Below are 144,179 nucleotides of genomic sequence, written 5' to 3' on the forward strand. Positions count from 1 at the left end.
TTTTGTTCTTACTTTAGGAATTTTTCTCTTTGAAAAACATATTTAAGAAGATTATAAAAATGAAAGAAGTTATTATAGTATCATCTTTTTTGATGATACTTAACTTCAAGAAAGGGAAGTGTGGTAAATATCTAACTTTGCACAACATTCTGACCTTTGTATGATTAGATTGCACAGAGTGAGATTACTCGGGCTTGATGTCATATCGCCATGCAAATCTGAATTCTTCTTGCTTGTGAATAGATATGTCTGTAGACAAATAGCTTCACTCCTCCAGGCTTGAATCTCTCCTATGAAGTAGTATCATTGATCTAGACTGCACTCTGTGTTTCAGACATCTATCATTCCGACATGGCGCAACTCTCCTGTTGATGAGTTAACCAGCACCATGCAAACTGTACTCCACATACAATATAAGATAGTTATTTAAGACATGCTCTCAATATCTGGAAACTCTTTTCTACCTGGATTTTTTCTATGGTATTATTACAAACAAAGGGAACTTTGTAAAATGTAAGTTAAAACATAAAATATGTATGTCTTCCTCGTGTTTATTTTCACGGGGTTAGAATGGAAATGGCTCTTTTTGGTTTGTGCTTCCTTGTAGCTGTAGAGATTCTTATGTCTAAAGACTCACTTGGCCTTTCCATATTCATTTTTCTTTTTCTGTATTATATATTGAACTCTGACTTCTCAGATAGCAAGTAGGACAGTGCAGGTCTGGAACTGATATTTTGTGATTCTAAATCTCTAAACATCCCCAGTTCCCAGTGTATGACAGCTGGTCCACAACTAATCACTTAGTAAACTGTATTTCACTTTTTAAAACAAAAAATATGCTTATAAAAATAATGACACTGGCAAAAATCCTTTAATCACCGAAACGCAATCAGTACTCACAACTCAATTAAAGTGGAATGAATAAAGTATCTTGTCTACTGTAGGAAACTGAAACTCATTTTGGAGTTATTATTGTCAATTGATTTGAAATTGACAATTGCTCTCATAAGTTATATCACATACAGCTAAGTAATTGTGTTCTCACATCTTACTATACTTTCTCATAAAGTGTTTGTATGGTGCTTTGTTTGCAATTGCATGATTAGAAGAAGAAAAAGTAAGCAAGTTGTGTATTAAAGGCTAGAACAACATGGCTTAGAAGGCAAGTATCTAACTACGGCAGCTGATAGGTCTGCCGGTCTCCTCAAAACTCCATATTTTTCCGTTTTGTTGATTAGGCTGTATTTTACATCTTTGTTCATAGCTGTGCTGCCATTACGGTCACTGATATTGTACTCACATCTGCAACTAGGTTAGAAGCCTGTTGGTCGCGAAGAACACGTAGCTTATGTTTCATTAAGCCAGATGTGTCATGGAGGTGTCTGTGTCTGGAAAATGTAAATGAATATCTTCTGAGATTTTATAAGTAGGGCAGTCACCATTTTACACACTGAAAGCTTGAAATAACGTCTACAAGTGTATGTTTCCCCTACAGCAAATGATACACTTTGTTGGCCTGCTAAGTTGGCTCAGCAGATAAGGCACTTCCTGGAAGAGATGAATGCTGTGAGTTAAGGCCCCAGAATACCTATCCATAGATGGAAGGAGAGAAAAGGCTCCATGAAGGTGTGCTCTGGTTGACACACCTCCTCAACCTCCACAATATGTAGGCAAAAACAATAAATTAATCACTCTTTTGTCTCTCTGTCTCTCGTTTCTCTGTCTCTCATCTCTCTGTCTCTCTCTCTCAGTGTGCATGTGTGTCTCTCTCAGTGTGTGTGTGTGTGTGTGTGTGTGTGTGTGTGTGTGTGCCACCACATATATATGGATATGAGGAGAAATTTGCAGGACAAATTCTTACTTTCCACCATGTGGTTCCCAAGGATCTGACTAAGCTTGGTAAGCTCAGCAATAATGGCTTTTCCCCACTGAGCCTCTTACTGGCCTAGAAATAACATTTTTCCCCACTTTCTAATTTCTACTTTTTTATTGATTTTTATTGAGCTCTACATAACTTTTAAAATCCATTTTATTTCAGTCCTGTGCTCCAATGTGGGTCTCTGTCTCTGTCTCCTTTCATCACTTGCTGAAGGTTAATATTCAGGAGGATGCCTATATGTTTTTCTTTGGGTTATCCTTATTTAGCTTCTCTAGGATCACTAATTATAGGCTCAATGTCCTTGGTTTATGGCTAGAAACCAAATATGAGTGAGTACATCCCATGTTCCTCTTTTTGGGTCTGGCTTACCTCACTCAGGATAGTGTTTTCTATTTCCATCCATTTGCATGCAAAATTCAAGAAGTCCTTGTTTTTTATTGCTGAGTAGTACTCTAATATGTATAAATTCCATACTTTCTTCATCCATTCTTCCATTGAAGGGCATCTAGGTTGTTTCCAGGTTCTGGCTATCACAAACAATGCTGCTATGAACATTGTAGAGCGCACCCACACACTGAGACAATGGGGATGTTCTACTGGAAACTCACCAAGACCAGCTGGCCTGGGTCTGGAAAAGCATGGGATAAAACCGGACTCTCCGAACATAGCGGACAATGAGGAATACTGAGAACACAAGAACAACGGCAATGGGTTTCTGATCCTACTGCACGTACTGGCTTTGTGGGAGCCTAGGCAGTTTGGATGCTCAACTTACTAGACCTGGATGGAGGTGGGGGTTCCTTGGACTTCCCACAGAACAGGGAACCCTGATTGCATTTCGGGCTGGGGGGGGACTTAATTGGGGGAGGGGGAGGGAAATGGGAGGCGGTGGCGGGGAAGAGACAGAAATCTTTAATAAATAAATAAATTTTAAAAAAATAAAAAATAAATAAAAAAAACCGGAGGAAAAAAAAATAAAATAAAATCCATTTTGTTTTTTAAGGCATTTCCAGAGTTTTGTCTCAAATCTTTTGTAGGTGTAGGATATTTCAATACTGATAAATAGCATAACTTATCTAAAATAGCAAATTTACTAAATAAATTAACTATAAAGATAGCCATGTGCATTAAAGCATGAAGCAACTTAGAGCTGTAGTAATGGTAATGTTCATGATGTATGAATCGTATCTCAAAGACATAGCACAAATCAGTCTTAAATTTATATCTTCAATCAGGTTGAACAATTTGGAGTCTTCATTAAGAAGAAAACTACTCTAGACCTTTTAAAGAAGAGTAAATGGAACACTTAGAGAGGTTAAAGCCTAAGAACACTCATGAAATTTTACATAAATCTGGGCACCTATATTAATATTTAATATTCTAAATGAGGAAGTAATTCTCTCACTGAACTTCCTTGGTTTGAAAGTGCTGATTCAGTCTCTCACAGCTGGTTATGAGTTGTTACTTCCTACCATTTGGAAGTGAACGATTGAGACATTGTAACATACGTAGATATATCTGCTGTGCAGAGAATATAGGATGAGGACACCTGTCAACTTGAGTGAACCTTGGAAAAAGTCAGGGAAAGAGAACTCCTGCATTTTAGAGAGGGCAGAAAGATGTAAAATTGAATTCTTTGGGGGAATAAACTCAAAATCACCAGACATAAATACCTCTTCATTTTTAATTCTCGTAAGTATTGTTATTTGTGACAATGACACCATGCAAGTAATGAACTTGGCAGAGGAAAATTCTCCTCGAGTGCCTTCCTTGTTCAAGCTCAATACAAACATCATGTAGACACTAACATGCTTTAACGTCTGAATAAGGTAGATCTTAGGTGCTTAAGCTCTTGAAGTAAATAAGTGACAAAATTGAATCTCCCCCCCGAAGCCTCCCATTCTACAGCCATGTTCTTCTCTTATGCAATTCTGACTTGGACGCTAAGGGAGAGCTCTTTTGACTTTAGCTGTCTATAATTTAGGTAGCTCTTTGCATACTAGCTCTGGCACCGTATCATATAGGAGCTTCCAATAACTGCCAGTCACATGGTGACAATTATGCTTGATTAAGCAGATCCAGTAAGTACTTGATCGACTTTTTCCCATAAATGCTGACATTCTGAAGCCAACGGGAAAAGAACACTTGCCATTATCCTGTGCTCCCTGGCCATCTCCCCTTGTTCCTCAGGATAGTACCAGGTTCAGGGTTTCTTCAGATCAGTGTCCCCAGATACATAGAGTCAGCCAGACCCCAGGGTTTTTTTTATCAAGTATGTCCTTAGGTAATTTGATTTTTTTTTTGCAGTCTGTAATTCTTATAAACAGAAGGATAGTGATATGTAAGATTTGAAGGGATCTTTTGCGATGCATCATTTTGCTATTGGTCATTTTAACCATGATAACTGACTTTGAAGTTTTCACAATGTTCCAGAATCCTCTAGAATTACATACAAAATAATTTAAAAACTATTGTGATTGGTTTTATTGTGAGAACATAAATCTTGGCTAGTACATTGTTTAATCATCCACTGAAAAGGCAACTTTTACATTTTCTGGGAAGGTAACCCAAGGCTTATAGGTGTCAGGATTATCCAACAAACTTGATAATTCCAGGGGCTGTATCATCTTTTCTCATGATCACATAGTCCCTAACATTGAGAGTTTGTATAACATAAGCAGCTGAAGAAATTGATTTAATTTTATAAGGCACTGTGATCTGGATTCATATCATTCGTGAATGACTCTCCTCAGAAAGTGACCCAGGGCTTGAGGTTCCTTCCTGAGCAAGCTCCATGGTCCTTCTCTGATCATAAAGTTGAAGGGGTGGAAGGAGTCCATGGAAGAGTAAGGAAAACTGTAAGAACGGAAGAGAGGGATCTTAAAAGAGATTGCACAGTTCAGTCACGGCCTTTGGCCAGAACTCATCACATGGACTCAAATGAACGGAAGAGAGCTGAGGTATGCCCAGGAGCCTAATAAACACACTTTGCTGAACACAGATCATTTTCTCTGCCTCATAACTTACATGAGTGAGGCTCTCTAGAACAGGAAAAGCAAAATCAAACAAGCATGAAAAACTTCGATCATAACAGTTTTAATGGGTGCCAAAGAATGCCTTAATAGCTAATACAAGCCTGTGTGCAGGAAACATGAGCCTAACCTCTTTGGCTCTTTCTGTTTTCCCATGTGCAGGATGGTTCTTAAGAAAACTCAACTTGGTATTCCTGCTAAGAAATGCTTGAACACAAAACCATATTTTAGGTCTTATAACTTGTTTTGTTGACTCAAGACTGTGCTCTTATGAAGTCTAACATTTGGCTTAAATCTCTATTCTTCTATCTGAAAATGCTTAACAATTCTGAACCTATTTTTTGCTTGTGAGCCTAGCCTTTAACAACTGAGCCATCCCTCCAGCTCAGTAAAAACAACACAAATTAAATAATAAATAAATAAATAAATACAGAAATTTCAATGGAAAAATATTGTGACACTAGATACCACACATTTTCTTTTGTATTGGGCCAGGAATCTAAACATTCTGCATACCTCTCATTGTGTACACCCCGCTTTCTGACTTGCATGCTTCATCAGTGACTAAAACCAGTGCTTCAGTAATAAGTGAAGGATAAAATACTCAGAGGTGTCCTATGTGAATCCACTCTTCCCAGCTTAGTGGAGAAGCTTTGTGTGTGGACGTATGTGCTCACAAGCATGTGTGTATTTGCCCATGTGGAAATGTGTATTTCTCAGGGCAAACTTTATTAGGACCAATTTGTTTTAATTGCTATTCACTGGGCTTCATTCCATTGTTTATTGTTAGCTACTCATGTGTAGACTTGGTTGATATCAGTAGCACAAACATTTGTTTCAGATAAATGGCGTTTCAGTTGGATAGATTTTAATTAAGTAACCTTTATTGTACAAGTGGTTGCTTTTGAAATTATGAGAAAAACTACTTTAATTCGCTACTTCTGTTATCCAGAATTGGAAATTGTTTGATATCATCTACTATGACCTTGAATACGATTTTCTCTGTGAGTTTCCAAAATATTTGAGCATAAAAATAAGAACTAAGATATGTTTCCAATGTAATATGTTAAGCTTTTCTTCTACTGCCAATGTCTGTGTATGGGTGTTTGTGTATATGTGTGTGTGTGTGTGTGTGTGTGTGTGTACTAGAGGCCCATGTCTGGTGACTTTTTCTGTTGCTTTTCATTGAGCTTCCTGGATTCACCGTCTTCAGCCCCTGTGCTGGGGTTGCGGGTGCGGACCATGCTGGACTTTTATGTAGGTTATGGGTGTCTGAATTCAGATCTTCACATGAGCTCTGTCGTATCCCCAAACCCCTTCTTCTGTTTCTTATACTAACAATTAAGAACATCTTTAGGAATCTACACAATCATACCTGATATTCTTTTCTCAAGATCCTTAAATACATTTACAGAGACCATTTACTCAGTTAAAGTAGCATATGCAGGATTTTTTTGAGTTAATATCTAATCTTTGGAGCAATATTTCAGTCTACTGCATTTGGTCCATCCACTCTTCATTATTAACCAAGCAGGGAGATACTAGGTGATATACAAGTGTACATTTTTTTCTCCGGGTCATTAACAAAGAAATAGTTTGTGTTGGGGAATTATACACTTAGAAACACCATGATGGAAATTCTGCTTAAGTAGTTGATTTTGGCATCAGCTAGGATCCAGTAATCACTTCATGACACTGATCTACACAAATGTTAACTATCCAATCCAAAGCAAGCTTATTATATAGCTGATTGTTTATGAGAATTTATTTTGGTTTTCATATGGCCCTACCTTTGCAGTTTTATTTACTTATTACTCATATGGGTTAAAAACACCTCTTGGTGGATTTATTTTGGTGTACTTAATCTCTAAGTATACCACCACGAGGAGAAAAAAATGACTAATTAGACTATGATAAACTTTGCAGCAATCAAAGACAAAAGGTTCTAGAATAATTTTAGTAAGTTTCATTTGGACACCCAATTTTTAATAAATAGAAAGAATACGTTTTCATCCTTCCTTAGATAAAAAAATAACAGCTAAACTACTAATAACCTTACTTCTGATCAAGGAAGAATCTTCAATTTCCTTTCCTTTTATTTTATTTTATATTTGCTTGCCGAGTAAGACTATTCTAACCAGGAAAGAGAGAAGCTACTCTCTTCAGTGAATTTTTAAATAATCTCCTACTATGTAACAGAGATTGTGTCTAACATCCTGTCTAATACATCTGTCTAATCAGCTAAAGTATGCACTTTGCCCTGATGTTTATGATTTTCTAGGAGATTTTCAAGTTGATGAAAATAGCAAAAATCTCTGCATAGCAATTTAAAATGACCAAAGTCACACAAAAGGACAGTTCAGTGAGGAAATGGTAGGGTAAGGAAAAACAAGAATACTGAAAAATCGCATAAATGTCCTCTAGCTCTTTCCATGTTCTGAGGGCTAATGTACTGTAACAATTCATCAGTCATCCTAATAGTCCTTTAGCTTCTGTCAGAAAGCCTACTAAATGCTAACATCTTAAACATGCTTAATATTCAAAAATGTATTTTCATTAATCATGCAAATTATCTGGGCATCCAAATTTTGAAATAAATTCCTTCAAAATTGAAAGAGCTAATGTTTTGTATGTGAGAGATCATTGGTAGTGAGGGATACTGTATAAAATAGAACTTGAATTAAGACATTTTAGGTAAGAAAAGTGCTAGTATAATCCTAGTCTGTATCTGATACCAATTTTATACAAACTCTATCTAAAAATGCTATTAATGCCAGATATTTCTGATTCACTATGAATCAGCTAAAGTATGCACTTGCATCATTCTGTTTTAGTGCCTGGTTGATGGGCGAATATTAATGTTGGTTCTATTGGTCTAACAGAAATGTCCCCATATTTCATATAAAGGAACTGTGGGTGTGGTTTCTTCTAGATTGATTGAACAGCATGTGATGATATCTTATCATGTCCTGCCAATTTCCCCAGTTTCGGTAACTCTTAGCCTCTTGCTAAAGGAATTATACATGTGGGCCCCTGAAACAGAGAAGGTGTTGAAAACATACGGGACATATGTTCTGGTGGTATGAGTGGATAAGCATTATATTTCTCTCCTTTTTGTTCCTGAAGTTTCTTGACTGTCAATAGAGATGGAGGTTGGGAGTGAAATAGAAGGAAATGACCTGAGACCACTTAGATGTAGCTATAGTGGAGGCACAGAGCATTGCTCATTGGATTCATGGATGACCCAAGTAACTGGCAGTCATGAGGGATAAAGGATGAATGTGCCACTCTAACTCCCTACAGAAGACAGATGGCACACTCAAGTCAGGATCATTTAAGGGGTCTCATTTATAAGGAAACTAATCGCAGAGGCATGAACAAAGTTGAGAGTAAAAGAACAGAAAAAAATAAAAGAAAAAACAAGCTAACAAACAAAAAAAATCTAAAACAAAACAAAAAACACAGTCATCTAGCAGAAAGTGAGATAAAACCCAAAGAGGTGAGGGAAAGGGGAAACTATTAGAATCTAAAAAGAACCCCATGTAAAGTTACCTGGCAAAAACTGATAAGTGACATTTTTTTAAGGAAGGCAGCTAGGTTCTTTTAGGGGTAGAACAGACATTATTTGGTCTCAATTCCCCTCTGTCTCATCAAAGTCCTGATGGAGTTAGCCATTTACTGAGTCCAAGAGGTACCTCAAGTGCACAGTCCCAGGATGGAGGCCACAAAGATGAGCTCTGAGTGGATAATGGAGTTTCTTCACATGGACTTTACATGTTAGGAAACCTGCCAATGTTTACTATGCTGGAACATGTTTCATTAACTTTTCTGGGCATTCATATTGAGATTTTGAGTCCAGACTATAGTGAAATGGACAGAGACAGAAGTATCTGCTTTGGCATGAATGTCACTTCCTTGCTTATGGCACTGGAGCTCCCAGCTACTGTTTGAATGTTTTTCTTTTGTTTAAACCACAGTCTATATTCCCCAGTCTGTATTTTTATCTTAACAAAGTTTCAAGCAGTATTGTTGCTTCCTCAGTGCAAGTAATAAACTTCCTTCATCTCTATTTAATCAGACATATTTAAAAAAAAACATGGACAAACATGATTCAGACAGATCACTACTTTTTTCTACCAATTATTTTGTGGGACACAATAGTGTGATTAAAATGTCTGTCGTGTGCATTCCTAATGCAAACCTTAAGATTCCACTTTGGTACGTGAGTTGTCTGCTAATTGTAGTCTCTAGTAAAGTGCTTAAATCCTACTCCCTGAATCTTGGATTCGAAGGTACAATGCAAATTCAAAGGGGAATGTGTTTGTTTGTGTAGAGAGAAGCAGATTTTTACCCGGAGCATTTTCAGTGAGTGCTCAGGAAGAAATGAGTGAAGGTTTGAAGAATAAGCAGTTGCAGAAAATCGAGTCGCTGCTGTGTCTAAGTCCATGTAGCCTCTGGGCACAGGCGCTTACGGATCTTCTTTTGTGGAGTTCTCTGTATTTTTATGAATATGCATGTTGGCAAAAGCCCTTCCATCTGCTTCCTTTTAGCTGATTCTATCACATTTTGAGTTGTGCATCAGTGTTGAGCTTCAGAGAAAGATGATCATTTACATTACATATGGACATAAAACAGAGGACGAGTTGATGAATTGCAAACAAGTATAATTTATATGGACAAAGTATGCCAGAAGTGCTTTTCACCCCGTTTTCCTCTGCAAGTGGCATGACTCCTGCCCACTTTGTTGGCCTGGTGCCCGAGAACTGAAAGAGAAAATGATCCTCTTAGCCTGTGCATCACAATTCCACTCTTGCCCTATGAGGAAACGCTATTCTGCCCCTGGGCTCTCTTGAGATCCTAGAAGGTCAAAAGATATCACTGACAATACTAAAGCCATTTTTTTAATTTTTTTCTCCTATGCTTTTAAATTTGTAAAATATAGCACAAAGCAAAACTAAGTGTTGGAAATGTGAGGGGCTTTCATGTAGACAAGGAGTAATGGAAAACACATACATCCCTTGCAACCTGTTAGTACTTTTATTTCCCATGACAATCCTCTGCCAAAATGTGTATACATTTTGTATATATGTAAATATTGACATCTAGGGTGTTTTTGAAGGGCTTCCCTGTTGCCTGTAGGGCAATCAGCCTATGATTTATAAGAAACGAAGGCCCATGGCAGTAACAATCCCGATTTTATTTTTTCCATTCATTAATCAATAATTTATATATTTAACAATTCATTATTAAACATCATTACTCATTTCAGGTGTGGAGAGTGGGGAGTTAAGGCTAAGTTCAGTAGAGTTTCTTTCTGAACTGTTCAGGTGCTAACAAACGATGTGCCCTGTAAAATCTCACTGCGCTGAGCTCTCTACAACCAACTGTTGTTTTGGTCAGTGTTTCTGGTCAGCACAGTTTTTCTGCAGACCCCAGGCCACTTATGTCTGAGGACTTTCAAGATCTCATGATCACAGAATGGGTGCTGCTTCCATCTTATAGCTAGGGCTCGGTGGGGGAAAATGAAATTGTGGCTATAGAAATCATAGTGGCTTTTATACAAGCACTACACGTACTGTGTTGAGTGCGTCATATAGATCTACCAGGGTTCATATCCCTTTTAGATGAAAAAGCATCCCTCTTTGGTGATAAATGCCAGAGTGGAGTCCCACAGTTCTCAAGCCACATGATTCAACTCCAGAACCGCTAGTCTGCAGGTCTACATGCATAGCGAGTTCTCCGCGGGGTGCGGTGGTAAGTGGAGGTAGAACAAAACCAGGTGGTTTCTATTTTCTTCCCCTGCTCACACACACATTTTCAGAGTTAGAAATTGCTATTAGTTTTTAACTTCAGCTTAGAGTCTGTTCACCTATCTCTGAACCTTCTCATAAATTTAGCAAGGTTTGTCACTTTATCAAGAGGATATGAGGCCTTAATGCTAATTAATTATGAAGTCTTTTGGTGGCTGTGTGGAATAGTACTTGTGTGTAAGATGAGGGGCTATCTAAACATTTCTACACATATTTTTCTCAGAACTTATGCTTACAGTGGAAATTTCTCAACATTAAATGTCATCAATTTTGCCACACTCAGGAAGTTGCAAACCATGTGGCTATAACCTCAGTAAAATGAAACTTGACCAAAGCCTAATAATCAGCTACTGGCTGTTTTCTTTAATTTTTTCCTCTACCCCCCAGCAATATGATTTAAAAAAAACAAAAGAAGCTACTAGTAACATATTTTCAATTGAACATAATATTCAGGCTTATAAATATCAATTATAGAGTTAATTGAAAACCAGAAATGAAATGGTCTGAATTTTGTATTTATCAAAAGCAAAACAACAGCACACATACACACACACACTTACAAAACTGAACTGGATTTGATGGTGTAAGCCTATATCCAAGCTACTACTCAGGAGGCTGAGGCAGGAGGATCAAAAGGTTAAAACCACCCTGGACAATCTAGTGTACCTTATATAATATATTTATTTATTTATAATAAGCGAGTAAGTAGGTAAATAAATAATAAATAAAAGAAAGAAGTGGGTGATTCAGTTCTTGCCTTAAGTGTACATGGCATAGGATTCAATCCCATGTATTGAATACTGCTTTTGTATGGAAAAATTTGGTGGGGCTAACATTTCTCTAACCTTGTCAACTGCCATAGCTAAATTTTCAAATATATATATATATATATAAAACCTCAAAGACCAGGTCACCCCTGCATACTAGAAAGACTTTACAGTCATGGAAAACTACCTGTAAGCAATTAGCTCCAACAGGTGGATTGTGAGTTTCCTTTTGCACATTGCTTGGTCCAAAAGACCTTTATTGACCAAGTCTAAATAATTATATGTGACTGGGCATCTTGCCAGGTTTAAACCATCAGAGTCAATAAGAGTATCCTTTAAATCTTAGCTTCATGGCTTTCTGACTATATCCTCATCTGCTCTTAAAGGGCTCAGACTGAAACTTGCTTCTAAAAAAGAAAAAGAAACTAGAAGAAGGTACAGTCCCTTAGCTCACTGACTTTCAGTGAGCTCTTGCCTTTCTGATTCTTTCCATTCAGTGATCTATATATGATTAAATTATGAAAACCTGATTTCCCTCTGTTGGTTGGGCATCTTTTGCATTGAACAGACTGATGCTATAAGTTCAGGGACTTAGGAATTAAGGACATGCAACATCATCTTAAATAGGGACATATTTCTGTAGTAACGTCCTCATTAGGAGATGTCTCCATGTTCAGCCTTTGGTCCTGGCTACTTAGGCTTCTTGTTTTTCTATTTTTCTCTCTTCCTTCCTTTTGTAGACTTTCTTTGTTGTTGATTCCCGAAGGCCTCTTTTCAAAAGGATGCCCCTAAATCCTCAACTGGTATAAAAGTTCCATTTTCAGGGGATAGAAATTGTGGAAGAGTTTCACTCTGTAGGAATTTGTTATTTTTTTATTATCAGTTGGTTCCACAGTTCCTTTCCAACCTAGAATCTTCTTTCATTGCTATGAAAGTGTCACACTCTCTTGAGCAAACTGAGAGAATAGCGTTAGTACAATGTAAAAGAACAGCTGAGATCAGTATCCGTGTCCTGTGCATTAACGTGGTCTAGACTAATCTTCTAAGTGTGGTTACCAAAGTCAGGAAAAAGCCTAGTTTGCTGAGGAGGAAATTGAGGTAACCATGTGCGTCATACCTGATATGGCCCGGCACGTGAGATTAGATCTGTTAGAGAGATTTAAACACGGTGTTGTCTTCAGCATTCAGAGTAACATTGTATTTTGCCTGACTTTATTATCTTTCATTTCTTGGTTTTTAAATTGATCATTATTGTTTTAATTATGTGTTTGTGCATGTCTGGGTTTCAAACTGTTCATAGGGATGAAGTTACATGCAGAGACTAGAGAAGCTGGAGCCCTCTGGATTTTCAGTCTCAGGTGGCTATGCACTATTGGTACCGGTCCTGGGAATTAACCCCAGGTTCTCTGGAAGATCAGTCTGTGCTCTAAACACACAAACCTGTTTAGGCCTCTTATTTAAGTTTTTAGTGTGTGTGTGTATGTATGTGTGTGTGTGTGTGTGTGTGTGTGAGAGAGAGAGAGAGAGAGAGAGAGAGAGAGAGAGAGAGAGAGAGAAGAAGGAAGAAGAAGAAGAAGAAGGAAAAGGAGGAGGAGGAGGAGAAGGAGGAGGAGCGAGAGAGAGGAGCACATGTGTGTCAGGGTGTCCATGGAGTCCAGAATAGGGTATCTGGTCCCTTGGAGCTGGAGTTACAAATGTTTGTGAGCTACCCACTTGCTTGCTAGGATACAAGCTCCAGATCTCATGATTGAGGAGCAAGTGGTCTTAAACAACTGATCCATTTCCAACTCCACTTATCAGTTTAAAAACTGATAAGTAATTTGGTGACATTCCCCTGTAGGTTGGTAAGAGTGACTTAACTGGAAAGGTCTAATTGTACATTGGAAATAATCACCATACTCGATAAACTATAGCACGAATTGTCTCAGTGTTCTTCCTGGGCCAGATTTTACTAAACACTGAACGGTTAAAAACCGAAGCAAATAAATTCTATCATGAGATCCCAGTCTTGTGTAAAGGCAACTTTCAAGAAGAAATGGAGGATTTCTGTAACCAACTATGTATAAGGGGGCCTTGGAAAAAAGCCCAGAAAGGGATCAGGAAATGGTCACATAGCAAGCCACTCTTGTGTCATAGTTTGAGGACAAAATAGAGGGAAGATTCGGCTGAAAAAAAATAGCAGGCCAGGCACTGAAAAAAATATCTAACTTACGGAGAGTCATGGTGGGAATGGTGGATCTGAAAGACTGAGCAGACTACGCTCGGTCAAGTGTGGTCAGAGACAATCACGAGGAGAGCAAAGCCCTGGCAAAGGGCTCACATATGTCTACATGTTATGCTAAAGTTAATAAGAGGCCATCAAATGTTTCAAAGAAAGAGAATGATTTTACTTGAGTCATGAAGATTTTTCTAGAGACTACGTGGGAGTGGATTTGAACATGGAATATCTATTGGAACGCCATTATAATATTCCACACAAGAGTCTGAAATGTGATAGCGGCCCTGGTTGTGGATGGGATGTTGGGAATATTAGAAGCATTTCTAGAGGTAGAATCCATATTTGCGCATTTGTCTGAAGAAAATCAAAGCAGATGAAAGAACAAAATAACTTTACATTTTAGTGGCTAGCTCTCGGTTTCAGAAAAAGAAATGGTGGGGTAGAAAGAAAATAGGAGAGAGAATGTTCTAGTGAAGATAAAGTCTTTGTGCATGTCAAACTGAAATCTGGAAGTACCATGATTCTGCATTTAGGAGATGATATTGGAATCACTATACTTTCTTAACTGAAGATTGACTATTCAACATGTTCTAATAGAAATGTTCTCTAAAATAGAATATTAAAATAATTTAAATAATTTTAGTCTAGAAAATATAATATGTACATGGTATATTTATTATTATTATTATTAGGGATGAAAAAAATTAAAAATATTTACATATAAAAATAAAACATATCTACAATTATTTTTACTAAATAAAAACAGAAAGTATATGGTTAACTCCATCTACATATCAGATAACAGAGTAAGAAATAAACAGGATATTGTCACTCAAAATCCACCCTTGTTCAGAACAAAGTATCTAATTTCAGGCTACATTTTCCAACAATTAAAAAAATGAGTGTATGTTCGGCTGTAGAAGTCAGTCCAACTAAAATCTCATCTATAAAATAGCCCAATGAGATATATATATATACACACACACACGGTTTTCATCACTGTATTTTTACACTTATGAAATAAAGGCAAGAACAGCATATATCACGCACTACCATGGTATTTTGCATTATGTCTTTTTTTCTAATATAGGCAGATGAACTTTAACACATAGTATTTAATAAATATACACATTAATACACACATTACACACACTCACTGGGAATTTAGAGATATACATTTACATGTGCAGTCATTCACATTAAAACACTTTGCACTTGGGGATGCATTTGGAACACTTCTATTTGATCTTGTAGCAGATGCAGTGTTCAAATGGAACTCCATATACATGGAGATGTGATTCAGTCACTGGCTTCTGTGATGACCATCTTCTGTACCATGTCAGGCAGATTTTCTGCCTCTGGGTCCTCTTTGCCATTATCTGAGTTTCCTGAGGAGACATAACAGCCAGAGTCCCTTGGGCAGTCATCTAACTGTGACTTGCTTTCAGGTCTTAAGGACAGAGGTGCAGATTCATTTTCTTGCTCTTCAGTGGCTATAAATGGGAAAAGCATAGTGGTTAGGAAGAGCCGAGACAACTTTTATAGGACTGTCAGATGCAAGCATGATCCTATTCTAACTATTCCAATCTCGACTTGAATAAAATACTCATTTAATTGTTTTAAACCAGATATGTGCACTCAGATGTTCAAACTCATGGAAATCCACAGTGCTCATCATTTTCCACTTTTACCTTCATGTTATTCATGTGAACTGCCTACATGAGCAAGGACCAATATGGACTCTCATTTTACATTAATAATAAGTTGCCAAAGAAAACAGATTGTCTCCACAGTATGACAGATGCTTGGTCCAAGTATTCCTTAAAGGATCATTAGGAAAGTCACGTGGAGTTTGAAGTATAATCCAAGTGATGAACAGTTCTGGAATTATGAACGTGTGGATATGTAACTAAGAGATCACTCACTGTGACAAACTGTACAGCAGGTCTTCAAACACTTGGAATTTAGCGAATACTCTTTGAAATATCCGAAGTTCTCCTATATCTGCATTCCCCACAGAATCAGACATAAGGGAACTAGGCAACTTTTTGAGTACCAAACTCCAAATTGCCAGAACTGCTTCGTGAGATTCGGTTTGTCTAATAACAATAGTTTAATTTGAGATTTGCTCACTAAAGCGGATTTATATACAAAAAGATATTATCTTTTAGAATGAAGATCTCAGGACTTGAACAAAAGGTTTCTCTAAAGAACCTAAGCAACCTTGTGTCCTGTGACTCCTGTCTGGGATCCTTTGCCACCAGACTACTCCTGGTCTCTGTGAAGGTTCTTTGTCTGCTTTGATACCAGAGCTAGGGATTCCTCTGCGTCATGAGCTAAGGGCTTCAGACTGAAAATGAATCTCGAGCTGTCGACTCCTAGCTGTCTCCCAACAGCGGCACACCCTCTGTCTCCAGCTAGTAGCAGGGACTCTTCACTTTGCTCTTCCCTGCTCCACACTGGGATGGGCCAGCACAGACATTGACAGTTGAGGCGAGAACTGTGCCTCATATTCTTAATCCTGTTGCCCTGCACTTATCCACTTCCAATTAGAGGAAAATATAGCAGAGCTTCAAGATCCAAAATTGTTTTCAGCTGACTCACATAACACCAATTAGGTTATCTGCCTTTATCTTGCACGTCATCTTCTTTTTTTCACGAGCATTTGCCTATGTTCCATCTTGTGGAAGTTGGTTTATGTTCTGCCCTCTAACCTCACTAACAATCAGCCCTCACTAATGTCTGATAGACATGAGAAATGAACTCTAATGCTTCCAGGTACGCCTGTATGTGGCGAACAACTTCCCTTTTTTGTATCAGAATGCTAGTAGCTATTCCTCACACTTAGATAAATTGAGAAAATGCTTGACATATTTTCTGATTCTGTAGTTATGCAATAAGTACTTGTTCAAAAATGCTGAAAGAATGTTAAAAACCACTTCCTAATCTACTCATCTTCAGCATGAAACACACCATTTCCTTTAACCCTTTCCTGGAGGATTTTTATTCCAAACCACAAAGCCACGTTTATTGCATTTCTCCTGAATAAATGATTCCTGATGGATAATATTAACATATAATATATAAATAATATTCTCCTGATTAATTGTTGCTACAACTTTTAAGTATTCTAAAATCTGGCATTTGAATACTGGTGTTGTTAATAGTTTGATCATAAAACTCAGCTACCTTGAAACATTTGCTGTTTATTAGCAAAGACCCTTAAGTTGTAGGAGATTTACTTAGTCAATAGACTTGATGAAGATCTGTCATTGTGTTACCAAGCCCTCCTTTTACGAATAAGGGGCTGAGTTTTGGCATCATTTTCTAAGGAGTTGTTCCTCTTGCTTCTGCCTTTTCATCTTATTGCTACCGAAAAGAAACAAACCAGTTCTGTCCCGTTATCCTGGCACTGTTGAAAAAGGCAAGCCAGACTGGTTCTTTTGTATTTACGTCGCCACATTTGAAGATTTTGAATGTGACCCCCTCAGTCACGCTGGCGAACCAAAGGCCTTGTTTCTCAGATTCAGTGTGGGCCTATTACCTCAATGTCAAATGAAAAGCGCTGAGCCGCTTCCTTTCAGGATGACTTTCTAAGCCAATCTTGGGATCATCAGACTCATTTGTTCCTAACCCTCTGTCCTATTCAGGTTGAGTAGACGTGTGGAGCGATTTTGAAGACAGAAAGTTTAGGCTCAGAAGTCTCTGATTTCCAAAATTGTCTCCTTTTTTCTTTCAAAAAAAAAAAAAACAACAACAACAACACTCAGCTTCTTCTTTTCAACCGCAGAAGCCTCTACACATTGCACCACAAATGGTCCCAAATCAGTCCAAGGAGTCTGACTTTTCCAGAGCATACGCATTGTTTTAGTAACAAAGGAGCATTTGTTTTGTTTCCCCCGAGAAATACTGTCTCAGGGTCTCTGGACTCTGGGAACGGCTTTGTTTTAAATACAGGTTCTTTGCTGTGAGAGCCCTTCCACCCGCACTCTTTAGGAAGAGACAGCCAGCAGTTTCTCAGGCGAGACTTAAGCAGCCCGGTAATTTACAGAACAGCAGTGATTTGCTAATGGTTTCCTCCTGAAGTGAAAACTTGACTGCTCTCCTCAGATGCTTCCCACCAGGCCTGCCGTAATTTCCGGCAGGTTGTCAGCTGGAGCCCCTCAGCTGTAACTATAAAAAGAAAAGGCAGGTCATTATACAGCGCTATGGCCGGGGCAGCTCCGAAGAACCCGGGCTTTGGATGTAGAGGGCCAGATCGAGTCTTGTTTCTTTTCCTGCTGACTCTAATATCAGGGATTGGTATAAATGTAGGCCTTAGGATACTGTTGTTGTTGTTTTATTTGGGTTTTCTTTTTACCTACAGTGAGAATAAACTCACGGTAATGCATTTACATTTTCTTTCTAAGTTATTTAAACCTCTCATGTGTCAGGGAAACAGAGCAAGGCTAATTGGCTTACCTAGAAAATGATACCATAATCTACATCAGCTCTGTCCTGTGTTCCAATCAGCTCAACTAACCAGGCAAATAACACATTGTAATAAAAAAAAAGATTACTGCCAAAACTATGGACTTCACGGAAGATTTCTGAGTGCATATTTACACAATAAAACATTTCCAGTGATACTTAAAAACACAAAATAATAACAAAATAAACATTTATTTTTCTTTATTATGTTATTCCAATTATAACAGCATATGTTCATATAATTAATTAAAATGGATGTATTCAAATATTAGACTGATTTACTATTTATTTCTTAGATATCTACAATATTTTATATTTTATTTTTAGACAATGGACAAGTTAAAATAATATTTTTATTTTAGATACCACAAAATGGTTTGTGAATTTCCCAAAACCTGTGCATTTCAAACATGAGCATAAGTGGGTATAAGTATTGGTTATTGCAATCGATTAATAACAGCCACAATAAAAAATTTAGTAATTAAATTTTATATGCTACATAATTAAATTAAAATTAACATATTAAGAAAAGACTATTTAGAAAATATTTTATTTCCTACCAAAATTTTAAGAGAATTATATAAGGTCCATGAATCAAAAATTATAGATTTAAGATTGTCATCAATATTGAAAAATGGCATGGTGATTAAACATCAGACAGCTAAAATAATTATTCATAAAATAATTATATTGGAGTTGTGACATTTAATTAATTAAGTGTAGGCAGTCTCAATTATATTAAAAGTGAAGAATACTTTAAAGGCATAAAACTACATCTTTTTCCTGGGAAGAACTTCTCAGTGTCTATTCTCACACATTACGAGTTACAGGTTCTATGGTCCAAACTTCCAAGTTTTGATTGATCTTCCAGGTTTTTTAACCACAAATTTCCAAGATTTCGACTTTACTGTCGCATTTGCTTTAGATGTAAAAATATCTGTTTCTGTGATCCCTAACATAAAAAACAATGTAAGCTGAGAGGCGCAGGGAAATGCCTGGCCAAAGGAAGTTTTGAAGGAAAGTGGGTTTACACTAACAAAACAATTTTTGCAACCAGTTAAGTTAAAGCTAAAGGTGACCCAAAGGGAATATGTGAACTCCTGAGAGTAATAAAGATCTCCCTGGCTTTATGAATCTCACGTTCTGTGGCTGTGCACCATCACCAACGAAGAAGAACAGACGTACACATTTTAGGATAGCTACAAACCTCTTCCGGATTGAGCTCCATTTGAGTCCCCAACACTGAAACCCATCCATTCTGCAGTTAACCATGCGTGTATTTTGTATGGTGGGGCCTTGTTCGTGGAGGGAATTTTAATAACAAGTACATCTTAAATATGCCCTTAAATTATGTGATGATAGCATTTATTTTTTGTTTTCTATAGTAACCTAAGTTTTAGAATGACAGAAAACTATGAGAAGTCCATTGAAGGAAGAGGAATTGGCCGTGGCTGTTTTTCTAGGGCCGAGAGCAGATGGAGCAGGAGTCACCCATGCATCCCTGCAGCACAACGTTCTCATCACCCTCTAATGACACGGGTACCAGGAGGAAATCTGATCACCCAACTGCAGCAACTGTCAGGCCCACAGTGCTGGGTACCGTTCCATGAGTAGAAGCACCGTCATTCAGTGCCAGGACCCCTGAGCACAGCTGTGGTTTCCATTGCTGTCCTGCCACTCTCAAGAACACCAGGTAAGGCTCTGGGCTTGAGAGATGTCTCCCCTTTTTAGAGTTCTTGTCATAGTGGAGTTGGTTGACAGTAACAAGTAAGAGACAAAACCCAACTATATTATTGAGCAACAGACTTTGGAAATTAATTTTATAATTCTAATAAATAAGATTCTACCTACTTGATGAAATTACGATTCTATGATCTCAAAATGTGGTACTTTACATATTGACTCTTAGCAATAAATATACTCGGACAGCAACAGGTGCAAGAATACACTCCTCTTCTTGTTGATGGGGAGAAGGGTCCCATGGGAATACACCAAAGGGCAGATAAGGCCACGGTAAAACTTTGCATGGTCTTTATTTTCCACGCCATTTCTTTACCCCATTGACTAGCCAATGCCAAGCCCATGGCCTGGCCATACTATTATTCTCTTGCCCTTCTTTAAATTAATTCATAAAAGTTCAATTATAATTGTTTGATTCTTATTTCCTGAGAAAATACTCTTTGACATATAAAATATATTAAATAAAAGCTGGCATCTTTATTCTCTCCAACTGATACATCTTATGCCAGTTTAATTCTCAGGTTTAGAAGAAAAAAGCAAACAGACAAAAGAAAACGAAACAGTAAGAGGATAGAGGTACAATGCCCTTGATTTATCAATATGGCAAAAGTTAACATCATCATCCCTTAAATTATGATTTTTATAAAAAATAAGATTACCCACATGTGGACAGCATTCTGTTTGTTTTTTTACCATTCACAATGTTTAGTGGTCAACTCTACAAATGTACCATCAACATGAAACGTGCCTCTTGGCATATTTTTGAGGAAGTTTCTAGTTTGAGTTGAATGAGGTGAGGCTATTCACTCTAAATATGGGGCGAGACTATTCCATATGCTGGGGTCCTGGGAATAAATGTGAGAAAGTGAGATGAGCACCAAGCAGAGATTGTCCTTCAGCTTCCTGACTTGGTGTGCAATGTGATGAGCTACATGCTCCTGCTACCGATTTCCCCACCGTAGTGGACTGTCCACTCAAACTGTGGGATGTAAACCTTTCCTTCCCTTGTTTCCTCATGTTAGTGATTTAGCCACTGCAACAATAAAAATATCCACTACATCATTTAATCTTTTGCACATATGTTCATATCTGTATAGAGACGACTATCGAGCTCTTAATATTTTCAAAATACCTTGCTTTTTATGGTATATTTTGATTCACTTAGCAAATTAGTTGGTAGAATTTTAAGCTGTAACTAGATTTTCTAGCATTTGAGATCACTTTTTTTTTAGTAAATTTAATGGAAAAATCCTAGAACTTGAATTATATATTTAAACTATTCCTATTTTAAACTTTCAATTTTATACCTGATTGCCTTCCAAAAATTATTTATACTCTCTGCACACACGTGTATGTTGCTAAGATGTCGATGAAATAAATCTTGCCCAGATACCAATCTACCCATCTCCCTATTGCAGAACTCACTCACGTATGGTGGGCCTGCAGGCAACATCACCTCTACCATCAGCAGTCTTTCTCACTGTTGCAGGCCTCTTTACTTAGAATCCCCACTTAACATCTATTGTCTCTGTAAGCATTTGTTAGTCTACTACTAGATGAAAGATAGGACTGAAAGCTGAGGAAAGCACATGGGGTTGAAGATTTCATCTTGTTTGACTGAGACAATCATTTCAAAGTCGTGCCTAGGCTAGGTCACAGTCACACTGTAGTATAAAAGCAAGAGTGTTAGATGCACACACACACATACACACACAGAGGCATTACATTAGTCTATGACTGGTGTGAAAAGTCTCTAAGTTCTTCTCACTAGAAATTACTCTTGGAAGAAAGGTTAAACATGTTTTGATTTTAGTTTACTTTTTATATTAGTATATAATATGCTATTTGCCATGAACGAAATCATAGATAGTAACAACAAAAATAAGTCTGGGGAAATTAAATCCCAAAGCCAAGCATCTACGAGTAAAAATATATTAATCTATGTATGCGAATGTGTAAACAGATACCAATAAAATATCTGTCCATCTCCTCTACTTGTTCAGGTGAGCAATTATTGTATCTTTTCTAAAACTGTTTATCTTTTTGTATCCAGACTCAAATCATATTCCAGGTGTGTTCGAAGCCCAGGTACACGTGTCAAGGGCTAGCCTCCAGGGTAGACTGGCACACTGCTGGACCAACTGCTGGACTGCTGTCTGCTCTCGCTGCAAATCTTCCCTGCTGGCGGCTCTTGTTCCAGCTACTGACAGGGCCCTCCCATTTGCCCTGCATCGAACTTGGGCAGGCAGGACGGCACAACTGGGGATGGGAGAGCAATGAGGAGCTGCTGTGACCACAGCCTGTGCCAATAACCTGGCACACAAGCTACCCTTCGCCCTTCCTCCTCACTTGGCACTGAAAGCAGAGCTTACTAGTATCTAAAATACACTGAATATCAATTCTGTGACGTTTTCTTATTTTGTGACAGTAATTTTATAGTTTAAAATTTAATTAGCTCTCTGTGCTAAGAAAGAAAGGTATTTCCATTACTCCTTTACCCCAAGGACAGTAGGAAGCTGTTTGGGAGATATATTTAAGACACATCAAAATAATTCCAAATGTACACAAAGAAAGTGCAGAAGAAAAGCAAATTATATCCTATAAACAACAGTTAACTATTTTATTCTACGTATGTATTTCTGGATAAGACAAAGTGACTTTAAAGGTTTTGTATGTAGAACACCTATGAGCATTGTGTGCACACACACACACTCACACAAACACCTCTTCAAGTTGATGGGAACATTTGCTCATGAAACAGAGACCAATTTTCAAGTCACATTATGAACACAGGAACCCTTATATATACAAAGTCAACAGATCGTGCTTTCTCTGTCCCTTCAAGAACTGGCTCACAGCTTGCCTGTCTCAGATATTATCTAAATTCCTGGGTGCAACCAATGCCTTTATTCTGCTCAGTGATAATGCAACATGGGAGTGAATTCTGAATACCCCTAAGTATCCTGCTGGGACTGCGGAGCCCCAAAGTAGTCATTGTCCAGCAATAAACACATGACCGGCTCGAATACCTCCCATGCCCTTGTATCAGCTAGTTGGAGAAGAATCTTGCCTCCCATCAAGTAGTCTCCTAAAATGTTTAATCAAGCTTACATTTTAATATTAATCAAAGTTAGAATAATACTATCTACTTCTGGGCTAAGAGGAAATGAAAATAAAATTCTAAATCTTAGATTCTTGTTCCCATCCCTTGTCTTATCTTCAGTCCTCTTTAATACCATATATATATATATATATATATATATATATATATATATATATATATATATAATACCAATTCATATTGGGCTTGTACCATTTCCTGAAATATTATGAGGTTTTAACACTTAGGACACATGCCCAGTTTGTTTAATATTTATATTGAATGACTGGCAAAGCAGAAACTCTCCAAATTCTCAAAGTAATAATGGAACCCCAAATTAGGAATGTTCTCACAGACATGAGCTGATTCAATCATAATAATAAAGACACACACATAAAATGGGGCTAATTTGTGCATCCCATTCTTTTAAGAGCTATGTTTTGTCTGTAACTATGGCATGCATTTGTTTTTTTAAACAATATAACATTTTTATACAGCCATATATTCAAGGTCTTTATCATTCAAGGAATATGAAGGTTGTGCTTTTACTCTTTAGGTTTGTTGGAGGAGATATGATTCACAAGGTAGGATAGATAAAAATAAGCCCGCAGAGCATGGTGCCACACATCAGAATTCACCATCTTATCAACAAATGAAAGTCATTCTTCTTTATTTCTTAAGCGAAACGGTTTCATATGAGATAAATTGCTTTCAGTCAGCATAGCCTAAAATACGATATGCATCTTTTTGACATGTATATTCTAACACTACTTTACAGCACAAGATTAAAATAAGAGTAATCTCCGGGCTGTGTGTTGAAAGTGACACAAGCCAAACCAGCATTTTTCTGTCACTTGTCTCCTGAAAGTAGACGCTCTGTGTGTATGCTTACACGTAAAAGGCTGTTGTTGAGTATTCAGCATCTCTTGACTTTTCAAGTACCACATTCTAAATAGTCTCATGCAGAGAAATAATTTCTGGCATTTGCCCTCTTCGTATGTCCAACAATAAAAGTCACATGATGTGACTTGCGTTTTGTCTTCAGAGATCAGGAAAGACTGGAACATACAATCGCTCAGTCTTAGGACATTTAGTTCCAGATATACAGCTTGAAAAATCTAGTTAGCTATTCATGTTTAGCTTTTCTATCTTGCAAATATTACCCTTTAGGTAACTGATGAAGTAGTAGAAAGTTTCCCTTTTAAAGTATTCATTTATTTATTTTTATCTTTACTAGGTTGCATACACAAAAGGTGGAACTTTGAGCTCTACAGCGGTGTGCCTTTGATGACAGCCCTACCTCTCCTTCTTATCTATTTGTTTGACTTCTTCGAAATTCAGTTATTATTTGCTTCCGCTGGAAATGGGACAAGGTAGGTGGTTTGAACTGTAGGAGACCGGCAAGTATTTTCAAGCATTCAGAAACTATCTTCTCCCTCCTTGTATTTCATGGTTACATTCCTTTGGAGATCGGCTATGTAACTGCACATGAGCAACACGAGAAGTCTACAGAACTGCTTTCTTAGCACACATTGTTTAGTGAGGAGCCAGGAATGGAAATGATAGGATGTAGAAGAAGCTGCCTCATCTACCGAAGAGATATCTCTGCATCAAGTCTCACGGGTGGACTTTATGTGGTCTCAAGCTCTGAATAAGTCATCCACTTTTCTAAGTCAATTTTGCCTGCGTTTGAGACTCTATCCACCTGTGCTCATCCCCCAGTCCCCAGAACTTCAAATAAAACTATATTATTATAAATAATTTATTTACAATAAATTATATATAATAATAAAATATATAATATAATAATGAATATTATTTATAATAATAAATTAGGCATAGAATCATTTCTACTGGTTTTGGGTTAGTCATGCATGCCTAACTTGTTGGGAAAGGATAAATATCTGTGCAAACACAACACCACAAGTAGAAAGAAGAAAGAAAGTTTCTAAAGAGTTACATTAATTGTTATCACATGTGAACAAGTATAGCCGCTGTGCCTCAGTTTGGTAGGACTTTTGAAATGTGGCAGAGAATAACCCACAAAGGAAGTCAAGGTCTGGTTGCTATATACAGATTCCCTCCTGCTCGCCCTCTCTACTGTTCCTTGCGGTATTAAGAAATCTGGCAATGCTTCCCAAACATTGACCTGAATCTTAACTCTGAAATCACTAGGAGCTTGTGTTCAAGATACAAGGCACTTCCTGTCTCAGGCTCTGAGCTGGCAGCAGCGTGAAGGAAAATAATAAACACGAAGACGTTAGAGTGAAGTTTTACTAAGAGTGTTGTTTGGAGAAAGTACTTAAGATCTTCTGTTAGTTTAGGGTTTGAAAAAGAAGACTTGCTTGGATGGTTTAAAATACTTTTTTAAACTTTGAAGTTAGGTTCCATTCCTTTTTCTTTGTTTGTCTTTTTTCCCTTGAAAATGTTGTTTGAGAATTCCATGCCTGCGTACGCCATATTCACATCATTTCCACCCTTCCTCCTCCTCCTGCTCCCACCATGGGGGCCCAGCGCCCCCATTTATAATTATTGTTCTGTATTTGCATGTGTTTAGAGCAGAGGCTCCATTCCTTTTTATTTTATTTTTCCCATTACAACATGCTCTGCAGTGCTTGGCCTTCCCTAAACCCAGGGTTTTGAGTTTTGACTAGATTTAATAGAAACAGTGTTCTGAATGGGCGATTGTAAAAATAAAAGCTATTCCATTTTCATAAACCCAGCTGGCATAACTTGTACTCAGCCATAAATGAATCTGCATTTATTATTTCATCTTTAGTTTATATTTACAAATACAGAGAACCAGCTCTGATAATAAAAGTGAGTACTGAATATTTTTGCAAGCTATTATAGCATTTACAAAGAGTACTATAAACACACGCAAGATGTGACTATATGGTAATGAAATGAATTTTCCTGTGTGGTAGGGAAAGTTCATTAACTTGGAGCCAGGCGCTGTGCCGTTCTACGGTAGACATATGTGACATTTCTCACTAATGGCTCACACTGGTACTAAAATATTTGTCTCTAAGTCCCTTGGTCTTTGAGAATGCAGGCATCCACTTGTGTGTAAATTAATAGCTTGGAAGGACGAAAACAAAAGACCCAGAGAAATTTGTTTCTTTTGTAAGAATACAGTCAAAACTTTTTCCTAATTATACATTTTGGCCAAATTAATATCTGATATTATATAAAAAATCTTTCATGTTATAAGGAAGAATGCTTTATATGATTCTTAGTAAGGGACATTGTGTTTATGCTTTTAATGATTTCACTGTTTATATTAAAGTATGATGATAGGGAGGGAGAAGGGTGGATATGTACACTTACTGTCTTCATCCAGGAGACTCTCAGCAGCTGAGAGTAACCTCATCCTGTCTTCTGGATTGGCAATGTTTAATTCAATGAGGTGACTTTCTTTAATATCCTTCAGGTCTTCCAGAGTCTCATAGCCATTGAGCAGAAGTGTTGAAGTATATTCCTGTAGGAGGAGGGAAATGTGTATAACCCATAAACTGATAGGGCTCAAATATTGTGATTCCTCTAAATTAAAGCAATTATACAAATGCCTATGACAGCAAAAAACCCACTGAAACTTGTGCCTAGGATCATTTTATTTATACTGCTTTCCCACAAACAAACACTAGGGCATTTAATAGAGAGTGCTGTAAATTCTTATCCTTCAGAAGGACAAATGTAAGGAAGAAATAGTCCCTTGACTATGATGATAGCAGGAAATCATGGATCTCTTGTCAGCTGACTTGTTCATCCCACTTCGTACCTCATTAAAAGACAGCATTTTCTTAAGGCTTTTAACACAGTACCTCTCATAGACTAAGCTATAGTAATGTCTCTGCACCTGTCTCTCTTTTTGATTGCTTGGTCATGAAAACATCTACTCTCATTATTTTCTTAGTGTAGTTAAATGAGGAATTTGAGCTCTGGTGAGATGGATTAGTAGGTAATCTGCTTGCTGCCTAGGCTGGTGACATAGATTGGGTCCCAAAGCATAAATGGTAGAAGAAATTCACTCCTGCAAATGTCCTCTTACCTCCACATTCACACCACAGCATGTGCACGCGCACACACACAAACACACACACAATGAACGAATAAATAAATGTGAGAAATAAAAATTAATTCAAAGCAGACACAGTTCTGTGTACAAAATGAATTTAGTATTTTGACTGAGTGAAGAGGTATTATATATTTAGTAAATTACAGGCTTGCTATATAATTTTTTCTTTCTGTTTTTATTGATTTTTATTTAGCTCTACATTTTTCTATGCTCCCCTCCCTGCCTCTCACCTCCCCTTTAAATTTAAATTTTAATTACACACGAAAGGCTCACATTTGAAGTAAGCATTTATTTCCTTTCCTCAGTAGAGATATTTTGTATGTCATTTGTATCAACATATATTAGGGTAAAATTCTTAGACTTCTGATCATAAAGTATCTATGTGGTTGTCAGCCTGTGGGTTGTGCCCTTCAGTGGGTTTGTATATCAAATATCCTGTGTATCATATACTACATTATGACTCATAACAGTAGAAAAGTATCAGTTATGAAGTAACAACAAAAATAATGTTATGCCTGGCAGTGACTTTAATCCCAGCACTTGGGAGCCATAGGCAGGTGGATCTCTGTGAGTTTGAGGCCAGCCTGGTCTACAAGAACTAGTTCCAGGACAGACAGCAAAACTACACAAAGAAACCCTGTCTCAAAAGAACCAAAAATATAATAATAATAATAGTAACAACAATAATTTTATGGTTGGAGGTCACCACAACATGAGGAACAGTGTTAAAGGTTTCAGCATTGGGAAGGGTGAGAAACATAGCTCTGTTATTTCCACAACCACTGTTCTAGCAGACTGAATATGCAAAGTGAAGTGACATTTTTTCCAACTTCCTCAAAAATGTCTCCAATTTTATTTAAATCTAGTTTTAATATCTTTATTTCAGTTACTAAAATTAAATATGGTATCAGAAAGTTTTAAGTAATCAGAAAAAAACTTATTACAAAGCACATTTTAACTGAAAAGGGGGAAGGATAATGATAATTTGTTTTAAAATAGTGTATTTAAGAAGAACACAGAGTCCCCAAATTTCCATTCTTACACAACAATCTAACTCTGACTTCTTGAGTATGGTGTTTAACACACTTAGGTGTTTTTCCATGGGTGACAGAGGCAGGTTTTCAACAGTGCTTCCCCCCCAGGAGTATCACACTGTCTCAATCATTCTATAATGAAACTTGAACAGTATGTTGGCAGACAGAAGAGTAACTTAATAACTCAGAAATAACAATTAAGGAAAATATAATTGCTTTTGTATTGATGAATTGCACTAGCCAAATACTGATGAGTGAATTTTGCGAATGAATTCAAAACTGAGAGTATGGTGGATACTGTGCTATGTAGCGTGTGTGTGTGTGTGTGTGTGTGTGTGTGTGTGTGTGTTTCTGAGGCAGCTTCTATTACACTGAGAATGGAGTGATGCTACTTATGGTAGATACTGTACTATGTAGTATATTGTACCATGTAACAAGAGCTATTTTTTTAATAGGTACTGATATAATTAAAATAGGTGATTGGCATGCCGGTGGTGCAATGGATTCAAGTGGGGTGCTCATAAACAAACTTTTCCTTGAAATAATCATTAGAGTATTAATGATCACTGTTTCTGAAATTACTTCTGAGACGATTATATTCAGTTATTTTCTCTGCATTTCATTTTGATCTCTCTATCATAAAAACACAAGCTTCCTTTCATTCCTCTTTTGAGTCCCTCAAATTTGACTGTATTCTACCTATTTTCTTGGTCATTCTCACTTAAATGTTTTTCTGTGATTTCCTATTCTCCTAGATATATATTTTTTTTCATTTTCAGTGCCATTTCTCTACATTAATCTCTGCTGTTGTTGGCTGCTAAGTACGATTAGGGTTTAGTCCAAAGGGTGCTACATCAAGATCTGTCCTTGCATAAAAACGTAATAAAGGAAAAATAAGAGCTGTTCTAGGAAAACAGATTTTCCTTTGCTGTAAATCTTACATTCTTAACAACCATGTGTAAAAACTAATCCACTTTCTAATCTACCCATTTTCCAGCAAAAGCAAACAGACCAAAGGTTTACTAACCTGGAGGTGAATCTGCTCTAAGAAATTCTGCAGAGTCCCGGTGCTCTCTCTTTTACTATTTCTGTGTGCCTTTGTTTTCTTAGGAGCTGCTTCCTCTTCTGAGATAACATCCACATAAATAAATTTGAAGTTTCCAACTTTATTGTTCAGCATCCCTGTCCACATTCCCATTGGTGTTTTACAGATAATGTCTATCACGTCTCCTTTCTAAGGACAAAAGCAAATACAAATCAAATTCCAAAGCACCATCATGCTTTAGTAATATGGAGAAAGAATGGAACCATAGGAATCTTAGAGGGATGAGGATAGTGTGGTAAAGGTCTTCAGAGATTGCAGATATAGATAGGAGTTAGCATCCTCAATGAAAGTGCTCCCTATATAGCAAAGAACACCAGCATGCTTGATGGTACTTTTCTTTTCCCTATTATATTAACTCACTAACTGACATTTGTATAACAATATACCTGGTATTTTAAATATGCTGTTATCTTATCGCAATACATATATATTGGGTAGAGAGTATGAGGTATCAGACTATTGCTTTAAGTGTTACAGAAAAAGAAACATTGATATTAAGTGACTTGTCGCATTCTTAAATGAAGTTAAAGATGGGGTCAGAGCTCAAGCCTAAGTTATGTGATCTTAAAAATGACCCATTTTTATCCCTAAATCAATCTAGGAAAAAAGCATCAGATCATCATTTGAATGTGCCCTCTTAAAGGTGAAGAAACAAACTTGGACTCTTTTTTCATGGTTTTAGCTCATATGACACGATTCTGTTACAGTATAAAATAAGTCTATGCAAAATGTTTTATTGAGCTAAAGTAATGAAAGTGAAGGCTTTACTATGTATGTAATGGAAGTATTTGTGCCCAGTGTCACTCATGGAAGCACTCATTTGTGACCTACAGAAACTCACAGGGAAAGATCTCTCTCTGGCCTGGAGGAGACTAACTTTTCAAGGTCCTCAAAATATAAGAGGATTAATCAGGTTGGCCTGGACAATCATCTAGCCAAAGGGTCACCTCTTGGGAAGTGGGTTCACCTTAAGTCATGCTCAAGGGAGGAGAGGAATGAGAATGAGTCCTTTAGTGAGCTAAACAGCTATTACTTCCTAGAACTGCACCGCTCAGGTAGGGTTGCAGACAATTTCCCAAGTCTATCTGAATTACTCAGAAAACCATAACATTTCCTTTCTATTATATCTCTTTTCTAAGTGTGTTTTCCTAATACTTTGCCTTCTTCTTTTTCACTGCAGTACCAAACTCTACCATGTAGCTGCTTGCCTGCCATGTAGGTGACATCCATGCTGAACTAACTCAAATGCCATGTTTTTCTCTGTTTCTTTTCTTTATTCCTCTTCCCTGTAGCTGGAGAGACTGAAAACTTGATGCCCTGGGTTTTTTTTTAATTACAATCAAATTTTCCTTAATTTTGAGCCCATTCTTAAATTCTTTTATTAATGAGACTAAGAATTCCATGTAAGGACCTCGATTTCCCAGATAGCACATTGTAGCCTTACTGGGATTTCCCCAAATTCTGATAACATCAAAAGGAGATATTCTATAAAATAAAATCCACAACACAGTTTTCACTGAAGCATGAATTAGGCAAAATGACATGACCAAACCAAATGGCATTTTGTGTATTCATATCTAAAACTACATTTGGTTATAGGATGCAATTATTGGCAAGAGTAAAAATTCTCTTGACAAAACTTTGTTATGAGAAGATTTAATTTCTAGAAAAACATGTGCCTATTTTATGAGTCATGTTTACTCAAATAAGAATCAAAGTTCAAAGTTACTCTTTTGAGATATAACTTTACATCCCAACAGCATGCCATAGATCCCAATATTTGCTAGTTTTAAGACTCTATCCTTAAAGCTATGCTTAAATCTGTATTTTCATGCAGGTCTGTGAACATATGATTGAAGAAAAATACCCACTTATTTGTTGTAGTAACATATAACTGGATGTGATTGTGACTGAAAGATATGATCTTTCTGATTTGGGATAGTATGTGTACCTGTCTGTCTTCTGAGTTTGGGTCTAGGTGTTTGCACTTTTCCCTGAGAGAATGAAATGACAGGCAGATACTATACACCCAGGAGACCAGCATACTCCCTAGAAGCAGTAGTAAGTTTCTAGGTGTGACAGTTCTTCACTGGGTCTTCCCTGTCATATTTTACATTTGTGGTCTTGTACCTTGTGTCGTTTAAACTTACAAATTTCAGCTAAACTGACAGGTGACCCCAAAGACTCAGTGTCCTTACTCAGGACCTGTGAGAAGTTTATTGTGTTCTGTGAGAGCTCCAGAAAATCACCTAGTGGCACATGGACATAATTTTGCAGGGAGTTAGAACAAGCTATGTTCTACCTACCCATGGGAGCTTTTAGAAGGACATCAAGTCTCAGGGGAGATCATAGTGTGGCTGGCACCCTGATTTTGCCAGTATCCTTGTGAAGATAGCAGTTGAGTCATATCCAGGTTTATGCCCTCAAAAACTGTGATTGAATATTTATGTTATTTGAAGCCTATAAGCTGAGGGTAATTTGTTGTATGGCGACATTTGTGGTGGGGTTATCAATAGGAAAAGAGCTCTGGTTACATGAGGCAACCAAATTAGAAAGAACCGGAGCTGCCCGGCCAAGTGTGGTTCCCCAAGCCTTTGCGCTGCTGGGTGCCCGTCTCATAGTTCTGTTTTTGGCTGCTCCCTTTGCTCTATTATTTGTGTCTAACTGGTATCAGGTGGGCACACCTAGCTGATCACCTCTGAGAGCTTCAAAAAATGCAGACAATTCATTTCCTTCCCACAGATTCTTATGTTAATGGCCACAGGAGACTGATCCCTCTCACCCCACCTCACACTAAGTTCAAATTGGGGCATCAGTCCAACTTACTATGAAAACACAAACTTTCTGTAGTTCCTAAAGGAAATGACACAACTGGCATTCGACAGACCAGGAAGCAGGTGTAATGTGGGCCTACCTTGATTTTGAGGGAGTCGGTGTCATAGGGACTTGGAGTGAAGTCTGTGTGCACTCTGGCACGGCCACAGAATGGCCCTGTATAGGGGCTGTCGTCATCCAGTCGAAAACTGTCCCTGTTACTTGCTCCTTCTGAACAGCTTGTTATTCCACCTGATGAAAAAAAAAAAAGGTTAACAGGTTATCAAAGGTTCGTAGCCTCCGGCACCTTGTCTAAAGCAGGTGCAATGGATGCCAGTCTGATTGGGCTTCTAATCACACTCCCTCGGTGACTCACTGTTCAGAGTTAGTTGTGACTTGTTCCCTGCCAGTCTGAATATACTCCTCAATCTTTACTCCAATCCTGTCTCATTTTGGCTCTATGATCTGATCTATCTTAAAGGGCATTAAGAAGTGCCCACTTACTAATCTGTAGCAAGGTATAGGTTCAAGCCTAGACCTAGAAAGAAATTTTCATACTTGAAAACTAAGAAGGAATTTGATACATAACATTTTAATCATGTATTATTATTGATCAAAAATGGCCTACACATGTCATTTCAGAGTTCCTAATAACTTACACGATTGTAATGAATGTTTGCCCCAGAATTCTGACTGTGTGTCAAAGGCCAAAGAGAGAAAAATCTTTGCTTATAAAAGGTGATGCTTCTGTGTGTCTTGCAGAGGAGAAGATGGGCCAGACATCTGTACCTCCAAGCTATTCTGCTGGGCTGCTTGATTTCTGCTCCCTTTCCTTTCTGATCTTGATTTTGGGAGTAAGAAAGCAAAACAGAACAAAGCTATTTTGCTTCAGTTTGTTTCTTTTTGTCGTGTCAGTTCTGTCGCCAATGCAAGGGCCTCTGTGTTTCTCCCACACCCTCAGTCTCTCACTTCCTCCTTGAGAATGACCTTTTGCTGCTCGGGGCGTCAACAGCGGTAGTTCCCCTATCATGCATTATGAAATAAGGTAAAAATCCTGCAGGACGTTGGGCATTGTGCATGAACGGGAGTGTAGCATGGAAATGGAACACTCCCTCCCCAGGCCTCCCTTCTAGATGAAGGTGTGGGAGCAGGCTTTACCCCATGGGCTGGAGTAAGAAAATTCTTCCCACATTCAGTACCACAACATGAATTTGAATACTTTTAGCAGAAATGGATACTTATGAAAACTGAATCACACACACACTGCATCTTTCAAATGTTTCTGCCTTAGTTTTCATCACAAAATAACTGTTGTACAGCAAAATATGAATAAATTTGAGGATATTTAAAATATCTTCTCTTTGTGAGTCATCTTCAACAACAAAAGTAGTTGATTTAAAGGGAAGAGGAAAATAAACTTTTCAGTGACATTTGCAATTCCTGAAATGAAGGAGGAAAGATAACACTTCACATACAGAAAGACATAAGGCACCAGCACCCTCAGTACTTTCTTGTGAGTATTGCAGCAGAAAAATGTGACTGCATCTTGAGTAATGTCCTTCTTATCAAACATCAGTGTTGGCTCAGCAATCCTTAGAGTTGCCTGCTAATCTACTTTCCCATCCCACTGGTGACATATCTATCATGTGGTAATATTCATTGTTTCAGTCTCTACTTACTAATGGTAAATGTAAGTGATAGAATTGAGGCATGTATCCTGCACTTTGCAGAAAACCAAAATAAATTAAAAAGAAAGAAAGGAACAGGGAGGAAGAAGAAGAGGAGGAATGGGAGAAATGAGAGGGAGAAGAAGAGACAAAGAAAACGGAAAAAATCAAAGGAGAAAAATAAAGAACAGAATTTTATTTTTCTATTTTGATTAATTTTATATCTTTTGACTCAAGATAACACGAGATTTTCTGAGCATACAATTTGGTATCAGATTTTGTTATTTAGCACAACTTGTTGAAGTCATTTTCATAAGAGTCCTGTAGGCTATAGTGTTAAAATGTGTTATGCTATATATCACAATCAATAACTCCATGTATAGTCAATGTATCCAACCTTTTCAGCTTTTCTATATCAAATGTCTGATCTTTGTTTCTAATCTGATAAACAACCTCAAGGTGATCTTTCATTGTTTTTTAATTAGTTTAACCCAGGCTTCATTTCTCAGATGCCGCCTCTTACACATTAGCCTTACTTGACGAGCTCTGCCCACTGTAGAGGCTATCCATAGAGTCGCTGGCTTTGAGGGAGGTCTTCTCTGTATGTGTTCCAATCATGGGATCACTGTTCCGATATGGGAGGACTTCCTCTCCATTTTCCTCCTCCTTCAGAAGAAAACATATCAGAGGTTAAGTGTACAGATCAGATTTCCATGGAGATTTCACTGTGTGCACTGACTCTACAAGCAAGACACATTTAAACAATAAAACACTCATGAATACATCAGCATGAAATATGAGAGTCATTAATCTTCAGTTCATTTTCTAGGAAAACAGTTCAGGAGGATACTTGGAAAACACCCCTAGACGAGACATTGTTTGTTGTGGAATATAACTGCAATTATAATGGTCTAGTTTTGAAAATAAAGATGAATATCATATCAAGACTATTTAATCAGAAATGTTGGCTATATTGGCATTGATGCTTCTTCTGTTAAAGCGCAGCTACTTCTTCATGTCCTCCCTCTTATCTGTTTGCTGCCATTACTAATCCTTTGAGATCTGATACTACAGGCTTAAACTCTGCACATTTGTTTCATGTCAGTTATTTGCATGCTCCCAGATCACTAGATATGAATAAAACATGCTCACTTGGCAATTCTAAAGCAAACCTTATCTCAGGAGCTTTACAAACCGCATACTGTGCTTGCCACCTAGTCAAGTGAAAAGCAAATCTTGCATAAAATTAGAAAAGACAGACAATTTCAAAACAAATTACATTTCCTTGAAAACATCTCAAATGTTTGCCATTTTTAGAAAGTTTGGACAAAGCTTATGAATTTCTTAATACCCATCACATTGTAATTCAATAGTCTTATTTTGAGCATTACTGAGCATTGATAAAACTTCATAATAAGCATAGACTTAGTTTGATTCTCATTATTCATTCAGTCATTTAGGGAAGGTTTATGAAGCACAGCCTAGTAGGTACTTGCCATCTTTCAAACAATTGTGGATACTCTAATAAACAAGATAACATAGGAAAAGGGTTTGGGCTCTAAGAGATTATGTTCTAGTGTGCATGGGCTAGGAAATGTCTATAAGCTAGTATTCATATGTCTTTACAGGAAATGAACTTATGTACATGGAAATATTTGGTGTGGGAGGTTTTATGTGTTGCTTTTATTGGTTAATGAATAAATAACTGCTTTGAGCCTAAGGCAAGGAAGAACAGAACTAGGTGGGGAAAGCTAGGCTGTGTGCTGTGAGAAAGAAGGGTGGAGTCAGAAGAGAAGCCATGGAGGCACTTCCAGAGTCAAACATACTGAAAAGTTGCTGGTAAGCCATTGCCATGTGGTGATACACAGATTGATAGAATGGGCTAAATTAATATGTAAGAGATTAGCCAATAAGAAGCTAGAGTTAATGGGACAAGCAGTGATTTAATTAACACAGTTTCTGTGTGATTATTTTGGGTCTAAGCTAGGCAGGTGGCTGGGAACCAACAAGCAGCCCTTCTCTAACAAGTATTAGTATGAGCTGTATAAGTGCTATGAAGGAGATAGGTTGTATAATGTCAGAGAACTAGTAAATTGGGCAAAAGTGAGAAAGGTTTGTTGATTTAGGCAAAATGAGTTCCAAAGACTTCCACTGTAAGGTAACAAATGCCCTGAGTTTACCTGAATAATTATGAAGATACCCTTTTATAACATGTTGGCCTGAATTAAGAGAGAATAGCGCTTCTGTTTACTTCTGAAGGTACTTTACTACCCTTTCCTTAAGCAAAAGGAAAGATGAGAACGAAATGGAACTCATAATTAGCCTTGGATGTACAGGTCAATATCACGAGAGAAAGGAGGGTATTACATAGTAACTCAAAGAAGTGATTGAGATCCAGTTCAGGAAGAATGTTGTAGACCACTGTGGTGACCATGGGAATGTGGCACCTAGATCTTAATGTGTATTGTGCAAAGTATGTGAGCTATGGGGTTGGACACTGCATGCTATGATTCCATATTGTCATCCCCAAAAACTCACATGTGCATTTAATTTCCACTGTGCAGTATCATAAAAGGAGAAATGTAACCCGACTTTGGTGTTTAGAGGCACAGCCTTAGGGAGATGGTTGGGATTAGATGAGGTTATAATAGAACCTCATTGACTAAGTGTTGGTGGCTTTACTAACAAAGGGATAGACACTATCCTGTATTTGCACCTCTGTTGCCTTGTAACCCTACCACCAATAAAGCCATCATGAGATGTGGCCACTTTTTCTTGGACCATAAGTGCAACTAAAATAAGGCTGTTTGTGAATAATCAGTCCGTTATGCATTGCCATTAGCAACAGAAATATGACTAATACACCGTAGCAGTTCCAGCTATTCCCCTTGGTATTTACCAGTGTGTTTGCACTGAAGCCAGACCCTCCAATGTGTCAGTAGCTGAATACTTATGAATAAAATTTGTGCCTATTCTGTTGGGGAATTAAGGAGTTCTTCCAGTGGGAAGTTCTGGTTCAAGATCTAGCCAAAACGTTCTCAGAAGAGGGCTGTAAAGAGAAACTCGGATATTTATCTCCTCTTGCTCTTTTTTTTTATAGATGTCAGACTTGTACTGCCATTGCAAGGCTCTCCCTATGCACTTACCCTTCTTAAGAGTTCATAGGTGCTGGGTGGTGGCATGCACCTCTAATCCTAGCACTCTGGAGGCAGAGGTAGGTGTATCTCTGTGATTGGAGGTCAGCCTAGTCTACACAGAGAGATCCAGAAAAGCCAAGGCTATTTTACAGACAAATCTAATGTCAAAAAACAAAACAAAACAACAACAACAAAGAGTTCACAGACATTTCCCTAGTTCATCCTTGGTGTTTCTTTTATTTCTTGGAGGTCTGTTCCACAGAGGACTAGCCAGATTAGCAGGCTCTATCACACTGTATTGATAGAATCCTTTACAAGACATTTGGAAGCTTTAATCTGGGGCCCAATGGCATAAGACTGTCTAAGATTACTAAAGAGGAGAGGGTATATTTAGTGGAGCATCAAGTATTTTAATAAGCCTTGGGAAGTCTTACTATTTATAGAGATAGAATTGAAAGCAAAGGCAAGAAGAATTCTTGGAAAGACAAAAGTTCAAAGAGTGCTCAGAGAAACAGAAAGTTTTACATATAAACATGTCGCCCCTTGTGTCTATAGCTAAAACGTAAAGTGTCATTGTGTTTGGGCATCACAGAGGTTATTACTGTTGCAATAGAATACCAGGGACAGAATTCAAGTAGAAGAGGGCTGAAAGAAAATGAGCATAAGATATAGGAATTAACAATATAGAACTGAAATATTATACAAGGCATATTTATATTTATGATATATATGTTTATAACAATTTTGAGTATGATGGTCAGATGATTTTAAACATTGGTACCAAGACATTAAAATGGTGCCAGAAGAGTCTTCAACAAATGAAACTGAGTCAACTAGATATTCACATGAAAAAGAAGGAAGTTTTACTCCTCTGAAACACCACACAGAACATTGAAATCCAAATAGGTCTTACACTAAAATTTAAGAGCCATTAAGAGAAAATACAGAAGTAATCTTCATTATATTATGTTAGGCAATATCTCAAGTATGATACCAAAAACCAAAGAGCAAGAAAAACAGAAAAGTTGGATTATTATAAAATTATAAACATTTGGGATTCAACTAATACTATAAAAATGAAAATACCATGCACAGAATGATAGAATATATATTTAGAAATCATATTTGGTTAAAAGACTCATTCAAAAATTATATAAACATTTAAAACATATTAAGTAGCAATAACCAATTATTAAAATGCAGACAAAATATTTTAATATACATTTCTTTAAAGAGAAATAGATAGGACCAACAAGCACATTAAAAGATCTCAGTATCATCCATTATAAGAGAAATGTAAATGAAAAATTACAGTGTGAATCCACTTCATCTTCACTAATGGCCAATACTTAAAAAAACACAAGCTGACATGATATAGAAATATTGGAGCCATTTATTTATTGATATTGGGTAAGTAAAATTGCGCATAGTTTTGGGCAAGCAGTTGCCAGCTTCTCAAAATATTAGATGTAGAATTACCATGTATCAAGAAGAAACAAAAAATATTTTTATACAAAGAATCGCACACAAGTGTTTGCAAAAGTATTACTCATAATGTGCCCAAAGTAGAAACAGCTCAAAAACCCAGTCATAGATGTGGAAGCGTAGATTATTTATAAATGGGCTAGTATTTTGTGATAAGAAGAGATAAATTACAGATAATCATTACAACTTAAACCATGTGCTCTTTTTTACATGCTAGATGTGTGAATTTTCTTCTTTTAAAACAGGAGTAATAATCCCTTAAGATCTATAAAACTGGGCCAACCAGATGGCTCAGCAGGTAAAGGCACTTGCTGAACAAGCCTGAGGTCTTGAGTTTGATCCAAGGAACCCATAAAAGTTGAAACAGAGAACAGACTGAAAAGTTGTCCTCTGATGTCTGCATGCACCCTGCTGGCACTCATGTGCATGAGAACACACTGTTTCTTAAAGCACTACAGAACTTCCTGAGTATGATAGTAAAAGAAAAAATAAGACTAAATGATTTGCAAAACACCAAATAGTCTCTATCTGAAGAAAGAGCCGACTGAATATATTACAAAAAATATAAGGATACAGATGGCAAAATACACTTACTTTTTCCTCAGAAAGGGCTTTGATGTATTTCCTCCCAACTTTTTTCTTCATTGTCCATGAAATCGCCCTCATTTTTTTACCTAGATTTCCTCCATTATTTGAGGTTTTATTTTGTTCTTCACGTCCATTGGTTAGTTCCCCTTCACGGACCTAATGGAGTTTAATTTTAAAAAAAAAGATAAAATTATAAAGAAGAAAAGATCATTTATTTGAGTTGAGTGCTTTTCAGTGGTAGGGATTTTCCTGTGTCCAACCCTATGAACATTCATTGATAACCTCCTTAGGGAGAACCCAAGTCTGGATATTTTGGTCATTTTGTGCTGCACACATTCTGGGCACAGGACATATTGTTGAGCATTTCCAGCTGCATGAGAAACTTCCTTGAGAGCTCTCACCATTGCATGTGAAATTTTTTGAGGATTTCAGCAATGGTTTAATAGCTTTATTATTCATTTTAGTTCTTGATTTTGAGATGATCAAAACAGAAGTCCCCATCAGGCAGCATGACTGGTTACAGCTGTATGATGGGAGATAGTTTAGTTGTGGCTGGATTAGAAAACCCTAATCACCCTTCCTTGATGGAAGAACATTACAGTAGTCTCCTGCATCTCAAAGAAATTTGCATGGACATAGTGATTTTTTTAAGAAGTTTGGAAGTTAATTAAATCAGTTGAAATCTACAATGTTTTCATTGACTAGGTGTGTATGCATGTTCATTGTTCACTTGAAGTAACAGTAAATAATATCTGGCTCAAGCCACCAATAAAGAAATTATCATGTAATATATACATTGTATGTATGCAATAATTAAGTCTTTCATATGTTTTGCTGTTACCGTGTGCTCATTAACAATCTTCTTTATAAGGCAGTGGTCTCCGCTATGACTCAGAACAAAACACAAGTAAGGGTGTTTGCCTACAAAGCTCAACAGCATAGCATAAATAAATCAATGTGATATGATATAATTAATGATGAGGGACTTCTCTGTAGTGATCTTAAATGCTTTAATCTGAAGGTTTAACCACATAATTAACATTATTATTAATCAGTGTTTATAAAGTATGTTACATCATATAGAATCTGTGTAAAATGGCATACCTTCATGAACTTAACTCTTTGCTACTGATCAGATTTTAAAACAGCATCTTCAACATTAGGGAGCAGTTTGTTTTAACGAGTCATTTGTGGTGATTCTGACTCACAGATGGACAACAAAACTTAAAAGAGATGGTAAGAAAATATTGCCACGGTTGTGCATCTCCTCTACCTTCTTTTTTTTTTTTTTTTTTGTTTTTTATTTATTTATTTATTTATTTATTTATTTATTTATTTATTTATTAAGGATTTCTGCCTCCTCCCCACAACCGCCTCCCATTTCCCTCCCCCTCCCCCGATCAAGTCACCCTCCCTAATCTGCTCGAAGAGCAATCAGGGTTCCCTGACCTGTGGGAAGCCCAAGGACCGCCCACCTCTATCCAGGTCTCCTAAGGTGAGCATCCAAACTGCCTAGGCTCCCCCAAAGCAGGTCCTCACTGCAGTCTGGACATGTTTTGCCTTGGCTACATCGAGATAGCCACGGATCTCATAAGCTATCTAGGTCTCCAGTTAAAATGTAGTAATCGTGAAGAAGTATCTTATTTATCATTCTCCATGCTGGCCACACTTCCTGTTGTTGATCTGATGTACTACTCATCTTCTCTGCTCTTACTTTACTTGAAATTTTGTTTGCTCATTTATTGTTCATCTGCATCTCACACATGATGTATGTTCTATGAGAATAAAGGCTTTGACTGTATACTTTATTTTGCTTAAGACATTCTTAAGAACAATGGCAATGGGTTTCTGATCCTACTGCACGTACTGGCTTTGTAGGAGCCTAGGCAGTTTGGATGCTTATCTTACTAGAACTGGAGGGAGGTGGGGGTTTCTTGAACTTTCCACAGGGCAGGGAACCCTGATTGCTCTTCGGACTGTGGAGAGAGGGGGACTTGATTGGGGGAGGGGGAGGGAAATGGGAGGCGGTGGCGGGGAAGAGACAGAAATCTTTAATAAATAAATAAATTAAAAAAAAGACTTCTTGAAGGCGTGTTAACTGGTGCTCAGTGTCCTCTAAGCAGAGGAAATTCCGATGTGAAAATTTAAGACAGTTTCCCCCCCTCCCCTAGAGGACATATTTGGATTAGATGTTCTTGGTACCACAGATGTGCAAGACATGAACTCTGAAGGTCATCTGCTTTAGTACTGCCCACCATGTTGATAGGTGGACAGCCAGTCATTCCCAGAACATAAAAATGAGGGGAAACTTCTGAGTAGTGAGCTTTAATATTTTAATATGAGAGTTTAACCACATAGTTAACATCATTATTAATCAATATTATATTTTGCTTCGTATCTTACCCCAAATTGCCTGTGATAAATATGAATGGACAGCCAATTTAAGCCCTCATTGCACATTATTAATTCCTACATTCAAGGTTATAAAGGCAGAGTCTTTGCTTAATTCAAAATAGCAGAATAAAATTTGATTTGGAAGCACTCAAATTTTAGTTAGCCTTTTCCTTCTCTCTTTTCCTTACTTAAAACTTTCTTGTTTTTAATTGAAAAATTATTTTACTAACTGAAATAAATATGAGAGTATATTATTTAATTAAACCAATATTGTTACTATTATTTAAGCTTCAAATAATGCAATACAAATACTGTTTGTTTTTTTGTAATTATTTATAGAGGCTTCAGAGAAACTATCTCCATATATTTTAAATTGTTTTCTTTTCTGTGAAGTTCTCCAAAGCCTGAACTATGTTTCTTTCTAGAAATTACAATTCTGTTGTTTTCATCATCTTTTTAGCGATATTGCTGTAGTCTCTAGACCTTATGAAGTAGGCATTTTCCTCTTTCATTGCAACAGGACTTTGGAGTAGTTAACAGAAACCCTGCCATTATGTAGGTATCTGTGAAAAGGATGAAAAATTGATGCTGGGTTTCTGAGAAATGAGAAAACTATTTTATCAGTTCTTCTCAATGCTTTAACAAATTACAAGGCCATTACTACTTATTCCATTGACAGTGAATGAGCTTGAGAAACTTATATAGATTTCCTAAAGACTAAATAGTAGCAGAATACACTGTAGATGGCTATATCTGAAACCCTAAGTGAAAATAGAGTGTCATAAGTAAATTCCCCTCTGTGTATTTACACATGTAAATGCATACATACATAAACAGGTGTTTATACATATATGTGTGTGAGTATGTATATAATTATATCTCTTTGGAGCCCATTCCCTGTGGTAGGATAACTTGCTTAACCTTGATGCAGAGGGAAGGGACTTGGTCCTGCCTCAACTTCAAATGGAAGGCTTAGTTGACTCCCCATGGGAGGCCTTGCCTTCTCTGACTAATGGATGAGGACAGGGGAGGTGGGGAGAAGCAGAAGGAGGGGAGGAATGGAGTAACTGTGGTTGGTGTAAAATGAATAAAAAAATTTTAAGTTAAATAAATAAATAAATAGAGAGTAAAAAGTGATTGCAATGGTTGGTGTTTACAATCAATCTGGAAACATCTAGAATCACTTAGAATCGAACCTCTGTGCAAGCATTTGGGGGATGATCTTGATTATACATCTGAGATAGGTATTCCCACCTGCTCTAGCCACCATTCCCTGGCTGGGCTTTATAAATGGAGAAAGGAAACTGAGCATGTGTTCATTGCTCACAGCTCCTTGACTATGTATGTGAAACGACCTGCTGCTTTATGCTCCTGCAGCTTTGATGTCCCCACCGTGATGGACTGTGATCCTTAACTGTGCTCTGAACTGCCTAGAGTTGCTCTTGGCAGCATATTTTATTACAACAGCAGGAGAAGAAACTAAGACAAGTGTGTTGTGTGTGTTTGTGTGTGTATATGTGTGTGTGAGTGTATGAGATGGTTGATGTATATATTACGTTAGTCAATATGTTATACATATAGTTGCATGTTAATGGATGTATTAAAAATAATATATGAAATTATATTTTTAATTATTAGATTATCCCTTGTTGAAGGAAAAATAGCATATTATAAATAGATGCATCTGTATGTAAGGTTTATATAACTTGTTTATCTAAAAGCAACTATTATTGAGTTCAGTGAGTTAGGGTAGGGTGAGGATTAAGATTAATTATGAATATGTGTTGGATTCTTAGTTTTCTCGATGTGAATTCCTCCTACTAGTTGACTAATTACTGTTCCTTTCCTTAGTCACCCATTCCAAGTGGTGGCTCAAAAATAAGATGGTATAACAGGATGGCAGACTGTAAAGCCAGAGAAAAGGTTGGACTCTGCCTTGGTCATTTCTCTGTAATAGAAAAGCAATTTTTCTTAGTGAACAGATCGATCCCTTCAAAAGTAAAATTGGAACACCAATAGTTCCAATAGTTCTCAATAGATAAGTCAATTGGTTGCACTATACTTTCTCTATGATAAGTGATTAATTAAATGTAAATATAAATTGGTACTTTTATTATATACAAGATTTAATGTTACAGTGAGCTTTGCTTAGGCATGTACAAATTGTGCAATAGTTTACCAATATGCATGTAAAGGTAGCCAATAAGGCTTTTAATGCATCCAGTAGATGTGGCAGAGTTCAGTGGGGTAGCTACATCCTCATCTTATCAGAAAAACCATCAAGCCCATTTAACAACTTAGCATGCTGTCATCTCATGCATGTGTATTGCTTTAGCAAGGAAATGCTCAAGAGACCTGGAACTGTAACGGTAACTTTGCATTAGGAAAATATTTAAATTGTCACTAACTTTAAATTCATGTTCTGCTCAAACATTGAGAAGATTTTTTAGATAGCTGTTTACCTCTTAATGCCCAACATGATGCTAGGCCCTAATTGCTCATTTATTTCAAATTTTATAAAAGTCTACATGACTTGAAAATGTATTTAAATTCCTTAGCTAACATTTAAACTTTGACAATATGCTATTATAATGTTCATAAAGATAGAATAAAACACTAACCTCAGGTGAGTCATCAGATTTGGATGTGGAATTATTCCGAAAACGATCAAAATTCCCAAAACTACTGCTGCGCTGTAAAATTGGAAAAGGAAAAGAAACTTAAGATTTGACTTTCACAACTGAAAGTACTAAATTTATTACAGCTTCTCTGAAATGCATTTTGAATATGTGGGCTATGAAAAGTCTTTCTCTGGACTTTCAAAAGGCATTGGAGATATAAATATTATTCATATTTTATACTAGATCTTGCTAAAATATCTTCCTTTGACTTGTGTAATAGTGGTGAATTTTTTAATGTTAACTTATAGTATTTATCTCTTGACAAAAGCAACTGAAGCATCTGAAAATTCTAAAGGGAGCCTCCTTTAAACAAGTTGAACAGGCAACAACAAAGCCAACAACCAATAAAGACACAACAATGGAACAAAGCAAGCAACTGACTGATTTCTTCAACCTCCTAAGATAGGTTTGCTTATAAACAAAATTAATTCAAGTACATTTCCCACTAGTAAATCTTGTAAACTTTAACGTCTCTGCCTATAATCGGAAAGAGAATGCACAGATGTACGCCTAGTTGGAGAGTAACACTGAATTTCTTCACGTTTTCACATGGGATTGCATTGAGATCCCACTCCCCTTCCCCATTGTGCAGGTCATCTCCCCTCATTGACTTCAAGGAGAAGCTTCACATGCTGTTAGCAGACTAAATTTACATTCTTATGCAAACTCACTCTGGGTAGGTAATTATAAATAATCTTGAGATGCTTCAAAGTAAATGGCTCTCCTGAGTACATTTTCAAAATTTTTCAAAATCAGTGATTCAAAAAATTGACTTTCTCACTATCAATTTGATTTTTATGCATTGTTTAGCATGGCGGGTATCTAATCTTATGGTGTGTGTGCATGCATGTGTGTGTGTGTGTGTGTGTGTGTGCCTATAAATCCAAAGAAAATATCTTTTTTATTTGTTTGTTTTTGAGACAGGGTTTCTCTGTAGCTTTGGAGCCTGTCCTGGAATTAGCTCTTGTAGACCAGGCTGGCCTTGAACTCAGAGTGAGTTCTGCCTCCTGAGTTCTGAGATTAAAGGCGTGCACCACCACTGCCAGGCTCCAAAGAAGATAACTTGTCCTAAGGATTATACATCATTTCAAAGAAATATACTTTAGAAATGAATAGTTTTTACTGGAAAGGTAACCTAGTAACTTGAAAAATAAGTTCTATAGCAGTAGTCAGTAATCTACAAAGTTTGTTCTTGTCCACTCAGAAATCAGAGGTCACTTTAGCGAGCCTTTTCCAGAGAATCCTAGTCCTCAGCCTCATTCTCTGACAGAGCTCTCACCACCACTGCCTTTAAAACTCCTTATTTTCCGTGTACAATGGGTTGAAATAAAGAGCTCCTGGACATGTGACAAGTAGTGAGCCTGATAGTCTTTGTGCTTCAGAATCTTGCTCCGAGCATGATGGTTGTGCAGACGGAGTGCCTTTGGCAGATGCCTCCTGTGCTGAACAAGCCCGCAGCTCTTCTTGCTTGTGGTGAGAGGAGCGCTGACATAGCTGAAATTGTGTTTCACAGCGGAAAATACCACGTTAGTTCACAAAGAGCATACCAAGGTAGGGACACACCCACAGCATGAATCACTTTGACTTGCCTAGTAGGCGTTTCCATCAGTCCATCAGTGATGTGAGTTCAGAGGGAAGGGAGAAAACAATTGCCCTTCTTGCAGATTAATACATCAAGGACACCTATTCCTCTGCTGTATACTTGAGACATTCTTATGACCTGTTGGAACCTAGGCCGATGGCAATTTAGTAGCCTATATCCAGCCTGATGCTGCCTATTACATATTAATGAGAGTTACAAAATGGCTCCCACTGCTAGATAATGGGGCCTGTTGCATGGGAGGGCACAGAATAGATTTCACTTCAGCATTTCTCTACACTTATAGTCTTCCATTAAGTAATCAATAGCCACCACCTTTTCAAATTAGTTCTGCCCCCGTTATACCAATAAAGAAAAACAGATCCGTGAATAGTGATTGTAGAGAGACAAAGAAAACTGCTGCCTTGGGTCCTGCCAGTCCTCTCAGAACTAATCTCACGAGAACTTTAAGGTAGGTGTGTCCGTCTGTCCATCCTTATCCACTCTGAAAATAAGGAAGAGAGTTTCATAATATATTTATAATTTATAACTTGTTTTAGAAAGGAGTTAATGCCTACTGTGAGGTGTAGACAAGGAATAGCCTTATAATTTCTGCTGTCAAATTTTATAGTGAAAAGATAAAATGTATGGAATCAAAGCCTGCTTCTTACATAGTAGTCCTTAATAAATGAGAATATGCTTGAATATTCACAAATATGTATTATAGTGCAATCATTTTGCAGATACTAGCTGGTCACAGCAGCCCCCATCAAGATTAAGCAATTACGTGAAGAACTGTCTCCGGAAAAAGCAGCGTGACTAAAAAAGCAAGGCACATGTTAGTTAATATCTGAAAATGGTAGCATTAGGACATGTTTGCTCTTTATACTGTGTATAAGTATATTCAGGGACTTTGAGTGTAACACAGAAATAAAACACACACTTTGCATGTTCAGTGACTTAGGTTCAAACCCAGCTCAACCCCAGCAAAATAAAGTATACAGTCCTTATATGGTTAGAATACCACTTATAAAATGCCACTACAGAGAAATTTGTCACCATTCTGTAAATTTTCATATATATATGTATTTTCTCTTAACAACTAAATTTCTAAATTTTTGGATATGAGTGAATATTTGTATACACATATACATCATATTCATTGTAATATTTTGCCAACATTCATCAAAAAGATACTAACTGAGTAGCATGTGTATGGATCATTGGCAAAATACTGAAATTCATCTTTCCCTAATTCAATAGAACCATCCCATGATACAATGAAAATGCAAACAACAAAACAGAAGAAGGGTTCCAGAACAGGCCACCATTTATCTAAGCATATGTCTCATGAAGGCAAATACACGATTTCTCTCACAGAGCTATGTCAAAATAAATGAGTAGGGGTGACAAGAAAGAAAATATATTCCCCTGAATATACTTTGTTTCATAGATTTGAGCACAAAGCTATGTAAAAGTTTCACAAATTCATTAAATCAAATTCAGTCAAAAGAAGAATCCCTGAACTTTACAATTCAAATGAAACAAATCTACCCACTTCTAAATCGAGTTGATTGTTTAAAGGGAAAACTTATTATAAGTTATTTTTAAACAAAGCAGTTTGATAGTCTGTACATAGTTATGCTGCAAGGGGGAGATGTAATGCAAACTAAATGTTAACCTGTTTCCATCTGTCCTGACCAGTAGTACTGGTGCATGAATAAACATTAACAATTAAACTGAGTACCAGTACAATAACATTTGAAGTCAAGATTCTCACAATATAATGAGAGCAACACAGATATGAAATAAAATGCCTAAATAAGACCCGAAATCTTAAATTTCATTTGAAAACACCTGTGATATGTCCTGATGTTGGAGGAGGGCCGCTTCTTGGTTCCCAGCCGTCCGGCTAGCTTAGACCCAAAATAATCAGACAGAAGCTGTATTAATTAAATCACTGCTTGTCCCATTAGTTTTAGCTTCTTATTGTCTAACTCTTATATTAATTTAACCCATTTCTATTAATTTGTATATTGCCGTGTGGCTGTGGCTTACCGGGTAAAGTTCCCAGTATCTGTCTCTGGCGGCTCCATGGCTTCTCTCTAACTCTGCTTTCCTCCTCCCATGCTATAGGCCAAGACAATTTCTTTATTCATTAACCAATAAAAGCAACACATAGACAGAAGGGCCTCCCACATCCTGATGCACCTCCACTGAAAACACGCTCATACACACTCTACTCATAAACATAAAGGTCTGGAACAATGGCAGCCCAGTCTTGTGTCACTTTAGTTCACACTACATCCTATGCACACACCTTCAAAATGGAAGCAGATCTCTTCTGAACTAAAACAGAAACATAGTAGGATGCCTCTTGCCTTGTCAAACCACAGGCGTGACTGCCAAATACATAAGGGGCTCTATGGAATTTGTTTAGTATTTGAGTATATTGTAGCCCAAGCCACGCTATTTTAGTTTTAGTAAATATTATAATACATGTAATATATTGTGAAATAGTTGCAGCATATTTTAACAGGTCAGAATTCACTGCTTCTTCATCATCCTGAAGACAAACACATCAGCTATTGTATTGAGAAATATCGCAACTGTATTTTGAAAATAGACAAAAATAAAAGACAATAAACTGTCTTTTCTGAATGAAATATATTTCAGATAAACTACAAAATTGATCATGGAAAATTATTCCAAATATGTATAGATTCTGGTTCTTAAAATTGATGAACTTACGAAATTACTATTTTGCAGATCTCTACTTATACTGGGTATAGGAAGTGCTTAATGTCTACTCAAAGAGAAGCGGCTAGAATATTTGCTTTGTAATGGAAGGACTGTGTATCTCCTATATGATAATCTTCAGAGGGAAGGAAAGAGGACACGGAAATATGTATGTACATGGGGGCATGAGCAAAGGGTAGAATTAACCACAGTTCTGTCTCTACCAGATTTTAGTTAATACACAGACGTGCAAGTCTGTTCAGTGATGTTAAGAGGATTTAGTTAGCTAGAAAAATCCGGACGGGACAAACAACTTCTTTTTTTCCACTTGACTCATTGATGGAAATTAAAAAGAAAAATAACAGGTGAGTTATAAATTTTATAAATCAAGAGACTTCATCAGTTAGATCAACCAAATACAATCTGGGTATCATTTGTATATAGATCAAATAAATCACCATCAAAACCATCCAAAGTATAATTGAAGAAAGATTTAAAATGAGTGGCTATTTGTTGATGCTGAATAAACATCAACAAATTATTTTCAATTTGTACTATAGAAAATCTTGTGGCAGGTAGTAAGTGTGTTGGCATAAAAAACAAAGACAGCTGTCATTGGATGGCTAGCTGGCTTGTACATATTTATTATAGATTTTAGTACTATACTTTTGCACATGCTTGAAATTTTCTGAGAAAAAATACTTAGTATATTTATGTGTGTTTGTGTAAAACATTTATACATAAATATATATATATATAGGTGGCGAGAAGAAAATTTGTTAAAATGTAATAGTCTGTTGAATTTTTAATAAATCAATTTTTAAAAATTTCATATTTTCCTTGGTTTGTAATTTCTTGTACTCTGTGTCACTGGGATATAAAATGGAGGTTTTGAAAATCAAAATTCATTTTTAAAGATTTATTTACTATATTAGTTTATGTGTATTTATGTGCCTTCAGAAATTATGTCAATTGCAAAAGTGTTGAAGGGATGCGTCCTCTCACCACTACACTTTAGAATATTGCTGAAATTAATAATAACAACAGCCCTGGAGGATGAGGAGATAAGTGTGCAAATAGGTGTGTGTAAATTAATAACTTGTGTTTCTCTGATGACAGAGCGCTACTTGCTGAAAGTCCAGATGAGCTGCAGGTCATGGTAAATAGAGTGGTGGAAGTCAGTGAAAATATTGATATGAAGTAAACATCAAAAAGATTGAGATACAGCACATGAGAAGGGCACCCAAGGATATTAACATTGTGATAAGGAATCAGAACCACAAGAAAACAGCCTTTTTCTGACTGAGAAGAAACCTAAGTTCAAAGGAGGGAACTATTTCAGACATCAAGAGGCAGATGGGAATAGTGAGGGCTGCTTTCCAGGTAATAGGAAAGGTTTGGTCAGCATGAGACATAATGACAACAACAAAGTACAAGTATATGAGACACCTGTCTAGAGCTGCCTTCCTTACCACTCGAAACCTGGACAATGAAACACTCCTCAGAACAGCAACTAAATGCGTTTGAGATGGCATGTCTCAGGAGGATTCTGGATGTCACATGAAGAGATAGGCTGTGCAGCGATGACACTGAGAAACATCTCCATCTACAGAAGGAAATAAACTACAGAATACAACAGTGGCGCTTGAGATACTTCGGCCATGTTATAAGAATAAATGATAGCAGATACCCGAAGATAGCACTGTTTGGAGGAGTACACAGGATAAGGCAAAGAGGAAGGTCCCAAAAATGCTGAATAGACAGCATAAAGGAAGACTGTGGAACCTTGGGAATGAGGCTAACACTAGTATCTAGGACTGCCCAGGATAGAAACAACTGGGGAACCGCCATAAATGGGCTGCCCATGCATGCTTAAGCATGTCCGGGGCAAATGATGATGATGATCGTGACACATACATCAGTGCTGGCAGAGGCCAGGGGCATATTGTTCCCCAGAAATGGAGTTACAGGCAGCTCTAAGCAGTATAGGATTGGTTCTGTAAACTGAATCTGGGTCCCTACAAGATCAATAAGCTCTCTTTACCACCGAGCCATCTCTCCAGCCTCCTCAAATCTAAATCCATTCTTATATGGGCTGGAGAGATGGCTCAGAGATTAAGAGCACTGCATGTTCTTCTTTTGAGTCCTGAGTTCAATTTCCAGGAACCACATGGTGCCTCAAAGGCATCTGTGATGAGATCTGGTACCCTCTGGAGGAAGATACCTCGTCAGTTGTCATTATCAACTTGGACTCAAAACAAAATATGAGCAAGTTAAACAGAACTCTATATATGAGCTGTCTATGCATGCTTCAGCATTGCCAGGGCATGAATTTCTTGTATAACTGTGGCTTTGGATTGACTGCTCTAAAGTCTATATGTGGTCCCTTGATCACAGTTTTCTTTTTTCATATTGATGTGGGATACCCTTCTGTATACTGTAAATATGTTGTATTATCACTGGTTAATAAAGAAGTTGATTTGGTAGAATAAACCCAGGTGGGAAATCCAAACTAAGATGAAAGGAAAAGGAAGGCGGGGTCTGGGAGATACCAGCAGCCTCCTGGGAAGCAAGAGGTGATCCTTGTAGTAAAATATACAATAATAGAAATGGGTCGATTTAAGTTGTAAGAGCTAGTTAATAATAAACCTGAGCTCTTCCTGTAAGCGGCCAGAGGTGACCCTTGAAGATGGTTTGTTACTCTCTTTACCCAGAAAACCCTAAAATAGAGAGGATCAAACCTTCGGGTTCACTTTAAGAACACCCATGAAACGGCCCAGGCCATCAAGGGTATGCATATCCGAAAAGCTACCAAGTATCTGAAAGATGTCACTTTGAAGAAGCAGTGTGTGTACAAAGGTGGAGTCGGTAGGTGAGCCCAGGCCAAGCAGTGGGGCTGGACACAGGGTCGGTGGCCAAAAAAGAGTGTGGAATTTTTGCTGCACATGCTTAAAAATGCAGAGAGCAGTGCTGAACTGAAGGGTTTAGATGTAGACTCTCTGGTCATTGAGCACATCCAGGTGAACAAAGCACCTAAGATGTGCCGACAAACTTACAGAGCTCACGGCCGGATTAACCCGTACATGAGCTCCTACCCCTGCCACATCGAGATGATCCTCACTGAAAAGGAACAGATTGTTCCAAAGCCAGAAGAGGAGGCTGCACAGAAGAAAAAGATATCCCAGAAGAAACTGAAGAAACAAAAACTTCTGGCATGGGAATAAATTCAACATGAAATAAATGCAGATAAAAGTTAAAAGAATAAAAATAAATAAACCTGAGCTAATAGGTCAAACAGTTTGTAATTAATATTGAGCCTCAGAGTGGTTATTCAGGATCTGCAGGTGGGAGAGAAACCTTCAGTTACAAATGTTATACTCTCTTTGGAGGAGTAGGTGTCAACTGGAGTGTTTGAACAAAATGCAAGTAACAGAGTTAGGGAATCCATCCATTAGTCTCTAATTTTGCATAACAACCTTAGTTCTGTAGATTGTTATCTCATATGCAAGTGGAAGCATTGTTAGTAATCACTGGTCCATCTGGACAAGCAGACTGGTGTAAGGGTTACAATTTGAATAAAAACCAAAGCAACAACTGCACAAAGCCTCCTTGAAAATCCATCACTCTGAGATCGTCTTCTCTGCCGTGTTATCCCTCACAGAATTTTAGCCTAGTCTTTTTATTTTCAGATTAGCTGTTCTCTGAACAGGATGGAAGGATGGAACTAAATAGGCTTTTTAAACCACTCAGCTGTCTGTATTATGAACATGAAAGAAAACTATGGAATCTCCTTTAAAAGTATGAATCAAGCTTTTGGCCAAAACCAGGAGATTTGACCTTAGATCTCTTTCTTACCCAGCTACCAGCTTTTAGGGTTGCCAGATAAAATCTTATCTGCACCATGACTTTCAAATTTGAGTAAGGCACCTGTAGAAGTGTCAATCTATTTCAAAGGAAATATTTGCATATGTGAGTCAGACACCCACTGTATTTTGAAGTATACTGGCAAATCAAAGATTATACATACTTACTGCCAACAAGTTTTCACATCGAAATATTACTCATAAGAAGACATTTGTTAGTATCCACTCTTTATAACAAAATCCTGTTTGAGCTCACCATAAATATTATATTATAAAAAGCTAAATCCCAACAAGTCTGTCACCCTTTATCAGAAAGCATTCGAGGATTTAATTGTTCTGGCTGACTCAGGTGCTAAGATGTTGGAGAGCATCAAATTTAAATGACTTAAAATAATCTGTTAGGATTGCCTCAGCGTTAAATAATTACAGCCTCATGCGGTGCCAATGGAAAACAGTACGTGGAGTGTGAGGGAACTTCAAGCTAAAACAACAACCAGAACTGCGAATTCCTGCCTTCAGCACTAGCATTACAACCCGGTATAAAGGCAACGAACGCAGGGCTCAATAAAAGGATGAAAAGAACACAACACAAATCAGTGCTATGGATATTTTCAGTGTGCACCTGGCCTCTAGGAACCAAAGCTAGCTGGCTGCTTCCTGACCTCATCAGCTTCCTATCAACTGTCAAACACATGGAGGGGGTGCAGATGCTGGTGCTGCCGCTGGAGTCTGAAGTTTACTCAGACCTTCCATAGTGAAACTTTAGTTTTAGAATTTTATGTGCCACTAAAAGGTTTCCTATAAATCGAAAGTACTTCAGAGATTACTTAAGGGAGAGGGGAAGAACTTTAATAATAACAGAAAATGGCCAATGCAAAAATGTTATTGATAACAGTTGATTTTATGTGTTAAACAAGCTCTTAGAGTAAAAAGAATATGTAAGATGCTCAACTTTACCTCTACATGATCTGCCATAATGTGTCATTATTTTAGACTGCAACTGAAGACTGTAAGTTACGTTACAGTTCTAGCAATTCAGTAGAAAGCGCTTCATTCTATTATTATGAGGAGTTTATAAGCAATACTTTCATTTGCTTTAAATACATTTGTTTTTTCAAATTCATATACCAGTATGCTAGTGTGGACAGTTTGTTTAGAAACTTTTTGAGGAGTCATACAGAGAAATGTTCAGACGTCACTTCTAGGCTTCAGAAGTCCTGGCTACCTGTGTGCATAGTGTTCATAAGATACAATTAGTTCTTGGAAAGATGTAGGACATAGTAAAGACACGAGAAACCAAGGTAACAAGCCTGATGTATCTGCCTTCCTTACCAAAAGATGAACAGTTTCCTTCAGCTATTTTCACAAGTCATGACTAATCTTGGTTTCTGTGGACTGTGGTATGAGAAGGCTGTGAAAAGGATAGATGATTCAAATCTCTAACGAGAAAAAATATGCATTCTTCCCGATAAGTCTAGAAGATAACTTTGGGGCATACTTGTTTTTTTATCTATGAACAAATATTAAATATGATTTTAACTGATAATGCTATTACTGACTTCAATCTAATTATTTAGTCAGTTAACTAAACTTCAAAAGCATAATAATTCTGCATTGACGTTTTGTGGATGATATTTAAGATCCTGGTAAAAGAAAGCAACTAGGGCTGGGTTTGGTGGCACATGCCTTTGATCCCAGCGCTTGCGAGACAAAGGCAAGTAAAACTGTGCGCCTGCGGCCAGCCTGGTCTACAAAGTGAGTTCCAGGACAGTCAAGGCAATGATGAAAAAAAAAAACAAAACATAGTCTCAGAAAACAAACAAAGAAAGAAGGCAACTATTACTTAACAGAAGAACTTTAAATACTGTTACCTTGCAACATTAGCCCAAATTGTAAATTAAAAAATTCTCTCTTATTAAGGGCCTAATTTTTCAACTTGTACCATTGCAACTGATATTATAGCATAGAACCAAATAGAGCAGCATTAATCTAAGTGAAAAAGTATGAAGCAGAAGTTAAGTCCATTAAATTTTGGTATTAGGAGAGTTCAAAGAGATAAGAGTGACTTGCCACTTATTTACTGAACAACTCCTTGTAGAAGCTAATGTCTAAGACCTCTTTTTAACCTTTTCAATAGGTATAGGTGAAAAAATGCAGTAAACTGGTGATGAAATCATCATCAGAATGGTGAAAAGATTGTGGTACTTCCAAGTCCAAGACATTTTTGAACACATTAAATCATTTAATACATTTTTTTCAAACGTTAGGTCTTTAAAACATCACCTAATAGCTTTGTCCATCATGTATTACTACAACTAAGTCTATCATTGGAGTTAATATATGAATATGTGGTGTGTTGATATATATTGTATAATATTACATATTAATGTAAAATATATATGCTCACAAAGAGGCGAGGTTTGTGTACAGTGCTCATCACTGTGAAATCATAGTTACATGGGGGGGGGGGATTAATTTGGGAAGAGGAAATCTGCTCCCTGATTTTCCCAGAAGATGCTCAGGAACACAACATGTAAGTCCCCTACATTTTAAACAGGTTCTGCTTTCAGTTGGCCTCTGGGTACAAAGTGACCTTTCTAAAGGTCTCCACAAAGGGGATTTTAGTCATGCAGTGAGATCTCCTTGAACACAAGTGATGACAAACAATAAGCTAATTCTCACAAAGTTTTTTTTTAAGTCATTTTTACTACTTTTAAATGGGTGGGTTTGATGCATGATTTTGGTGGCCCTGATTAATGGGCACCGGCAGCCCAGCTCCTGGAGTTGTAATGTGTCTGTGAGCTTCCCTTCAGCCGAGCACCACCATTAATCCAGTGGCATATGTCAGCTCAGCAAAGCAAGGTCACTCTTCTGCTTCAAGGGGAACCTTTTTAGAAATAATAAAACTGACAGAAAGTTCTTTTTTGCATGTTTTATGCTGCCTGGGGTTGAGTGCTGCAGTTAATATCATAAAGCTTATAAACACCCCTTTGCAGGCAGCAACTGCTGCCACAGGGCTTAGGAATTTAAACGTTTTCTTTTTTTTCTCTTAGTAAGAACAGACATGTTTATGTGTGGTAAATATATGATATGCATTCCCAAACAGGGGAAGAGTATGAGGAATAAATAGTACTAGGAAGCCTGGGTGCTAGGATTTTTTGGAGGGGACCAATGGGCTTTGTCACTTTATCAAATATATTTGTTTTTCTTTCAGCAAATTTACATCTGGCTACATGTGTATTTCAGTGTATTGAGAGATACATAGTTATAGAAATAAATTAAGCTAATGACTACTCTATGACCTATAATGTCGTGTCTCATAACTGTAGTATATTTACTTCTGAAGGAATATTTTTTAAATTATAAACATTTGTTTCATTGCTAATGGCTACTTTAATTTGGTAGGTAATAATAATAAGGTAATAAGTAATAATGTGCTAATCTTTGAGTAATTTCTAGCTACCCTAACTTAAATAACCCAAACAAAAGCTTTCATTGAACCAAAGAAAAACAGTAGCTATGGAGATCTAACAAAGAACATATATAAGCATAGATATTACCCAATTTAAAAACTTCAACATATATTACATTTATATTGATTGTACTTTAGAAAGTCAACAGTAACAGGAAAATATTCCTGGAAAATCCCTGTAATATTTCAGTATGTTCTTTAGAGGTTAGTAGCCAATTTCTATCACTATGGATTATAAAATAATATTTTTATATTGGTTAAATATGCCTTGAGTCTTATTCTAGATAGTAAAACTACATAATTACATAAACAAAGTTCATTATTTGCTGCTTTTCACTTTATTACATAGAGAAAAACTATTAGAAGTAGCACCAGTTAGTAATTTGGGTCAGTCCTTCTAGGAAACCAATGTATTGGTCAAGTCTCTGGGTCAGGTCTGGAGATTTTCTCAAGCTCACACAAATAAACAACCTCAGGTTGACTCACAAATAAGACCAGATGGTGAGACTGTCAAATATCTCCTTCCTGTGAGAACTTCCTCCCTCGAGGAGAATACATACTGCAGACTAATGAAAGAACTCGCTTCCCTGGAAGAAATGGTACCTGAGGCAGCAGGTCACTACTGGGACATGGTTTGCTTAGTGTAGCTGGATAATGGTGAAGTCAGTTAGGTGGCATCAAGACTGGAGACATGATGCTGTTGCCAATTGCATCCCGGGTTAGTGAGCAAGTATGCAGAGCTAAATGGGATGTTTACTTCTGTTCTTTGTATCTCTGCAGTCATGGGTGTAAGTTTCTCTCCCCCCCTTTCATACATATGTTCATATGTGTGTCTGTGTATGTTCCCTACAAAGCAACACTATCCTGCTAACAATCTTTTATGCCCTTTCCGTTATGATCTACTATTTGATTGTTGTCTTGTTTCATTGCATTCTGATTCTAGAAACGGTCGCTGTGTTTGTGTGTGTGTGTGTCACCCAGATCTTTATCGTGGATGGGTCTTTAGGTTTCTCTGAAATAGGTCACTTCAGTAAATGACTAACATTACCCATTAGTCATGCCGCACTCAGTGCACACATACGAAAAGATCACTACAATGTGCACTCTCTAAGTGCTTTTGGTGGTAGTCAGCAAAAGGAAGAGAATGCCAGCATAGTCTGGAAGTCAGAAAGACCTCTCAATCCATCCTAAGTTCTCCCCAAGTCCAAGAGTACGAATATGAGAAAGATCTATCTCCTATTCTTGGCAAGAAAACTAGTTTGAGTGAAGCTAACTATAGTCAGAAAAATAGAGCAAGTACGGAATAAGTATTGCAAGATTAGAAAATGTGGCAAGATCATCTACTGAACATAGACGAAGGCCAGGAAATATCCACATGCTAATAACCTCCAAGAAGCCTACATAACAGGCTTGTACAAGTCCTCCTTTTCCAATCATAACACCAAGGCTAAAATGAGATTTAACAAACTCGTCACAACCCTCTGGTTAGGAAGTACCAAAAATTGTTCCTTCAAGCCTAGTTCTGTGTGACTCTGGTTCATGTTGCCTACTGCTCTGCCAGCTAGCCACTTCTACTTTGTGTTGGAGTGACTGATAAAGGCTTCCTGAAGATGACAATCTGGCTAGGGAATAAAACAGGTGTGAGTTCATGACTATACAAGAATCATTCCAGAGCAAGAACAGCAGAGAGTGTGGTCATAGCATCAGGAAGAGGGGTCTTCATGAACCACCTAAATGAGACTGGGAGTTCGTGGGTATCTTTGTAAAGCACCTCAGAGGATCCTAACATATAATCATAAAGCACTGCCTAAGGGCATAGAGCAGATTTTTTTTCCGTTAGGTATATTAGATGATGCCTTATGGAAGCTACTGGAATATAGCAGGGGTCCATTCACATGAGAAAAGATGAGTGTGAAGTGGGCAAGAGGGTGTGAGACAATGCCATGCAATCTGGATAGCGGCCATCAGAAGAAAGGAACCAAAGATAACTGGAAGAAATCAGCAGTTGAGAATAAAATCCGCACCTCTACGAGCTGGTGCACTTAACAGTCCAAGCACCGTTAGTGGCTAAACTGGGTTGCCTCCAAATCCTGCTGTCTTCTAACTTGAGCATTTCAGTTAAAACTAAAACTGTGTGAAGTTAAAAACTTCAAAGAGATCTTTATCTAAAAAAATGTAACCATTGAGTGTTCCCTAATCATATCTTACTGGTTTCTTTTCAGGATGCTGTCAGTGGTACAAAAAGAGATTCTGGGGGAAAATTGCACAGGAAAAGACAACACTGGGCATCCATCTACGGGTAAAACTGAAAGCTGTGTGACAGGTTCATCTCTTGCAGACTTCATTGGAAACCAAGCCTCCTAACATGTAAATTTTGGAAGAGGAGGACTTAACGATGAGACAGTAGCTTTCTTCATCTAGGAATCATCCCAACTACCACCACAGGACAGTTTCAAAGCATTCATTTTTCTTAATGGAGAACAGCTTTTTTTCCTCTAATAAGAAGTGAACGTGAATGACTTATTTCTAAAAATCCACCTGAGTCCGTAATACTAGCAAGTGAGAGAAATGGATCAGTTTGGTAATACGTACTTGGAAACTTAGAGTGTTTATGGACTTGATTCCCTGTGGATAATGAAGCTATTTATCTCTAAATCAGGCCTGATTCATAGGAAACTCATACCTGTTATTGTAACTCTGCTTACAACCTGATGATTGAGGTGTTTACAAGCCACAGTGGTGACCCTAAAAGTACTCTTCTGTTAAGCAGATAGAGCACCAAACTGTCCTCTAAATGTTTATCTTTATACCAATAGATTGGTGCAGCTCTCAGACTTCATCAGAGAGGTATCTTTGTGTGGTGGGTGGTGGCTAATGCAGAAACTCCTCAGAGATCAGTTTTCAGATTATCAGAGGCTTGCTCAGCCACAAATTGGGACAACTGTGTCACTCAACCCACAAAGCTCTAGGGGCCGTTATGGGAGAGGGTGCAGAAGGGTAATGAGTCAGAGGTGAGGGAGGAGCAGAACAAAACAGTGTCTTCAGAACCTGACAAAACTCCTGCTTCAAGACCTCACAGCACCTGTTTTTGTCTGCACATGGATCTGCAGGAGATAAAGCTCATCAACATTCAAGTGTGGAGGGTGGAGTCACACAAACTCCCACCCCTACCTGACGAGCTATGGGTAGTTGATAGCTTCTGAGGGATGGAGAGTCAACTTTTGTAGGTCAACCACACCCTAGTGGATGATCCCAATCCTATGAATATTTGGACAACACAAATTGGATTAGGTGGGTTATTAAAAAGGATACAAATGATTATTTTTGACAGGTAAGAAAAGCTTAACACAGTTCTAAATGCTGAAGTTTAGACACATAGAATACCTGAACTGTATCTGGAAAGAACTGGAGGGAGGGTGTGATTTGATCAAATTTATTGTGGAAAATTCCCAATAATTTAATGAACATAGGAGTCTCATGAAAATGCCTTATCTTAAATAAGTACCAGGTCGTGAAAAGCCCTCCATTTTCTTGTACCTGGTTAAATAAGAGTTAAAGTGCATTTTAACAGATTTGATACAGAAAAGTAATGCAGACAGCTCTTTAATGCCACAACTATGTGTCATCCCTGTCTAGGAGCATAAATTTGCACAGCGGGCAGTGCAGTGAAAACAGCTCATAATCAACTCATCACCTCTCATCATTGCTGGGATCAAATGCAAATGGGAAAGAATGCCACTTCAGTCACTGCTAGTGAAAATTAGCATCTGTGACACTAATGGTGTCTCATTTTGTATGCACTTTAGATTAAAAAGAACCTTTTTAAAAAAGCTATTTCAAGAAGTGCCATTATTCCAATGTTTCCCTTTACAATGACAGTGGTATTGAATCTCCTTAACTCCAAGAAGACCCCAGTTGAAATGCATTCACACAGACTGCCATACTAGATATATTAAGACCGCTTTGTCCTAACTCACACAGACTACCATACTAGATATATTAAGACCGCTTTGTCCTAACTCACACAGACTACCATACTAGATATATTAAGACCGCTTTGTCCTAATTGCAGTTCCAAATTTCATCTGTGTGTTCCATTTTCTTTTTCTTTTCAAACTTTCTAGCATATTCCCTCACCTGGATCAAAGACTGACCATGAGGAAACAATAAGCTTTCTAAGAATCTTGCCTGGCCTTGGGCATAATGGATTTATTCTTCAACACTTAGAAATGAACTAAAGATGGAGTTAAACAGATACACACAAACAACTTGCTGTGATGAATCACACTGAATAGACTCACAAAACTTTCCATTTTTCAAATATTAGTCAAGCGCCTACTATGTTAGAAAGCTAAGCAAATTGTGATATTTTGAAACCATTTGACAATTTAAAAATGTATACAATTCTAAGTCTTGAAATTTGCAGATAGGGTACCTGGAGAGATTTCATAGGTACAATTCCAGAATTTAGATGGTTGAGAGGGACCTTAAATTCCTTTTCAAAGTACAAATGTCCCTAAGGATAGATGCTCTGTGGTCTTTAAAATTCCTCTGGCATTAAGACAGACAGAGACAATACAATACCCAGTATTGTAATAGTGGAAATAGGTATCATAAGTTTTTCATATGACGTTTTTCATCTATGTATCTTTGGTTAAGTTAACTGATTTTGTTAAATATATGTAATCTTTTATATTCATTTGCCTCTTCATTTATGAAGCTAGATATGAGCTGTTATCCAACAGAGTTGTGGCAACTATTAAATAGAGTAGAAAACCCATGAAGAGCAACTGCTAGGTATAAAATCGTAATAAACACAGCAGAAAACATAAACATGTTATATAAACACATGAAAAACTATGTCCTATAATTATTCGAACATTTATAGATCATAAAAACAATATAGATAAAGAGGTTATTGAGTCTGCATATGGATATGCTTACAAGTCTCTAGATCATTGTCAGCATTGAGCACTAGTGCTAAAATAGTACAAATAAAACACAATAAAAAAGTATGGTGTATGAATCAAGGTTATTTTTAAGTAAAAATGTAGACTGCTTAGTCACAATTCATTAGGTTTCACTTTTATTTGAAAATTATCTATATGGTTCTGGGGCACATTAAATTTGTAAGAATTTATTAATCTTTTACTGTATTTAGTTAGGTGTTTTATAATATGTCTTTAGATATTTTTGGTTACCCAATATGGAAGAACATTGATTTCTCACTCTCAACCTAAATTATTTAATAATATTTCATAATATACCTGAAAGATGTTCATCTTGCATATAAGCTCTTCAGTAAAATAAACTTTAGCAGAATGGAGAAACAGTATATAAAACAAAGGTACACCGTAAATGATAAAATAAGATGTGAGAAAACTATTATTTGTTTTAAAGTTTTACTCATTGGTATGTTTCTTGATAAGTACTATAAACAAAAAATAATACATTGCTTCGTAGGTAGAATTCTCTAAAATCTATAATTGCATATTAGATTCATGAATATTCTAATGTCACAACTATAAAACATATTAGAAAATACTAATAACAAAGACTATTTCTTTAACATTATTTTCAGCTGATATAGAAGAAATAAAAATTGTATGTGGTCTGGCTTCCCTATCGTGTCTCGCTACATGCATCATTTTTATAAGTGTTTAAATCAAACACATGTCGTCTCAAACATTTATCAATTCATTTTGTGTGTGTCTGTGTGCACGCACATGTGGATGGATGTACAGTTTCCTTACATGCATGTGCATCTGTGTGTGAAGGCCATTGGACAGCCTCTGGTGTCATTCATCCTAGGTTGCTGTCTGTCTTGGTAACAGTGAAGCAGTTCCTCTCACTGGTTAGAAATCCACTGTCATTTCATTTAGGCTAGGCACGCTGTCCACCTTGCTCCGGGATTATGCCTGGATCTGCCACCCAGTGCTGGGATTACAAGCACAGAACACTACACTGTCATTTTTTATGTAGTTGCTGAGGATAAAATGCTTGTGTAGAAAGCAGGTTATAGATAGAGCTGTACCTAGACCCTCGACTTAGCATTTCATTAGAAGTTGCTTCATTTTAATTACATATAGTAATCTTATTATGCAATAGCATCCAAGAACTTCTTATTTCCACCTAATGTAGTGCCCACTGGTATTCTCTTTAAATAAAAAGTTGACTAGTTTTTGTTTCAGGTAACATTAGGTTTCATAGTTTTCTCCTGTGTATGTGGTACTAGAGGATTAATCCTATGGACACAGTCAGGGCTGTGCTGCCCAATGACATTTGCAACCCAAATTTATAGATTTAAATACACCAGAGGGTTAGATATTATTTCCCTCATTTTTAATGTCACAATTTAAAAAAAAATCGAAAAAAAACATCTCCATACACTTGAGAGTACACCGCAAAGAATTAATGGCTGTGGCTTAGGGTATGGAAAATATTATCTGATAGATATTCAGTATTGACAGCAACACCCTGTATTTCAGGCCAGTTTCTTGGTAGCTCTATTTTGTCTTTCTTAGATAGGTATCACATCACCCACCTTTGTTATGTATGGAGGATTTTGTACTCCTTCTACTAACTGTGTGTGTAGGGATCAGAATAGAACATTTTCCTGCCATCCCTCATGGATTATACCCTTGACCCATAAAATATTCAAAACTTCTCTATGGCAAAATAAATATGAATTAAAAGGAGTTGTTTCTAAGACATAGTTATAATAAATGGAAGACTATTAGTTCCATAGCAAAAATTTTAAATATATGTTTGCATATTTATTGCTAAATATGTTCATGTGTTTCTAAATACAAAATTTTACATTTATAAATAAAGAGAATTTATTTTGCTTCAGATTTGTTGGAGAAGGTTTCAAAACATTGAACATTGTCTCAAGCCACCTCAATTCAGAAGGACAAAATCAATTTCTAAACAGTTTCTCTGATAATAACAAATAAAAGCTGATAAGAAAATATCAACTCTTTAAAAATATTCAGAATCTACACTATTTATTGCACAAACAATAAAAAGATTGAATTTTGATTACCTTGAGAAGTGTTAGGAGTCTATAAACAGAGCAGATCATTTCTGACATCGGAACGTCATACTGAAGAAATTAATGTTGCTGGTAAAACTAACAGTGCTATAATAAAAGGTAAGCTTGGCTTTTCTATGTTTTAGTGAAAATTATTAACAAGAGAAAGAATAAAAAAGAACATTCTACATAAGATTGACTTATCTAATTTACTAACTTGTAAATTTTGTTGCTTCTCAACATAGGACACACAACTTTCTCTAGTGACAACGTGTAAACATATGTACAACAAGATATCATAGCATAACATTCAAAATACAAAAAGAAAAATAAAACTAACCCCAAAGCCCTCCATTTACAGCCTTCTTACAACTACATATTTCAAATGGCTAAAATTTAACAAATAAAATAATTTATTCAGTACTCTGGAAAGACATTGAACACCTCAGTAATGAAAGCTGTCCAAAGAGAGTCCATGATATCAATGGCTTATGCAGAGACCACCAAACAGATTTCTGTGAAATTATCTGAACCCAAACTTAACTACCAACATGAATAACTGAATCTAATACACAATTGTGAAGACCATAATTGCCCACTGGTATCCAATTTGGCCACATGAATTTTTCCATAGGTTCTATGATGCACTAAACTCTCAAATAAACTGACGAGAAACAGATAAAATATGTTTGTATGTGTGTGTGTGTGCATGTACGTGTGCACATGTGTGTGGTATGTGACTGTGTGTATGTTTGAAAGTGTGTGTGTTTGAGTGAGTGAGTTTGTATATGTGAATATGTATGCATGTATATATGGTATATGTATGTGTTAATGTGTGTGTTATGTGTTTGTATGTATGTGTGTACAATTTACAATCAATTAAGAAGTCTCAGTTTATTTAACTATGTTAGGAATTACCTTACCTTCGGTTTTTGGTGTTTCTCTTTCTCTGAGGCGTTAGATGGCTTCCTCTTTAGCATTTTGAATTCAGGCCACCACTAGTGTGCACAGTTTCTGCTGTTACAGGGACAACTGAAAACAGACGGCAGTTGCTGCCTGTGATGTACAGCACCAGATAGCTCAGAGCCCTGTGATGTGGCACTTCCTCCTTTGGTCAGGATATGACTTCACTGTCTCCTTGGGTAAACGTTCCTTTTTTCTTCCCTCTTCTACCTTACCGTAATGATTTAGCAACTCTGTACTTTCTTCTCTGTGCTATATTCTATAATTCCTATCTCTCACCTTTGGCATGCCTACATTAATCCTTCATGCCTACAAATCATTAAGGGTATAATGATTTTAAAAATAAAACTTACTTTCTCAGTTTATATAAAAATGAAAGAATTTAACATATTAAATAAGAAGATACAAGATCTAAACCAATCAGTGTAATCAAACAGAATATTGTGGAGTTTCATTATCAAAAATAAGCAACTATTTAGAGAATTCAATTTTATATTTCTATAATTTTTCACTCTTTGAGGTTATAACTGTGTCATTTCCCCCTTTCCCTTCCTCCTAAACTTTCCCAGGTACCCCCCCTCGCTCCCCTTCAAGTTCATTGCCAATATTTCTTTAATACTACATATGTTTATTTGTTTCTAAATATAAAATTCTACATTTATAAATAAAGATCCAGTTGAAGTTGAGTAATATTAATCCTTCCTAAGGCTATCTGATTACTACAGAGTATAGATTAAATTCACCTAGCTTTAAATAGGATTATAAGTTCAGATATAAATGACTGTACACAGGTTACCTTTTAAAAAGCACACGTGTCATTGTTATAAGCCCCTGATTAATAAATGACCCACTTCCTGCTACATAATATAATTCTGTATCTGATAATTGCTGGTTGATAGGTGACCTCAGTGACTGATGAGTGCTGCCTCCAAGGTAGGCATCCAATGTTGACTAAGAAAGCCTAGAAGCACACCAATATGTCTTAACGGATTTAGTAAAAGCCAAATCCAGGTATCCAGACATAAATGGAAGAAGCTGATGCTTTCTTACAGGAGCTTTCATCAGAAGTGAAAGCGCAACGTGTTTCAAACATTAGCTCTGCTTCAGCCGGATGCTTCAAGAAAAGTTTCTGCTTATCAGCTCCTTGGGTTATGAATAATAGTGCCATAATCTCAGTAACAGCCTCTAGGATTCATTGGTACCCATGTTCCATGCCTTCTTTATCAATTTCCCTTCTTACCTCTGTGCCTTCCTCCCAGAGGTCCAGCCAGAATTCACTAATTCCCTTACGATATACTAAATTGCGTACTCACTATGTGCTATTGGACAATATATCAAACCTATTAACTAAGAAAATAAAACAATATTCTTTATGCACCACAATAGAATTGGGTAAATAAAATACAATTATGAGGATTATAGTTAATATACTGCCACAGTTTTTGAGGTATTCTGAGAACCAAGGTTAGTATTTTCAGCGTACTGGCAGGGAAATAACACCAGAAACCCTTAAAACTGCAAGGCTGGGTAACTCCCTAGAAGTGTGCCTTTCTGTGAACTTTCAGGGTAGGCCTCAGTTAAGCTACAGTGGTAAGTTATTCCGTCATCTAAGAAATTGAAAGTCATGAAAAACTTCTTCTCCGAGCTGAACATCTGTGCCCTTTGTGCTCTTCCATTTTTTTTTTTTGTCTAAGATAGAAGTTTAATTCAGTAGTGGAATTTAATCAATTAGATCAGAAGGACAAGTGGTCATACCTGCTGCATGAAAGTTTCATTGAGAATAAAAGAATAAAAAGCAATGCCAAAATAGATCACATTTATGCAACAGCACTTCAGAAGAGTTTTTTACATCAAAAATTATTGGTGGCTACTGTGAAATATCACACAGTTATTTCTAGAGTATTTGCTAGCTTATATTTTTATAATGACAACTAAAAATATGGAATACTGACATCCCTAGAACCCACGTGTGTGTGTGCGTGTGTGTGTGTGTGTGTGTGCAGTTTAAATGCGGTTATACTACATGTGATAACAATGCTCTCCCAGAGCCATAGACTCCCTAATAAAAACCCCCATGCCAGTCATTGGAAAACCTCCCGTTTGAGTTCTTGATTGATTGTTAGACTATGTCCATGACTTTCACAAACATTATATATGCTATTTTAATTACCTTTGGTTCCCTTACAGAATTTGAGGCTAATACTGTGTTGATGAAGACACCAAACACTCCAGACACAGGACTTAGATGAATCAAGCTGGAACTGTCATGTAGACCTCCTCCCTGAAGATTAGCTCTAATGATGTCAAAAGATGCTTGCTTATCTTAAGCAAGCTGCCAACAATGACTTTCCCAGAAAAATATGCCTAATGGTTACATTAGTGAAACTATCATCTTGGGGTACCAGCAGGTATCCCTTTGGACTTAAGGCTTGGTCAATAGGAGGAAATCCATGCCCAGTTCCATAAACATAGCAAAGTGCCTGTAGCTGCAGAAGTCATGGACACTACTACTATCATTTTCCTAAACCAATATAATTTCAAACTATATTCTAAATTTTTATTCTCATACCCAACGTGTAACTTTCACCTCACATCAAAGAGCTTCTTTTTGTAGCATGTGATGCTTACTACAAAGATCCACAACTGGTCAAAATATATAGAAGAAGTGACTTGCAATGGCTAACCTCAGTTGATACATCTAAAATGCAACCCCTATGCCTAGGGTTCAATTGGTACATCTATAGGACAACCCCTATGCCTAGGGTTCAATTGGTACATTTACAGGACAACCCCTATGCCTAGGGTTCAATTGGTACATTTACAGGACAACCCCTATGCCTGGGGTTCAATTGGTACATCTACAATGCAACCCCTATGCCTTGGGTTCAGGGACACAGTGGAAGATGATGTGAAAATATTATATGAGCCAGAGAACCAGGACCCTTGTTGCTGGAGATATATATGTAAGTAGATATATGTGTGTGTGCATATGTATATATACATATATGTATATATGAACACATATAAACACACATGTAGATATGTCTGAATGTATATGTATTGGACTTAAGGACTTAAGGCATAGACATATATATGTATTTATGGTTTTTTACCTTTATGGACATGGCTATTTCCATGTAGCTAGTATGAATTCATATACCCTAATTGGACTTGATAGATTATAAAAAATAATAAAAAGTACATGGAATTGGGAGGGGTATCTATTAGAGATCTCAGAAGAAGCAAGAAGGGAAATCAGGTGTATACATAAATCAAGATTAAGTCTATGCACAAATGAAATTATCAGAGTATAAGATATTTTTAAAGTGAACAATATCATACTTAAGAATTTCATATAAGTATTTGTTTTATATTTCTAGGCATTTGACCAGCTCTATTACCATAAGAAGTATTTAAAATGTAAATAAAATCAATATCTTGTTTCAAATTTATAAATGAGAGAAGTGATTTCCAATTTTTCATCTACTTTGGAAAAACATTCTTTGGCAATTAAAAGATGAGATGTTTGAGCTCTTATTACAATATAACCATGCTACAGTCTTTGATGTTTAGAGGATGTCATGTAACAAATGCTTTCATTAACCTCGTGGATGCTAAGGAATTCTGCAACCTAGATAATTAATGAGTGACCTGAAATGCTCCATTAGGTTCAGAATTCAATGGCACAATAAGACTGAAGTGAAGGCTCAACCCTGAGCACACCTAAGGGCTGGTCATGGTCAGGTCAACCACTAGGCCATGAGTTGCTTCAGATACGTGCGAAACAAGGAAATTGCAAAAGTGTCCTCTTTGTGCTTTGCCTTCGCATGCTGTCTCAATGGTCTTATAGCAGACACGGGATGAAACACATATGGGACGGGGTGGACATGACCACTTCCTATTTGTGTCATGGATGGTGAGTCAGATAGGCGAAGAAATGGCAGTGAAGTGAGAAAGTGAGGTATAGATTCTGGAAAGTTAAAGTTAGATTTACATGAGTTACTTCCTTCATCCACCAAAAATTCATTCAGTAACCATCAAAGCCAAATCATAATTGGCAGAAGAGTAGTTATGGGAAATTTCTGTCTGATGGATGTGATCTCAAGATATTGATTGTCTGATGATTTGCTTTCACATCTCTGCATTTACCATTATACAGTAAAGAAGAAAATTAAGTAGAAATGTCTTCTTCCTTCTAGTTTTCTTTTTTTTATTTTAGGATGTTTTGCTTATTCAATTTATGAATGTTTTGAAATAAAATCCTTTAGAATGGGCCTAGATGCCCCACATTGCCTTGATGGTTGTGCCTTTTCGGCCCCATGTGATTGGTCATGTGCAAACATTTGCCCCCACACCTTCCTGAGACAGCTATGTCTGAGACCATAGATGATATGAGAGGACTGCCCCTTCCTGAACGCAAGAGAAGCGGAGTGTTTGGGTGTGATGAGTGGGCCAGAGGGAGGTGGGGAAGGGAATGAGAGGAGAGAATGGAGGAGAAATTGTGGTCAGGACATAAAATAAATGAAAAAAAAACTAATAAAAATAAAGGAAAAAGAAAATTAAAATATTCAGAAAAAGAAGGAAAAGAAAGAGCCTAAAGCGTTGTTGAGCATGGTAATGAGAAGCTTCTTTCAAGAGTGCTAGAAGTAGCAGCACAGTTGCCGTCATGGGCTCCACCGAGGAAAGTCATGATGGAAAGGAGATTATCCATTAACATCTGCGGGATTCTGTGTCTTGTAATAATAAAAGGAGTCGACCTTAAACACAGCTTGACTCGGTAGTTCCTCTTTCTCTTTGGCCGCTCAGCCCAGTCTCCTTTTTCACAGAACTGGAAAGGGAAGTTCAGAGAAAGCAGTCTGGGCAGAGGTACCAAGTACCTACCCATCTATAACCTATGTGAAGTGGAGGCAGTAAACTATCACAGGACCTGCCTCCGTGGTGGCTTCCCTTTAGACTGTACTTTTCCTTGCTCTGGGGAGTCATTTACCTGGTTCCCTGTTTATTCATCATTATTCCATAGAAACTCTGTCTTGCACACTTTGTGAAGTCATTTCAAGCCTACATGTAAAACTAAAAATCTTTTCTACTAAATTCTCCTATGATGTCCTGCTTTACCTGAATCTGTGATGTGTTTACTATACGTGCACAAATAGAGATGGCCTAGGACCTACATTATAAATAACCGAGGACAATCTTGATGGTGACCATTCAGGATGATAGGTTCCAAAAATTCAAAGCCTAAATGATTAACTTTTCAGTCAACTCTGGCCAAAAAAAAAAAAAAAAAAAAAAATATTTTTATACCATTGAGATGGATATAAGAGTTCAAAAAACAAAAGTTTGCTGTTGTTTCTTTCTTTCTTTCTTTCTTTCTTTCTTTCTTTCTTTCTTTCTTTCTTGCTTTCTTTCTTTCTTTCTTTTTCTTTTTCTATTTCCCCATCTTAGCTTGGGTTCCATTTATAGGGAGTTGAAGTGAATTCCAGTGCATGCACTCTAGTCTCTCTCTCTCTCTCTCTCTCTCTCTCTCTCTCTCTCTCTCTCTCTCTCTCTCTCTCTCTCTCTCTGTGTGTGTGTGTGTGTGTGTGTGTGTGTGTGTCTGTGTGTGTCTGTGTCTGTGTGTGTGTGTCTGTCTGTCTTTCTGTAGATGTGAAAAAGGAATTCATCCTTATACTCACAATGTTCCTGGGAGATAAAACAGATGTATATGGAGGCTTTGGTTATTTGGGGAAGATTCTTGGAGAAAGCCTAGCCCTGTGACATTATTTCTTATTTTAAATTTCTAAAGAGAAAATGAAACACAGGCTGCTGTTATCTTTGTTGTAGGACAAAGTAAGAATGCATCTAAGGGTCCAAAGAATCACACCGGTTGAAACTTACTTGAAAGAGAGCCAGAACTTCTTAGTTCACACTTACACATGAAAGAAGCTCAAGAAACAGGGTAAGGGAGACTGAGAAAATCAGAAAGGGAGAACAAATTTCAAAAAGACAGCCTAAAAAGACAAGTTTGAAACTGAATAATTTAAGAGAGCCGATAATGCCAATATAAATCACCATGTTTACTATAAGTTAAAAATACATACTTTCTGTGTAATTTAAAATCATATAAAGACATTATAGTGATTTCCACAGTAAAGATAAAACTTCATCCATGTGTGATTAAAGATTATAACATTCATGAACTAATCTCATCCTCAATTTTAATAATATTTATGAAGTGATTATGATTTTAAGTGCTCATTATATGTCATGGAGTATGTTGTGTGATTTGTTTGTGTTTTCCATGCAATCTTTATAGATTCTCTTGGGCTCCATCTAACGTGATCATCTTTGAAGTGCTGAAGTAAGGATTCAATCCAAACTCTCAGGTCATAACCATCACTCGATGTCATAACTGTGTCTTGGCACACTAAGGGAACTGTCAGAGAGAATGATTGTGATTTATGGGGTAGTTGGGGTCAGGAATGGTGAGGGAGGTGAGGGATAATACTGAGCTGTGTGGGGTAGCTGTGGAGAAAATCGATTCAAGAAGATGTAAAAAAAATTGAAGACAATGCTATCTTTCAATTCAATTTCTTTATTGTAGATTTTGTCACTACTCAGTGCTAATATTAATTACATCATGATCATCTCTAATTTTATGTTTAAATAAATTGATGTAATGTGGATAGAATACCACCCAGTCTTCTTTATATTTTGTAAAAGTATTTTCCATATTGAAGTTTTCCATTGCTGTAGTCTGAATGTCTGTAGTCTGTAGAACCTCAGAATTTATATGTTAAGATCTACAAACCTGATGTGGAACAGGGACCTTATATGTTAGTGTTGGGAACACAGACTGTTACAGCTACCATGGAAAACAATATGGAGAACCCTTCAAAAACAACAGCAACAAAGAAGATAAGTCATAAGGAGGAATAATACCCATTCATCATCCATGAAAATCGATGGAACTGGAGGATAATGTCATATAAAATATACAGGCTCATAAAAGGTAAATGTTTAAAACTTAAAATTATTTGAAAACAGAAAAGGTACTATTTCAAAAGAGTGGAGTAAGAAAGGCAAAGAGTGAAGGCTATGTTTGGCAGAGTATCTCCCTTGAAATAGCAGTAATTTATGCAAAAGAAAACAGGCATATAAAAAGAAAGCCAGTGATTCTCAAACAAGACAACAAAGAAAATACAAAGCATGAAACAATTTGACTCAGCCATGAACATCATTGTTTACATAATGATTTGATAAATAGATAATAGATAAATAGATAGAAGATGACAGATAGATAGATAGATAGATAGATGATGATAGATAGATAGATAGATAGATAGATAGATAGATAGATAGATAGATAGATAGATAGATAGATAGATAGATAGATAGATGGATAGATGATATAGATAAGAGGGGGAGGGAGGGACAGAGAGATAATTGAACTAAATAGTCATGAGAGTTGGAGAAAGAGACAGTACACATTCCTCAAGGACAAAATCAAAAATCAATAGATATTGCCTAATACATGAATCAAAAAAGAATATATTTATCATTTAGAAAGCCGCATGCAAGCAGCCATTTTATAAAAAGTTTTAATACTGTAGGGATCAGAAAAGAACTAAAGGATAAGCCTGGGAGGAGATAGAGAAGGGGGTCCTAGGAACTTCTGGTTTTAATTCTTTGGATTAAACATTTTCAATTTTACTGAACTAAAAATACCTTAAAAGCGTAGGATAGACAATATTATAGAAGTATGAAAACAGGTATGATCATTGTTTAGACATAATGTTAAGGCAATTAAAATGTGAAAATCAAGACTCATGACTAATGAAATAGCAGGCACTTTTTACACAGGGAAATTGAAGCTCTACTGATGAATCTTGCTATCACCATAGAACCTTCATCTGGCGATGGATGGAGATAGAGACAGAGACCCACATTGGAGCACCATACTGAGCTCCCAAGGTCCAAATGAGGAGCAGTAGGAGGGAGAACATGAGCAAGGTAGTCAGGACCTCAAGGGGTGCACCCACCCACTGAGACAGTGGGGCTGATCTATTGGGAGCTCACCAAGGCCAGCTGGACTATGACTGAAAAAGCATGGAATCAAACCGGACTCTCTGAATGTGGCGGAAAATGAGGGCTGACTGAGAAGCCAAGGACAATGGCACTGGGTTTTGATCCTACTGCATGTACTGGCTTTATGGGAGCCTAGTCTGTTTGGATGCTCACCTTCCTAGAACTGGATGGAGCAGGGAGGACCTTGGACTTCCCACAGGGCAGGGAACCCTGACTGCTCTTTGAACTGGAGAAGGAGGGGAAGGGGGAGGGGGGAGGGGGAGGGAAATAGGAGGTAGGGATGAGGCAGAAATTCTTAATAAAAAAATTTTAAAAAAAGAAATAAGTAAACTTTCAAAAAAAAAGAAATAAGGATTAGGAAATGAAATAGCCTGATTCCCACACATGTCTTCCTATCCAGTCTATGTGAGATTGTTCTCCATTAAAACAGATTTGAGTCTCATACAAGTCTCTTCAAAGTTGCATTTGCAGAAACATAAGTCTATAATAAAGGAAGATGCAGTTTCTCAAGATCCTCTACATTTGATTGCTCTTTTACAGTATAGGATTTGCACCTGTGATTTTTGTTGTCAGAATGTAGAAGATCTATCGACTTGTCTTCTCCATACAGAGTTTTGGAGATTTTCCAGTGTGTTTCTTGGGCTACACACCTCCCCTCCTCTCTGTCCTGTTTCTCTTTTTCACTGTACTTATCCATTATCCATGGTAACATTTTTATTAGAATTCTTCTTTCTTGAACAATTATTTTCTTTAAAATTCTTTCTTATTACTTTTTAGACTATAATTACAACATAATTCTCTTCCCTTTTTTTCCCCTCCCTTCCCTTCCCTTTTTTTCCCCTCCCTTCCCTTCCCTTTTCTTCCCTTCCCTTTCTGCAAACCCTCCTACGTAGTTGTCCTCACTCTCCTCTAAATTCATGGTCTCTTTTTCCACTGATTATTATTGAATATTCAATATTATTAAATATTGAATATTGAATATATATATTGAATATTCAATATATTGAATATATATTCAATAATATATATTCCTAAATATGACCTTATCAATCTGTATGATGTGAATTGTGTGTTTTACCATCTGTCAAGAATAAGCAATTGGTGTGCTCTTGCCTGGAGAAGACCCAGCTTTCTTCAGTTGCCTATAGTTCATTATGCAGGTTTGAGACTTTATGGACTTGTTCCTGTACATGCTGGCATGTCTGTTGGTGTCATCCTCGTTTGTCTCATGTTTGGGCAGTCGTGACAGTGAGACTTCATGTGTATAGCTTCAGACATTACCAGGAGACACACTCTCACAGCAAACTCCCAGAATCCCCGGACCTTACAGTCTTTCCACCTCCTCTTCCTCAATGTCTCCGGAGCCTTAGGTGTGAGAATGTTCTGTAGTTGTATCCATTGAGACTGGGCTCCACAACCTTGCATTTTGATTTGTTTTGGTTCTCGGTAGAGGCCTTTGTCTGCTTCAAAGTGAAGTTTCCTTAATGAGAGGGCAGGGCTACAGATGGTTGTGAATGTAGGAGCAAGTATTTCTTCTTTTCCACTCTCTATTCTCCTTTCCTGAAGATGGATTATTATGAGGAAGAATGATGATACTTTTATTTTATTATTCTGTTTTTTAATTTCTTTAACTTTTTGTCTTACATGCTGAGAAAGTTCCATTACCTTTTCCAGTAATTGTTATTATTAATACTTTACCTACAATAATTTTAGTTTGCAGGAGTTTTCTTTCTGGTTTCTCTCAAATATCATATTATACTCTTACAAGAGGCAATGAAATGCAATGGTTAAGAAAGCAGGCTTTAAACAAGCTCCTAAGTACAAATCCTATTTCTCTGTTTGCTTGGGTGACTTTGGAAATCTTTTCCTTAAAATGGAAATGACAGTAATGTTTACATGCATGGTGTTGTTATAAATATAAGATAAAACACTCATAATATTGTAAACCAAATACCTGACATGAAATCAAAACTAGATAATAACCACAGAATTAGGTAGGAATGTTCTTTTCTGTCCACTGTTTGTTATTTTCTTCATTTCTTTGAGATTTTTTTCTTTTTTACGTTGATTTCCAGGTTTCATCTTCACAGCAAGAATAAATGTTAATTTGTTGGTGACTGTTGATACATAACTAAACCAGAGCATGGAAAACCCAACAGAAAGCTCTATGAAAATGGTATGTGATGGTTAATGTCAATTTGCACCTTGATGCTGTCTAGAGTCATCTGGGAGAAGGACTGCTGGATGTGCTCGATTATAGTAATTGATTGAGAAGACTCACCTCAATTGTGGGTCCTACCTTTCTTTTGAAGGTGATCTTGAACTACTTGCTTAGTCAAGGCACGCTGAGTACTAGTTTGCATTCATTGATCTCTCCTGACTGGATCTGAGGTACCAGCTGGTTCAAGCTCCTGCAACTCCCACTGTGATGAACTGTAGAACTGGGTGTTAAAACGAACCCATGATATGGATACATTATTGCATTCAAAGGTTTGATTGGTTTATGGTTTTCATCTGTATTTTGTTCTGTTGCTTTGTGCCTATGGTGACGAAGAGCATCATGGTAGGAGCATACTCTATAATAGGCTATTCACTTCATGGCAGTGAAGGACCAAAAAAGAAAGACTACACACTGAGTAGTCTGACTAATCAAACATCCAAGTAAACTTGCATGCCCAGCACCCTAAGACAAATGATTTATACTCAATCCTCATTCTTCTTTCAGGAACACACTCGCAATGACCTCACTTCCTTCCAGTAGCCCTCATCTTCTAAAAGGTTCCACCACCGACCAACATCTCCACAGACTGGGACCAGAGTGTCAACCTATGAGTCTCTAAAGAACACGTGAGGCCAACTCTGGGGAAGCAGAATCTCCTTTTGACAAGTCTGTGTCGTCACGCGCATTATTTATCATGGACATCTTTACTCTGCCTTTTGAAACATTATCTTATTTGCTAAGCTCCTAGTCTCAGAAAATATGTATGTAATTACAAACCATGGTTCCTGTCATTACCACTTCTACTCTGTGATTTTCAAAGCTGACACAATGATATGGCTACAGATACGACTCAGTAGGAAAGCACAGGACTCCAGGGAAAAGCTTTTCCCTAGAAAGTCATTCTCACGTGAGAACTGTTGTTCCACGTGTTCCTATGTGTTATGGTTTGGGTCCCTTTAAGAGACAAGCCACGCCCACTCCCTCCCCCACCTGCTGACGCCCTCTTTTCCGTCTTCCTCTCGGAGAGGCAGCTTCGCTTCTGCCTCTCTCCCCACTTCTCCGCTTTCCCCTTTTCTGTCTCTTTCTCCTCTTCTCTCTTCCTCTCCCCTCTCTCTCTGTCCTCCCTTCACCCTTCCTCCTCCATAACCCCCTGAATACCCCCTGAATAAACATTCAACCTCACCCTGCTTGTCGTGTCTATCCATGTTTCTGTCTTCTACCTGCCTGCCATGTGTCTCCCTGCCTGGGACAAGCCATTGCTCTGAGACCAGCAGCTGTCTCTGCCTGGGACTGGCTGCTCCCAGAGCCCACTGCCTGCCACCACATGGCCCGCTACCACCATTTGGGACCTACAGCATTTCTGCTGCCTACTGCCTAGGGGATCTTGCAGCATTTTTTAAAAAAGAATATTACTATGTTTCTCATTACACTGACAACATCTTCTGGGGAGCTCCGCCTTTTCTTTCTCACATAGTAAGATACCGGAAAGCTCAGATTTTTATAACAAAAATTTGAAAATGACCTTTGAGATCATCGTATAAGTCAGGATCAACAGAATCATAGCTCATCAGACTGAAACAGTCTCCCGATCCTAGCACAACAATGATGGGGAAACCTAAGTGCTTTGTGAAGAAAACGCCCCCTTTTTAAGTCAAGCAGAGTGTGAAGGAGCTGCACCTGGCAGGTACTATTTCCATCCCCTGCTAAATTCGCAGCTTGTTCCTCCGAATCTCAAGAGGAAGGTGGGTTATGCTGATCAATAGAGTGTGATTTCCTGTCTACCTTCTGAAGGAAAAAAAATGTAATTAATAAAATATTGCTGAAGGGAGATATATCTGTACTTCCTTTCCTTAGAAAAGCGATTCTCAAATAGGAAGAGAAAGATAATTTTTATCTTCTTTCGGTCTTTGTGCATCAGAGATTTATGACAATTTCCTGAATGATCAGAATGCTTTACAGATCTTACCACTTGAGAGAATACTATAGTTGATAATTCCATAAGCCATCTGTGAAAAGGATCCCTACCATCATTGTGACACCCTCTGTTACTATCATACAATTGTAAGATGACCTGTCTGTGTGTTGTTTCAATAACAAAGGAACCAAAACGAATTATGAATGCTTTTGGTGTAAAACTACTCACCACAGCAAAATCAAATTTTTATCATGTCTTATATATGAACGAGCTTCATTTAATTGGAAGTCCACTTTTACCTTTGGTCATGAAGGGCAACATAGGATATCTTTAAGAAAATGGGTATATTATATGTAGTTACACATGGTCCTTCCCTAACACATAGATATTGGGGATTCCCTTGTAAAGTGTAAAGCCACTCTGAAACCCTCCAGAGTTCCTTTTCTAAAGCACTCGTATTTGTCCTTTATAGAAAGGCAAATGCTAATGATCATATACAGGATTTTATTACTACAATATGTGCAACTCAATTATGTTTCTCTCTCCTAAGACAGCTTTTCCCTTCAAGCTGTATTTGTGAGAAAGGGTAGTTTGATTTTCATTGACAACCGAGTAGTCTGCTGAATCAAACAGGCAAGTTAGCACTCATGCTAACTCATGTTAGACAGCAAATGATTGATTAAAAACTGAAATCAGGTTGGAGAGGAATCAGCACCCTGTTCTATTTTTAGGGCAGGAGATTCTGATCGCCTCAAGTACCCTTACAATGAGCCATGTACTTAGACGATTAGTCCTCTGTGGAGAAAGCTTGGCTGGGAATTCTGCTTCGCCTGCGCTACTCATCCACGGAGGTCTTCTGAGGTGACAATAGTGACGGGATTTTGTAGAACTATTGAAATTTGGAGTTCAGACACGTTGTTGAACTTGGGACCGATGTATGCTCTCTGGATCTAAACTTTCTTATTCATAAAGTGGCGAGCTATTTCCTGGTGAGATTGATTGTGGGATTAAATCATTTATCATGCACGAAATTTCTGAGGTAAAGAATGCTTTACTAAATTTGAATATTTCATTCTCTGCAGCAGTACAAATCACGGCATGCCTAGCACTTTCCTTCCAGGATGTAGTCACGGTGTCACACAACTTCCTGGTGATGTGTCGCACTTGACTTCCAAAGCCAGGGTGTGGATCTTTGCTGCTAACCTGAGACTCTCACATCATCACATGCTGACATGGTATTTGACTACACCATTTATTCCCAGCCAGGGGAAATTTCTGCAAGGGACGTCAGTTCTGCTTTCACTTACGTTTCACACTGACATTTAATGTGGGTTTGCAACTTAACTTAGACTCCACAGTCATTCCCCTGTCTCAGAAAGCCTGAGTACTGCCTCAGTACTGTCCTTTCCCTGCTCTAACCATGTGTATTTCTCTTTGTGTGCTCAGACAAACATTCTTTACTCTCTCGCCTTGACATTTGCTTAAGGTTGGTTTTTTTTTTTGTTTTGTTTTTTGTTTTTTTTTTTTGGTTTTTTTTTGGTACTTCACACATGTCTGGCTCCTTGTTATCAGTAAGATGCTGGCCTCTTTGTTACCTCCCCATAGGAGCTTCTCAAGACACATACCCAAATAGGTTTCACAGTTCTTGTTTTATTGCTTACTTTGGATACCTGCAAAGCAGACTATAGATCTGTTGTTTGCTCTGTCACTCAGTCTAGTGCAGATGCTGGTTCAGGAAGTGTTCAATAAATGAATTTGTAAACTCTTCCCCATAGGTGTGCACACTGTCTTTTCATACTGAAAAAAGCGTCTTAATTAGAGCCTCAGAATCGATAGCCTTCCCGAGTGAAAAGGAGGTGGCAGGCAGAATCAGTGCTGGATTTGATGATATAAAGGTACTGACGAAGTGTTGAAACACAGACAAGGAACCATTTGAAAATCTGCTTTCTGTTTTATGGAGAAATCCATAATATATATTCACATACCTTCCTAATGATGATAATGATATATTATTGATTTATATAACATTCTCTCTCAGGGCTTCAACACCTTTTTACATATATTATTTTACCGTAACAGCCTTCATGGAAGTACTTATCCGAATTTTATGCAGATGGGACCCTGACAACTTGAGTGTTCCTTTCTTTGAGTCAGCTCCTGATTCCAAAACTCCTGATTCTGGGGCATGAGATCGCCTACAAAGTATTCACAGAAATGAAATTCCTTCTCCAATGATTGAAAGGTACAGCTCCAATTTTTTAGTAGAAAATGTTGCTAAAATCTCTGAATATTCAGTCTTGTCTTGAGTCTTCAAACTCTTCTTTGTGGAAATGGCACTTTGGAAAAGTGATACTTTTTTTTCAAAAGAGAAAACAGTACAATGTGATAAGAACTCAGGGGGATGCATGCTCTGTTGGTTTTGAATTCACCATCCACTCAGTACTTGCGTCGTATTTTTCACCTGGAACCAGCTTTTTGATTGTAGCTACCCAAGGTCATCTCTGCTGAAGATTAGTATGTAATCAAGTTCCCTTCGGTACTGGCAACTTGGATGTAACACCAAGTTGGATGCTGCAGGAGTCTGCCACTGACTCCCAAGCCTTTTCTATACCTTATATCGTGAGATCCCTAAGCAGAACTCCTAATCATAGGAATAAGACTTTGCATCTGGTGTCTGCTGCTACACTTGTCATGCCCAATAATTTTGAAGGAGCACCTTACTTTGTTTCTTTAAAATGTACTGCCTGTCTACACTTGCCTTAATACGTTCCCAGATTTCCAGCAATAAGAAGACGTGTGCATTGCTTTCCAAGAGTTAGACTTCAGTGGGAAGTCAAGCTGGTGATACAGTGAAAGAAAAGACGGTGTGCACTGTCCATGCAGTAAAGACCAGAGGAAAGCGGCAAACTGTTTAGAAAGGGGAGGAAATGTTTCACTTACAAGGCAATGCACGATGAGATATCGAACAAAAGAGAAATTTGCCACATGCCTAGAGATGAAAGAAAAGGAACAAGCATTTCAACAATGTACAGAGAATACAATGGACTTAGACATAGAGTAGCAGGCAGAGTCTGGGAAAGGGAAGCCATTTCCTACAGAAAATGTGTATTAAAGAACAAATAAGAGCTTTAGAAGGTATTCACTAAAGGTCAGAATAAGAATAGCTAGATAGCATGTATGGATTATATCCATCAAACAATATAGTTAGGGTTGGTGGTTGAAGAGATAGCTCAGGTAGTTAAGAGCTCTTGTTCATCTTGCAGAAGACTCAGGTTCCATTCCCAGCATTCACATAGTTGGTTCAGTATCTTCCATAATACCTTAACTTAGGGGATCAGACACCATCTTTTAACCTTCTTGGATACTGGTGTACATGGTACAAGACATACATTCAGACAAAACACTCAAATGCATGCAATTAACCAATCTTTAAAAAGTAATAAAAGCTAATATGTTGAGTTTCTCACCCCTCTTAACTCTGAATGTGACTTTATAGAAAAATAAAGTTGCTGCAAAGGTAATTAAGACAAGGCTGTAGTGAAATATTGAGTTTGTGTGTGTGTGTGTTTGTGTGTGTGTGTGTGTGTGTGTGTGTGTGTGTGTGTGTGTGTGGCAGAGGGAGTACTTGAACCTGCTAAAGAGGAACATAGAGACAGAGATGTCAATGTGAAGACAAATGATAAAGGTAGAGTTAGGTCGCCACCAGTCAAGCTGTAGTGGACTTCCAGAATCTGGAAATTACAAGGAAGGATTGGAAGTTTATGAAAGAGGGAGTGATCTGGGCAACATGATGATTTTGAACTTCTTGTCTGCAGAAGTTACGAGTCTATACTATCCATTATTTTGTGCCCATTAGGTGTGCATACTTTTGCTACGGTGGCCCTAAGAAACTAATAAGATGGACTAAATAGTGTAGTTGTGAATGTATTTGGAATACATGTCCGTGTAGGATGGAGGACTATTGAAGAGTTCCAGCCATAAAAGGAGAGGAACACAATCATAATAGTGTCATAGATATAAGGCTCTGGGTGAATGTGGAACATACACAAGGGAGGAAGCAAGTACCTCTTCTCCAATTTGCAAAGTTTTCAAGGCTTATAGATTATTATGTTTTTCCAGTACCTCCTCATTTCTAAAATAAACAAGCAAGGCGAAGAAAATTTACCTTTCTTTCTTCTATACATGGTCTAAAATGCCATCTCTAAGCTCCCCATCTTTATAATATTGCATGAATAAAGAAAAGAAATGCATTGAAATTAAGTCTTCCTAAAGTACCTTATTTAGTGATGGAAATGTCACAGTGAAAAATGAGAGCACTGATGCTATGGTATGGACATTAAAATTATCTTGATATTGATATTTTGATGTTGATAAAAATAATTCAGTTGAGACCACATAACCATGAAATAAAGTTAACCTTCCAGTAGAAAGCCTTGAAGTTCCCAGAATTGTTTCTCTTGATATTTATCCTAATTGAAGAATGTGATTTATATACATCTCTAGAAATGTTCATTCCTATGCAAACAAAAAGCCCAAGAAACATGATATAACTAGGATCAATATGAAGAATACCAGATTATTGATGTTATTTTTGTTAGTTTTCTAAAAATGTCATAAATTATGATACTTAGAGTTTTATTGTGAGTACATGACTTCTTTCTAATTTGGGTAGGTGGCATTCAAATTACAACACTCCTAAGGCCATATACTCTTTAATGACTCTCTAATCTGGGTGGCTAAATAGGTCTACTTGAAATGCAGAAGACTTGAATATGTTTTCAATATGTCAGCAACATAAAACATAGCCACACACTCTTTATAAGTGAGAGATTATTACTAGAGTTATAGAATTCTGTAAAGTGCAATAAGACACTGTAAGCATTTCTGTTTGCTATGCAATTTCATTATGACTTTCTGACAAACAACATGCTCATGCTGTACTTATACACACAACCGGAGAATTTAATTAATATACACTACGCCATCAAGGTGCCATTCATTTCTGTTACTGGAACTGTGTAACTAACAGTGGTATAAAATATTTTGTGGCATACTCATAAAGGGAATTTCTAACTGGATTACATGGAAATAAAAATTTATCAAGATTTCTGTTTGCTTTAAATATGAAAAGTATGGTTAAAAATAAGTTTAAAATTCAATGCAGTTATTTAACTAAGGTTCTTCTGAACATGAAAAGTAAGCCTGATCTGAAAGATGTAGTACTTAGATCTGTTTTTGAATCAAAACATGAAATCATAAAATTTATACAGAAACATTTTGGATCATTAGGGAAATAAAGAAACTGGAGTTCTTTTTTCCCCCTTGTAAAGGTTGACATTTGCATCTAATGTCAAAGGGAAGTCCTGGCCATTGATGTCAAGACTAATTGGCTTGAGAACCAGACTGAACAAAAGCAGAAGAGAGAAGGTTGCATGAGCCAAACAGTTTCTGCAAAGACCAAGCCGTTTGGTTGTTCATTGCCTCTGACCATGTTTGTATGGGAGTTTTTTTGGCTCAATATAAGTTGTGTGGTAGTGAAAGGAGATCTCAACTCCTTTTATAAGAAGTTATTTAATTTATGCTGAGCACAGCAATTAAGAATGATAGTTACATTAAGTAAAAGATGTCCAAGAGCTGCAAGACTGCCAGGGACAGCACATTGCTGAAGTGAATTACTCGGTTTCAAAAATAATTATTCCCACTTAAACCAATGCATCAAGATTTGGTTGTACCTCTCTGAATTATTGACAATGGTTACCATAGAATGTTCCTAAAACACTACAAACTACTGCCAATAAAATTGGTTTTCTCCCCATAACTTGACAGTAAGACTCTATTGCTAAAGATATGAGATATTTGTCTTAAACCCCCCAAAAATGTAGTGCATACTCAAATAGAAGCTTCTGTGCTATGAATGTAATTATCAATTTCACCCCAGCTACTAGCCCTGCGAGCTTTTTTGACAACTTGTTTTCAAGATATGCTTTCTGGTACAATAACAGCACAAATGTTAGGGGAATAACCAACCTTTTTGGTTTGGAGTTAAAGCCTTGTCTTAGCCAGTGTTCTATTGCTAGGAAGAGACACCATGACCCAGGCAACTCTTATAAGAAAAATAATTTAACTGAGCCTTGATTGCCATTTCAGATGCTTAGTCCTTCTTCATTGTGGTGGGGAGCACATGCAGGCAAACATGGTGCTAGGGAAGAGCTAAAAGTTCTACATCAAAATTCACAGTCAGCAGAAAGAGAGAGACACTGGGCCTGGCTTGGACTTTTGAAACCTCAAAGCCCACCCCCAGTGACATGCTCCCTCCAACAAGGCCATACCTACAATTCCTTCATTATAGTAATACTTCCGGAAGACTAAGGATTCAAATATATTAACCTATGGGGCCTAATCCTATTCAAACTACCACAGACCTACTCCATGAAGTAGAACCCATACATACTACTGTTTTTGAGGACAAGAACCTGAACTAGATACGTCATGAGACTTATTACTGTGATTCTGGTAACTGAACATAACAATAAAATATCTCTTAATAACATACCATTGTACACACAGATCAGTGCATCATCATTCAGTAGCCATCAGATTAGTTCTTCAGAGGAGGCTGATTAACATAGAGACTGACAATTTGATAACATGCAGAAAATAGAGACTTTGGACCACTCAACCATGAATGTAATGTCTTCATCATATCCCTCTCCTCAAGGCTCAGGGATTTATGTGGAAGAGGAGGTGGTAAGATTGTAAGAGCCAAGGGTGGTGGATGACATCTAGGTAACAACAGTATTCTCCGGGTCTAGCAGTGCTGATGAACATGTGAATTCACGGATACTAAGTCAGCATGCACAAGACTGTACAACAAGCTCAAGCCAGACAAAATCTCAGCATGAATGATGGGGAGATGGGCACAAAGTCTTATTTCTAATCCAGAATATATTCTCAAATGATAACTACTGGAAAAGAGAAAATTAGTTTTCTCTAATGGAATTTTATTGCATACATTAACCACACACTACAGGGCAGGCAGGTCTTATGCTTAGGATTAGTTGACCACCACTAATCTGATTCCGGAACTTTTAGGTCTTTTTCTATAGTTTGATATTTTGTTTTTCTTTCAAGAGAGAAAGAACATAACAATCCTTGGAAAGGGTTGGATCTTGGAGACACTGGAGAACAGGAAAAAATATGATGCAAATAAACTCTATAAAATTCTTAATAAAGAAATTAAACACAAATAAGTATATAAAATAAAACATTTAAGGCAGAGTAGTATCAACTGAAATCTCTGGCACATGTCTTTTAGGGTAATATTAGTTTTATCCAGTGCAAAGCACAGCAAACAATTATGCACACAACTTCAAAATCCCATTTAGACCTAACAGAATGCTTCAAATATCTTGGGATTAAAAGATCATGACCAGACAATATTAAAGATTCTTACTCTAAGCAAGCAGGCTTCATAATTAGCAAACCACCGGTTTCTGTAGCTCTCTGAGAGAGGGAATAACTTTCATTCTTCAGGGACTGTGAAGAAGGCTGTTTTAGGGTTGTATGGTCATAGGAAAGTGATGTTGAGAGAAGTCTTAATGGTTCTTAGAACCACTGAAGACACTATAATAAAACGTTCATGGAGAAGACTGAAAATGGTAGCTAGGAAAGAGAAAGAGGCATCAATAAATTGCAGGAAGTTACAAAAAGGAGTCAAAAGGGTGTTCTAAGTTCATATGCTAAAATTGACAACAGACAATAATTGTTCCAAGAGAGCCAGACTTCATTTACACAGGAATCAAAGAAATTAACTATTACAATTCAGAAAGGTACTTATATTCAAAACTATTTTGCAAAACCTAGAAGTTCTATTGTGAGCAGCCTTGTGGTTTATTTTCCCCTTTGCTTGGAAAATTTTCTATGCCATGATTTATAAAAAGTCCCAGCAACTCTGGTGGGATTTTTAACGAAGTCAGTTGGAAAGCACAGAAGTCCCCCTGGGCCTTTATCTGTGGCAACCATGAGAGGCACGAGACCATCTTCAGCTAATCATAATGTTCTTGAGTATTAGCTTTTACCAAACTTCAAAAACAAACAAAATATGCCACACTGGAAGTTTGAGAAAAATATCCAATGCCCAAAACTCTGGACAAGCAAGCCTGGAGCACGCAAGCATTAAAAATCTTAGGTTAAGACTGTTCGTGGAACCAAAACCAGAAATGTTACTTAAAGCAATGTTCTAACCAGTTGTGAAACAGAAACCATTCTCGTTGGAATCAATAAAAACCAGTTAGAGGTAGTCATTTCTTCTTGTTCATCTTAAGGTTGTATACTGAAAGGTATTCAGCATTTGTGGTATAAAAAGTTGATTTGTGTGTGTCTGTGTTTGTGCGTGGTAATCAAGTTCTCTTCTCCAAGTAGTAGTTTTTAATGAAACAGAAGGCAGCTCTTATGCCCTCTGTTGCAAAGCTGACTCATGAATATGTAGCCACAGAGGGGTCTTTATTATCACCGGTTATATATACTATTTTACAACTAAAAAAAAACAATAGCTAATAGTATCTGACATATTCTCGAGCTTAGAATCTTTACAAATGAAGGAGTTTCCCATACAAGGGAAGCCTATTGAAAGCCCCATCAACAATCAGAGGGTTTCCCCAATGAGCCCAACTTCGTTATCCAGTATTCAAGGAACTCAAATCTTAAATAATGGTGTATTTTCCTTTATGTAAGGAAATGCTGAACATTTGGGTTGATTCCTGCAAATATGCTAACTATTTAGAAAATGAGGTCAAAGATTTGATTTAAAAAACAATTTCACCACTTCAGTAGAATAAAATCCCCCGGGACTATACATTCTTCAGGCATTGAAAGTATAAATAATAATAATAACACAAATTTGCTTTCTCCTGAAATAGTCTCACGAAGTAAAATGAATGAGTATTTTGCCATTTTTTACCATTGCATTATAAGTTTGAGGTAATTGCTGCTTGTTATGAAGATATTTAAAGGCAATTTTTTCTCTGGGTTGTTTTCCATTTCCTGTCCCCATCTGCACGTTAAGGTTTAATCCTCACCTGCCGCTTCAGGAGATTTCTCTTGTACTACTCAGAATCATCCTGCTGCCCCAACCCACACTGACAGCAATGCTCCTTAGAATTCTTGCCTTCAGTTTTCCTCTTCAATTTTACAGAATTCTGCAAGTTATTGATTATGCAAATGCAAAAAAATTAACTCATCACAAGTAGCATACATAAAATGGGAACTGGCCTAAGAAACACAAAGAATATTGTTTTAACGGGAAGCTGTGCCATTAACTACTGCAGCTACTGTATTCCTGTTACAGCTTTTTCTGATGTATTTATCACTGAGTGGGAACAGTTTAATCTGTTCCATACAGAGAGAGCAGAGGAACTCGCAGTGGCCTCAAAATATGATGTCCTCTGCCACAAACAACTGATTTAAATTTCCTGCCACTGGCAGGTCTAACTTTTCTTTTTTTCTAAGAGGAAATAACCCTTCTCTAAAAGTCAAATTCATCTTTAAAGCTGCGGTGCCGTTAACCACTTCTTTTTCCAGTTTTCCAGTTGACACCCTGTCATGACTTACGCTGGCTTGCATCAATCATTCTAAGTCCTTACAGAAAATATTTTGTGGTGGTTGACTATCACATGCTAGAAACTAAGTGCCCTTTGCGGGTGACTGCACTGATACCTCTGATTTCTTGCCAAATCATTCAGAATGCCGCAAATCCATTAAATCTCTCCATGGGGAGGGAAAAAATTCCCGCATCCTAGAGAGAATTTATGAGTTCATTTCAATCACCCCAAATGAAAGCCACCCTTAATATTCATTAGAGATTTTACGGTGGCAATATGCATTATCTATTCAGATGCCCCTCTGAAAGGCCAATTTCCCTTGAAACTCTGCATGGCTCTCAGCCACTCTGTGGAAACAATGGCCTATGTCCAAGTGGAATGGGGGAAGCAAATGGATGACATTTCCCTATCCACTGGTAATGATTCCATTAAGGCGCGATGGTGGCTTGAGCTCCTGAGTTTCAAACTCAAAGGGCAGAAATGGGAATATGCTGCCATGCCATTGTATCGCTTCTCGGCTGCCATCTGTGACCGTATGTCCTCAAGCCAGTGGGGCTTTCTGGTTGACATCACAAAAGATGACTTTTAAAACTGACATTTCCTTCATTTAGAGGAATGCATATTCTGGGGACAGAGTCTATGAACCTGAGCATTTTCCTTAATCTCTGTCTCTATTCGACCATTGCTCAAGCCACCCTCGTCTTTCGTCTCTTTTCCCCTCCACGCAGTTCTCACCCTGCGTTGCAGTCTTTTCAAATGCAAGCTTAATTACTTCCCACCATACCTTTAACAAGCAAATAAGAAACCATCAAACAAAAGACATCATCTCCACATACACCGCTCTCTACAGTTTTTAGAAGACAAACAATAAAATTCAGGGTAACTTGCAAGGTCCAGTATGTCCCTTTCCTCAGTCTTACTTTGTGCGTCATCTAAGACATTCCTTGCTCATCCATTCTGACCATTTTTCTCCCATTTTTATTTTGTGCTAATTAAAGTCAACTCATTAGATTTGAACTCAACTAACCATATCATCAAAGTGTTTCCTGATCCTTTCACTAGGTCAGATATGCCCATTAAAGACCTTCATCGAACCAAAGAGAAAGAATAACTATTATCAGAATTACTCTTTAATGTTTTTGTGTGAATATTTTCCTTTTTGTATCATTTAAATTGTGAATACTCATGTTTTTATCCTTATCTGGAACAGTGTGAATATTCCAGTTGTTGAGCAAAAGAATAAATAAGTTTTTGCTTTTTATTTTTTTTGTACATTGAGAGTCCTTTTTCTGGGTGAGATGTAGCCTTGGCTTTGGGTTGGGCTTGAGGTTAGCTGTAATAAGGGCATATTTCTAACCCAATTATTCACCAGTATGGTTGTATTTAATAGCAGGAAACCATGAGATGCATAAAGATTGCACACTGAATATTCATAAGGAATTTTAGAGTGGATTCAACTACTTGTTTTACAACTACTCAGGAAGGAAGGGGAACATGAATTTCTTTCCTTCATTTTTCATTCTCCTATGAAAAATACTGTTATGACCTGGAGTTATATCTTTACCCTGAAATAAAATATCATGAAATGTGTACAACATCAGGCTATGATAAAGTAGATGATTTTTTAAAGCTAAGTCATTTTACATGTGTAAGACATTGTTAATGCAATGACAATTTAGGATGTCAGAGGTGTTCAGTCGTGAGACCAGCAGGTTCCCCAGTTTTGTGTTCTGAATTCCCCAGTGACCAAAGGCATAAAGTGACTGGAGGACTCTGGAAAAGCAAAAACAACCTTGTTTAATATTTACTCTGGACATTGAGGGTCAGGTCATTCTGTCTTTATTTTTCATGAGAAAACTGGATAAGCTATAGGAAAGAATCATGAAAACTAGCAAAAACTAGCAATGTATATTCAAAGCAATGTTCTGGCCTGAGATGCCGAATTGCTGAGAACTGTGAACAGTGTACCCGTAATAGGAATTATTTTAGACATCTTTGTGGCCCCACATCTAAGAAAATATCTAATCGTTCATAGATGTAATGTTCTTGTTCAGTCCCTTCCAGCCAATACATAAGAAACAGAAACTGGCAGACATCAAGTAATTTACCAATTCCATAAAAATAATCAGACAGATACACTTCAAAGTCAGACTCATTGTCTCCATATGTGGAACTCATAATGTGCCCCTTAATGCCATATTTATCTCCATTTAATGCATAATTAAAGAAAATTTAGTTATATTGAAGTTTAAATTAAGATTTGGGTTTAAATTGGTACAAGTTCTCTCATCATCAACTATAGAGCCACAGTTAATTCACTCAGTTTTATTTGTTTCAATCTTCCCATCTGTAAAATGGCAATGAATTTTGCCCAATTCATAGAGCTAATTAATATAAGATGGGGGAATGCATGTTGTTCCTTGAAGGCAGAAATTCTGTTTAATAAGATCACAAATGCCTATGCCGACTTTGTGTGTTCGCCTGTTTTATTTCATTACACACTGCACATTAGGAATGAATATCTTCATTTATTACAGTTTAGTACAGTTAGGAAGCTAACAGTACCTCAAAAATTATGAAGCCGCACTCTTTACAGAAACCTTCATGTTCTTAAAGGTGTCATCTTAAAACCCAGCTCTGCCACCAGTTACTATATTGTGTGAATTATTATTTAAACAATTTGAGCTTCATATTTCAGTCGTTGAAATAAGGCAAATAATCCCACCTCACTGCTTCCTGGCACAAATGAAGTATTGGTGAAAGTCACTGAAAGCACAAGTAAGTGCTTCCTCTTGAGGCTGTGACTATCATCGTATCAATTCACCCATGTGATCAGTACTAAAGTACACAGATTCAAACCATTCAACGTCTCAGTGGTGTGTACGTATGTGCACATGTGTGGTAGATGATGCTGGGACCGGAGGGATTTTGCTGCATTACAGTGCATGCAACTACTCTTCTGTCCCCTTCTCCAGTTCACCGTAGCTTCTTTCATTTGTTTTTCACTCTCTCTCTCTCACACACACACTCTAACACACATGGACACAATTATTTTAAAATACTTCTCTGAGTACCATGGCCCATCTTAGCTCTGAAGAATGAAAATGTTGACACTTCAGTTTTCATGGTCAGCAAGTTCTAGAAAGAACATGAGTGAGGTGATTTCACATGCATGGTTGCTTGTTCTGTCTGACCTTGTTTGAGTTATAATCGGTGTTGTATCCAGAGAACAAAAGGGAGCGGGAAAGACCTAACACAGAAAGTATATAGTCTGTCAGGAAAATATAAAAAATAAAAACTCTAAACCCCAAATAGCTTGTGAAAAAGAAACCCACACATATGTGAATAGGGCCAACAGCAGTCATTTGAAAGGAGGGTGACGGGGAGAGCTTGGCAAGCATAGGAGGAAATCTTTAGGATTCTCCGTCAGTATGTAGACTCCCTTCTTCATGCACCATTATATTACAAAATGTGAGAGGTGGAAAGAACTTAGAAGCTCTTGACTGTCCTGAGCATGAGTTAGAAGCTAAAAGAGATGAAATAAACTGACCCCAACGAGATCCTACTAAGTGATAAAACTGAACTCAAACTCAGTTGATTTCTGGTTGAAAATTTGATTCCTTTCTATGGTAACACACACACACACACACACACACACACTTTGCCCCTGTCCTTACCCTGTTCAATAACACTGAGTTAGGAAATTTCTGTGTCATGAAGACAGTTTGGCAGTACATGCTTTGCTGACTCCACACAGCATGTGAAAGGTTCACACCTTCATCCTTCTCCAGTCCCAGAACTTGAAGTTCATCTTCCATGATCTGCGTTGGTACTGACCACACAAGACTGCTCAGCTCTAACTAAGGAGCTGCAGCTTTCCAGTGGCTAAAGAGCATCGCTGGGTCCACTTCACGTTGATGTTCATTGTCCTTATTCCATTTGAGTCAACAATGAAACTGATTTCAACATTCTTGTCGAAGCCAAATTATAGTTGGAGTTAATTGTGATGAGTGCTATCCATGCCATTCTATGTTACCTTCAGAAAAATACTATTGTACGGAATATCAACTCCACTTTCTTCTTAATTTAATGCAGTTGTAAAAGTAAACAAGACATGGTGGTGTGTGTCTGTGTGTGGTGGGTGTCTTGTGCTGGTCCATAATGTCAACTCTGGGGATTTAGAATCCCCAGAGAGGCAAACCTCTTGGCATGTCTGTGGGACTGCTTCTTGGATTGCTTAACAGAAGTGGAAGACTCCCTCTTAAGTGGGTGGTACCATTGCATGGAGTGAATGAAAAGGAGAAAATTAACAAGGACCAGCATTCATTTCTCTCTTTTTTGACTACATACTCTTATGTCCATGACTTCTCTGACTTCATGCTGTGGGCCCTCAAACTGGAAGCCACAATAAACCATCCTTTCCTTCCTTAGGTTTCTTTTTCTTGGGCATTTTGCCACATCAACAAGAAGACTGATTAAAAAAAAAAAACAGAAAGGCAACCGATTAGGGAAGAAAGTCTAGAGTTTCTGTTTTTTTAACCAGTGATAAAACTCCATCACAGATCTGTTTCTTTAGCTAACATCCATGAGAATTTTGTGGTTGAGAAGTGCCAAATTTCAACCCAAAATATTACAATGGTTTGAATGTTCTATTGTTATTTCTCAAATATCTGGTTTAATAGTATCTCTATTTCTCTGACTTGGAGAACAATACTTCACACTAGGCAATTACATTTTCTTGCTTTATCTTTATTTCTTATTGTAAAAGATTTTTCATTAGAAATGACATTTAAACATTTTGTACACATTTAGATATTACTGGCTTCAAACTCACCTAAAGAGTTTCCCATACACACCAATGCAATACTTTGAATTTTAAGTGCTTCTTTCATAGGCTTACTTTTAAATAACATAAAATACATTTGCACGTCTGGCTAGATCTTTTCCAGGGTTACTTTATATACAAATACTACAGAATATTTGCAGCCCATTGAATATTTACCCGAAGTAATGTTCTGAGATTTTTAAATATTTCTTTAAATGAAATAATATAGAGTGCCCATTATAAATATGAAATAGTGGCTCATTCACCTATCACACAAGCACACACACATTCTCCTCACTTCCCGCGTCACACACTGAGCAGCTCCCCAGCATGCTTGGCAAGAATTTGGTATAGAAGAGTGAAATGGATGGATATGGTATCTTTTATAATTTTCTCTTGGGTAAATGCTGGTTCTGCCTCCATCAAGAATTATATTGACTATAGTTAAAAATTTGTCATGTAGACTATTCATAGTTAGTGCTTTGTTCTTGGTCATTTAAAACTTTTAATATTACTTTTAGAATCGTTGTTTTGAGGTTCATTAATTTCAGTGCTGAGTGCAAAAAATGCAGTTATCTTTTTGTATCACATTTTCCATTTCAAAATCCTCAATCGATATTATTATTTGCAATGCCTTCATATTTACAAGTTCTCCAAATATATCTGCAAAACTACTCTTTCCTTCATACCATAATTCCAACATAAAGCAAAGTTTAATGCTCTGCCAACAAAAGATTTTTGATGCCTTAGAGTTGAAAGTTGGCATGTTAGACTGTGAGGAATTATTCACTGAGGTTTACACCCTACCTCCTCCAGACAGATGTGTAAGCTATCTTCCTATCATATGTTAATATTAATTAGTCAAAAATAATCCTTTCAATGACACCACAGACATTTTGGGTAGGACCTAGTATCACTAAGAAGAACACAAGTCCGCAAGTCCGTGAAGTTAGATTTGCTCTTTTACGTTCCCCATCTACCTCTCTGCTGTCTTTGTGTAGTCCCCTTCTATAGGATTCCTTTTTGCAATGGTTTTTAACTTGTAGGGATTTCCTTGAATTCTTAGTTACTCATCCAGTAGTTTAAATACTTAAAAAGTCATCAAATAAACAGAAATGAATGGTAAAACCGAGGAAATAGTTCATTTATTAAAAATTGGGATTTTTGTGCGAACTATACAGGGACCTGATAAGATGGCATATTTGATGAATCAGTTTATCCCTAGCCCTGGAGACATTAAGGGGACTCTTACACTTTTGCAAGGTGACAGTGGCCTTTGATGTGCACTTCAGGATTATTAGTCAAGTGGAAGTGTTCACTTAAATTGGTTGTATTAGATTTCTTGTCGTTGATAAACATAGGTGACAGAAATAACTCCAGGGGAAAGGTGAGGTAGTCCATAAAGACTGTGAAGGTGTGGTAGAGCAGTTACCACATACACAGCAGCCAGAAAAGACCCGAGCCACTACATAAGGGAGGGAGGGGTCTTCATCATCTTCCCTGATTCTGTCATGTCTGAATAGTCTAATAAAAGTTCAAATCCACCAATGCATAAATCATTGATTAGGTGAGAATTCTCATGATCTGATTATCTCTGAAACTGCTTTTACAGACACACCCAGAGGTGTGTTTTACTTATCTCAAGACCTCCAAGTGCACCACATTAAATGTCAGATAAATTAATCAGGTAACAAAGTGACCTGTTGATTGGAGATCGGGTAAAGATCAATGATTCGGGAAAGGATTCCCACAATTAAAGAGCAGGAGCAGAAGGAGAGGGAGCAGGAGCAAGGAACTCAGGACTGCGAGGGGTGCACCCACACACTGAGACAATGGGGATGTTCTATTGGGAACTCACTAAGGCCAGCTGGCCTAGGTCTGGAAAAGCCTGGGATAAAACCGGACTCTCTGAACATAGCGGACAACGAGGACTACTGAGAACACAAGAACAATGGCAATGGGTTTTTGATCCTACTGCATGTACTGGCTTTGGGGGAGCCTAGGCAGTTTGGATGCTCACCTTACTAGACCTGGATGGAGGTGGGCGGTCCTTGGACTTCCCACAGATCAGGGAACCCTGATTGCTCTTCGAGCTGATGGGGGGGGGGGACTTGATGGGGGGAGGGGGAGGGAAATGGGAGGCGGTGGCGGGGAGGAGGCAGAAATCCTTAATAAATAAATAAATTTAAAAAAATAATAAAAAAAAGAGCAGAGGAACCAGGAGGACAACAAGTCACTTATGGTGGTCTCATGAGAAACCTTGCACATTTTTAAGAGCTCCCTCAATAACCGCAGAAGTAGAGCTAAACCGACTTACCTAACATACCTTCTTCATAGACCACAGGCTTTCTTTACAGTCTGTATATCTGAATACCACATAAGATAGAACTGTACATTCTAAGAATACTTTCATATGTTAATTATTTCAGCCTATTGTTTCCCATTGCAGCTAGTAAAATTAGTTTTGTTCATTTTTTTGTTGGATAGCTTTAGCATAGATCCTGTTCTTCACACTGAAATAGCTTCATTAAAAATATTCCCATTATTCTCACTTTCGGTGAGCTAGCTCATGCGTGACATACCACTCCTACCAGACTTTCTCATCCTCAGATACCTTCACACGGTGCTTTGTTTATTTTTCTTGCTGCAGATACTCTCTTGGAGCCTCACCTATTTGACTTTGCTTGAGTGATCAGTCTCTTTTATTTTCAGTTCTCTGCCCTTCCAGATTTGGAGTCTTTATGGCTTTTCACTTCACTTTCTATCCTTTCTGACTTCTGAATTCCTGCTTCCTCAAAGATCATTTCTTGCTATTACTTTCAAAACATGTTGCACCGTTTTTATAAAAATAAGTTCCAGAATATTTTAGCCATGTGTTCTAGTTTGCTTTCTGCTGTAGCAATAGACATCATGAACAAAAGCCCTGTGGTGGGAGGAAGATATTTAACTTGTATTACTACATGGTAATAGTTCATCGTTGGGGGAAGTTGGGGTAGAATGGAACTGAACAGAAATGATGGAGGAATGCAGAGTATTTCTTTCCTCTGTGGCTCAGCTATAGCTAGCTCTCCTGATAGCGTCACCCACAGCGCAGTGAAAGCTTATACACGAATCATCAGCTAAGAGAATCTCTTACTGACATGACCATAGACTAGTCTGATGAGGCAATTCTTCAACTTTGGTTCCCTTATCCAAGAGGACCTAGGTTGTGCCAAACTGTAAGGACAGAAGTGTGTACAGCTCACTTTTTTATATCTCAGTCATGTCTAGTTCTTTTTGAAATTACATTTGTATTACATGTTGGTCCTCTGTCTCTGTCTCTGTCTCTCTCTCTCTCTCTCTCTCTCTCTCTCTCTCTCTCTCTCTCTCTCTGTGTGTGTGTGTGTGTGTTTGTGTGTGTGTGTTCATGAACATGCCACAGTGTTTATGTGGAAGGCAAAGGACAGCTTGTGAGAATAAGTTTTCATGTTCCTTCTTGTGGGTTTAGAAATTAAATGCTTGCAGTCAGGCTTGGTCCTAAGTGCTTTTACCTGCTTGTTCACCCACATTTTTTTTTCTTAATGTGATTAAAAAAACATATTGCTTATCCTTTTTATCAATCTGAAAAAGTCACATAGATTGCCAAACTTATGTTTGCTCTTATGATAATATTCTACTACAGGTAAGTCTCACCATTTTGGTAACATAAAATCTCTTTGCTTTCTTACCCATAGTCCGTTTGGAGCCTACAGCTGATGGTTCCTTATTTTGCTTTCACATCTTCCAAGCTCTTAGTGTTTAAAGCACTGTAAGTACCCTTCAGTCTCTCTTCTGAATTGACTTGAAACACTTGGCTTCAAGCATCGTTTTGGGTTGCCTGTTTTGTTATCTTTCTTCATATGCATCTAAAAAATCCCTTTTCAAAAGCACTCATCTCAGATCTTAGAAAGATGGACATTGGTGTTTTTTCTCTTTGATGTTTCTCTTGCAAGAGTACACACTCCTATAAATCTGATCCTTTACCCATCTCAGCATGTATCAGTAGCATAGTCACTTATCTTTGCCCACTCGTTAGGCCCTTCAGATCTTGCAACTAAACTGTCAGTTAGACAGCTCTGTGTCTCATCTACCTGTTGACTTCGGGGAAGAGCCCTTCACAAACAGTGCATTTCCATGCCAGATTCTCTGCGCTCTATTCTCAACCGAATAAAATATAGCTTCTTTCTAATCTTAACATAAGCCTTTGTATTGTTCCATTGGGGATTAATCTTCGTGGCTGTTGACTGAAATCTAACACATTTCACTTAGTCATCTCAGGGGTCCTGCTTAGGAGACAACTTTCCTTCTCAAAAGGCTAGTGTGGTATGCAGATTCGTTAAGGGGAAAATGACGCTTCTGCACATAATTGAAGCTAGGGACTTAAAGGGGAAGTTTACTCAGGGTCACGCTTGTGTTCATGCCCCTGTGAGGTTGCATCTTTAGAGCCAGCCTTGAGGACCTAAGCCTAAAAGGGACCCCGTAGGGTCATATCTGAGGGAATACATGTCTGAACTGCAATGTGGAACTCAGACCGAGCTCCAGCATATGAACATGCTGACATACTTAAATGTATTTAGTCATACATTTACCCTTTAAAATTTCAGAAGTGTCACCTCTGACAACCTGTCATTCATAGTAACCCTCATTTCAGAAATACATCTTTTCCCCTAACACTGTCTTCTGTGCTGTCTGTAGAATGAAAGTTACATAACCCAAATAATAACTCTTCAATTACTACAGAAAAAAAATACCATCATGATAAAATGAAGCAGGATGGTTGTCACTTGTTATCATTATGGAATATATGTGTAGAATATAAAAACATTAATTTGCACTCATCTCTTCTTTTCCTATAGTGTCTCAAGTCCCTGAGTGTACGTGGTCTCATTAAGTTTACCAAACCAATTTAACTCTAACATGATCTTGACTTACTTCCCAAATCCACTGAGGCCATCCTGTCACAGATGCTCAGTGTTACCATTTAAAATTCCAAGTATTCAGCAGACATGTTTGACCTCTGGTAGATAAGCTCAGACATTCACTTATGTACTAAGACACATAGACCATCTAAATAAAAACAAAGACCATGACACTTCTGTGTTTATCTACCATGAGCACTGTTATGTTCGCAAACCTGAAATTTACAAATAACTGGACTCATTAGAAAAACGTTGGTTGTATGAACGGAGCATCAAAAAGAATTATAGTTATCAAGATGTTCAGAAACAGGTCATGGGCAGTTATTTCTGTTCATAAGAGCACTGGCTATGCTGCCAGAGGACAGTGGTTTGATTCCTCCCCCACATGGTGGCTCATTACTCTCTGTAATGCTAGTCCTTCGGGATTTGACACCGTTTTCTAAAACACCTCCCCCCATATAAAATACATAATTTAGAAAATTTTAAGAAGATAATTAGAAACAAAGTCCATTGATTTTTAAACTATATTCATTTAAGCAGCAGGTGTTGCTCTTATATTTATTTCTTTTCATTCTAGGGACAGTGGACTTACAAATTACTTATAGGAAGCAAAGAAATGCTTAACAAATACAGTATATGATAGAATATGGGAACCTCCATGAAGTCAATATGCATGATTTAGCTCTCTAACCCAGTGCACAATTTTGTGATGCCACATGGTAGGTATTAACATGTATCTGATTGATACATACCAAAACAGTAAGGTACTTAAGTGACTTAAGAGTTTAAAGGAAAGGGAGATGACTTTCTTCTGGCATGGTCCAACAGGCTTTTGGATAACGCATTTGACGTGAGCTTATGGGCTGCAGAAATGGCTCTAAAAGAAAATGACAAACCAGGAAGAGACCATCACACAAATGCAAGGCCACAGAGGCAGAAAAAGTGAGGCAGCTTTTAGAAATATTAAATTCTTGTTTTGTCAGTACAGCAAAGGAAAGCTGTAAAGGGCCGTAATTAAATGGGACTGGCAAATGAGATTGAAGTCAACCTGCTGAACCTAGAAATGCCCACGTTTGGGGGTGCAGATTTTAGCCTTGAAGAAAGCTCCAGGCATTTCTGTTTAGTGTGCCATTTATCAGGCTTTGTCACTGGCTAAAGAATCAACATCCTTGATCTTGTTTCTGAAGCTATCAATGTCTTCAAAAGCTGGTTCGAATTTGTTATATTGACAGCTACTCTCAACGAAGCTGCTGAAGAGATGCCTGCCAAGTCTGGCTGCCCTAGAAGATGAAGGCGTAAGTCACAAACAATGCCACACCAGTTTGGAATTATGATTAATAGGGTGGTATTTATTTAAAGGGGAAAAAACTTACAGATCACTGTCAGCCCTCTGCGTAACCAGGAAGGAAGTCAAGTCACCGGCGGAGCAGGAAGTGAAGAGGGAGAGGAGAGGGAAGTGGCCGCTTTTTTAAAGGGAGAGAGACCACGCCCCAAGGGGCTGGTATCTCAGCGGCAATAGGCTGGAGGAGTGGGAGGACCTCCCGTAACACCTCCCCCTTTTGTTTAAATAAGAGAGTTCTAAACCTACTATGAAATTATATACAATAAGTACAAATATCCTATTCTAACTAGCTTAGGTCTTGTATAATAAATAACTTGGCCAAGTCATGAGAGAAAGGTAACTACATCTATATAGTCTTCAACCCCATCAAAGATCTGAGAAGGGAAATAATGTTACTTGGTTAATTAGGAAGTTCAATAAAACAACTTCCAAAACATGCAACAAATCACAGAGACAACTAGCTACCTAGGCAATCACCCAAAGTCACATTAGCAGCGTTGAAGCAACCAACTTTGGCTAAGGCCTAACATAACTGACACACCATTTTCAAAGGCAAGCAACTTTTCAAAACTATCTTACCCTGTCTTGGCAGGATAAGACAGCCCTGTTTTATCCATTGATGCACGCTCTGTATCTTTGTCAGTGGTTGAGGTATGGGCATTTCTTTGCCCCAAGGCCAGTTCTGCCAAAAGGAAAGGCTCCAGGTGGAGTGTCTTTGGTGCTCAACATTCTCTCGGGAATAGAGTGGTGTTGCCAGGAGCAATTGTGTCTCACTACCACAAAACTCTGAGTTAGATTAAAGGCCATTTTCTACAGCTCTTTGAAGAAGTTGAAGATTATCTATCTATACTGAGTATAATCTCTATATATCTAAAGAACCTGATTAGTCTAATTATAAATGACAAACTTAGATGACTATTAGTCTATATAATTCTCAATATCTATCTAACTTAAAGATTAAGACAATAAACAACTGTGAAACAAATGAGGACAATGACCTCCAAATATAAACAATGTACAAATATACATTGCAGTAGGTAAATATATATCAATACACAAACATTATATAAGTATCTTAATCAGAGGTAGAAATGTACACAGCAATATGGTAAATATATACAATACAATATATGTCAATACATAAAAATGTTTTAAACAAGGTAGAAACATGCATGCATCCAATAGTCAATATAATTTAACTTTGTATCAATATACAAGAATCTATACCAATATATTTGTCTAAAAACAGTAACTCACAATTACAAATCTATTATCCCATCATCCCTCTTTTTTTTTTTTTCAAAATGATCCCTGAGCTTATAAAATTCCTCCCCCAACCCTCAATCGTATACTAATTATAATCAACCCCTAAATGATGTCCCTAAACCCAAGGGCAAACTTTACTGGGAGAGGGGACGTCGTCCTCTAGAATTACTTCCAGCTGTCATGGGGGCGACGTTCTTTCTGGGGAATCCTGTGAAAGTAAAATGATGGTTAAATTTCAAGATCAATGTCTTTGAAAATTGCCAATAGTCTCTGAGTATTTTGTGCAGGTCTGGCCAAAATGTTGTATAAGATGTGCACCATTTCAGCTAACCAAGTTGGAACTGTCTTGTGCAGCTGGTACCCAAAGCAGGTCTTGTTGTAGCGCTATCAGTATCATGACGTCATATCAACCTGGTGGAGTTGTTGTTATGGGGCCCCATCTTCTTCCTGGAAACTTCAAATGTCACTTCAGGAAAAACTCATTGTTCATTATGAGAAACTTAAGCATTAATCATATAGACATATATATATATATATTCAATGAAAGACATGATAGATATATTCAATGAAAAGTATGATAGATATGAAGAAAAGCAAAGATGTTTTCTAAACTCATATTTCTTTCTGTCCCACATCATGGCTCTTGACATGAGACAGAAACTCCAGAAACTCTGGGTTTTTCTCTTACTAACAGGCTTGGAATTGGAGAGGGACTGAGCCAGAGTCCAACTTCAAAACCAGCTTTATAAATTTAGAAATATGGTTTAATATTACTTACACAACCCATTCAGTTTTCTTGATATTTCCTATCGGGCAGGTATTTTTCCATCTGTCAGTATCCAAACATCCAGGGTCCCTTGAATTTCTCAAAGATGAGTGTTTTCCTGTGGAGATAAGAACAGAACCCTGCCCCCATTCTATATGTTTTTCTTACCACCTGTATGAATATCATCATTATGGATGAGTTGTCATTTCTCCTTTCCAAGAGGTTTCTCTTCTTCAAATCGAAACTTTATTAATTTTGATGGTATCCACAATTTTTCTTCTCCTGTGGAAACAAGAGCAAAACCCCTTCCCCAACGTAGCACATCTCCTGGCTTCCACTGAGAGGTCAGCACATCTTTGAAATAAATCGGTTGATTTAGTTCAGCAGACTTTTCCATTATCCAATGTCTCTCTGCTGCTGTCGTTCCTTTCTCATTAGCGTTAAGAAAATTCAAGGTTAATAAAGCATTATGTAATCTATTTCTGGGGGTATTTTCGGTCCCTTTCTGTTTGTTCAGCATATCCTTTATAGTACGATTTGATCTTTCTATAACTGCCTGACCTGTAGGATTATTTGGTATACCTGTAATGTGTTTTATATTATAATAATCAAAAAAGCGTTTCATTTTCTTAGATACATATGCTGGACCATTATCTGTCTTTATTTGCGCAGGTATACCCATGATGGCCATAACTTCCAATAAATGTGTGATTACTGAATCAGCCTTTTCTGAGCTCAGGGCAGTAGCCCATTGAAAACCTGAATACGTGTCTATGGTGTGGTGTACATATTTTAATTTACCAAATTCTATAAAGTGGAACACATCCATCTGCCAGATTTCATTTCTCTTAGTGCCCTTTGGGTTACTCCCTGCAGGCAACGGTGTTTGATTATAGAAAGAACAAGTAGGACATCTCTTTATAATGTCCTTAGCTTGTTGCCAAGTAATGGAAAATTCTTTCTTTAGGCCTTTACTATTGACATGATGCTTCTTATGAAATTCTGAGGCCTGCAACACACTTCCAATCAATAATTGATCAATCTCAGCGTTGCCTTGGGCTAGAGGACCAGGCAGACCTGTATGGGACCGGATGTGTGTTATGTACTTCGGACAAAGCCTGTTCCTGATTATGTCTTGTACCTGGATAAACAATGAAGTCAACTCTGTGTCATCTGGTATAAATTCAGCGGTTTCAATATGCAAGATAACTCTTTCTGCATATTGTGAATCTGTAACTATATTAAGAGGTTCTTTAAAATCCCTTAGCACCATAAGAATGGCATATAATTCTGCCTTCTGGACAGAATTATAAGGGCTTTGTTCCACCTTACTCAATTCATCTGACTTGTAACCTGCTTTCCCTGATTTATTTGCATCAGTATAGAACGTACGGGCTCCAGTTATTGGAGCATCACGTACAATTCTAGGAAGAATCCAAGAAGTTCTTTTTATGAGATTAAGTCTACCACTTTTGGGATAGTTGCTATTAATTTCTCCCAAAAAATTAGCACAAGCTCTTTGCCACGGTTCATTGTCTTCCCATAACTTTCTTATTTCTTCAGTAGTAAAAGGCACTATAATTTCTGCTGGGTCTATACCTGCTAGTTGACGAAGTCTCAGCTTACCTTTTATAATTAATTCAGAGACTTTTTCCACATAAGTTTTTAATTTTTTACTTGGTTTATTAGGTATAAATATCCACTCTAAAATAATATCGTCCCTCTGCATTAGAATCCCTGTAGGAGAAATTCTGGAAGGCAATATGACTAGGATGCAGCTAAGATTTGGGTTCACCCTATCCACATGTGCCTCCTGTAATTTTTCCTCAATCATTGTCAGTTCCTTTTCTGCTTCAGCTGTCAGTTTTCTTGGACTATTCAAATCTTTATCACCATCTAAGGTTTTGTTTAAATGAACTATTAGATCAGGTGTTATCCCAACAGCTGGTCGTAGACTGGAAATGTCTCCTAACAATCTTTGGAAGTCATTAAGAGTCTTTAACCGGTCTCTCCTAATTTGTGCCTTTTGCGTTTTAATTTTCTCTAACCCTATTCTGTAACCTAGGTAATTAATAGAATTTCCTCTTTGAATCTTTTCAGGGGCAATTTGTAATCCCCACCTAGGCAAGACTTTCTTTACTTCTTCAAACATCCTTTCTAAAGTATCTTTATTTGAATCAGATAACAAGATGTCATCCATGTAATGATAAATAATGGACTTGGGGAATTGTTTACGAATTATTTCCAATGGCTTACTTACAAAATATTGGCACAGTGTAGGACTATTGAGCATACCCTGTGGGAGGACAGTCCATTGATATCTCCTATTGGGCTGAGAATTATTATAAGTAGGCACTGTGAAGGCAAATTTTTCTCTATCCTTTTCTTGTAACGGTATAGTGAAAAAACAATCTTTCAAATCAATAACTATAAGAGGCCATCCTTTTGGTAACAGAGAAGGCAAAGGAATTCCAGATTGTAGTGAGCCCATAGGTTGAATTACTTTGTTGACAGCTCTTAGATCTGTCACCATTCTCCATTTACCAGATTTCTTTTTTACAACAAACACAGGAGAATTCCAAGGGCTGGTTGATTCTTCAATGTGGTGAGCATCTAGTTGCTCCTGCACCAGCTGTTCCAATGCCTGTAGTTTATCTTCAGCTAGAGGCCACTGTTTGATCCATATTGGCTTCTCAGTTAGCCATTTTAAAGGTAGGGCTGTTGGTACCTCTAAAGGTTTGGTATTTGCTGTATGTTCTTGTACAGCCTGAATGGCTAGTGACCTTTTTCCATAATACCTCATCATATACTTCCCAGAATTATGAGTTCCTGGAACTACAGGAATGTTAATCTGGGTATTCCATTGCTGTAGCAGGTCACGGCCCCATAAATTTATGGCAATATTGGCTATATATGGCCTTAGTCTTCCTATTTGCCCTTCGGGCCCTATGCATTCAACCCATCTTGTGCTTTGTTTTACACGAGATAGGGTTCCAATTCCCAGGAACTGAACATCTACCTCTTTAAGAGGCCAATTCGGATGCCAAGATTCTGGGGTAATGATACTTACATCCGCACCTGTGTCTAATAAGCCTTCAATAAAAGTGCCATTTATACAGACTCTTAGCTTTGGTCTTTGATCATTAATAGAAGTCTGCCAAAATATACGTTTACTCTGTCCAACTGGGTTTTTTGACTCATCCTCCACATGGATTTCATCATTTAGACCAGTATTACTTTTTACAGCAGAAATTGGAGCTTTTAATTTTCTTGGTGAGGCACGTTCTCCACTGTGACTGGGAATGACTGGGCCACTGTTGGCTTGGGGGCCTGCGAGAGGCCCCTCAAGGAGTTTCCCGACGGTATCGGGTTGCCTTGTTTGTCTGTTGTTGACCTGCATTCATTGGACCAATGTCGGCCTTTACCGCATCTCCTACATATACCTGAAGGCCTAGGTCTCCTATCTTTGTCATTCCCAGAGGAGATAATATTCCTAGAAATTCTGTGCCTGCAATCCCTTTTCAGATGTCCTAATTTACCACAATTAAAACACCTGGCAGTTTGATGTCTCCTCATTGCTGTGGAAATCGCTTCTCCTACCCAAGATTCATCGTTATAGCTAAACGTCTCAACATTCATCGTATGCTGAATCCATTCATCCATAGGTGCTGATCTAGACTTTAAAGGCCCAATTATCTTTTTGCATTCTATGTTTGCATTCTCAAAAGCTAGAGATTCAAGAAGTATTCGTCTAGCTTCTGGGTCTGTTACCCCTATGTCCAGAGCCTTAATTAATCTTTGCAAAAAGTCAATAAAGGGTTCTCTCTGTCCCTGCCTAATTCTGGTATATGATTCAACCCTTTTTGCTGGATCTTGTATCCTATTCCAAGCATTTAAAGCTGCTTGGTGACATAGACACAGTACTTCATCATCATAAAGAGCTTGGACCTGTGGATCAGCATATTCTCCTGCACCAAGAATTTGGTCTTGGGAAACCTCAATACCTTTTGCTCTTCCTTGCTGTTCCATATGTTTGGATTCTTCTCTGAAATAAATTCCAAACATCAAGGAAGGTCCATTATCTAAAACTGCAGACACTAACTGATGGAAATCATGGGGGGTAGCTCTAGCATTAGAAGCCCAAGTCCTTATCATTTCCTTTACGTATGCAGAGTGCAAGCCAAAATTAACAATAGCTTGCTTAATTTCTTTTAGATCATTCATTGCTATTGGCGTCCATCTAGCTTCTCTGACTCCCTTTGAGCCTTTAGAAGTTGACGCTTTGTCAGAATTAAGTATAGGGTATGCTGCTAAAACCTTTGGTAAGCCAGTTCTAATAGCTGGTGTTGGCATTGTATCCTGTCCTTGTGCCTTATTACTCTGTTCACCAGCTCCAATCATTTCTTCAATCATTTCAAGTCTTTTTATTATTGTCTCTTTTGAATCCTTAATCTCCTGACCTGCATGAGTTTCTAGTAAAGATTGTATGGTTCTTAGGAGTGCCATGATCTTCCTAAATGATAGAATATGCAAAAGAATACTAAAACCTAGTAACCAGTAAATTAAGTTATCCCCATAGTCATATAAACCTTGCATGATATAACCCATTGTATTGGTAACCAGAACAGTAAAATTCGCGTTGGAAACGGGAACTGCCATATTACCTATTATCCAGCAGGTGGCGCTGTTGCCAAGTCTCGACGAAAACACGGTCCTGTTTCAGAGTCCGCCTAGTATTTGTTAAAAACTGGAAAATGTAAGTTGCTCAACAAAGTAAATGTAATTAAATCAATTCCAGAGATGGAACCAGAAACCAGAATCCAGGGGTAGAGAAGAGCAACCTGGAAGCCGCTTATGCCTCCACGTGACAGAGTCACCCTGAGGGGTTGCAGCTTTCAGCAACCGCGTGCTCTGGTTCGCGCCACTTAAGAGCTGTGCTTGCAAGGGAGATTTAAAAACGACTCAGAAAAGAGCAAACCAGGCGGGCAGAGACTACGCGGGCCTGTGGAGTTTAAATCCACAGGCAGCGGCTGAGGAAGCAAGGGCTCCCGCCAAGCTGAACAAGCGCCCGCCAAGCCGAACTTGCGGCCGCCAAGCCGAACTTCCGGCCGCCAAGCCGAACTCGCGGCTGCGAGCCGGGAGAGGTTCTAAAACCAAACGTTGGGCGCCAAATGAAGGCGTAAGTCACAAACAATGCCACACCAGTTTGGAATTATGATTAATAGGGTGGTATTTATTTAAAGGGGAAAAAACTTATAGATCACTGTCAGCCCTCTGCGTAACCAGGAAGGAAGTCAAGTCACCGGCGGAGCAGGAAGTGAAGAGGGAGAGGAGAGGGAAGTGGCCGCTTTTTTAAAGGGAGAGAGACCACGCCCCAAGGGGCTGGTATCTCAGCGGCAATAGGCTGGAGGAGTGGGAGGACCTCCCGTAACAAGAAGAGGATAACAGAAGGAGGATAGGATCTGCCCCAAAAGTGGTCATTGTGAGGTAATGCCACTCACTTCACTACTGTCACTCCTGACAACTGTTGCTAGAGACCAGTAAGATATGTCATGATACTTCAATTGGAGGTAACTTTAGCATTAATTCTCAAAGATATTTTAACAGTTATATTTATATTAAATTAGGCATATGTGTGGATGTCTCTATGTGAATATTTGTATGGGAGTGAGGGTGGCTGGGAGGCCAGAACGCATCATTTTCTCTGGAGCTGTAGCTACAAACTATTATAAGCTACCCAATGTGTTTTCTGAGACTAAACTTGGGTCCTATTCCAGAACAGTATGAGCTCTTAATTTCTGGGCCCTCTCTCCAGTCTCAATCTTTAGAGATTTAATGAGCAAATCTTAGCACATGAGAAGAATTTCACACACACACACACACACACGGAATTTTTCAGAGACTGTTCATGCACTACAAAATACAGCTACTATCTAATGACAGATTAGTCTTTAGAGAAAATGGTATGGAACAGGCTTCCTGAGTCTACACAGATGCCCCATTAATCCTGCATGAATACACAGAATCAACTCAAGTGAAATTAATTTATAATGCACACCTAAAGGAGGAACTTAGAATCATGATAACAAGATCAGACACCCTTAAGTCCTAGAGGATTTGATATTTAATTTTGTCTTCTCAGATACCTTGTGAGTTTAATATTACAAATTTCATTTCACAGTCAAAAAGTTAAGATTAAATGGCTTGAGTTATTTGTCTAAACTGAAAATGTAGCAGAGATAGAAACCAAATCAAATGTGTCCATGTATAATGTCTATATTTTTACTCAACTATTCCACAATACTAGAGTGTCGAGCCACTTCTCCCACGATCCCAGCCACAGTGAGTACATACATTCCAGCATAGGAGCACGAGGATTAGAAATGTTAGTTTGGAGGAACAGAGATAAGAAAGAAACACAGAGACACGGGATAGTACCAGGAGGGCAACTCAGTGAATACTGAATGTTGAATTCTGAGTTCTGAGTTCGCCCATGTTTAATTTTCCATACACTTTTATATCCTAATACAAAAGGGGGAAGAAGGAAAAAGACTGCTTTAACATGATTCAAAAGACAACCAGAACAGTCACTTGCTTCAATACTTGCCACATCAAGCCTTTAATCCCTAAGCAAAGTATTTGACGCTTGGGGCAGTGAACCTACCTTAGACCAAGTTTTCTGCAGATAGTCACTCTCTAAGTCAAACCTCCTATTTGAAAAGAAGGAGCAGAAGTAGGATTGGATTCTCTGACCATTGGTCATGGTGGAGCAGATCTGCCTCTATGGGCTCCCGTAATGTCCAAAACACCAAGTAACCACCCCTGGGTCAGGATATCTTGTTTTGTAGCCACACCTGTTATCAACAACTTTGAAATAGCAAAAATAAGCACACACTCTCTGACCTTCAGACAAGGTAGAAGAAGGCTCACATTTTTGGATTCCCTTACTACAGTGTAACTTGGTGAATGGAAAACACAATAAAATATTAATTAAAAATTGACTCTCCATTATATGACATGATCATGGTCTCATATCCTTTTTGCTGGTTGGCCCCACACTTTCCCAAACATCTCTATGTTGTGGTTTCCATGCTTGCATAACCATAGGGAAATGTTAGTAGCATAATACTACAGCAAGACTTTACCTTCATTGAGCTAGTGTGTGACTGAGATGATTTAATTCATAGGAAAGACTCTTGAGAGTACAGGCCCACAGACAAAACCCTCCTTAGTACTGGCTATTACTGAGCAGTGAAACCTCATTAAAACAGCAGTGTCTAGACAACACAGTGAACATTTCTTGGCCCTGTTCAATACCTAAAGTCGACATTCAACTAAAAGGAAAGTTCTGCAAAACCATGTGGTATAGTATACTCACCCATAAGAGAATATACACAGTTTTAGCAAATACTAAAAGCTACAGGCATGCATCTGTTCTTTGGAATGTCAACCCAGCTCTGATGATTTTCCTGACCATAATTAATGTGGCTGATTAACACCCTTGTTATCTGTTTCTCAACATCAGTACAGATGATCTACTTATGATTTAAAAAAAAACTTACCCATGTATTTAAGAGATCTGTGTCTGTGTAAGAAGACTTGAGACGCAGATGGTGACTACAGGAGCAAAAGCCGCCCCAATGACCTACTTGGGCAACTGGAAAATCATCACTTGTCCAGAGTGCATTTTCTAAGAAGGGTTCCCATTTCTTCCACACCGGAATTCCAGCTTCATAAGGTGACACTGTGTCTTGCATGATGTGCCCATTTGAAGTGCTGCTTAAACACCCGGGCACAGGAAGAGACTCTGGTTTAGCATTCGGTTCTTCTCTTTTCTTTGTAGACATGTTAATCTCTTTCTTTTCTTGGGATTTGGTTAATTTCACACAAGATAGCAATGTGTCATCACCATCTTCTGAATGATAAAAAGAACATGAGTTAAAAATGAAGACTAATTTCTCACTTGTAAAAAGTGTATGTACAATTCATGCCTTCTGTTTAATAGAAATGAATGAACAGAACAGGATAAGTCAAAAAGTCATGAAGTTACACAAAGCAATCTACAATCATATTTCATTTAAAAATAAGTACTTTCAGTATGCAAAGTTGTTCTATGGAAGTCACATTTTCCTCAAACTTTTTGAAATGATATCTGTTAACATTAATAAGATTTGAAGGTTCTCTGTGAGTTCGAGACCAGCCTGGTCTACAAGAGCTAGTTCCAGGTCAGGCTCCAAAAACCACAGAGAAACCCTGTCTCAAAAAACCAAAAAAAAAAAAAAAGATTTGAAGGAATAGTCCACATGAAAAATTCATGTTGAAAGAGACAAGGAAAAAAGTACAAATTAAAAAAAAAAAAACACCCCCACATCTCACAAGCATAACTTTAAGGGTTTCTATTCATAAATATTTTAATTTTGAGGCCAAATGTATAAAAATTATCATAAGGAAAAAATTAAACCATTTGTCTCACTTAAAGTTGCAAAATCTCATGGATGGGACTGAAATAATATTTGCACTCAGATTTGCCTATTTTAGTATTATTCTTCAGATTTTGCATAGTATAAATCTCATAATGAAATACTATGCAAAGGCAGTGAAAATATGGAAGAAAGCTGAAGAGATATCACATCTTCAGTATTATAAAGTACGTTAGTAAGATTTGTATGTGAACATGGCAGTGAGTTTGATGAAATAGCCAGTAATAACCAATAATCCATGGGCGATTGTTCCTAAGACCTTGAGGATAAAACTATGGGTAGTATGCAAGCCTATATAGACTATGATTGATTAAGTTTAATTTATGAAGTAGACACAGAGACTAACAATATTAAATTAAAACAATATACTGCAGTAAAAGTTGTGTGACTGTCTATCTGTCTCTCTTATGGTTCACATTGCCTATAAAGCACATATACTGGATAAAGTAATGTTTTATGTCCCTGAATAGAAGGACCAGGGCATCATCAGATATCAGCATTTATAAATTGCTCATATGTGAGATTTTCCATTCATATTTTCTGCCTTGAGTTAATTATGACCAATTGAAACTTTGGAAAACAAAACTGCAGATGAAGAGAGGCTACTTTTATATATAAAATAATTATAAATACAAAAGTGTGAATCACTCAACGGTAGTTATTCCATATTCGAATCTCAACTGATAGAAGCAAAAATATGCTATGCTGGGTATTGTAAGTAAAAAATTACAAATGAGCATTGCATGCACAAGCATAGCACCTTTCTCCACTCGCATAAGAAAATGTACAAACACTGTCTCCTATGGCCCGGAAATGGAAACAGGACCACTAACCCTTCTTGCTCCTCCAACTTTACCCATAGTGCTTTCACCTGATCCCTGGCCCTGGTTACGAGGGAAGTGGAGGGGTGAAATTCAGGGCTGCAGTTAGGATATTTGTTTTCAACTAACAATAGAGGAAAGCTTGACGGTCAATAACTGTTAAGACATGATCAAAGCAGATGTATTAATCCAAGACTGACCAACCCTTCTTCAGAGACATCGGACGGCTTGCCGAGCTTACTCACTGGGCTCTGTTAGCACCGGCTTCCTCCCTTCTCGGTTCTGCACTCCGGCTTTTTTGATCCACAGCCATTTCTGTCGTCGCTTTAATGACCTCATTGATCCCACTGGGTCACCACCTGATTTTATGGCCTAGCACAAGCACAGCCCACGATAAAGTCAGATGATTCTTCATAAAAGATTAAATATAAAATATGCCAAGATCATAAATGTGAGGAAATTAATAATGTGGTCTTAAAACCTGAAGCCTGGAAAAGTTAAGCAATAACTTGAAAATATACCATGTGTTGGAGGGGGGGAGTTCAAAATTATAAAATGTATTATATTTAGTTAACTAAGGCAGACGAGTTTTAGCAATCTATTTTTTTTTTTTTTGCCTCAAAATTCAGCAAAATGGGATAGGCACAGAGCAATCTAGAAATTCTGCACTCTTGCCCAGTATGAGATTGTATGAGATTGTAGAAAGGACCAAGTCCTTTACAGTATGAGATGTACTTCACATTGCTACTAACAAGCATTTAAAGAAACAGATGGAACACAAGGGAAGAGGGCACTCTAGGGAGGAAGGAAAAGTGTGAAGTTTGTTTCCCTTTTAAGCTTCAGTAGAGCTAACTTAAATGGTGCCTTTAATTTTAGCACACAGGAGGCTGAGGCAGATCAGTCTCTGAAACCATTGAAGTATCCTGTTCCAGGATATCCAGGAAGAAATAGTGAGTCCTCTCTCAAAAATAAATCAATTAATTAATTTCTGAAGAAACTTGATTTGATTCTAAGTATGAAATATTTCTAAAAATATGATACATTCAAAGGCCTTTGCTTTCTAAAAGATACACATTGAATGACAAAAATATAGTCACAACACACTACATTGAGTTCCAATGTATTGGCATCATTTATCATGTCAAAGTATGGATAAAATGAATCAACATGGTATGAATGACTTTTTTTAAAAGAAATGTTTTTTTTAAACTGGGCAGTGGTGGTCCATGACTTTAATCCCAGCATTTGGGAGGCAGAGGCAGGAAGATCTCTGTGAGTTTGAGGCCAGCCTGGTCTACAAGAGCTAGTTCTAGAACAGGCTCCAAAGCTACAGAGAAACCCTGTCTCAAAAAAAAAATGTTGTTTTTTTTTGTTATGTATGCGGAGGGCAGAGTCATGCCCATGCCACAAAGCACCTGTGATTTGGCAAAGGACAACCTGCGATGATGAGTTCTCTCCTTCCACCACGTGTGTTTCAGATATTAAATTCAAGTTGTCAGGCTTGGTGGCAACTTCTTTCCCAGCTGAGCCATCTTACCTGCTCTGAACTTCTGGAATGGCTTTGAAAAGAAATTAGTAATTGCCACAAGCTCAGTGTCACTGGAGTTTTATTCATGCTGGCTTTAATACATTTTACGGATACTCTTCTCTTAAGGGTTTTGAAGGCGTTTAGAATTTAATATTTCTTGTGCTAAATTTCACATTAATTTCTATTTGTAAGTGTATTTTGCTATATTGACATGTGAGAATATATTTAGATGATAGAGAGAGAGAGAGAGAGAGAGAGAGAGAGAGACAGAGACAGAGACAGAGGGAGAGAGAGAATAGATTTTCTTTCTGGACTGCCCTCTGATTTCATCTCATCCTTTTGATCAGCTGACCCATGACATCTAAGAAGATTTGCAGGTTTTAACCAATGACTCATTTGCTTCCTAGGCACTGTGTGACTATGGTGTATCAGAAGATTCTTCTCATTCCTTCTAAAGGCACTATCTGCTCAAGGAAGTATTTGAAAATAAAGGCTGTGAGGCATACAAGCATTTCCAATATTTATAATCAGATTTTATTTTGCTCTTTAAGAATGACTTTAAGCAACTGATAGGAACCTCATGTTCTGTCTGTGTATAATAGCACCTAAGGAAGAAATGTGACATTTTGTCAGTGCAAGCCATACTGCTTACGTTAAATAAATGGGAAAATATTGAACTAGCTTGAATCTTTCAGAGAATGCTGTGATGCGATATTCTTAGATATGCAAAATCCTCCCTCACTTTCCAAAGGTCATGTTTGGTTCAACACAATTTCCATTGCTATTTATTTTGGGTATTATTTCCTCAGTATTCCTTCCCATGCCTTCTGAGCTGCTCTGTTTATAGACTCTTACAATTTGAAAAGAGCTCTTTTCTCATCCTTAGCCCTCCACAAACAACAAGCTGACATCTCTCAGCATTTTTTTTCTTTTCTGTGCATCTTTGCTCATGGCAGCCTCGTCCTGTCGCAGCCAAAGCTTAATTGTGACACTGAATACTGGCTCCGTGGCCTCTTCTCCCCTTCATTGCAAGAATGGCTTTATTTGATTTGGGCAAAGGTGTTATATAGCAGGGAAGGTGAACTTCATGTTAATGATTTGCCCCCAGGATGAAGAGAAGTGTTTGGAAGGTGTCTAAATTCTGAGATGGCCCAGGGGTTTGACAACAACCTGACCTTTTATTATTTTCCTCACACTCTGTAATAGCCTTTTTAAAGCACAATATTGTTATTTTCTATTTTATGTTCACTTACTCATCTTTGAATTACCACTTTCCAGTCTAACACATTTAGTTTGTAGACATACATACTTAGGATGGTAGTACACAGCTTAGTAAATATTTGTTAAATGTATATTTTTTTATTTCCTAAGAAATAGATTATCTGTAGTAAATTTTAAATCTAAACTAGGTATTGTCTAGACTAGTGTTATTAGGTGGTATAAGTTATTACTATAAGAATTTTAAAATACTAAAGTATCTAGTAAAAAGAAATTTTATAAAAAATACTTATTATTTTTTATTTCCTATTCTGTTGCCCTAAGATGTGTCATAATTGTGATCCAAATTTATAATCTTCTTTCCTTTAAGAAAACCATCCCATAGAATCAACATGATGGTATTCAGTCAACCAGTAAAACTCTTCCAACCTTTGTCCTATGTACATTAGGCTCTCTGTTCACATCACAGCTTTGAGTAAGGAGATGGGATTGCTGCTTTCAGACAATCCGTATTCTACCTAGACCTGGAGAAAATATATAAGCAAGAAAATGGGAGAGAAGAAGGACTCTGTGAAGAGTTAAGAGGGTGAATGCATGAGGCAAGAGAAAGGGATTTATTAACTTAAACTGCGCATTTAGCTTATTCCCTGAAAATATTCAAATTAGCCTTGTCTTAGTCTCATTCCTGTTTCTGTGACAAATGCCCTAACCAAAAAAAAAAAAAAAAAAAAAGAAAGACAGCTCAAAAGCTCAGAGGATGAAGAATTTATTTAACTTACAATTCCAAGTTATGCGCCACGATAGCAAGACAAGCACAGTGACAGATTGAAGCAGCTAGTAACAGTGCACCTTCTAGTCAAGGGCATCACTGTTTGCTTGCTTCCACAGCTAGCTTCCTCTTCTCATATTATTAGGTACCTTCTGCCTAAGGACCGGAGATGCCCACAATGGCCTGGGTCTTGCTACAACAATTGGCAATCAAGACAATCCCTCAAAAATGCCCATAGCCAACCTGATATAGATGATTTTTCATTAAGACACCCTTCCCAGGTTATTTTAGGTTATGTTAAGTTTATAGTCAAAACAAATGGTGGCACAGACCGAAATGAAAAAAAGTGGAGAAAGTGTGAAGATAAGGAGAGTGTTGGAGTCAACCGATGATCGGGAAGGACCTATCAATGGAGAGTTGAATAGATGGGGGGTGGGGGGGTTGAAAGAAGATGATGTCCATAGGTTATAAGGTGTGACACTATGAGGACTTGTGCTTTGTTGAAGGAAGTGGTCACTGGGAAGCTACAGATTGTCAAGCCACACCTAGTGTGGCATTCATTTCTTATTAACTGCCTATGTGGATGTAGAACACTCGGCTTCTTCTCCAGTGCAGTGGCTGCCTGCACACTGCCGGGCTTCCCTCATGACAACAATGGACTAAATCTATGAACTGCAAGCCAGCCCTAATTAAATACTTTATAAGAGTTGCTGTAGTTATGGTAATGCTAACTAAGACACTAGCTGAAGTGGGTCAGCCAGGCAAAGAACAGAGCGAAGAAACTTAGACTGTTCAATGGTTCAAACGCTGATATCCTAAGAGAATTCTTCTGTGTGTACCTCAGGAGAGAGAGAAGGGAAGACCCCAGAGATGGACAAAAGCTCTTTAAGGAGGCCTTTGTAGAACACATTGAAGAGGATTCAGACTCTAAGGGGAAAGTCACGACTTGGTTTATATTTTTTCATCTCCCTTGAATTTTGACCTCATTTTTATGAACTTTCTTAGTAACATTTTAATATACTTTAATATCATTGTTAATTCATCGTTTTACCTTTCAGCTAAGTTTTGTAGGCATATGAGTGAGTGTGAACATGAGTGTGTGTGTGTGTGTGTGTGTGTGTGTTCTTATGTGTATGTACTTCCTTTTATTCAATCCCTTGTTGTTTCAGGCACCCTTCGCTACTAGTCCATCAACCGGTGTCACTACCTCTTTACTTTAAATGTTTTTAAGATCCTAGAGAACATTTTCTAGCTCCTCTGTTCCTTGGCATTTAGTAATCTTGGGCACAGGCCTTCTGAAAGTACTCTTGTTTTCTGCTTGTGTGACACTGTTCCACTGGTTTCCTTCTTTTCTTTGCTGCTCCTTTCCTAATTTGTATATATGGGCCACTTCTTTCTTTTCTTGAGATTAAATGCTTAAATGCCTTTGGGGCCAGCTCTGAAGCCTCCCATAACGTTGTCATCATTTTCTTCATATGTCCAATTATATGTGCAGAGCCACACACAAGTCTGTTACCATGACCTAAATGACAAAGACTCATACGCTGCACCTTTCTCCAAGATTCTTTTCAGAGCTTCAGATTCCTATAGCAGACAGGCTATTTAAAATGATTTATAAAGATGATTAAGACTAGTTGATAGCTTTTCCTCAAGAAGATTCTTATCCAGTCTTCCTCACCTCACTGAATGCCATCTTCAACTACCTAACTGAAGACCCCATAAATCCACACCATCTACCTCTCCTCCAACTTGAGGGTATGTTTGAGTCTACTCCTTTGTCACAATCTTCACAGTGACCACACTGGTTTAGCTTTCTCTCATTAAAAGTTTTTGCCAGGTCTCTGATTGGTTCTCTTTTTACTTCTGTCTTTCTTTGTAAGGTAGAGTCCTCTTTGAAAACTGCAAAATCCAAATATCTATTCAAATGATAATTACATGCAATTTTCAATGTGATTTTTCATATGTACATATTTAGTATGTAAAATGTAGCTTTTTCTTTCATATATCTTTAGAAGTGTGAATGTTAAAACTTTTAGTTCATTTTGCTCATACATTTTTATATCATATAAAAAGTTTATTGGAAATGCTAAATTAAGTGTAGCTCATTTTCTTATACTTTGCTTGACTAAGATTTTAAAATAAATATTAGAAATTGGTATCAATGAATTATTGAACAAAGTTAATTAAATAATCATATTTTATGAACTTGGGAGGAAATTACTGGACATACAGTCTGCAAGACTATCTAAAAAATTAGAAAATCCTAAATGACTTCACCAAAGAAATATTATTTATTAATAACCGAATTGGAATGAGAATCAAGTATTCTGACTTTTAGTTCAATGTTTGTTCTGACATTTTTTTATAAGCCAACATAGCAACTAATGACCTAGTGTTGACATCCAAGTTAAGACTAACTAAATTCAGTGTGTTATTTGTTAATACAGTTTTCCAATATGACAAGTAGGTCAGATATACTCTGGGGTTTGTAAAGTCATCATCATAAATACATAAGCAAATATTTAATTTGCATATATACATATATATATACACACACATCATGACTACATGCATGTACTGGAAGGGCTATCAGATCTCTTGACTTTACCCCTTTGTACTTCAGAAGTGAAATTTAGGCTTGTAGAGACTCACTGATCCACACCATTAAACCACACTGTCTTCAGCTCCTTAACAGATCAGGGTTAGAAATTAATGTAGCAATCCTAACACAACCAAAAAATTTTCCCTGTCTTCTTTTTTCTTCTTTCTCTAGTCTTAATTTCTGATTTAGAAACATGCTTCTTTCTATAGCATCACCTTTCAAAAGTGTTGAAACCTGAAAGATTGGATCTATTTTATTAAATTTATATTTTGGAAAATTATCAAATGAACCTGTAATGCAAACTATGACTTAAAACCCATCCAGGAAAAAAATGCAGCTAAATTTTGTTTTTTAGTGTCTAAAATTCCTTTCCAAGCCCTATAAGGTTTTACGTGGATTTAGTCAACCAGGTTGCAGCACCAATTTGTTGTAAGGAGGCCACTTGTTTGTTTCCCGGCCACCCAGACTCCTGAAATAATCACACAGAAACCATATTATTTAAACCACTGCTTGGCCCATTAGCTCTAGCTTTTTATTTACTAACTCTTACATATTCAGTGCATTTGTCTCCAGCATACAGAGGGGAATTCCACATCAACAGGGAAGTATTATTTTTATTATGGGGAAGATTTGACATTGGTAAGTGTGCTTTGAATCAGATCAATAATCAAATCAGATTGTGCTAAACAGGCTGGAAGAATTCAGGTTACTGCTGTGAGTTATTCCTACCCAAGGATTGCAAATATAGATGTTGTTTTCATGACCAAATTCAAAATAAAGAAGATTTAATGATTAAATTATTGGCCCTCCAAATTGAAACCTCCATTCTGTTGATTCAAGGTTTTTATTCAAGACCTAAAACATATTCTGAAAATTGTTTTATAAGATCACAATAATCAACTAACATTTAGCAACATAGTGCAGAGTAATAAAATGAACATTACAATCAGAGTCACTCAATGCAAATTCATTAAAACAAACACATTTCAAAGGTTTGTTCTACTGTTTTTCAGACTTGTATCCAATTACAGACATTTTTAAAAGTCAATTATATGCAAAATATTAAGATATGTGATATATATGCAATGTATAAGATATTTATATGCAAAATAGTGAGATATTTATGCAAAATAATATCGATTAAAGAAATAATCCTAGTTGAAGGGAAAATTATCACATTGATAATAGATATTAGATATTTATACAAAATTATAGCTATATAATTATCTCTTAATGATAGAAAATGAAATTAAACTAAGGCTAGATCAGCACTGAAAATATGGCTAAGCACAATATAAGAATGTCATTAAAAGAATGTGTAAAGGAATAGATTAATTAATAAAGACAAAGCTTTTGTATGCCGATTGAACCATTCATCTATCATTCAACTTTCTATAGTGAGCTCTAATCTGTGGAAAATGCAAGAAGAAAAAACCATTTCCTCCACTTGTGAAGCTCATTGTTTGTAAATGACAGTCATCTGCTACAATGTTGTCCCCTTCTAGATGGTAAGCACTTAGTTTCTGGCGATGACTTACATGTCTTGGCGTCTCAGTATATACCAGGATTGTATTTATTCAGCCCAAATACATGTGGTAGGAGAGGTTAATGCGTGTCCTAAAACTGCAAATAACATTCATCATGGTTTGTTTGTTTGAACACAAGAGAAAGATTATGTGGGCAGGGGATTTACAAGTGTGTTAGTGTGAAACAGTATTTAGAATCTGTAAGAGTCCTTTATGTAGCAGTCTTAGCCTAAAATGAAATCACAAGTTACCCAATGAAGCCCTAATACCCGCTTTCCTTCCCCTGTTTCTCAAGCAGGTTTGGGGCATAACTAATCTTAGGATAAGGTACCTCTGGAAAGAGGTGAAGAAGAGACTTTTCCACAGGCAAACAGTGTTCTCTACCAAGGCATGCAAAATGTGCAACTTCATTTTGTGCAAAGCCATTTCTACACTTCTGCAATGGGAGCCGCACTGCTCTTTGCCTAGTGACCTTTACATGGGGGTGGGTCTTGAAGACACACCCAACCTAGCAGAAAACTGCCAGGATTACACAAGCTACAGATGCAAATGGGGTTGTGCTGGTTTTCTAACTTCCTGGCTGATACTCCCTCCCTCTTGTGAAATTTTGAAGATCTAGAACCGTGCATAAAACATTTATCACTTTAGTTCTCCCTCCTATCTGAATGACAGTGTTAAAAACAGAATTTTAGGAGCCAGTATACAAATTAATTTGTGTTAGCTTCCTATAGGTTTCTAACAAGAGTAAAAACATTCAAAATTTAACAATGAAGAAACCCTAGTGTGATAGTCAAATCTGTTCTGCCTTGACACTTTATTTTGTTCCTGGCCATGTAAACTTAAGTGAGTCATTTCACTGCCTACACTACAGGTCATCTTTATAGTATGTAGGAAAATATACATTAGAAATTCCTTGTTTCTCTAATAAGCTCAGGGACATGAGGCCAGATAAAGAATCCCTTCCATTATTCTCCCCTAGGTCTTGGTCCTTAGAAAAACAGCAGGGATGGTGAGAAACTTGTCTCTTTTTTCAACACTCAGAGGAAGAGGAAGGAAGGAAGATGCTGTGAATTTGAGGCCAATTAGGCCAGGGCTACACAGCCAGCTCCTATCCCAAAAGCCATCATTAAGAAAAGAAGAGAGGAGGGAATGGAGGGAGAGCAGGAAACAGGCAGGCAAGCTGGCAGAGAGAGGGAGGGAAGAAATACAGAGGGGAAAGGAAGGCAGAAAGGACAAAATGGGAATTAGTTAATGTAGAGTCTTAGATCATTATAACTTAAACAAACTGTTCCTACTGCAATAATTTACTTTAAAAAAGAAAACGAGAAAGCAGAGACTGTAATTTGACTTCAGTCCAGTCCAGGGTGTATTCTCTCATCCGGTTTCCCTGCTTCTACACTCCCATCCCCCCACATGCTGAGCTTCATCTGCATCAGGAAGTTTGTTTCGTTTATAATGTAGGTCACTGAGGTCCATTTATTTATTTTTCATCCCCTTTTTGATGCTTGACTACTTATTAAAAACTCAAAAGGCCTCTTTGCTTGCATTCTTACTCCTTCCCCTCTTTGACTGGACTTTGGGAGCTCATTCCAGTGCTCCACTGTGGTTCTTTGCAACTGCTCCCATAAATTACTAGATGTAGGGTCTATGATGACATTTAAGGTAATCATCAATCTGACTACAGGGCAAGGCCATTTCCGGCACCCTCTCCACTATTGCTTAGGGCCTTAGCTGAGATCATCCCTTATGGATTCCTGGGAATTTCTCTAGTGTTAGGATTCTTGCTAGTCCTATAATGACTCTGTCAATCAAAATGTCTCTTTCCTTGTTCTCCGTCTCTGTCCTCCCCCAAAATCATAATGGGAATACCCACTGAAACAGCTTACCTGAGCTAACAAAAGCCTTCCAATTTGGGCCTGACAGTGAGAGACCCAGCATAGGACCAAGCTAGGTCCTCTGAATGTGGGTGACAGATACATGGCTGGGGCAAACTGCAGGGCCACTGGCAGTGAGACCAGGATTTATCCCTACTGCTTATTCTGGCTTTTGGGAATCCATTCTCTCTGGAGAGATACCTTACTCAGCCTAGATATAGTGGGAATGGCCTTGGTTCTGCCTCAAAGCAATATGCTAAGTTTTATCCTCTCTGAGGAGTGGATGAATGGTTGGATGGGGTGTTGGAGGGGGGAAAGTGGGGGGAGCAGGAAGAGTGGAGGGAGTGGGAAATAAATTTGGCATGTAAAATGAGAAAAGATAGATTTTTTAAATGAGTTAAAATAAAATAAATCAAAAGAAATAAAAAAGTTCAAAAAGCACATGAGGAGCAAGGACCAAGCTTCAGGGAAGAGAAATGCTATTTAAATCAAGGCTTTTCACCATCTCTTTCTATTTAGCAGAGGTCTCAAACCCTGGACCGAACAACAATAGCAGCAACACCTCAAAACACAACTGTGAAGAAAACTGCTAGAGCCCTAAAATGTTAGCATATGTTATTCATCTGTAAGACGGTGTGAAGAAAGACATTTTAAAGCTATTACACACACACCTACATAAAGAAACACAATTTGCTGATGGTATTTATTGGTAGACAATCTACAAGTCTGTATTAAAGTTCATAAAAGAGAAGCAGTTATTAAATAAGTTGTATAATTTAGCTTGCAGTGTTCCCTCAAGCCTGTCTGGAATACAGACTATAAATAGGATATAGAGCTTACTCAAATTCATAATCTCTAATCTTTGCCAATGTGAATGATTGCCCTGGAAATTTGCCAGACCTTCTGAAATATGTCCTTTCCACGATCCCTGTCTAGCAATGGCTCCACAAAAGAGGAAGGGTTGCCAGCAGGATCTAGAATGTTGATATTATAAAGAACAGTGGTTATACTGGAAGGTGGTAACGCAAACCTTTAATCCCAGCACTTGGGAGGCAGAGGCAGGTGAAGCTCTGAGTTCAAGGCCAGCCTGGTCTACAGAACAAGTTCTAGCACAGCCAGGTCTATCACACAGAGAAATCTTGTCTCGAAAAACCAACAATAACAATCACAAAAATAACAGTGGTCATACAAAGATCTTTCTTGCTGTTGTTGAAAAAAGGGAATTGCAATTAGTTCACACTGGCCATGAAATTGCCTTCTTCCTGTTTCTGCTTTTATATTACTAGCTTACACACATGCACTCAGACACAGGGTCTCTTGATAACCTGAAACTTGCCAAGTAGGCTAGTCTGTAGGCCATTGAGTACCCGGCATCTGCCTCTACCTCCCCAGGTTACAATTGTGTGCTGCAAGTAAGAAAAAGGTGTCAGAATTTCAAGTAATTACTTCCAAACTTTTAATAAAATGACCTAAAGGGAAAATACGCACATGTATGAAGCATTAAAATTTGACTAAATGATATAGCTCATTCATAAAATTTGCCTTTTAGAATTAACTATTTCTTCCTTGAATAAAAATTGTGCCAAAAATCTGCTTAAATTCTGCTTTAAAGGGAGAACATGCACTTTTTTATGTAGATGCATCTTAACTTTGAACATACAGAAGAGGAAATCCAGAGGAACTTTAATTTTGATGAATGCAAAGAAAGATGCAGTCTATATTATTATTCCATGTCTCCTTAGCACTGTGACAGGTGATCTCTGACACGACTTGACTGGATTTGGAATCGCATAAGAGACACTGGTGTGGGAAGTTATTCTGTATATGTATTCCTTTATTGTTTAATGAATAAAGAATCTGTTTTGGTCAGTGGCTTAGTAGAGTAGAGCTAGGCAAGAAAACTAAACTGAATGCTGGGAGAAAGAAGGTGGAGTCAGTGAGAAGCCATGTAGCCATGCCAGAGACATACGCAGGCTGGAACCTTGCTGGTAGGCCACAAGCCTCATGATAAAATATAAAATAATAGAAATGGGTTAATTTAAGAAATAAGAGTGAGCTAGAAATATGCATAAGCTAATAGGCCAAGCAGTGATTTAATTAATACAGCTTCTGTGTGGTTATTTTGTGTCTAGGTAGCCGGAAACGAACAAGCAGCCTTCCAATAACAAATTGGCACTCCAATATGTGCTAACTAAATCCACATAAAACTTGCCAGGGTTTGGAAATGAATTCTAGACACTAAAATCAAAGTTTAGCCACATTTTTGGATGGGCTCTGCTTGCTGGTGGGGTACCATAGCTCCTTTAAGATAAAAAGCAGAAAGCAGTTTAGAGAGAACCATACCAAAATTGGCAAATATTGTTTATAAATGTTTGTTTACATTTAAAGGGAGATATGCTTTAGAGATATGCATTGGTATGAATTTTGGCTTATTGATACAAATTTAAGGTCAATTTTGTTATATGTACATTTCTGCTCATGATTAAGGTATTATGTTTGCAGCTCATTTAAAAATGTAATGTATAATTAAGAAATATAGATTAATAGATTTAATAGATAGATAATCATCTATAATAGTCAAGTTTATAGTCATGTTAGGTTTTCTAGATATATAAAGATATATTTTACTTAGATAGGTATTCTTCAAATATTTCAGAGACCTTAAGAATATGGCATTTAAATGTTTTTATAACTTAGGACTTTTCATGACAATTAGACACATCTGCTCCTGGCAGCACCAATCTAATTCAAGGGGAAGATGGGTATCAAAAAGGCTCCTTATGGAGACTGTTAGCCATTTGGGCAAGAAACTGCTCTTGCCTGGATTGCTTGATGGCATGCTGTATGAACTAGACATGCAGGACCCATAGGAAAATGGCTGCTGAACTTTCCTAAAGGTAAGACACTCCTTCAGGGTTCCTGCTTCATGAAAGAGTCTGCCAGACATTCTGCAGGACACAGAAGAAAGTGACTGACAAACTGCCAATATAGGAAGAACTGTCTTTAAAATTTACTGCTTTGTGGAAAAGTCTGCTGGATACTATGGGCCTGTAGGCTGAAGATGGTTGCCACAGCATCACAGAGAACTTTGGCTTACTGTCCAGGTAGCAAGATGTCTCTGTCAATTCTAGAGTGTTAGAAGTTGATTACAATGCACTTCCTGTTAACCAAGGTAATATTATATCTTTTGGGGGTCTTTGATGGAGTTGAAGAATACATAGCTATAGTTTTCCTGTGAAGGAAAGCCTCTGAGTATAGAGGCACTCTACCCTAGGCTGGAGTTCTGGACTGAATAAAGAGGAGAACACAGTAGGCCTGATATTCAGGTCCCTCTGCTTTCCAATACAATATTACTACAGGAAAGATCGCCAAAGCCTGCTCCATCATTCATTTTAAAGTTAATTTTGTTAGAATTTGGGAAGGAATTTTGTTTGTTTCCTTGTATTATTTTGTTTTGTTTTGTTTTGTCTTGAGACAAGGTTTTTCTGTGTATCTCTGGCTTTCCTAGAACTTGCTCTGAGGATCAGACTGGCATTGAACTCAGAGATCTGCCAGCACCATCACTGCATCTCTAGGGATGGACTTTAATATACCACATTTTGGGTTAGTTTTCCACATTAGGTGGTTACCTATCGTGATAACTACAGTTACAGAATGAATATAAACATGCTTGATATAAGAAACATAGATCAATGTGCAGTATCTTTATTATATTCCAGTGTTACCATCGTGCACCTAAAGAGTATGCTGGGCATCTCTGGGTATCATCTGAACAACAGGTAACTTGGCATCTTTTGTTTTCTTTTCTGCTGTATAGATTTTTCACCTTTCAAGTGTGTCTGATGGAATCCGTTGATGTGCCTCTCCTGACAGCTTATTAATGCATCACAGCACATCTCTATTTTCCATGGTTACCAAGCGCAATGACATCTGTTAAGCTCATCAGAACCAGCTCCACTTAGATCAGAAGTGCCCTTCTTAGCAATAATATGCTTCAATAGAAATCACTTCACTACTGAATGTAGATAACGTCCCATTTGTTCACATTCTATCTGTTATTGATTTTAATTTTGCTCTTCAAAAACCAAAGTACTAACTTCAGGTGATGATTGTAGTTCATGAAGCAGGAAGTAGGTCTAGTTTACACAACCAAAAAGGGAGTCTCAACCATTGGTGTTGTAGAGCCAGATCTTGCTGACTAAATAGATGGAACGATCAGACTTCAAAACTGTCAAATTTTAAAGATGAAGTAGATGGGTTGGGAATGAGTTCAGCTTCAGGGAACAAAAACCACACCAGTGAATGAAAGGAAGTAAGGAGCTAGGGTTTTCTGAACAGAACTGCCGATGTGGGCTGCGCATGCTCATACAACTGCTCCAGAATGCCCTAAGCAGCCAAGCTCAGGGTCTGCCTGCTTCACCATCCCTCTCATATGACATTGGCCCCACAATTGGAAGATGGCTGTCTACTCTCAGCTATCATGGCCAACTCCAGGCAGGAAAGAAGGCAACCATTTTAATCTTCATGTGATTTGGGTTATTTTTTTCCCTTAAAAGGCCCCCCCAAAGAATTTTAGTGAAGTTCATTAGTTAGAATTAGTGCCCATGGCCACCTCTAACCAACAGACAGATTAAAATGCAGATATTTAACCTTCAAGCCTTAATCTCCACCTTCAAAAAAATTGTTTTATATGGGTATGGTGTGATCTAATCCTTAATATTTTTTAGACATTAGTTTATTATGTAGTTCAGGCGTGTTCGTATTTGTGAACCTCAGAACTTTCAAAGTGCAGGGATTGCATTCATGAGCAAACACACCTTACAACCATTAATATTTTAATAGTTACAATACAAGGGACTTAAGTACATGCATACATACATACACATGCACATGTAATTTTAATTAGATGATTAACCTAGAGATAATTCTTACAATGTAAAGAAGCTCTATGGGAAAAATATTTGGTTCCTCCCTGAGTAGTGGGTGCCTGGCAGTGTTTAATGTCACCAGCAATGAAAGTAATGAATGCTATCCCTTGTTTCTATCATGAATATGAATGACACTCTGAAGGCTGAATGTAACCTAAAAATTTACGTGAGAAATGAGGCATGCAACATTTTTGAAAATATATTAGCCCAAAGTCTGCATTACCGCATATTTTATGCCCTTCTCAATATGCTCAAAAAGATTTGAGCCATCAGCTGATGGCTGCCAGAAAAGAGCAAACCTGAGTCGGGGTACAAGATAAACGCTGAGCGCCAAGTCCCTCCAACATTCTTTATGGGCGCCGTAATGACCACAGAGCTGAGCAGACTGCTTTGCTTCAAACTCTCACCATCAGCACTTCCGAAAATCTGGCTCTCCAGCAAACACATCGCAAGCCAAGAACACATATGGCCTCACTGGGCAGAGGTGCTAGAGCAAGCACTCCTGAGCATCCGGGGACCTCCTGTCATTTGACAGAAATGAAATAAATGTCTTGAGAGGTCTCTGTTTGAGAAACTAGTTTCTCTTTAAATCTAGTCTGATGGACCACGCCTGAAATCCTAGCAGTCAAAAGCTGTGACAGGAGGATTACTGTGATTTTTGAGGCCAGCAAGCCAGGCTCTGTATAACAAATTCCAGATTACCCAGGGCTACACAGCAAGATCCTGCACCAATATGTGTGTCTGTCTGTGTGTCTGTAGATCTGTCTGTCTTTTTGTAGATATTATCTACAATTTTATAAACTTGTTGCTGATAGTAAAATGGTTATATTAATATATATGCGTTGCTAATAATGTTGATCTACTTTTAGTTCGTTTGTGGTTTTCTTTCTTTCTTTGCTTCTCTCTCTCTCTTTCTGAATAACAAGTTGCACATAGGATATGATACTGATTACTGATTTTTCTACCTCTACTCCCCCAAGTGCTAGATGCATATAATTTTCTTGATGATGAATACAATCGACTTTACTTTTTCAGGAGACTATTATCTTTCAACATCAGGCCTGATCTAAGTTTGGGCTTGATCAGTGAAAATGTATGGGCACCATGTCAACGGACAGATGCCACCAGCTGTCCCAATTCCCAAGAATTTCATGGCTTAGCTCCTGAACATCAACCAGAGATTCACACAGAACTCACTTCCTAGTCTGATGTCATGACAATGAAGCTGTCCAGGGTCTGTCTCAATACTCCATTGTTTTCAAAATGTTTCCATGGGAGTCTGATGTGGAGGGTGCCTGGGCTCCATTTGCAGAAACACTGATGGGACCCAGGGTCTGTGCTGCTCCCCAACCTTTTACCAACAACAGGTGTAGCCTCATTCACACCAGATTGGCTTCTCTGCTTAAAATGGAGTCTCTTCTCTCATCTTTGTCTTCAGTCATAAGAAGTGACTAAATCAACAGTTTATATAATACCTTTTGTTAAGCCAGAACATTCCATCATACAGATAAATATTTCATAATTAAGGTCAATCAAATGTCTATTGTAAATAAGACCAGACTTACTGAAGATAGATAAGTTTCCAAATGAGTATTTCAGGATGAGATTGGTCCTCCTTATGTGTTGCTGGATATGAATCTTTCAAGTAATCTCTTGCAGTAAATTACATGGCACAATAGAAAGGTCACAACTCTACAGAATCACATCTTAACTACCCAAAGCTTCCAGAGACACTGCTACAAAATGAAGGTTTATTTCTCAGCAATTTCTTCTAAGAACTTACTATATTATCTTGTCCTTTCTAACAGATACTGTTAGTACTAAAATCCAGAAGAAAGATTTCTCTTGGCACATGGTACATGTGGGGCACACAGCTCTTCCTGTAAGGTACTCATTATTTCGCTCTGACTCTTGGACAGTGTTTCACCTAATACTCTATTTGAATCTTCATCTGAAATTAGGAAGGTGGGCCTGCATATCCCAGAGACATGTTTCTGAAAGTGCCGTCATGGAGAACAAGCAGCAGCAAGAGGGGAGAAGCAGAGGAGGAGAAAAGAGAAGAAATGACAACAACTATATTTTTTGTAAGCATCAGTGAAATGGCAGCCACGAAACTGAGTGCCCTGGTGAAGTATCTCACTTCATCTTTATAACAGCCCTGGGAGGCACGGTCCTTTATGGACCATTTTACAGTGATAAAAACCGAGGCAGAAAGCATCCAATAATTTACCCAAAGTCACACAGGGGCTTAAGGGCCAAACTGAGATGCAGGGAATGCTTTGATTGTAGTACTCTCAGCTAGACACTTTGGGGTGAATCCGCCAGAAGATGGGTGCTCTGAGAATGTGTTGGCAAGCCACAGAGTACAATCCCCTCCTCCCAGCAGAATCTGAACAACAAACTGAAGCTTTAGCTGACTGAAAGCTGTGATCCACTGTCTAGTTCACTGGAGGTCTTCTAATTGCCCAAGAAATAAGGTTGCCTTTAGGAAAGTGAGCTTTCTTCCCTCAGCAAACCAGCCCTTCACAATTCACAGGCTCTATATTCCCCGCTTATTGATCAATCTGCTGCACCAGTACAAGCCGGTTCTAAATTTTCTAATAAAACTATCACAATAATTAAGAAAGGGTCCAAGGCTGCAAGAAAAATACCAAAAGAAATCAGCCTGATGCCTGAGTTAACCCTACTGGCCCATAGACTCGTGCCCCTTTCCTTGTTATAGAATGAATAGCAACTACTCGGCTGTGAACTAATACTGTTATTAAGGAGACTCAACATTCTTAATTGCTTGAATTCTTGTGTTAATCAAAGCAATTTTCAAAGGGCTAAATCGGAAGTCACAGTAGATGTGTTTATGTCAGATGTGAACACAGGAGGCACATGCCCAACACTGGAGGATGCCAGGAATTCAAAGCAGTTAATGCGGGTCTCATCAGAAAAACACCCGAGTATTAATTCAATAGTCCCAGGGTTACTTGGGAAGAAGCTGTTGAGCATGGTGCTTTCAGTTTATTATCTCAAGACAACATTTGATACTTTTCTTTAATTTGTATCCCAGTTCACAAGGACATGAGCTTAGCAATTAAAAAAAAAAACAAGTAGCAGGAACATGAAGATACAAAGAGCTCCCTGGCTGTCTAAGTATTACACACTTTATTCACTATGTGGTGCCCAATAATAAACTGGGTTTCCCCAACAGTGTAAATGTTAACTCTTTGCATCACTCACCTGATGGGAAGAACCTGGTGATTCTTTTCCTTGAATAATATGTGTATTTGTCTTCCAAAGGAAACCATCTTCATTTATTAGAGCTAGGGAAGAGATGCAGGTTACATATGAAGTATCAAAACATGCAGGTTACATATGAAGTATCAAAACATGCAGGTTACATATGAAGTATCAAAACTTGCAGTTTGAGAGTGGCTGTGGTTCTGCGATAGAGTACTGCCTTCACATGTGAAAGGCTTGGGACTTGAACCTCAGCACTATCAAGAACAAAAGCAAAAAAAAAATCAAATTTAGAAGGTGTAAGTGTAATTTAATAGTGCATTTGTCTTTAAACAGTTAAGACATTGCATTGTCTTGGTCTTGTTTTTTCTTTTTATTAAATAAAAATAAACCGCTTCTTCTAAGAAGCAGATCAAAATCATGTACCAAGTTAGGAAATCAAAACTCAGAATTGTCAGTGCTCATCTTGGTCCTTAAGAAAGCTGTGGAATTTCATGGGGACTCAATATCCCCTTTCCTACAAAATCTGCTTCTGCTTCTGAAACACGGTGGTTCCAGGTAAGAGCCGCTTCACCTGCTTCTGTTAAAACAAGTTTTCTACTACTACCATTTTGAGCTTCATTAGCCGGGATGTTCTCAACATGAATTATTTATGTCAAAATCATTCTGTACATGCTTTAGTAAAAGCTTTGGATTTGGGCATCCGTGTGCTTGCGGCTAAATGAAACCTTTTCAAAAGCAATAGCAAGGTCCTTCCAGCTTCTCTAAAAAGGGGCGTAATTTATTTAAATTTGAAATCTGAAGCACACCATGTGTTAAGAGGAAAAGATGTCATGGGTCACTTAATCTGAGCCTTATTTTATTTTACATGTGAGAACACTGGAACCAGCCACCGGGCTAGCGACTTTTCCCTCCACCTTCACTCCTTTTTACATTTTCCACTCTTCTTTCTCACATTCAAATCCTATCATCCCTGCTCACAGATTGTCTCCAACTCTGGTCACATCTGGCCATGGTTTTAAAAAGATACAGAAAACTCACTGCTAAGTGCCAGACTTATTTGAACCAAAAGCAGGATTTAAATCAGAGCAATCACAGCACAGAATTCTAACAAGTTCTTAAATTTTACAAGGATCCAGTCTGGGGATTTGATTTTTTGAAGAAAACCTTCCAACACAGGTTCAGCATGATTCATGGTAAAGTTTACAATTCAGGGTTTTTCTATATTGCTAGAAAAAAAACCTTTTTTTAAAAAAAAATTTTTCTTTAATCTTTTGTTGGTCTTCTATGTTTTGATTTTTCACATGAACTTTGAACAGGTCCTTCTAGGGGATTTTTCTAGTTATAGAAAACAGTGAGGCACATGCCTTTAATCCCAGCACTCAGGAGGAAAAGGCAGGTAGATCTCTGTGAGTTCGAGGCCAGCCTGGCCTACAAAACGTAGTTCTAGGACAAATTACAAAGCTACTGAGAAATCCTGTCTCGAAAAACAAACAAACAAAAACAAAAACAAAAAAAAAAGCAAACAGTGGAGTGGCAGCATGCACCCCAGATCTAGACTCTAACTAGCGGAGTAAGGTATGACGAACTACAATATGCTTGTGTATCAATACAAGGTGACAATGGCTAACCAGGTGTAGCACTGTGTATGGTTATTCTTAGAGAGGTAGGATCACAAAGCATTGAAAAAGGGGTGTTCTTCAAGGTAGAGTATGAAAGATAGACATTACACACACAGCAAAAGATGAGGTGGTTAATAGTGTAGCATGAACAGAGCTAGACCAGGTTGGAGACTAAGACAGTTGTCCCTGAGCTAGTTTAAATATAGTATAAGAGGATATTGGGCTCCTGAGTAAATGTGGCCAACTATTACTGCTTCTTGTGAATCTGATGCAAGAAGAATTTGAACTTGACATATTAGATCAAAGTTGCAAATATAAATATTTGCAAGTCTCAACCAAGTATTTTAGTGAACCAACTCAATTTAGCCAAGGAGGCTGTGAATTTCCATAATGAACCAATGGACAAACTCCACAACCAAAGGAAACTAGGACCCTCATCTCACTCATCTGAAATCTCCTGAGGCTTGGGTTTAGGATTGTTCACCTCAAGAGAATGCTATGAAGTTTAATATAATTTCATTTTACTTTAAAAGATTTTCTTCAGAGTAAGTTTTCCTTTACTGGTACAAGTTAACATCTTTGCTGTCAAAATGAGAGGGCTGTGATAGTTCAGGTTTAAGATGAGACATCAACATAACCTCTTTTTAAAAAATGATTAACCATTTTATACATCTACTATATATATTTTTTATTCATCTGTGACCTAAATAGTCCTCTACAGAGAAAACACTCATGAAGACTCAGTAAGTAACGTGGGTTTAAGTAACACAAAAGAAAGTAAGGGAATCAGGAAGCATGCAGGGAGAAGTCTCCTATATCATATTTTCTTCTGAAGTGTGAACTTTTCTCTCCTTCACCAGGAAATGGAGTGTAACTCAACTAATAGAGAATCTAGACGAATCATAGTGACTTATTACAGTTTCATGGGGAAGATGACATGAGGCTTCCATGACTGACTGGGCACTGCCTTGCTCTCTGGGGATGCTCACTATTTCTAGTCATGTCCTCTTGTGATGGTTGTATGTTGCCCACGCTAGAAAACCAACCGGTAGCGAGAGATGCTACTGACAGGATATGAACATGTACAGTCTAGAGTGTGGGCAGAGGCTAGTCCATCCTGGACCATGAGCCAGACATATAGAAAGCCAGACATATAGATAAGGAAGTTCCTTTATTATTCAAGTCACCAGACTTTAAAGTCCTTTCCAAACACTGACATCGGCCAAATAAAGCTTCAGGCATCAGACACAAAGAAACCTTTGACTGAATTTGATCATGTTAAGAAAGCATTGTTCTGGAGCATTACATACCAGGGTCACAAACTCGGAATATTAGATTATGAGGACATGTTTGTATCATGTGTAAATGTAAGAATACACCATTCAGCATAGAAATTAAGATTTATACTCTCAGAAAATCTGGGAGAAGTGATCTTCTCCTGGGAAGAGCACAGTAAGTGGTTGTCCAGTGTCAAATGGTCAGCCCTAAAAACACAATACAGTAACATTGTACATATTGAACAGATTATATTTAGGAATGTGTGTGTGTCTATATGAACATATACTCATGCAATAACAATCAGTGAAAAAAGAGATCATGATTTCAAAGATAGTGGGGAAGGTTATTTTTGGATGGTTTGGAGGGAGGAAAGAAAATGGAGAAATGTGAATACAGTATAATCTCAAAAATAAAAAAAAAGAAGATGCAAGTAAAGCTGTGATTATCTTTTAAAAAGATAAATAATTGTATTAATTAAATTTTAGTAGAGAAGAAGGTTTTACACTGATAGCTTTCGAATCATAAAGCAAATCTTTGAAGCCGCTAAAATTCCATCTTTCTCTACACTGGCTGTCTTAGGCAACACATATCACAAAACCATATGTAAATACATTTACTTCAAAACAAATTCTATAGTGACATAGGTGAAATTAAAACTCCTTTAATTGATAACTAGGCTTATGGGTCTTTTTTTATTTTCTTGCTACCCTTACTAACATATGTCAATTCCTTTAAAATATGATTTGTGAAATAAATAGCCTATGGCGATGGATGGAGATAGAGACAGAGACCCACACTGGAGCACTGGACTGAGCTCCCAAGGTCCCAATGAGGAGCAGAAGGAGTGAGAACATGAGCAAAGATGTCGGGACCACGAGGAGTGCACCCACCCACTGAGACAGTGGAGACGATCTACTGGGAGCTCACCAAGGCCAGCTTCCTTTAAAATATGATTTGTGAAATAAATAGCCTCTGGCGATGGATGGAGATAGAGACAGAGACCCACACTGGAGCACTGGACTGAGCTCCCAAGGTCCCAATGAGGAGCAGAAGGAGGGAGAACATGAGCAAAGAAGTCGGGACCACGAGGAGTGCACCCACCCACTGAGACAGTGGAGACGATCTACTGGGAGCTCACCAAGGCCAGCTGGACTGTTACCAGAAAAAGCATGGGATAAAACTGGACTCTCGGAACATGGCGAACAATGAGGGCTGATGAGACGCCAAGGACAATGGCACGCGGTTTTTTTTTTTTTTTTTTTTTTTACATTATGTTTTTTTTTGATTATTTTTTTTTATTGATAAAAGAATAAAGAAAAAAAAAACAAATTTCCACCTCCTCCCAGCCTCCCCTTTCCCTCCCCCTCCTCCCACTCTTCTCCCCCTCCTCCCACTCTTCTCCCCCTCCTCCCACCCCTCTCCCCTTCCCCCCACTCCTCTCCCCCTCCCTCTCCAGTCCAAAGAGCAGTCAGGGTTCCCTGCCCTGTGGCAAGTCCAAGGTCCTCCCCCCTCCGTCCATATCTAGGAAGGTGAACATCCAAACTGGCTAGGCTCCCACCAAGCCAGCAGATTGCGTAGGATCAAAACTGCGTGCCATTGTCCTTGGCGTATCATCAGCCCTCATTGTTCGTCATGATCAGAGAGTTCAGTTTTATCCCTTGCTTTTTTTGGTAATAGTCCAGCTGGCCTTGGTGAGCTCCCAGTAGATCAGCTCCACTGTCTCAGTGGGTGGGTGCACCCCTCGTGGTCCCAACTTCTTTGCTCATGTTCTCCCTCCTTCTGCTCCTCGTTGGGACCTTGGGAGCTCAGTCCAGTGGCACGCGGTTTTGATCCTACGCAATGTGCTGGCTTGGTGGGAGCCTAGCCAGTCTGGATGTTCACCTTCCTAGATATGGATGGAGGGGGGAGGACCTAGGACGTACCACAGGGCAGGGAACCCTGACAGCTCTTTGGACTGGAAAGGGAGGGGGAGAGGAGTGGGGGGAAGGGGAGAGGGGTGGGAGGAGGGGGAGAAGAGTGGGAGGAGGGGGAGGGAAATGGGAGGCTGGTGGGAGGAGGTGGAAATTTGTTTTTTTTTCTTTTCTTTATCCTCCTTTTATCAATAAAAAAATTTAAATAAATAAATAAATAGCCTATCACAGTTATATTGATTGTTTGATATAAAACCTCTAAAACCCCAGAACTGTTTTATTTCATTCTTCTTCTTGTGTAAATGCTGGCTAGTACTTGTGCTTTGTGCTATAAGATGGGAGCTATGGGATTCATTCCTTAATTTGATTTTAGGTAAACTCCAATTCCTAGATATCAAAGTTTGATTTGGGGACTTCAAAAAATAAGTCATAATAGATGTAAAAACTTGCAAATTGACTTTCCTTACAAAAAATAAAAGTGAATACTATGAATAATTTCCCTGCTTTGAAGCTAAAAATACAATTCAACCGAATTACTGATTAATTTAGATTGACACCTAACATATAATAATTTTTCAGTTGGAAGCCCTAAGCAATCAATTTTCTCATGTTTATTTTACAGATGTTGTCTTTTACTAGCACAGATGTAGGTTTAGATGTAACATTTCTTTTAAAAAAAAAGGAAATGCTCTAAATAAACTAAATATCTTTGCTACTAGCACTAAACCTATTTTCACATCTTTTTAAATATAAAGTATATTAATGTTGCATTACAGTCAAGTCATCAACAACTAAACTATCGGAAACAAATCCTCAGTTAAGCACAGTTTATAAAAGCTTAGCATAAAAACCTGCAGAGGTGTCAGTAGGGGCTCTGGCTGCCCTAGGGAATGGGTTTGTTTCCCAACACAAACATGGATGTTCAAAACTATCTGTATCTTCAGGTCCAGGGGATTAGATGCCCTCTACTTGCCTCCACAGGTATCCAGCATACACATGGTATACAGGCTACAAGCACATAGGCAGGCAAAACACCTAGACACATTAAATTAAATTAAATTAAATTAAAAATTCTTAACATTAGACAACAATGATCTTTAGGATTAGTATGCTACTGATATTATATGTGCATCACACAGAAATAATTTTGGAATTAAAATTGAGGTAAATGATTTGTTGTTGTTGTTTTGGTCTTAGAGCTGGTAAGAGGTTCTGCAAGTGTTAATAGCACCCTCTAGACATCTCTGTATATTTCCTCCTGCTTTGTGATAGCTGTCTTTACAATTTATTCTTAGTGTACTATAAAGTCGGGCTCTGTTGATGACAGCCACCACGCACTTCTCCATCTGCAACTCACTACACTCTCACAGCCTGCCTCCCCTCAGGCACAGTAAACCACTCTTAAGTAATTACGCAATTAACGGCTTAAAAGTAGTGTTTAAAATGAGAAAGAAATATTATGGGTTGATAGGAAGGGCACTAATTGCTTAGCAATACTCTGAGTCTTCCAAATGAAATTAGTACACCCATAAAATTTGAGCCTGCAGCTTGTGGCCCTCCTTCCTCGCTCAGTCTCTTCCTTCAATTTATAACGGCACCTACAGCCTTGGTTTCAGGCCATCAACTCTTCCCAGCATTAATTCCCAGGTAATGTCCTGTGACCCAGCTGCTTCTGCTCAAGATGTCTACAGAACTTCCAACAAACACACACACACACAGACAGAGACAGACAGAGAGAAAGTGCTGTAAGAACCAAGAACATATCAAAACTGGGAAGAGTATGTAAAGTGTCTTTTAAAAAAGGCCAAGATTGCTGGTCAGAATGACATCACCTGTGGCAGGAACCTCTTCTACTTTGTCACTGTTGCTCTAAGTGATCCATTTGCCTCTTCACATTAAGATACAAAATGTAAACAGAGAACATTTCACATCTGTAGAAATTAGAATGCTTGTCTTTTTTGTTGTTTGTTTTGTTTTTGTTTTTCAAGACAGGATTTCTCTGTAGCTTTGGAGCCTGTCCTGAAATTAGCTCTTGTAGCCTGGCCTCGAACTCACAGAGATCTGCCTGTCTCTGCCTTCCAAGTGCTGGGAATCTGTGACAAAATTTTAGTCTAAAAATGGTCACAATCCAACTCTGGTTTCCTTTTTCACAGAGCAGTCTAACGTGGTCTGAAGTATAACATATAATTAGTAAAATAAATGATGTCTTGCAGATGAGCAAAATGGCAAGGGGGTAGAGCAGAGACCATTTGCTCCATTACAGGTTGGAATCAATGGTGTCTGTCATATCAAAGGTGAAGATATGAGTGTTCTCTTTCAATGAAATGGAGGGAAAATAGTTCAAATAATCCAGAAATATTTCACTTATTAGTTTATTGCATAAATTTTTAAATATTAAAAACAATTAAAATTGCATGGTAACAGTATAAAACAGACACATTCGTCAATGTAATCGAATTGAAGACCTAGACATAAATCTGCGCACATATGGACATCTGATTTTTGATAATGAATCCAGACACACACTGGAAAAACAAAGCATCTTTAACAAATGGTGCTCCTCTAATTGGATGTCAGTAAATAGAAGAATACAAATAGATCCTTAGGTATCCACTTGCACAAAACTCAGTTCCAAGTGGACCAAAGACTTCATCATAAAATCAGATACACTGAACCTGACAGAAGAGAAAGTGTGGAAAACCCTTGAGTGCACAGGCACAGGAGACAACTTCGTGAATAGAGCACCATTAGCACATACACTGAAATCAACAATAACAAAGAGGACTTGATGAGGCTAAGAAGCTTCTGTAAGGCAAAGGGTACCATCAATACAAAACAGTAGCCCATAGAAATGGGAAAAGGTTTTCACTAACTCCACATCTGACACAGGACTGATTTGCAAAATATATAAAGAACTCAAGAAAGAAGACATCAACAAACCAAATAATCCTGTCAAAAATGGGGCACATATCTAAATAGAGAATTCTCAACAGAGGAATCTCAAATGGGCAAGAAAACCTTAAAGAAATGTCCACTATCCTTAGCTATCAGTGAAATGCAGATCAAAATGGCTCCAAGATTTCATTTTACACCTCTCAGAAGGGCTATGATCATAAACACAAGTGGCAGCTTACGCTGAAGAGGATGTGGGGCAAGGGGAAGACTCTACTGTTGGTGGTAGTACAGTCACTTTGGAAGTAACACGGTGGTTTCTCAGAAAATTGGGCATCAATCTACCTCAAGAATCAACTATACATATCCTGGGCACGCACGTAAAGGACGCTTCGTCTAACCTCAAGGACACTTGCTTAACTGTGTTCATAAAAAGTTTAGTCATAATAGCCAGAAACTGGAAACAACCTAGTTGGCCCACAACTGAAAAATGGATGAAGAAAATGTAGTATATTTATACAATAGAGTATTTATTACTTAGCTGTTAAAAACAATAAGATAATGAAATTTGCAGACAAATGAATGGAACTAGAAAAAAAATCATCCTGAGTGAGGAAATCTAGACCAAGAAAGACAAACATAGTATATACTCACTTTTAAGTGAATATTCACTGTAAACTAAAAGATAACCACTATGTTACTAATCATACTGGATGATTATTGCTGGGTCCACAGACCCAGAGAAGCTAAGTAAGAGGGTAGGTTTAAGTCATTGTGTGTGAGAAGGACCCTTGGATCTCCCTGGGAAGAGGAAATAGAATAGATTTTGCAGTGGACTGGGGGAAGATGGGGTTGGGAACAGGAGGGATCAGGTCAGGGGAGGAAGAAAATACTAGAAAAAACTACTGGAATTAGGGAACATTTGGGGGATAAGGCAGAAACCTAGTGAAATGGAAGCTCCATGGAATCTGTGAGAGTAACCTTAACAATGGGGTACATGGAGCCTGACCAGTCCATCTTCTGTAACCAGGCCAGGCCTTAAGTGGTTGAATTGGGACACCAACCCACGCACAAAACCTACAGTCTGTCCTGCCTGGTATGTGTTCTGGGACCAGCACCTAGCAGAGTCCTCATTAAAGAAACCAGAGAGGCTCTATCCAGCAACGAACAGGAGCAAATGCTGAGTCCCCCAGCCAAACATTAGGTGGAAGATGGGGAGTCTTGCCCAGGTGGAGGAAAGATCTGAGGAACCAGAGGGGTCAGCAATACCCCAAGATCACTGCCCACAGAATCAATCTCTTGGGGACTCAAAGAGATCAGGGACCTTGTAGGTCTTTTGCATGTATGTCATGATGGAGTTGCTAAGTATTCTTGTGGGATTCCAAACAGTGGGAGTTTGAACTATCTCTGGCTGTTTTGCCTGCTTGTGGGACTTTCTCCTACTGTGTTGGCTTGTGGAGCCTTGAAATGATGGTATGTGCCTGGTCTTATTATGGCTTATTATGCTGTTTGGTTGATGTCCTTCGGAGATCTTCTCTTTTCATAGAAGACTAAGTTGGTTGAATGCGAAAGAAAAGCAGTTTGGGGGAAAGATTGCAGGGAGAGGAGGAAGGGGAAACTGTGGTCTGGAAGTAATGTATGAAAAAAGAATAAAAATAAAAAAAGAGAAATGCTAAAAATAAATGAATAATTAAAATCACTCTCTAAAACATTATTCAGTCTTGAATAAAGTTGTACTATTTAAAATGACAACTGCTAATTTTGTAAACAATTTCATTTTAAATTTTAAAAAAAATCCACCAAAATGTACAATAGAGTTATTAAGTACCTACTTGAAAAATATATTGAATTGTTTTTGCCCTAAAATATTTTTTAAAATTTTTAATCAGCCATCATCAGAAAACTTTAACTTGTTAATAGCAGTATCGCTGTTTCTTTCAATAACTTTGTGCTAATAACTTTGAGAGGTGGGGTATAAAGCAGGCCAAATTTCACAATATCATTTTTTAGAGTTATGAACTCTTAAGGCTGTCTGGTTTAGTCATTATCTTCCCCAATCCAGCAACTGTAATTATGAATGCACTTGTTATTAGTAAATCCATCTCTGTATGATTGCTAATTCCCTTTTACTGGGAAATTTAAAACTAAAAATTAAGATAATTTTATTGGTATTTACATGTTTCTCTTGAGTTACTATAGAAACCCTAAAAATAATAAATTAAAAATATTGATAGCTTTCTAGATTTGTTTCTATATGGTGACCTTTAAAACATTTTATATTATTAGTATATTAAAACCTTTCATGTGTTATTTAAAATTAAATCTTTGGCTTTTCCTTCATCTTGTAATTTTGTTGGATTTTATTTTCCTTTTATGTATGTACCTACATGTTTCTTTGTATATATATAATCATAGCCATACATATATGTTAATAATTCATTAATATTTATTCTATTTTACATTTGCTTTTCCTTTTTACTAGACCACAATATCATGCTTATTTTAATAGGAAAACCATGTATAGTTTTTTTCTAACTGCCCTTTTAAACTACTGCGAGAAAAGACAAAGTCAGCTCAGCTAAAGTTAGCAATTACCTGTCAGCTCACAGGGCCTCCTGAGGTGGAAATCACATACAGCCTTGCTGGGTTCCTGCCAGCTTGTGTCACTCACAGAGGTTCCTTCTAAAGGAAGACAGAGGATTAGATAGCAGCATCCGCAGTAATAACTGGAGTAGGTAGGGATTTTGTAATCAAACAATTTGAGCACACAGCTGTAACCTGGTAGTCATTGGCCTCTGGTAGGGAATTCTAGCCATGGAACAACTACTTCAGGCTGCTCATTTATGTACATAAACTCCTAAGTACTCACACAGATGTGGTAGAACAATGTTACTCAGGGGCTTCCTGATAGCTTATGATTCTATTGTATGCTAGTGTTTTCTTGAATTTACTATCATTGCCTTGCATAAGTTATAGTAACTCTACTTTCAATATGCCCCCATCATTTTAATGAAACAATTAAGCAGGTAGAGACAATATGGAGTTATGAAATTTCATGAACCATCAAATCCTTGGCTAGAAAGATTTGCTCAGTTAATACCTCTATCTATTGAAGTAAGCCTTGACATATAAAACCTGTACCCAGTGAAGGGGGAACATCCCTTCCAAGCCACTTACAAAAGACTACCCTTTCTACAATCTGTGTCATATATCGATAAAAGCAAGTTGTAAACTGTGCAAATAAAGTCGAGCACAGAACCAGACTCAACATTCTGCTTGTGTCTAAAGTCACTAGTGTGGTTGAACACTGACAAATGAGACAAGACATAGTCTGTAGATGCCATTGTCCTTGGAAGATTTGGATGTCACTTAGGTCAGTTGAACATTCCAAGTACCATCAAGAGACTAGTTTTAAAAGAGAGGGAAAGGGGAATGAAATCCAAACTAATATGCTCTACAGGGGAGAAGAAAGAAGGGGTACCCACACCGCCACCCACTGCACTAAAACAAGGAAATTCTTTTTCTTCTTGATGGGGGTTAGGGTGGCAAATTTTATGTCTCTCTCTACTCTCTCTTTCTCTCTGACTCTCTCTCTCTCTCTCTCTCTCTCTCTCTCTCTCTCTCTCTCTCTCTGTGTTGTGTGTGTGTGTGTGTGTGTGTGTGTGTGTAGGTGCACCTGTGTGTGTGTGTGTGTGTGTTATGCACAAGTATCTATCACATACCTATACACACATATACACATATTGAGCCAAGAAAGATGTGGTCTATCATGCTCCATCATATTCCCATGAGGTAGTGTCTCTCACCAACCCTAGAGCAAGGCCTGCAATCACTAAGCCCCAGTGATTCTACTGTCTCTGTATCCTACAAATTTTGGGTTCCAGGTAAGTGTGGTCATGCCAAGTTTTAACATGCATGCTAATGGTTTGAAGTCATGCCCTTATGCTTGCATAGCATCATGATAGCAGGGGCTCTCAGCCACTGAGATATCCCCTCTGCACAAATGAATTCCTAAATGCATAACCCAGACAGCTTGCTATTGAGAATGTATTAAAATTTAGCATGCATCCTTGTGGAGGCAGAGGCAGGCCAGTCTTCTTGAGTTCAAGGCCAGCCTGATCTACAAAGCTAACTAGTTCCAGGAAATCTGGAGATGTTACATGGAGAAACCCTGTCTCAAAAAACTAAAAAACTAAAAACAAAAACAAAACAAAACTTCTCCAAGTATTCCACTGTGTGTGGGGGAGAGAGAGAGAGAAAGAGAGAGAGAGAAGAGCAAATGCACTGACCCATGACCTTTTTAAAACTCACTGATAGAATTAAAATTTTACTATAGAATGAAAAGTCCAATCAAACCAATTACTGCATTTCATCACTATGGATTGACCATGGTATAAACTGAGCATATTTGCTGCATAAAAAATCATGAGAGATTTTTTATATAAAACTATTCTGTTTCTTTTCCATTTATTCTTACAGTCATAGATCTGAAAAGCTCTCTAACAGGTCACCTTGACCATGAACCAACTCGACTAAATGTGCCGAGCTGGAAGATAATTAGCTGATAAGCCGCCAACGAAAGTATTCTAAGTGTAAAAAGAAATTGCTCCAAATAAATCAGTGATTTGTTTATTTTAGTTTTTTATGTTAAACAGAACTATATTTCTCTTTAATTTTTTTACAAGCTTCAAAAACAACCTGATTTGACTCTCACTGATCATTTGTGGCTTTGTGGGCATGTGAGCATAAGAGAACAACTTTGGAGAAACCAAGGGCAGAATTTCCACAAATTACCATAAGAATCACTAACCAAAGATTTTGTCCTCAGATGGGAGCTTCTGGAATGACCTAGAAGAACAAAAGACATAGAAACTTAGGTCTAGATTTAGTAAGTAGGATTTTAATCAAATTGAAACTATAGCATGTACTATAGCTTTTGAAAACTAAAGTAAATTTTACCTCTCTTCTGAGGTCAACTAGTCCTGAACTCTTTTGGCTTTAGATTACAAATCACAGTTATTACAAATACAATCTTGGTCTGGAAATTTATATGTGTTATGGATAAAATAATATCTATGAAACCTGAAAAGGAAAAGAGTTGAGCTACTTCTACATATACTAAAGAGCTAAACAAGGAAAAGTCCTTTCCCAGGTTTTTCATACCCAGATATCTATGGAAAACTAGTTTCAGACATCTCCTCTAGTGCTTCTTCCTCTGCTACAGAGAGAGAGAGACAGAGACAGAGACCCCAGATTGAGAGAGACTCAAATCCACCCAGGTCATGTCTGCACACATCCTTTCCTATTTTAAATCATTCCCAGACTATTTATAACACTTACATTATAAACATTATGAAATTAGTTGTCTCAGTGTTTTGTTTAGAGAATTATGGCAGGAATGATGTTTGGGTATATTCAGTACAAACGCAAGTTTTAAAAACTACTCATTAAGTCTACATGTGGAAGTTGCTGTACCGAGTGATGGCTACAGTTCTGTAAAGTACAGGAATGCTGATGTAAATTACTCTAACCATTATTCTCTATAGCCAAACAACAGAAATGGGAAGGAGGCAGCGGTTGCTGCTGGAGCATTAGTTAGAAAGTTGATGGGTGACTTTATGCTCCATGGTATTGCCAGGTTTCCCTGAGCAATCTTAGCATGACAGAAAAGGAGACAAACAGGACAGGAATTAGACAGGAATTGATGCAATGCAGTAGGAATACTCAATCACTAAAAATAAACAGAAATATGCACAGAGGTGTGTGTGTGCGAACATGAATATGTATGTTGAAATTAAACTAAAATTTAAAAGAACAGGGTATAGAAATAGTATGTATTAAAAATATTACAAGAACTCAATCAGAAAATTCAAAGACTTGGCATGTATAAACCAGTGCTTTAAACAAATATGTGGAGGTAAATATATAAAGAGACATGTACCATAACACTGCTCTTATCTGGACCCTGACTGAACTAATACATCTCTGCAAAAGGTACTTGAGCCCACAGTGAACGTTTAACATTTACTCTATATGTAGTGATGTTTTGTGGTTTTTCTTTTCTGTGTTCTAGTAAAGTCGAGGTATTGTGATTGCATTTTTAAATAATAGTTCTTATTTTATAACTACATATTGAAGCATGAAATTATATGTATGAGTTCTGCTTTATAAAAATACCCAGTAGGGAGAGGAATGAGAAACTAAAATGAGTAGAGATAAAACAATATTGATATTCGTTCAGGCTTGAAAATGGGAATTCATCTTTATTATTTCTTCTGTGACAAAGGATAGTAATATGGTGATGAAGGAGAAAGTAGTTCGATTCCTATGTGTGGACAAAGGTACAAATCTTGTGCATACCACCAGGTGGGTTACAGCTGGTTTCCCACTGTTGACAGTCCTTAAAGCCAAGTTCATCCTTTTCTTTTAACTCCTTTTAACCTTGGTGTTAAAGCAAAACTAATTATAGAAGTTTCTTTAATATGCTAGTACAACGGTGGCACACAGCTTGCAATTAACTAACCAGTATCTGATTTGAGTTAAAGCCAACTCCGTGAGATGGAGTCCATATCCTATACTGTTTAGCTGACAAAGAACTTGAGACTAGATAAGCCAGGTACCTAGAATAAAACCAAATACTACTGATCTACAGCAGTAAAATGGCTCCTGGGGAAATTGTGCTGTGGTGAACAGTCAGTCCAGGGAATCCCATGGAAGAGGAAGCACAGAGTGCAGGAGCCAGAGTGGGTGGAAGAGCCCAAGGAAACCAGGCCTTCTAAATCAACAGGATCTAAGAACTCACACAGACTGAGGCAGCGTGCGCAGGCCCTACAGGGATCCGCACCAGATAGAGTTCTAGAATTGGAAAGAGAAGTAGACACATACACCCATTCCTAAACTAGAAGCTAATTTCCGATTGATAGCCATTTGCTAAAAAATTCAGTTTTCTGCAAAGAAGTCTCCCCAGGGAAAATATTTCCCATGATAAGCTGCATGGCTAACGGTAGATGGCCAGCAGCAGAGGAAGTCGGGGGCTTCTTTAGGGGTCCTTTATCTCATGGATGGAGATTTTAAATGTTTTATCTATTTTTAAAATTTTATATATGTGCTGGTGGAAGCATGTTACTGAGGGCAGTCTTTATTATTTCAAATGACTCTGACATTTTACATTTTTTCTCTTTGCTTCCTATTTGTTATTTGTCATGTGAGCTCAGCTACTGCGCCAGCCAACATGCCTGCTGCATGCTCACATGCTCTCCTGCCATAATGGGCTCTTATCTCTCTGGAACCATATGCCCTGTAAACTCTTCCTTCTATAAGTTGCCTTGATCATGGTGTTTTAGTGCAACGATAGAAAACTTAAGACAGAAAATTGGATCCACGGGGTGGGGTATTACTGTGATAAACCTGACCATGTGTTTGTTTTTCCTTATGGAGAATTGTGGAAGATTTGGATACTTCAGACTAGAAAAGTGGGTGGTTGAACACTGTAGGCAGAGCTTAATAGGACATCCTAATAGGAGCTAGGAAGATAGTAATGCTAAGGGCCATGTGAGCTATGGAGGCCAAGCTCTAGAGGTTTTAGAAGGGATTAGTACTAGCAATTGACCAGAGACCATTCTTGTTATGCTTGAGCTAATGAGCCAAGCAGTGATTTAATTAATATAGTTTCTGTGTGATTATTTTGGGTCTAAGGTAGCAGGGTACATTCTGCTCCTTCAGCCAATAGTATTTAAAATACCAGTCCACTTGGGCGTGGTCTCTTATATGTTATTGACTGAAGGAGCGGAATGTGCTCCCACAGCATTGATATGTAAGAGTTAGCCAATAAGAAGCTAGAACTAATAGGTCAAACAGTTTTTTTAAATAATATAGTTTCTGCATGATTATTTTGGAGCTGAGCAGCTAGGAACAAACAAGTGGCTTCCTCCAACAGATTGGAGAGGAAAAGAACACTGGAAATGCTGATGTTAGAACCAAGGTTGGTGCTCAAAGAGAGACTTACTGTTAAGAAAATTTACATCATTAAAGAACTGTCAAATATCATATCAAATATGCACCAATATGCATCGGAATGAATGGAATTTTCGGCTCCTAGAAAGCAACAAGAAACACAAGCTGCTGCAAATGTGATTCAAGTGGAACTGAGCTCACCCCAAGTAGGCAATCAAACTGGGCAATGTTATCCATATGGTTCTAGCTTTACAGCATAATATCTTCCTCTGTAGTTATGGTGATGTAGGTGGGTCATCTGTCTATGTGTTACTTTCATTGGTTAATAAAAAGACTGTCTTGGCCTTTTGATAGGGAAGAAAATTAGGTGGGTGGAGTAGACAGAACAGAATGCTAGGAAGAAGGCAATAAGCAGACGCCATGATTCTTCGACCCAAGATGGATGTAGGCTAGAATCTTTCCCGATAAACCACTACCTCATGATGCTACACAGATTATTAGAAATGGGTTAATCAAGATGTGAGAGTTAGCCAATAAGAGGTTAGAACTAATGGTCCAGACAGTGTTTAAAAGAATACAATTTGTGTGTTGTTATTTCGAGGCATAAGCTAGCCAGGCAGCCGGGATCCAGGAGGAAACACAGCCAGCCGTTTTTTTCTACATGATGGAGAGCTACTGTAGCTAGGTTTGTGTCAGGAAGACTTTGAGAGGTCATTGGGTGAAGCTCTTCAAGTGAATCCTGGGTTGCATTAAAGACCATAGGATGTGGGTGTTTCTAAGGCCATAGGATATATGCCAAGGAGAGATACACATAGAATGTGGAACCAGCCCAAAAGAAAGATGTGTGTTGCAGGCAATTTAGATGGAAGGACAAAGCCTTCTAAACTCTTTGAAATAGATATGAACTTGACTTTCCAGCTGACTTTTGATCTTGTATTGATTTAGTATTTTCTCACTATGTACCCTTGCCCCCAATTCTTCCTTTCTGGAATTGTAATGTATATTCCATTCCAATATATGTTTCAAATATATACTTTGTGTTTTTATTTCAGATGGATGATTATAATTAAGAAGCTGCCTTGAGTCTCAGAAGAGACTTTGGGATTTGTACTTTTAAATAGTATTGATATTGAGAGACAGTAATAACTTTTGAAGTTCTAAATGCATTTTGCATTATGACTATGAGAGAATGAGATTTCTCCCACTGATCTCAATAATTTGGATACTTGACTCCAAGTTGCTGATTGTGCAGTATTAGAACATGTGGTCTTGCTAGACAAAGCATATCACTGGAGACAGGCTTTGAAGTTTCAATAGATTCATGCCTTTTTGAGTTGTCTCTCTTTGTTCTCTGTTTATGGTTCAAGATATGAGCTCTCAGCTAGTGTGTGCTCCAGCCAGTATACCTCCTGCTTGTTTCTATGCTTCCCCATCATGACGAACCCTTATCCCTTTGGAGTAATAAGTCAAATAAACCCTTCATTCTATAGGTTGTGTTAGGCATGGAGTTTTTCTCAGAAATAGATATCGTAAGACTTCCAGAATTCTCTGTTCTCCACCATCCATCTTGCCACAGGAACCCCGGAACTACAAACAAGGTGCTATCATGCCTGACTTTACACTGATTCTGGTAACATAAACTCAGATGATCATGTTTTCATGGCAAGTACTTTGTCCACTAAGGTTTCTCCCCAGAAAAAAAAAAGCATTTAATAGAAAATGCTTAGGACAGATCTTGGTATCTAATGTGTTGAGAACTGAAAATGTCTCCAAGCTTAAGTTTACTTAGTTAGAATCTGGGCATCTTACTCAAATTAGTTTATAGTAGATAATTTGGTCAGCAATGGATACTTTTGGAATCTTCAATTTCTGAAAGTACCAATCAAAGGCCAATAGCTACAATTGCTTTAAGTACTTGACCTCAAATTAACAATTTCCCTATCCATGGGAAGAACAAACAGCTGGATAGGATAGAGAAGGGATAGAACAAGGAGGGATAGGACTGGTGCAGAGATAGAATTGAACAGGGTCCTCCTGCTGTTTAAAATATCCATACTGCGGTTTAAGTCACCAGGATTAGATGATATACAACTACCCATCCCTGGCAGGTACTCTGAACTCTTAATTACCTCATCCATGTACTAGGAATTCATTTATATCCTCAACTGGGAGAAAGTCCGAAGTGTTGGGGCGGGGAAAGAATGTGCAAGGAGAGTGAGCAGGCCAGGAGAGGGCAAGTCTAGAAGAGGAGAACATTGTACAAATTGTGTTTGATTTCAGAGCAATCCAAGAGGCAAAGAAGCTCTATCCTGTCTCATCAGCAAACCATCTGAAAATTTCCTCGGAAAGCACGTTCCTGTCCCTATGTATTTTCTGCTTATTATCTAAAATCCCATTACCTTATGCAACATGTGTGTGCCACAGCTTTGGCAGCCTGCACAGAATGTAAACCTAGGCCTGACCTAAATAGCCAAACTTCTTTCCAAACACATTTCTGTTTGGATTAGAAGAATTCTTTAGAAGAGTAAGTAGGTCACTGATAGGCACATGTTTGGAGTAGGTTGCTGCTTTAACCCAAGCCTAGTTTGAACACATTTCTTCTTCTTAAAATTTAATTTAAAATAAAAAATAATTTTCACGCCCATACCTACAGGAATGCCACAACCTAAATTTTCTCTGCATCAGCATAAATGAAAAGTAGTGGTGGGTAATACACACTTAGATTTGTGTACGATGGAAGAAGATTAATACAGGAAATTCACTTACATTTTACATGTAAAGCTAAAGGAATTTATTGCTTACCAAGCAAACTTGACTTACATTTTTCTTTTTGGTTTTTCAGCTTCAAAATCAGAAGCTTCCTGTAGAATAAAATAAAATAATTAGTCCAAGAAAATAGGGATTTATATTATATTATTATATCTTTGCAAGTAAGCCAACTGTAGCTCATTTTGACAATTTCCT

General features: G+C 37.8%; 1 protein-coding gene across 1 annotated transcript; it reads right to left on the minus strand.

Annotated features, from left to right (window-relative positions):
- Window positions 1-14,361: 14,361 nt before the first annotated feature.
- Window positions 14,362-63,755, minus strand: Samsn1 (SAM domain, SH3 domain and nuclear localization signals 1). The gene is made up of 8 exons (XM_075956605.1): window positions 63,609-63,755; window positions 43,940-44,011; window positions 38,931-39,080; window positions 34,251-34,380; window positions 32,148-32,299; window positions 29,156-29,362; window positions 26,347-26,497; window positions 14,362-15,199 (listed from the first exon to the last, which is right to left on the minus strand). Exons 1-8 carry the CDS (start codon window positions 63,663-63,665, stop codon window positions 15,006-15,008), a joined length of 1,113 nt encoding a protein of 370 aa, XP_075812720.1. The 5' UTR covers window positions 63,666-63,755; the 3' UTR covers window positions 14,362-15,005.
- Between the last annotated feature and the right edge of the window lie 80,424 nt (window positions 63,756-144,179).

The sequence above is a fragment of the Microtus pennsylvanicus genome, chromosome 1 (assembly GCF_037038515.1).
Source record: "Microtus pennsylvanicus isolate mMicPen1 chromosome 1, mMicPen1.hap1, whole genome shotgun sequence".
In the NCBI taxonomy this organism is placed as follows: Eukaryota; Metazoa; Chordata; class Mammalia; order Rodentia; family Cricetidae; genus Microtus; species Microtus pennsylvanicus.

Excerpts from the sequence above, each read along its gene's own strand:
- Samsn1 (XM_075956605.1), bottom strand. The coding sequence starts at position 63,665 with ATGCTAAAGAGGAAGCCATCTAACGCCTCAGAGAAAGAGAAACACCAA. Across the intron at positions 44,012-63,608 it reads AGAAACACCAAAAACCGAAG|CGCAGCAGTAGTTTTGGGAA; the intron begins GTAAGGTAATTC and ends CCAATTTTACAG. Across the intron at positions 32,300-34,250 it reads CAGTGGGCAGAGCTCGTCAA|GTGGAATAACAAGCTGTTCA; the intron begins GTAAGGCTAATG and ends TTTTTTCATCAG.